This window comes from Phaethon aethereus (genome assembly GCF_964289735.1).
Source record: "Phaethon aethereus genome assembly, chromosome: 2".
Taxonomy (NCBI): domain Eukaryota; kingdom Metazoa; phylum Chordata; class Aves; order Phaethontiformes; family Phaethontidae; genus Phaethon; species Phaethon aethereus.
This window is the reverse complement of record NC_138582.1, coordinates 39,456,696-39,600,874: the sequence shown is the minus strand read 5'-3', so window position 1 is coordinate 39,600,874 and position 144,179 is coordinate 39,456,696. Positions and strand designations below refer to the sequence as shown.

The 144,179-nt window shown below is 42.7% G+C and overlaps 4 protein-coding genes across 4 annotated transcripts; 3 read left to right on the top strand and 1 right to left on the bottom strand.

Annotated features, from left to right (window-relative positions):
- Positions 1-40,464: 40,464 nt before the first annotated feature.
- Positions 40,465-41,550, top strand: RRS1 (ribosome biogenesis regulator 1 homolog; the record flags this gene model as incomplete). The annotated part of the gene is made up of 1 exon (XM_082014756.1): positions 40,465-41,550. One exon carries the CDS (start codon positions 40,465-40,467, stop codon positions 41,548-41,550), a length of 1,086 nt encoding a protein of 361 aa, XP_081870882.1.
- Positions 41,551-43,159: 1,609 nt separating this feature from the next.
- On the top strand, positions 43,160-60,894 carry ADHFE1 (alcohol dehydrogenase iron containing 1; the record flags this gene model as incomplete). Its single annotated transcript, XM_082014653.1, has 14 exons — positions 43,160-43,215; positions 43,696-43,733; positions 46,104-46,147; positions 46,336-46,389; positions 47,623-47,777; positions 47,944-48,140; positions 48,549-48,626; positions 49,775-49,880; positions 51,107-51,259; positions 52,596-52,694; positions 53,493-53,571; positions 53,721-53,817; positions 56,977-57,134; positions 60,811-60,894. The coding sequence occupies 14 exons, from the start codon at positions 43,160-43,162 to the stop codon at positions 60,892-60,894; spliced, it is 1,398 nt and encodes a 465-aa protein (XP_081870779.1).
- Positions 60,895-73,959: 13,065 nt separating this feature from the next.
- Positions 73,960-90,574, top strand: VXN (vexin; the record flags this gene model as incomplete). The annotated part of the gene is made up of 6 exons (XM_081996421.1): positions 73,960-74,026; positions 77,069-77,124; positions 82,704-82,866; positions 87,028-87,089; positions 89,256-89,341; positions 90,388-90,574. The coding sequence occupies 6 exons, from the start codon at positions 73,960-73,962 to the stop codon at positions 90,572-90,574; spliced, it is 621 nt and encodes a 206-aa protein (XP_081852547.1).
- Positions 90,575-109,302: 18,728 nt separating this feature from the next.
- On the bottom strand, positions 109,303-131,949 carry MYBL1 (MYB proto-oncogene like 1; the record flags this gene model as incomplete). The annotated part of the gene is made up of 16 exons (XM_082015262.1): positions 131,894-131,949; positions 127,879-127,981; positions 127,683-127,754; positions 124,612-124,704; positions 122,270-122,490; positions 120,685-120,868; positions 120,386-120,460; positions 118,653-118,757; positions 117,237-117,470; positions 116,554-116,922; positions 115,918-116,060; positions 115,380-115,494; positions 113,583-113,699; positions 113,392-113,496; positions 111,215-111,394; positions 109,303-109,431 (listed from the first exon to the last, which is right to left on the bottom strand). The coding sequence occupies exons 1-16, from the start codon at positions 131,911-131,913 to the stop codon at positions 109,303-109,305; spliced, it is 2,265 nt and encodes a 754-aa protein (XP_081871388.1). The 5' UTR covers positions 131,914-131,949.
- Positions 131,950-144,179: the final 12,230 nt, after the last annotated feature.

The window sequence follows — 144,179 nt, the reverse complement described above, 5'->3', positions numbered from 1 at the left end:
AAAGCTTTTTGTGTCTTGGCTCCTTTCAGGAAGAGGAGCTAGTCCTTGCTCTGACCTTTCTCAGAATGATGCACCATACCTATACCTGAAAGGCTCAAGCTGACTTTTGCAATACCTACGTCTGGAAGAGAAGGAGCTCAGTACCCAACAGAAATAAATCAAACCAGTGACCTTTAGTTTAAATACATCTGTAACATCTTCCAGTGATCTAATGGTTTTCTCTTTCCCATCAAGGGGTGCAGGTGTGAAGAACCGACCTATGTGTTGCAATCTGTGCAAGTCCTTACTGTTTTTCTCCCAGCCCAAACACAAAGTTTCCCAGATTCACTGGGCATATTCAGCACTAACCTGCCTTTTAAGATACTGGGGAGACTTTGTTCTCATTTACACCCACAGAAATTCTGAGCAAATCAAGCAGGTGACTCTGTGTGTCCTGAAGTTAATAAATCCTCTAGGACTCCCTCCCGAGCTGACTCCTTACTGAGACAAGTCTCACATTTCTCACACATCATTATGATGGTCAGGAACACTTCCTGATATTTGAACAACAGCATTTCATTTACAAACTCCCAACACACAGTGCTTTACAAAAAATAAAGCTGCAATTTTTCCAGATTGTTTGTTTGTTTTTTCCCTGGTCAGTGTAAAGACATGCAATGGATAGGAGAGGCCCCACCAGCTTTTTCAAAGTATATGTGGAAAAAAGCAAACCTTTCAAAAACTTTTGCCTCATTGAACGTCAGAGCCTAACTCATTTGCTCACAGGGGCTAGTTTCTGCTCATGTGTGAAGCGTTATTAGAACACTAAACTAAAATTACTCCAAACACCGTGATTTTTCAAAGCTTGCAAAAGAGATGGCAGGAAATTGGGTTTTGCAAACAAAGCCAGTACCGAGACTTTGATTGCCATTTAGAAACTGCAAGTCAATGTGCGGCTCTTAAGATCCTATTTCTTGACCTCTCATCAGGAATCCTCACTTATCCTGCTAGCATTTCTGAGTCACATCAAGTTGAAGCTTCCTGGCCAGTAGCACCAAGAGTTTTTTACAAGCATTTCACTACTATGGCCTTTAAAAAAAGGACTTCTACTTTTGTGTTTGGCAAGATACTGAAAAGTACTGATAAATATTTATAATTTCTTTCTTATTTAAGTAAATGTAAGTAAAATGTTATGTTTTACGTCTTTTCTGTTCTGGTGCTCCTGAACATATAGCAGAAATGTAAAACAGAAAGATAACCTGAAAAGAGTTAACAAAAATATCAGACAAGGATATGATGAAAAAGGAGAACAAATGGGTCTATCCTTAAAAGATAACAGCAATGTTATTATTTTTTTTTTAAATTGTACTAGTGTTACATGTATTAAATGTTAGTTGCCAGAAAAGTCTACATCATCAAATGCTTATGCACGTAAGATACAAAAATGATAACAGATATATTCAAAATTTTCCTCTGGGGCTGATTCTGATGAATGTTTGAATCCAAGTGACTTATTAATTAAACACAAGTGGAACTTCTGTGGTATTGTTAAAATAAATCACGCCAGTTCTGTCCTTAGCTAACATAAATCAGTCCATAAGCCTCATTCTTCATTCTTTTGCATCAGTGAGGGACGTGTATAGTACCAGTGATATCACTAGGCTTATAACCAGCAGGAATTTATGCTAACAGAGAAGAAAATCAGGCCCATTAAATTCAGCATACTTTTCATGCTGTATAACAACCAGGATTTAAGCATATTTATTTCAGGCATAAAGCAAGCGGTGAAATGTGCATAAATGTGACAAATGAATATCACTTATCATGAAGCTTGATCCACGATCCATCAAAACAGAGGGAAAGACTCCTTTAATCTTAAGGTCCATGGGATTTCTCCTATTTCATACCATGGTGTGATGCTCCCTTCCAGCTCTTAAGGCAGAAGCCTATGAGATCTCTCAGACACCAGGCAATACAGTGAGGTCTGGCTTTTCTGGGAAGGGGAAGGTCAATGATCCCAAAATTATTAAAATTAAAATTATAAAAAGTGCTTGTACACTAGTCTTCAATCAATTGGACTAGGACCTCTAAAGGAGATTCTTCTTTCTCTGGATATGGAAGACCTGACTGCAGTTATCTTCTTTGTCTGACAGGAGCTGAATCCAGAGACTGTCCTAAATACCAAGTTCCACTTGGGAGGAATAGAGGATGGGGAAGGCAAGAAAAGTCCTAATGACTTAATTGCTTGGTATTACATATTTTTGAGGGGAAGAAAAAAATCCTATAATTTTCACCTTCCTAATGAGCCTAAACATGAAGCACATTAGTCACTTTCTGCATATGTTTGCTCAGTGTCCTATACAGATCCCAGTTGGGATCGTACCACCTGAGAGCAGTCTACTGGAGACCAGGGAGCTTCATTTGAAATCTCCACCCTGAATAAGGCTCCCAGCGGATATGAAGTTCCTTCAGCTGCACTCTTCTTGAACGTCCTAAAAAGTAGGCAAGAGGTATCCATGTAGTTTTTCCTTTTCAGACTGGTCTATTTTGCAGTAAGTGTTTAGAGAGACAGAGACTGGGTGGCAGCCTGACTGCCAGGAAACTCTCACGGTGGGCACTCAAGTGACAGGTTGTCCCAACAGGGTGACAGGGCAGCTGGGTCTGGCTCTTGCTTGAGTGAGTATTTAATTATTCGTACACAGCAGGATATTAGGAACAGGAGAACTTTTTCTTTTCCCACCTTCTCCTGTCTGCCTCTCCACCTTACCACACCCATGGATTTAAAACACTCCTTTAAAAGTGTTTTAAACACTTTTTAAACACACACTAAAGAAACATTTAAAGACAGTGAGAGATGTGGATTTCAAAACCACTTTGCAGGGGTTAAAACTGACCCAGCATCTCCCATACTGTGGTAGCGAGTGCTCTAGCTCCTGAGTTACTGGTCAAAACAGGAACTACTGCCACCAAGATGGGTAGGATTTACAGTTCAGTGAAAAGAAAAGGAGGACAATTACATATGGATCAACCCGAACACAATTTTTTCCCCATTTTGCTAGCCATCCATTAGTCATGCAGCCCTAACTTTGAACATTAGCAAATGCCTCTATTTTTAGAGTATCCTTATTCAAGAACCCTGAGTCCACAGAAGACAACAAAGACATTTAGAAGCAAGCAAATAGGAAGAAAATTTATCTGGTGTCACCTTTGATGTTGCTTTATACAGTGTGCTAGAAGCATTAACTATTACAAAGGTTTGCTTGTTCAAAGTGCTGTGTTATTATTAACTCGGTAAAAGTAGTCATGACTTATAACTAACCAAACAGCAGCAGAATACTGGTATAGAAAAAAGTACATAAATTCATTAGTCAGTGGATAAAGTTACTACATCTTTGGTGTTCCACACAGGCCAATGCTAAGAGGGTAAACGCTACAGTCAGAATAGAAGAAGGTAAAATTGACGTATTTGCTCTGACCTTTGACACCTCACTACTACCAGCTGCTAAACTGTGTAAGAAAAAAAGTGCCAAGAAGAAAAAGGCCACGGTGTCAACATAAGAAGGGCTTTCAGTACAACTGAGGAAAAAGGTAGTGGGCAGAATGATGTAAAGACTGTCCTTTGCCACTGCAGGAAAAACAAAGCAAGGACCCCAGGGGACGATTTCCTCCAAAAGCCACGTAATCCCTCCCAGGAGTACAATAAGATCTGTCAAACATCCACCTGGATGGATGGTCCTGTTGAAGGCTGCTCCTGACCTTTTTCCTCAGCCAGTCAGAACTCCCCTTCCAGATCAAACAAATTTACTAGCAGCTACGTTTACCTTGTTCCTGCAAATCGGCAAAAATTGCTGTGTCCGCAGAGCATTCAGAAATTGATGTGGCTACTGATGTGGCTGGGCTCTACTCCTGCACCTGGATCTGGGGATGCACACTGGTGAGCTGGCAGGGAGCTAACAGCAGAACTTGGAGCCTCTGCTGGTAGAAAGTGTCTTTACTGGAAAGAGAAGTTTGCCTTATTTATGTATTTAGATTTGATGTGCAAAAATGCCTGTAAGCACTCTGACAGTAATTAAATTTACAATCCCCCTAGGATTATTGTGTGAATAATGCCAATGTAGGTATTGACAAGGTGCCCATAAACCCACACCGTTCCAGTACACAAAATGAACATATGTGTCATGCTGAAGGATTAGTACCGTTGTTAGTGTACGCTCACCTCCCACATGAAATGCCACCATACCTGTTAAATGACACTTGAAAATGTGTTAACACTTAACAAGAAATATTTTCAAAATAACACTTGAACATAAGAACCCTTAACTGATGGAAACTTTCCCCTAATTTCCTGCTAACATTTACTTGCTGAAGAAGCTCACTTCCCAAACAGATTGCAAGAGAAATTTAGGAGATCCACTGGCTTAGCTGAATGCCCAGGCTATGAATACTTTTTAATAAGATCTTGACATTTCTCATTCTGACCCTGCTTAACACAATGCTCTTCAATTCTGCTTCCTGAAAATATGTTTTATTGAAAAGAGAGAGAGAGAAACAAAAAGTTTAAAAACCTCTTGCGAATATCTATAGGTCACCCACACCATGTTAAAGAGAAACTGTTGAGAACATTAATGTTGCAAAGGCAAGCACTCAAGAAAATGCTTGAATTAAAGTTGCCTGTGGAGAAATGGGTGTATGACTGTGGAACTGAAGACAGTCAAAGGGTGAACAAAGGGGATGTGATAATCCTCTGTACAGGAATTGTACAAGCAACCTAATCATGTCATTTGGTAACTTTCAGTGCTTGAAGCTTTCAACCACAGTATTCTTCTCATTTGTTTTATGTGCAATTTTCTAGCTCTGTTTTTTCTAGCTCTGTTTTTTGTTTTTGTTTTAAGCAAATGGAAATGCTCCAGTGTTGTTTCACAGTGACACTCACCATCAGCAGGACCACAGCCGCTACAGAGTCACCAGACAAGACAGGAACAAACTTGATTTCTAGAAACCTCATCTTCTCCAGACCCGCCTTAGCTGCAGCTTCTGGTCAAACTGTGATTCAGCCCTGCAACGGGAAAGTGGGAGAGCTGAAGGTGAACCAAAATCCCAGTCCAAGTATTTCACAAGCAAGCATGGTATGAAATTTTACTGGGTCTGGCTGGGATGGAGTTAGTTTTCTTCACAGCAGCCCTTGTGCTGTGGTTTGGATTTGTGACTAAAACAGTGTTGGTTACGCACCAATCTTTTAGTTGTTGCTGAGCAGTGATTGCATCACATCAAGGCTTTCTCTGCTCCTCACTCTGCCCCCCAGGGAGCAGGCTGGGGGCGGGCAAGATGCTGGGAGAAGACACAGCCAGGACAGCTGACTCGAATTACCCAAAGGGTTATTCTATGCCATAAAACATCGTGCTCAGCACTAAAACCTGGAAAGACCAGTTTTCAAATGGCTACTTTCCAAAGTAGCCATTGCTCAAAGAATGTCTGGGCATCGTGGGAATGATTGCCTTTGCATCACTTTTTTTTTTTTTCCCCTCTCTTCCCTTCACTTACTAAACCGTATTTATCTCAACCAGCAGTTTTCTCACTGTTTCTCTTCTGATTCTCTCCCTGATTCCATTGAGGGGAGGGAGTGAGCATGAGGCTGGGTGGGTTCCTAGTTACTAGACAGGATCAACCCACCATAGAAGATCCTAAGTTTGATTTTCCTGTTGTTGGCAGTGGTTAGCGTATGTCAGTGTTGGATACAAGGAGGTCATTCATTATGTGCTCCACAACAACAATGGCACCAAGAAAAATGACACTGTTGGTGCTGTAAAGCCAGTGGGGAGAATCCACCTTGCTGACCTTTATTCAAACAAGTTGCTGACTCTGATCAGGACACTTCTCTGGCCAGTATAGAAAAACGCATGGCCATGTGCTACCTGAATCTAGGAGTTTGAGTAACCAGCAAATACGTTGCAGTCACCAACTAAAGAAAATCTTGCTCCTCTCTTCAAACCTGTAACTTCTATTCAAGGTTTAAATGTCAAAGCTTGCCACATCTGCTTTGGTCCGCCTCAGGCTAGTCCTACGACAGAAATGTCTTCATATTCTTCTGTGCTTAGAAGTGAGTTTGAGTGGACCTGACATTTTCCTGACCACAGACTGTGATGACTAACGACAGTATATATGTCGTGTTCTAATTTGCAGTTTGACAACAGTCAAAAAATTCAAGAACTGTTGTGCTTAAAAATGCAAGAACTCCTGAGCTATGATACAATTTCTTAGTCACACCATTACCCTAGGATATGAGTTTCCACCAGGATTAGAAGGTGCTTTGATTTGTTTCCAACAATGTTATTAAAGCTTCTGTTTTACTTGAAATAACTCATTATTTGGACTGTATTTGTTTTGCAATTTACTTTAAATTATAAGAAGTTAATTAAAGGGTTCTGTGAAAAGCTCCCATAGCCAAAAGCAGTGGCTTATGGTGACAATTCAATAAGAGAGTGTTTGTGTTATCTACACCACCACAAGCATGTAGCAGGTATCGCCCTCAGATTGTCTCCTATCTGATGGCCTCATGATATAGGCATTGATACAAACTGTAACCAACACTGTTAATTACCAATATAGCAACAAAAATTGACTGTAGAAGTTTACTGTAGCTGTGCCGAATTCTGAATGATCTAAAAATGTGTATTAGCCCTGCCTTCTTATTTGTAAGAGTGTCGTAGTCTGTCATTTTCTGAAGTCGGGCAGATTTTTTTTTTTATTAGTATTAATATGTGCAAAAATTACCCCCCTTTTAACATGCACAAAAAATACCCAAGAGTAGCCAGCTTTTGAAGGTCTGGAGCATCTTGAATATGATTTAATGGCAAGGGTGAAAAACAAATGAGTGTCATAAGTAGTCCCCAGAGATTTCCAAATGCCATAAGCAGACAGAGAGTTATTGATTGTTGCTTAACATGCCTGTAGAAAATAATGGGGTAACAGCATCTGTGCTGTAGCCAATAAAGTTATTTCATCTGTTGTGCCAGCACCAATATTTGGACATGTCCAGAGCTGAAGCCTCATTATTTTAATGCCAGCTCCACTGTAAGCAGAAGGGAAAGCTAGCAAGCTCCCGAGCCCTTGTGCTTTTGCTGTCTCGCACCAAAATCGTGAAGCAGTTCGAGGAAGAAAAGGCAAATCAATAAGTAATTATTTTACAGCCCTCACCACTCTTCGCCCATGTCAACTAATTGAACTAATAAATAATTCATGGCTTTCTTGCTACCTCGCTGGAGACGGGCGGCAGTTTCCTCAAATGTGTCATCACTATTGATAAAGAGGTGACAGGGATGATCTTTCCCCATCTCCTTTCGGTCACAAGTGTCCTCGTGAATTTGACAGTGGCAGTTCAGGGTCTCTCTGCCAAGATGAGTGGGGCTGGCGGGGGAAGAGGGAGGCCTGGGGTGCCAAGGCTATCTAATAATAGGGTGTCGCTTGTACTCGGTCTCCTCCTAACAAGACAAGTGGGCCAGAAGGCCCATGTATGTGGTCCCCACTCCTGTGTATCTCTGAGGTAGGTCCTATGAGAGACGCCAGATGGGGAGTGCCAGGGCACTGCATGGTCCGGGGGCTCCTGGTAGCCCATCCCACCCCAGCCCCAGGCAGCAGGCACCTCCCTGGGGACGGGCTGAGGCTGCAACATGGTGTCAGCCTGTAGGTGGGGGTCAGGATCAGGCCCGGTGAGGGTAACCGGGGTCAGACATGCCCAGGATGGTTGGGCTCAATTCTGACCACATCATCCCCCATGGCCACAGGGCCAGGGGCTGCCCTTGGCTGTGCCGGCGCCAAGCTGCTCCAAGCTTGGCAGCCAGTGACCGGAGCAGGGGATGAGCTGGGGGCCCTGACAGGCAGGAAGAATAAAACTCTCATGAGATCAGTTCAAGAGCTGGAGAAAGCAAGCAAGCCCCTTCCACTGGTCTCCATTCGCCACAACAAGACTACACAATTAATTAGGCAACAGACAGTTTAAAATAACTTGGTGCAATTTCTACAGTCTTAGTTGATATTTATCAATGTTGGTTATTTCAAGGCTACCTGCAATCACCTCCATTTTATGTTATTTCTGTTTTTTTAAATATAACACTGCATGCTCCATGATTGTTTTTCCTTCACCCATCAGCAAAGAAGGGCCATTTTGGATGACTGCAGCCTGATGCAGTCTGATTTGTCATCTTTGGTTTCTTCGATGGGAGGGTATTTCTCACCAGCTTTCAAAAAACTGCATGCATCAACTTCCACATCCAAGTCTTCATGTGTGAACTTTTGGACATACAAGCTTTAAAATATATATGAGGGAGCTGAAAAATAAGTTAGAAGAGTAGGTAGCAATGTACTTTTTGATCGTGGAGTGCCATGTTATACCGTGAACATCAACATGAAGTTCAGACTCCGAACAGAGACATCTGATGGGGTGATTTCCAGAGGATGTTTCCCAGAAATCTCCTTTAAAAGCTTGCAAATGCTTACCTCTTTAACAGAGGTCACTTTTTGACTCATATTTTCTACAAGTATCTACTTTATGCTGGTAATTTTTCCTAAATTCAGTGGATATGTTTTGAGTGTTTATGAGGATAATCTTAGGGAAGAGTTATTGTTTTGAAATAACATTTCAAGTTGAAAGAAATCTCACACTGAGCAACATAAGAGCCCTGGCTTGGAGCAGAAATTTTGTCCTCATATCAGAGATGCTTCGCTGGTACATTTACGAAGTCCAAAGAATCTTTATTTAGATGTTCCCAGTAAAGATTTGTTAGTATTTGGTACTTAAATTATCTGAAGATGTTGTGGCATCGGGTACCTCCAACTCAGGCTATAAAGGCTGAGCATGATTTTTCCTGCAGTTGGTTTTCTGGACTGTCAGGGACCAATGTGTTGTCACTGTCAGAGACACCTTCCTCCCCTTACCACCCATAAGTTCATCTACTAGTGTTTGGATGAGGAGCACGCTCTTGCAGCAAATCCCCTGTCTGTCCACCACTTGCCATGCTTTCCTTCATTTTGTGGAGTGGTCTCACAGTGCATGGGTCGCACTCCTGCAAAGTGAAATTATTAAGGGCGGGATATGGACCTAGTGTAAAGGAGGGTCCTGCCCATGAAAGGTTGTCCAAAGTGAAATCCTCTGACATGCTTATGGGGTGGACACTGGGTCCTGAACACATACCATTTCACTTCAAAGTTCTGCTCCCATCAGACCACAGTGTTTGCTAAAGCAGACATAGCCTCTCAGTAGTGTAAAGGAGTAGGAATTTCCTGCCTGAGATGCAGAGGACAAGGACTGGACATGGGGAAATGAAGGTTTAAGGAACCTGTTTGGAAATAAAAATGGGGAGTTTTTTTGTAGGTTCTATGAAGTCATTTAGACCTACAGACACTGAGTCTCAAACGGGGGTGAGGAAGCTATGGCAAGAGAAACTGGAGCCAGTTGCACGTGGAAGTGGGAATGGAACAAATAGAGGAGAGCAGCAGAACGATGGGTGGCAGCATCCAAATTGTAATTCAATGATTAGGTCATGGGTGAAACCCACAGAAATTTTGCCATTGACTTCATCCTAGAACTCCAAACTGCTTTAGGTACATCCATGAGCAGGGTATAATTTTAGCGCTGTTACAAATCCATTTGAACTTTCAAATAAAAACTGCCTCTGGCCCGCACCAGCACCTCACTTCCCGCTCTCTTCTCATGCTGCTCTTGTGCTTGTAGCTGTAAGCTAAGCATGGACAGCCATTCAGCAGGAATAAGTTGTCATTGATCTACTGGCTTAAATATACTTAGATTTATAACTGCCTGAGATCCTGCTCTCGGGATTTGGCAGTTAGATTAAGAAAGAGCTAATTCTCAAATCTTTTCTATTTTAAAATGAAAACATCTTTGCAGTCTAAATCTAAGTATGTATTATTAAGCCTTTTTACCTTTACTTTACTAGCAAGGCAACAGGACTTGTGAAAATGGGGAACAGGATGCAATTCAGGTAAATCAGAAATCACTTCAGGATTGATAATATTCAGGACTTTTACCTCCTGCAGTAGTATGCAATAGCGAGTTGGTTAATCGGCAGAGGAAATGCACAGGATGTCTATAAATTATTTAATTCAGAAGTGAATTAACTTCAACAGGAAAAGTTTATTAATGAGTGACACTACGATGTAATGCCCTCATGGTGATACCACCTATAGTTTAATGAATTAACATTGCTACAAGAATCTTTGCTTAAGACTTATATGTTTAATTTGATTGTATTAAACATGCCATTTATTTACCATTATTAATGGGATTTCTATTTTTAGATACTGGTCTCAACATGAGCAATAGGACAATATAATCAAAAGCAGCTTCCATGATACATACTCTCTACATGAACATTGCATAGTGTTTCTCTGTGTATTCCTTCCATTCTCTATTTTTTCATCTGGTCTTGCTGCAGCTACGCACATAAGCCATGACAGAGTCAGCATCTAAAGAGCAGCAGATTATGGAGACTAAATAGATGGGTGATGCAGGAGGCTCAGTCCTATCTAGCAGCTTTTACTTTAACTTCAGGCAATTTTTTTTATTACAGCCAGTGAAATTTAAATATTTAAATGTGAACTCTGCTCTGTGCACAGCTACATCTCTCTTCTACCTACAGTTCAACCCGTGCTTGTAGTCACACAGCAGTACCGTCCATTTCACTGGTCTAATTTCTGCTTTGTCTGTTCCTTCCACTCAGACAGTTCAGTTCCTCCTTCAGAAAGATTATAGTACAACTGCAAAGCATACAGAAGCCAAGGTGGCAAAAGACCTCTAGAGATCACCTGGTCCAACCACCCTTTGAAAGCAGGGCCTCAGAAAAGGCCATATCAAGAGCTCTGCCAAGCCAAGACAGGGGTACCTCACTTGTAGTGAGAAAGATGCCACCGTTGCATCTGCCAAAGTTTAACTGTTTTCATGGGGAAGAAATTTTTTCTTATATCCAGACAGAATTTCCACTGAAATAACTTGTGTCCATTGCTTCTTGTCCTGTTGCCGTGCATACCTTTTTCCAGTTTACAGGGCACCAGATTATCAAGTACTTTAAATCAGCACAGTTCTACTAACCTAACCATCTGCAAACGTGATTCACCAGCATTAGTGACCTGTGCTCTCTCTACCTCAACGTGACATCAGAACAAGTTTCCTTGGGAGTCTCAACCCGAGAGGCTGCAATGAGGGAGCAGGGGCTATGAATACAGGTATCAAATTGCCTGCAAAATTGACCTTCTGAGTGTCTCTGCAGACGGTGTATAGCAGGGGCACCTAACCTAGAGTCTTTGGGTTGGAGCCAGCCAGCCTGAAGACTAATCCGTCTTCTGCAAAAGACCCAGAAACAGTGGCAGGAGCAGGCTGGGAACCAGAGAAGTTGTACTAGCAGTCTGTTACCTGCTGCCTCCTTTTTCTGAAGTACTGCAGCCCCTTCCCGTTACATCCAATCTCATGACTTGTTGCACATACATGCTCTTGTCAATTTTCTTCATGTGACAGAGCATGTTGGATTACATGACTGAGAAACGGCCACTGCACAGAGCCCCACAAGACCTTCCACACAGCACTTCTGTTCAAAGTCAACATGTATTTCATCCAGACCCATCCTAACCTTCCCCTAGCCTATGTGACTCTTTACATATGTTTCCTGCTTTGGGTTTGGGGTGGGTTTTTTCTTTTCTTTTCTTTTCTTTTCTTTTCTTTTCTTTTCTTTTCTTTTCTTTTCTTTTCTTTTCTTTTCTTTTCTTTTCTTTTCTTTTCTTTTCTTTTCTTTTCTTTTCTTTTCTTTTCTTTTCTTTTCTTTTCTTTTCTTTTCTTTTCTTTTCTTTTCTTTTCTTTTCTTTTCTTTTCTTTTCTTTTCTTTTCTTTTCTTTTCTCTTTTCTTTTCTTTTCTTTTCTTTTTTCTTTTCTTTTCTTTTCTTTTCTTTTCTTTTCTTTTCTTTTCTTTTCTTTTCTTTTCTTTTCTTTTCTTTTCTTTTCTTTTCTTTTCTTTTTTCTTTTCTTTTTCTTTTCTTTTCTTTTCTTTTCTTTTCTTTTCTTTTTTCTTTTCTTTTTCTTTTCTTTTCTTTTCTTTTCTTTTCTTTTCTTTTCTTTTCTTTTCTTTTCTTTTCTTTTCTTTTCTTTTCTTTTCTTTTCTTTTCTTTTCTTTTCTTTTCTTTTCTTTTCTTTTCTTTTCTTTTCTCTTTTCTCTTTTCTTTTCTTTTCTTTTCTTTTTTCTTTTCTCTTTTCTTTTCTTTTCTTTTCTTTTCTTTTCTTTTCTTTTCTTTTCTTTTCTTTTCTTTTCTTTTCTTTTCTTTTCTTTTCTTTTCTTTTCTTTTCTTTTCTTTTCTTTTCTTTTCTTTTCTTTTCTTTTCTTTTCTTTTCTTTTCTTTTCTTTTTTTGAGGGGGGTGTTCTTGATTGTTTAAATAGTTAAAGCTTGGGTTAGGAATAAATGTCTTTGATTATTGATCAAATTCCAGCCAAATACAGCAAGACAGTTAGAAAGGTCTTTTAGCACAGGAAAAGAAGGAGGATTTTTGCACGTGCAGAGAATACAGAGGAGGAATCAGGAGGCAAAGAAACTGTCAGAGCAATGAATGGCCACATTGTCAGTAGTGCCTCAAAGGTTGTGATCTAACTGCAGAAGAAGAAAAGTGGAATTCAGAAAATGAAAAGGCTAGGAAAACTCATTTTGGAGACTCACCCATAAGTAACACTATTCTTCCACCTTAGACAAAGTAATTACATGTGAAGTGTAATAGAGAACCCGATATAGATTGCTGTTTTATTGAAAAGATGTGGCATGGATCTGATTCCCTTTGCTCTACAGATATGGAAACAAATGAGTTCAACCCAGGCAATAGGAAGAGCAAACAAATAAAACTATACTTAAGGCTAGTTAGAGAAAATTCAATTTGGATTAAACCTAGATAGCATGACTGAACACCACTGCTACATATCAGTGCCAGGCACACCATGAAAATCAACTTTTTAGAAATGTAACCTATATTGACAAAGAGGAAACACCACACTTAGAAATTGATAAATTTTCATTTACCAGAAATTACAGATAGCAATCTCAGGTGCCTCCAGACCTTTTGGCACAAATTACTCTTTTAAAATTTAAAACATTTGAGTTCTCACTGTCTGCTGCATCCTCACAAAGTGGGAGGTGGAACTGAAGTCACAGCATTGGGTGGAGCCACTCCTTGGTTTTGGGCTTCCTGAGGGGTGCAGGGAAACACTGGCGAGAGGCTAGCTAAGTAACCCAGGTTCTGATTTTCCCTACCTTTACTTCCCCCGCATGGCAATCATCCCAAAAATCAAGGCTTCCCCTTCTTTTACTTGACTTTTAACACTTCATGCATTTCACTTACTGCCATCTTGCAAATTCTTTTTTATGACTTGGTGCAAGACCTTATTGAAAATGTGAAGACAAACAAGTCTAAATAAAAACACAAACCCAAACGGAAAAGAGTATCAACTTGAAAAAGTCCTATTTAAGCTAGCAATTCCCAAAAAATTTGAATCAAAAATGGTCTCTTCTGTACCTCCCCAGCAGAAAACATTAACTAATGTAGACCACTTTTGAAGACCAGTTTTGATGCAGTCTCATTAGAGTCAAATGATTTCAAAAGATATTGCACTACCTTTAACATGGAAAATTCTGTAAAAACTACTAAAAAAACAATTAACATAAAAGTTCCTAGCACAGTTGAATCATTTACTTAGAAATCCATTCCTTAGGAAAAGTTAGATATGAAAGTTTATATCGCTTCCTCTCTGACCGAAAACCAGGTAAATTACCTTATCCTTCTTAAAAAATTGGCTGTTACCATAACTGTCCTATTGAGAAAAAGAGCTAAATGTCAAGTTACTTTTCAGAATCTAAAACTTGATGGAAGACTGAAAGACACTACATTACAAATACAGCTTAAGGTTTATACACCTACATAAAATATTGAAAGAATCTCCTGTCCAAATACCCAAATATTATGATTCATTTGTCTTTTTTCTTGCATTCTATTGGAGAATTCCTTTACTTTCCTTTCCAAGAAGCAGAAGGATAACGGGATGCTGAAGTAGAGAAATCGTTTTAATAAAAAAATAAAAGTTGCATTTTGTTCCATGTTCAAGAATGAGAAAATGATCCACTCAGGGGTGAGCAAGTGCCTTTGGTGGGTGTCCTGATAATTTCTTCAATGACATTATCTTGTCTATAATGTAAGACCATAACAAAGATTAAACATGGAAGTTTTATCTTAAACACATTTTAGAATAGTTACATTCTTGCAAATAATTAACAAAGTTCCCACTACACTAATTAGATATTCAAATTCACCTAGTGACTTTGTTGACACCTCCTACACATCCCCTGATACAGCTGTGGATGAGATGCAGGATCCATACAGTTATTTTAGGAACATCTCCATACAGAGAACTATTGCAAAACCTCACTAATGATGCAGAAACGTCCAACAGGCAATTGCGCAGTCTGATGGTGGGTTTTGCACTCCTTTTGCATACAAAACCAAAAATCTTCATGCAGCAGAATGCAGCTTCTATGCGTTGCTTTGCACACACACAGAGGGCACAAAATAATTACATGTCCATATAACATGCTGTCATTTATGTCAATGGCAACAAAATGTATCTGAAACAAGTTTATAATTTGAGAAAGCAGATTCTATGAATGTGCTCTGATCCTTGCTGAATTCAAAGGGAGCGGCAGGTGCATTTTAGAGGCAGAAAGTTGCTCCTCGGATGTTTTAAGGGGGTGGTGGGCACACACTGGTGTTTGGGAAAGGAGCTGTCGGAGCTACAAGGAGATACGGTGACACAGGCAGGGCCTCCAGCGCATTCCCTGCCCCGGGCGCTGGCCCCCAGGCTGGGAGCAGCTCGCTGCAGGCACAGCCGAGGCTGGTCCCCAGCCCCGTGCCCGTGGAAGAACATGGCCAGAACCAAACCCGGCCATCCAAGGCCATGTCTGACCCCGGCTCCCCTCACTGGGCCTGATCCTGACCCCCACCCGTGGGCTGACATCCTAGCCTCAGCCTGTCCCCAGGGAGGTGCACGATGCCTGGGGTGGCCCTGAAGCCCCCCGGCTGCCCTGCTCCTGGTTGTGGCGGTGGGTCCCTGGCTGGTTCCCTCACTGCCTGGCCCCATGCAGTCGTTCTGACTTTGACCCACAGCAGGGTGGGCAATGGCGTTTTACGTTCGGTTTGCATATAAAAACATACAGGCTCACGGCAAAAGAACATCAGGCCCTTCCTCAGGGATTCGTCTCAACCGATTTTAAGGGCAGAATCTGGCTGCCTGAATGCGAGCAGCCAGTGCCACGTGAGGTGCCTTAGGCTCTGCCACCCGGCCTCCAGCATGGCTCCAGCAAGACACAGATTTCCCACCGCTCCTGCGCCATAACCTCCAGCCTTGCCGTCCTGCGGAGCGTCTCTGAAGGCCTGTGCCGGGGAAACGGAACTGAGCCCTGACTGTATGGTAAAAGTGAAATTCCTTTTTGGTTTAAAGTGCCTAAATTTAGCTATGACAGATGTTGCCATGGGAGACAAGAGTCTAAGCTCCCACCATCGTCAGTGGAGCTCTAATCAATACAGTCACGGGAGGTAAAGAGCTGCCCAGCCAGAAGTTGTTTGGGTGTTGTTGGGCTAAATCACTGCCTTGAGCGTCAGGGAGCAGCAAGAGTGGGTCTGTGGTGGCAGGGGAGCTGGGAGCTGAGGGTAGCAGTGGGGCAGGCAGGGCAGTGGCCTCGCTGACACTGGGCGCTTTCCTGGAGCACCTGGGCAAGAAGAGGTGAGCAGACAGTGGTAATGGGAACCAGCGTCAGCCAAGAGCCCTGTGATTCCCCCGGCAAGTCTGTAGTGGCAAGGCTACTACTTGAGGCCAGGCCAGAAAGGCAAGCCTGGGGCCAGGGAGCTGAAGAGATACTGGGAGCAGGGGCACTCCTGCCCGGTAGCTCTGTTAGACACTGAGGGAAAGAGCCTTGGCTTAAAAATAGCTCCCAAGTGAAGGAGGAGCAGGGCCCCGCTGATGATCCTTGGGGCCAGACAGCTGCACCACATCTAAGCTGGTCTTGAGCCCCCGTTGCAAACCCCGAGGATTTGGGGGGATTTGCACAGGTTCCCAATAGCAAGCTTCATTGTCTGCGCTGAACAGGGGCTTGATTCCTCTATCCAAGGATAGGCACCTTGTGCCTTTACAATGTCCTGGTGTGCCCCTCCTGGCCTCCAGCTGCTGCTTCAGAAGTGCTGGTGTCTCCTGTATCTCCATATCTGCCAGCCCTGAGTAAGTGCTTTAGATTCTGTGAGGGATTTCAAGTGGCTACATACAGGAGCTTAGACACCAGTCCACACCACAGAGAGTCCTACTTGCAGACATCTAGCTGTAATCTGCAGCTAAACCCCACTCCAGGTGTCCTGCCTCAGCTAACTGCCAGCACTCCCTTGGCCATCAGCAATGACAGAGAAGCAGCTCCAGAGGCAGTTCAGCTCAATTTAGGTAAGTTGGATAAGTGTCTCTTTAGAGGTGCCTTCCTCTCTTTGTGTAGAGGAACCTAGGTGATTGATTAGATGAGATAGCTATTTAATAACCAGCTGAAGTTGGATGAGATGTATCACACCCTTCATTTTTAGAGATCACAGAATCACAGAATCACTAGGTTGGAAAGGACCTTTAAGATCATCAAGTCCAACCATTAATCCAGAACCACCATGTCCCCTAAACCATGTCCTGAAGTGCCACATCCACACGTTTTTTGAACACTTCCAGGGATGGCGACTCCACTACCTCCCTGGGCAGCCTGTTCCAATGCCTGACCACCCTCTCAGTGAAGAAATTTTTCCTAATATCCAATCTAAACCTCCCCTGGCGCAACTTGAGGCCATTTCCTCTTGTCCTATCACTAGTTACTTGGGAGAAGAGACCGTGGCTGTGCAAGAGATACTGCATACAGCCCATGATCCTAGTGCAAGTTCCTAGTGCAAGCACTGTCCCTAGCACTGTGTGCAGCTACACCGCATGTACCCCACTGTAAAATGCTGCACCTGGGTCTTCTCAGAAGTACCTCAGCATTGGATACCTTAACTCCTAGCTCCTTACCTCCTGTCTGCCTCCTCTCAGGATCTACAAACTGAAAGCTCTCTGTTCTGTCTGCAGCATTTGAATCATTGAAGAAGCAAAGCTGTGTGTGCCCTAATACATCAAGGTCCACACAAAAGCAGCAAGGAAGGGCAATTTCTTCATTTTATTCCAGTAATTTGTTCAAAGCAACACTCAGGCAGTAGGTGGGAGACCTGGGCTCAGTGACCTGCTCTTAGCCCTACATACCACTTCTCCAGAGCCCTCACCGAAGGGAGAAGAAACCATAGACAGAAAGAACACCAGAGCATCTAATCAGATGTGTAGAGCACTCATCTGAGAGGAGAAATCAGCACTTCAGTTTCTGCATCAGCTATTATTTATTTCATCAAATGGCTGCCTGATATAAACCACAAACATTAATTGGCACAGAGATTTGTGGTATCAAAGTTCTTTGTTCTTGTTCTTATACCCCAGGCAACTGTGGATTCCAGTGAAAAATGAGTAAAAATTACATAATTCATTTGTCTCTTTATACATCAACTCATCAAAAGCCTATTGAAATGTTTCTTCCTGCTCCCTGCACCACACACCCCCACTAATCAGACCTGGAAGTTTGTTAAGGTGATTAATACAGCAACACGGTCTTTTGGAGCAGAGTGATGTAAAGGTGGAGGGTGCAACAAGAACAGAGCCAGGCTGTTTTCAGTGGTGCCCAGCACCAGGACCAGAGGCAATAAACGAAACTGGGAGTTTCAACAAACTGAAACCCAGGATGTTCCCTCTCAACATCAGGAAACACTTTTTCACTATGAGGGTGACTGAGCACTGGCACAGGTTGCCCAGGGAGGTTGTGGAGTCTCCATCCTTGGAGATACTCAAAAGCCATCTGGACACAGTCCTGGGCAACCGGCTCTGGGTGGCCCTGCTTGAGCAGGTGATTGGACCAGATGCCCTCCAGAGGTCCCTTCCCACATCAGCCATTCTGTGAGCCTGTGCTTATTTCATTTACTGTGTCTGGAGGAACATTGGTTGTTTTGTGTCAGTACTTCAAGGCTGTCTCACAAGCTGTGACCAGCAGAACTCAGGCACCAAAGTTCGGAGACTGCTGAAAACCCCTGCAGAAGAGAGAACCTTATAAAAAGAAAAATAGATTACTAAGGCACATGACACATTCTGCTTTGCCCCAGAGAAAACTACTGGAAAAGGTCACTGATTCAATTTATTTTTGACCCACTTTAAACTTTGTATAAAGGATGTGATTCGGTGAGCTCATTTTCACTGGGCTGAACAGCAGTTAATATGCCTTGGGTGCTAATCATTTCAATTAACAAAAACTAATAATTTTGACTGAAAAATGTAAGCAGACTCATAGTCTCCCTCACAGCCAAATGCACAGGGCCTCTATTAATTTCTGTCAATCCATAAACTACAGTTGGGATTGTCTCCTCTCTTTGAGGCCAAATTCAATATTTGGCTGCAACCTGCCCTCTTACAAAGTCTCACCTGTCACTCAGTGGGAAATCCACAATCCTGGTAGTTGTTTCAGGACACAGTTTGTCCTTCCAACAAAGGGCATCCTGTTTTTCTCTGTCAGCTGGTCTTCCTTTCCTCAACAACAACAACCTTACATAATTAAAACTGTAGCTCTGTTTTAAGGTGTTTTTAAAGACAGTCTGAAGGAATGTGTTAACAGCAATGTACATAGCATGGTGGGTATAAAATTTTACACAAATTCTCCCTTAAACAGTGAGAAATGCTAAGAAACAAATTGTTGTGCTATGAAAACAGACTGTGCCTCAGAACCAAATTTAAAGCAATCATTCAGAGGGTAAAATGTGATTTTTCTGGAAAATTAGAAATACAATCAATTGCATAAATGTTAGAAACAGTTAATAGCAGAACTGTGTTTAAAAAGTTTGCAGCCTTATTTTTATGTAGCTCCCCATAGCTTGGTAGCTGGACCAAAATATTTCTAAGTTTAGACGCATGAAGATGCAGACTAAATATAGAGTATAAAACAACACTTTATGAAAACAAAAATCCCAAATTTTCAGCTGTGGGTGTCTTTGGTAAGAGGTTCACTTTTAGGTGACTGGCTGCAGATCTTACTCATTTCAGTGGGAGTTGTGGGACTAGGCATTTCTAGGCTCAAAGACACTTTTATCCAGCTGTGTCAATGTACATGAAGGAGTTTTGAACCTGCTCTTCATTTTCCCAAACCACTTCTTCTCAGCTTCTTTCTTGTCTCTGCTTCCCTATCTAAACCTTTCTTCCCCCCCAACCCTTACGTAACAGACATATATCACTGTTGAATCCCACACATCTCCAGGGTGGAGAATGGCTATCCTTGCTATACCATCAAACTTCCTAACTTTGGTGAGACCAGGAGGAATTATATTCCCCACTAGTAATAGCAGGAAATACCACGAAATGTTGCTCAGTGAAGTATTGACTTTTTTCATTTTGTGTCATCATGTTTCTCTCTCATGTCACCCTTCAGTAACATATGGAATGTAAATTCACGTCGCAATGACAAAACAGGAGGGGACAAGCACTGCAGACACAGACTCCTTCAAAAAGTTGGGGAAGTTATCACACTGCTCTGCTTTCACAAGCCCCCCAGGAGGAGAAGCGCTAGCCTAGCTATTACCAGGTACCATCCGCCCATCTTTGAAGATATTCCCTTTCTCCAGCTGCAGCAGTTAAGTGCATCCTGCAGCATTTAAACATCATTATTGGGGGAGGGTCTGGTTAATGTTATCTAGTAGGGAGAAGACTCTTGAGTATATGCATAAAGAACAAAACTCCCATAAAATTAATTGACATAATTTTATCGTCATGACCAAAGTCAACCTTCAGGGCAGAAAGTAACAGTAATCACAGAATAAACATCAGGGAACAATATTGTTTCTGGCTCAAATCAGGAAAGTTCATTTTAGAGTTGGAGTGGTTACTCTTTTCCATCTGAATTGTAACACTTCTTCAATGAAACTTGACCCACTGGAAACAGAATAAGAGCTATCCCCCTTTAAGAAAACAACATATGACTACTCTTTCCTCCTATCTATGACTAACTTCAGTTAGAATTTAATCTTTTTATAAATAATCAGGCATCATTTGACGCACTGTTGAAAGAAGATAAATCTGAAACCATTTCTGGATGAGGAAGAATCACAAAGATCATTCACAGGAGGCAAATGCACTCATCTGTGAGAAATGGGAGGTGAAAGCTCTACAAGGATGGAGCACTCTCAAACTATCTGAAGCACTTGATGGATCTTTTCCCACCCTCTGTGATTAATAGAATGCATAAGCTATTCAGTCTCCAAGCATTTTGCTTGAGGAAGCTTTGATTTGAAAAATGAGACAAGTGCTTCCAATGCTGTCATTGATAGGAAATTAGGTGATAAAAGAGAGCACATTTAAGCAGCTCTTAAATATTCATAATTAGAGCTGTCAAACCGCTATACTATCCCCTCTCTCTTCTTGCATTTACCCAAACGTTCTGTCAGTGGTAATGAAAACAGCAAAGCCAGGGGGATGTGACAGTACTAAACTGCTTTGGAAATAATCACAGGAGGACAAACAGGGGGTTTTTTTGGTCCAGGCCACAGTACAGAGATAATCATCAAGTCAGATGTACCTAATAGTTCATTTGCTATGTTGTGAGGTTTTGAGCTGCTTTTCTTTTAACGAATTGTACCATCAGAGATTTCTCCTTCTGCTACTCCCCCTCTGTTCGGTGCAGTAACAGAGCATTTGACTACCAACTTTCGATTGTTTTCCTAGAAATACATTCTAGGATGATTTTTCTCATGACTCTGAAAAAAAAAGAGAAAATTATCTAATGCAAAATTATAATAACAAGCAAAAAAAAAAGCTAATTTATTTGAATGTTATGAAAATAATGTATATTTATAGAGATATTTTGTTTCTAAAGCTCCACACTGACCAAAGGAGCCCTCAAATCAGGATATCCCAAATATGAAAGTAGGTATACTCAAAAAATGAGGGATACAAATTTTTATGAACTTCATTAACTGTTGTTCTAGCACTCTCTTAATTTAGAAGAACTCCAACTTGGCTCTGCTTTTTCCATCAGTTTTGTGCACAGTGCAACAAGAAACTGCAGAACTTCACCAGCAGCCATGAGACGTGCTTGAACAGGCAGTTGCACAAGCGAAGCAGCACTGTACGTTTCAGGTTTCTCCTGACTGGACAAAACCTCTGCCACAAATGTTTCCAGAAGAGCAATATCTGTTCAGGGTGCAAATTCTCACCATTTGGTTCATCACTATAAAACTAACTTCTGTGAGCACAGCTGCTCCTACGGAAGACAATCTTTGCTTCATTTATGTTTGTCCATACATCTTTTAAAGGTATGAGCTCCTCCTGTGCTGGAAGGTCACGCAAGCAAGCTATAGCTGCAGGAGCTCTGGTGCAGCCCAGGCCATAACCTGATGTGAGGCATGCTGCAGTGACTTCCAAGTGCCTTCAGCATCCCTTAAGGAGCAGCAAGGGCAAATTACAATTTGTCACCTGGCACATATAACTACTTGTGGGACCATTTCTAAATTGGAACAGAATTATAACATTGACTTGAAACCCACCTGAGAGGAAGAGAGCAGTACAAGGCAGTAATTGGTACACAGTAACGTTGTCCTCCAGTTTTGGTACAGGAAACGAAGACAAATGGCTTTTGCAAGTGACACTTGAGGAGGATGTATGCACGAAGAATGGAATTACTTCCAAAAACTTTTGGACAGGTCCATGTCCCTATGCCAATGAAACAAGACTAGTCTGTAAAAATTAAAGGGATCAGCATCTCAGTTTTATGCCTCTTCTGAGAGGTATCACATGGTTAGGGATGGGGAAAAATAACTGATTCAGAGAACATATTGGTCATATGGAAATTGACTTTGTGATAGTGAGGAATGAAAAAGCCCAAATGTATGCAACTGTCTGGGAAGGGAATGGAGTCCAGGACAAACTGTCCTGGTGATGGATGCTGAGTGCCCCAACGTGTCCGGCTCCAACATTGCCTGAATGGCAGACTGGTTCACAGCTGCACACCTTGGACAACACATCTTCCCACTATCCTGCCAAGTGAGTTATAAAAATAACCTCAGGTAGCAGCTATCCTTAGAAAAAGGCATACCCATGCTTTCATGATACAGTTATCACTATAGTAGAATTTTGATTTTGCCAAATTGTCTAATTCCAAATGAAAAAATATTTGACTGGGAATTTCATGACCACCTCTATGAGGGATGGCTTACCTTGTGGTCCTGATCCATGTGTAATGAAAGATCTGGCAGACTAAAAGAAATTGGCCTCCACTGGGGAACTGAGTCCCTGGATCTTTATTCATAAATGTGTACACTAAGATCATCTGTGAGAAAGTGGGCAGACAGAAAGAGGGTTTGCAATGACAGACAGTATGTGCTGAATGCATGTTCATCCATATCTGCAAACTGGCTGATTGAATGTGCATGTAGGTTTTTTTATACTGTATAAGAAATTTACCATTTAAGCAGGAAAGTACAATATCATTTTCCCATGTTTTTGTGATAGTGCACTTCGGCAAAGTTTTTGTGCTCAATTCACCATCCTGAAGCGTTTCTTTAGAGTCAGAGGGAGGCAGGAACCACAGTGTTTTCCCTTCACATTAGACTGACTGGTACCACCTTGCATCCTCCCTTGCAATTGTAGGAAAATCCAAGAATTCTAACTTGCAAAACTGTAAAGGGCTCTAAGGAGAAGACTGGACTTTATGGCTTGTTAGGCTGGATCACTATGACAGTCTTTCTGGAGCAAGCAAAACACTATTCTTCATTCCCCTGTGCAAGTGGTGGGTGGATACTGAAACATTTCTGCTGTCATTTTTTGGTTTTATGTTATGTGGCTTCACGTTGAGCCTTAATTTGCTGCTTTTTATAGCTCAAGTGTAAGGAATACAACTGAACAAATGTTACTGCCCCCTCAAAGAAACCCACCCTGCTTTGAGTATTCATTTGCATTTTTGAAGAAATTCACTGGGATTACACTCGTAGTTCATCTCTGACAAATAATCTGGTGAATACTCCAATGAAAAGTAACTGCAACTGTGGGCAGACAGTGCTGTACTTCGAACATGGGACAGGCTTGGGTCTACCAGGCAGAAGTGAAAGGGCTTTGGCCAACCACCTTATAATACTGGTCACCCCTCCTCATGTAACAGGACCTGGCTATGGCTATGAGGACAATGACACAATCTGTCTTGCAGGTCAAGAGAGTACCTGTCATAGAATCATAGAATCATTAAGGTTGGAAAAGACCTCTAAGATCAAGTCCACCCATCAACCCAACACCACTATGCCCACTAAATCATGTCCCAAAGTGCTACGTCTACACATTTTTTTATTACCTCCAGTGATGTTGACTCCACCACTGTCCTCTCACCTCAGCACCACAGCAGCGCTCAGGGAGGTCACACTGAATTTCTGCCTCAAAGGTTGCAAGAGGAGGAAGCAAAAAATATTGTAGATTTTTTTTTTTTTTTTTTTTTTTGCATTTCCTTTATGGCTGGATCCACAGACCTGACTTACAGATGTTTTGGGAATTACTCCTGAATTTCAGTAGCATAAGCGTGAGCAGAGTGCAGCCTGGTGTACCAACAATACATAATGCATAGCTGTACAAGTTCTTTCCAGCACAGGGAGTCCCCTGTTTTTAATATTGTACTGAATATTTACAGTATCTTCGTCTTTGACCATGCAGAACAAGTAGAAGAATATTGACAGCACTATGGAAACACAGCAGCAAGTAAACAGAATTAAATCCTGAGCCACTGAAGCCAACAGAAAATTTCTGAGGGAGCTGGATTGGATCGTTGTATACTACTTCACAGACATTTTAAAGACTTATATACTGGTTTTATATTGTACCCCAGAGCACAGCACTGCTGTACCTGAAAGCCTGCAGCTTCAAAGGACAAAGAACAGAAATCTCCACCTCCCCTCTTTCCCCCGCAAGAAAAACTAGTTCATTTTTAATATGATCTTCTGCCAGTCCCTCCCCTGAGTGGACTCACTCTGAGGTCAGTTGAGCGCTGGTGGCACGCGGGAAGTGGCAGGGTTCCGTGGCCAGGGAGTCAGGGGCAGGAAATGGTACCACCATCCTTTTTTGGCAGCACCCAGTCCCTAAACTAGTTAGCTGTATCGTCACTGCACCTCAAATGTCCCAGTGCATGAGGCTGCTGGCATTGGTTGAAATACATGAAGCTGCCATGAGAGGCTCCAGGTAGGACAGAAGATTGCTTGGAGTAGCATCTATGAGCACAGAGTCCACTGTCTCATTGCCGTGCACAACCCTTTCTCCAGATTACAGGTTGGATGACCAGCTGTAGCTGCTACCTCAGGTCAAGGACTGAAAGTGGGGCAAGAAGGGAGCATTTGGCAAGAGCGGTCAAATGAGTCTGTCCAGCTGACTGGCCTGCTTTCCACCTTTAGCCCTCAAGAGATGAGTAAAGATTTTCAAGGAATTCCTTAAGCAGTTTGATTGCCAAATCCATTTATGTAGAATCATTGTCATCTCAAAGCACCGAAGTCTAGGAGAAAAATAGAGTATAAGTAAAGATGTAAGCAAAGGAAGAAAAGAAACAGGAAAGGAGAGTGGAGGATAAAAAAACATCTTCTTCAGAGGAGATAAAAAGGAAACAGGAAGAAAAAAATACTCTGGATAGGGAATATATACATAGTACAAGAAAGATAGGATCTCCTCACCTACCTGTGACACCCACCTAATGAGGGCTATACTTGAGTTACTCAAATTGCCACTAAGCTTACTGAAGAGAAACAAGCACTTCTGGGACAAGCTTTGTCTTGTTTCAAAGTTGTTATCCAGAGTATCTCAGTATTTCTTGTTTCTCTCCACTGGCTCTAAAAGGAGCCTAAACAACCAGATCTATGTGGATGCCTATAGTGTAGACACCTAAAGCTAGCTGAGGTTAATACCACAGTAACGTCCCCCACTCCTGCATGGTCTCTTCTGCTTCTTGATGTTCTCTGGGACTCTTGAGTTCCATGTTTCCCATTTCTCAGAGAAAGGTGCCCATCACAGACAAAAGCTGTCACACTGCCAAGTTGGAGATCAGCTGAATGCTTGGGAAACCAGGACCTGGCACACCACAACACACAAGACAAGCAGGCTTAGGTGTCTCAGGGCATCACTGACCTGCACTGCCAGTTCCCAGCCATAAAGCCAATGCCTGGCCAAGTAGCCACCGGTGTATTCCTCCCACTGTGAAGTCTTTGATAAATCATATAGAGACAGCAACTATGCCCACTTCAAATTTGTCAAATACAACTGCCTGTGGTAATCTGTCCTTCACAGGCTGGGTTCAGCTCTTGTGTAAATCTGCTGAAGTCAGGGAGAAGTTGTAACAGGAACAGAGTACAAGTCCTAGTAGAATGACTACAGCAATCATATTCAGCAGCATACTAATTCAGTCCACTAAACTGGGCACTTTCCCACTTTATTTAAATAATTATAGTGAAAGACGCATTTATAGAATGAAAAGTTTGGAACAAAGTCCTATTTAAACAAAACTGAATGAAATAAAAAGGTACATTTTCTGTTGGCAGAAAGAAACAGACTATATTTGGATTTTGGTCAAAAATTCAAGGACTGTTTTTATCGCCTCTAAATATGGCAGCAGAATTCTGAGGTTCCTGGTACTGGAAGTGATTCTGGAGGCACATCCTCTTTGGAAGAAGATTAGGGTAATTTTCAACACATTTATGTGTATTAATAGAGGGGGAAGAAAGATTTAGCTCAGAATTGATGGAATCTTGTAAAGACCTCAGTGCCTGGAAAAGCTTCTGTCCAGAGCTTGTACTTGCTGCTCTAACAAACACTTTGCATCAAAGCATGGCTGCCTTTAGTCATCCATCTCTTCATCCAAAAAGAAGTTGAGAAGTTATCAGGAACTCCTGATCCATTTGAGAATGTGCTCTTGAATCTGTTTTCAGGCAGGTGTTTGAGTGAAATGACTCTGAGTTCAATTCACACTGATGAGCTAGGCCATGAACGATGATGGTCCCAACTTACATCTATGGTGGCCTTCCAAAGGGTGCTAGCAGAATATACAGTCCCTTACTGAACAATCCCACAGCTCAGCTATTTCCTTTTTGGGGGGCTGCTGGCCTGACTAATTGCTGACTTTCAGTATCTTTGGATGGATTTGGGCCAACAGCCAAGTGACCTTGAGCTCATCATGTTCTGCCAGCTGCTTTGTGATGCTGTCTGCCTACTTTTCACCTCCCTCCCTGTTCTCACCTGCAGAGCACAGGGGTGTTAGCTCCTCCCGACTGGACAACTTCCCTTGCCCCCATCTACCCACTGGAGAACAGTCTTCAGATGGACAAGACCACACTTCTCAAACTCATTCACTTTAGTGGAATAACTTCAGGGATGTGCGGTGAGGACCGCTGAGGTACTAGTGGGGAGCTATGGGGTGACATAGCTCATTTAACACTTCTGTACAATCTTGTGCCCTCCACAACACCTCCAACCTGCACCATTTCATCAGGAGATACTTGCCGGGGCCAGAGAAGCAGTGAAAATGGGAACATTGCCACAATCCAGAGGAGTGACTGCAGCTCTTCTAGGCACACTTGAGTCACCTTCAGCTGCCAGCTCTGGTGCTGACAGCAAACATTTCTGCACAGACTTTGCAAATCTGCCCAGGACCCTGGCTGAGCACTTGGCTGCAGATATCCTCAACGTCACAGCTCCCTTGTTATCTGTACCTCAGCCAGGAAGTTTCAGGCGAGCTCAGGTTAGAAAGGCAAGCCACCGTCCGCCCCTTGAACAGCACTCACAAAATGCTGAGTACATGGGACCTCTTGGTATTTTGGAAATGCAAATGCAGTTGTTGGCACAGTGGATGGAAGGGATGTAAACAGACTACACATCCACCCTAAAAACCACCTGTATACCTCCTACCAATGCACCAATCTACCCGTGAAACAGCATCAGGTTAACTACCTCCATTCAGAAGCTTTTAAACCTTGTGATCTTACTGAAAGAGGAAAGCTGAAAACAGAGCACTTATTTATAATGAAGGCATTTGCAGAAGCAAGACTCTTACCTGTTTACTGTGTAGTACCAAATATAGTATTCTGTGAGCATGTGCATCAGATAATTGTGAAAAATGTTTCTGCATTATCTTGGTTAAATATCTCACTAATGTGAAAGAAAGACTAAAGGTCATCTGTCAAATGTAGTTGCAAGGCAGGAAAAAAATCTCTCATGTTGGATATCTTGAAACCTTTAGGCTCATGATATTTTTGTTGAACAGAGAAAATGTGATCAATGAATCATTAGGAGTCCTGTGCCTGATAATGGAGGACATTTGATGATGAGTCTAAGATGCCTTTATTAACCTGTCTCAAGATGGTTGATTGCTTTCTAATGTGATGAGACCCTCTCCAGCACTTGAATTCTAAATATTTAGAGACCTTCATTGTCAAATGCTTCTCAGTAATGCTTCACAATAAATGAATACTTGCACAAATTAAACTTAAGGTAGTTTTAATAAAATCAGAGATACTTCAGTATTCTGTAAAGACTAATCATGTTTTATAAAGTACTTGCTAAAATAAGGGTAAGTAATAGGAAGACACCAGGAAATGAAGAAGGAACTAGGTGGGTCTCATTTTCTTTTCACACTAAGTTTCTAAGTATGTAAATGCACTAATTTATAATTCTTCAGTGGCTCATTGTAACAGTGTATATGTGAGAAGAAATGAATTCATCTATGCTCAGGTCCTAAGAAGCAAAGCCATTTTCAGTCTTTATGCTTTCTGATACAAAATCTATGTTGCATCTGTTGGCTATATAGATTACATTCACATTCGCTTCATAGTTCTGTTTCACAGTTAGAGAAGTGCAAAGTGGTGCCTGACTAAATGAGAATCAGGCTGCCGCACATGAATTTTCACTCCTGTTTCAGGATCCCAATTCCCATTGCATTTACACCAAAGTGAAACACAAGTAAATCCATTTAAATCCACTGGAATGGGAAAACAGAGTAATGAAGATCTTAATTAGAGAAGATGAACAGCAGTGTTTCATATTTAAATGGCTAGATGCTTTGTAGAGTTCATGCACCCTTTTTAAAACTATGACAGCTTGGGCCTTCTTCTTGAAAGACAGTTCCAGTATCAGGTCTGAATTTATAAAAAGGAGCAGAGCACAGTTTTTCATTAGGTCCTGCCAGCCCCAACTATTCATGGTAGATTGGTTTCCTGTACCCTGTTTTCACCTGGTGATATGTTAGAAGAAAAATTATTAAGTCAACTAATTATGCTGGTAGCTGTTCAAATTCATATGATTTCACTTTACTGTACAGCTACGTGACATAATGCTCAATTGTGTCATTTGCCATCTGCTTTGGTGTCAAGATGTGCTTTTTTCCAAGTGACATTCTGTTGTCAACTGCAGCATTCTTGACATTTTGAAATGTCTTTGTTGAGAAGTTTGTGATCTACTTTGTGTTTCCACAAGAAAGTGTTGTTGATCACCACCAGCACTACGGGACTTGCTGCTCATGGCAGCAGGAGGGATCACTCACCTTGCCATTTCTAGACAGCACCCTAGGAAATTCTGAGGCTTTGCAGTCATTTCTCCCAATTCCCTGCCAGTTTCGCTTCTGAGTGAAGGATTCAGATGGCTTCACTTGCTCTACTATTTTGCTCTTCACTTGCTCTACACATTCAGTATTCTTTTGACACTACATGCAAGTATGACATCAGAAAAATTAATGTTGATCACAAGGCCTTAGTCATCTCATACAGGTCAGGACTGCAAGGAGTTAATAAGTTATTGAGATGCTCAGCTTACTGTTCTCAATTTAATTTAATATGGATCGGCTGTGTACTGTACTGTATTACACTGTGTACGCTATTGCATTCTACACCGGGGAACCTCTCATTAGGCAGCAGTTGTGCACAAAATGATGTTATACTGTGTCATGAACTGAATATGAATCAACAGTGTGTGATGCTTAAAAAAAAAAAAAAAAGCTAGTGTTGTTCTTTGGGGTACTGACAGGAAGGCCATTTGCAAGACCTGGGAAGTACGTTATTGATTTTCATTTTGGGGTATCAAAGTCTGAGGAAGATGTAGGCATATTTGAAAGCCTTCAGGGGACAGCAACAAGAATAAAAATTCTGGAGAACCAACAACACACAAGGATGAATTAGAGGCACAATTGTTACCACTGCAATTTCTAGAGGTCTTTTCTATTTGCCATGCTGCAAGCACGTGATTTTTCAATTCTTGACTCAATCCTTCCAGCCCATAAACACCAATGTGTTCTCTAGGGGAAACTTTTAAAGATCCCAGGGAAATGGAGGGAATAGGTAGGAAAAGCTGCCTTGCTGAAGGTTCATTCACAGTGCCCTTGTGGGTACGTAACACAAAGTACAAGGATGTTAGTAATTGTCTAAGTATCTGCAAGATTTTTTTCCCCTTACGTACTCTTTTCAACAGCTTAGTCTATTTGTACCCTCTCAAGGTACCTCACTGTATCTTGCAGATGCTCAGACAGTTATTAACATCCTTGTACCTAACTAACTGCGCCCTAACTGTCCCCTCAGAAACAAACGAACGACACGGAGCAACTCTTTGGCCTGATGCTGTAAAGCTGTGGCCCTCTAATGAGTCCCACTGACAGTCTGCACACAAAAGCAGGCTCGGAGAGCTGGCAAAGCAGGTGTAACCCAAGACAATGCCAAGTCACACCTGTCAAGGATCAGGCTGTAGACCTGTACTGTAGCAGCAGGAGAATTTGGTTCACAACAGCTTCCAGGATCAGGCCCTGCACAGCTTTCATAACACATTTAAATAAATTCTCTTAGACACTGCAAAAAAAGTAGTTTGTACCATACAGAAAAAGGTCACAACAGCGCTTACATTTCAACAAGAGGTAATTAACGTATTATTTGGCCTTTTCTTTGTCAGTTCTTATAAACTGATGTGCACGGCCAGCAGTTACACAAGGACTCTGTGTACTAATGTTAGCAGAGAAAAATTTCATTGAGAAACTCTAAAAGTTGCATGGAGGGGTTGTTAAGTAACATGGAAGGTATTTGCACACTTCCACTTATTTGCTTTAAGGTTCACACCAAGAATAAATACACAGAGTTTCTTTGTTTCTTTCTTCCCATAAGACATGTACGTTGAAACAAAATACACACCCAACAACCCATGTTCTATTGGCGCATATGCTCCTTCATTTTGATAGCACGGTGGGAATGCAGGGCCTTCCGATTTTTTGCTCAGTGAGATACACCATTGGAGGATCTTGCACTCAAAACCTGCAGTTAAATACATACCTCACCTCAAACCCTGAAACCTGTAGGACTCTTCATGTGCCCGAATAGCTTCGTGAATTAGGTTGCAAACAACAGGAGTTTTCCCACCTAGTTTAGGTAAAGATGAAGCTGAGAGATGAAGCAAGGTAGCAGCCGACAGGTTTTGGTTTGTCTGAACAGCTCTTATCTAGCATCAGCTCTTATTATCTTGGCAAGCCCCACTCACTGCCCGCAACATATGGAAAACCTGTCTAAATTTTATTCTTCTCTATCCTAACACAAACAGTAACGTAGTGGCATGATTTTAGTGCTAAGGAAAACTAAGAAAAGTTTGCTAAGGATTTAAAGTTTAAATGTGTCTTCTGGGCTCTGTAAACTCTATCATCCCATTCGTTTTTAGACAGAAGCACAATCTGAAAGTTACATTTCCTTAAAAATTGCTGTCATGCTACCACCCTGAAAGATGGCAGAATGAAGTATTTCAAGTGCTTTCAGGGACGTGTACATCTGGGCATTTTGCAAAGAGCAAGTTTGCAGCAATCTGTTGAATGTTGCAAAATTATACTGAAACCAACTCAGAAGCATAGCCTGTGTCCTGTTTCATCACACCTCAGCAAATCTGCATATAAAAATTGGTGGGCTTCTAAAAGGAAGGGATCAAAGCTCCAGTTCATAAGGTTCTTAAATTCATGCTTAATATTAACCTGCCTGGGTTTAAACTTCAAAATCCAAACAAAGGAAAACCCAGGTGGTTAGCTGGCAAAACAAATGTACCTAGCTGAAGGTAGGTAGGAAGACAGGTTTACAAGCATATTTTATTTCTATGTGTATGTAATTTACATGGAAAATGCAAACTCAGATGTGAAGGTATAAAAGCAAGATTAATTTTTTTGTCAAAGGATAGCAATCAATATTGCAGTCAAAATGCATTTTTCCTATATGTAAAACAGATCTCATGCCACCTTGAAGACCGCTGCTGAATCCATTGAGATGATGAACACAAATCTTTGAATTTCCAATCGAAAACCAGCCTTGTTAGCAAATAACATGTTTGATAGTATCCATCTACTTTTTGTTCAAATTGTTTGAGTTTAAAGGGTTTATCTAGAAGACACAGGCTTAGTGTCAGATGTTTCCATCATAATAACTCATAGCATCTCCCAAGATCTGTGAATATCCTCAGTCCAGTCCTAAACCATCTACAGGATTTTTTCCTTTCTCTAATCAGCAAAAACATAATGAGAATATGCTTTATCTAGAGCTGTTTTGCACAGCTTGAGTAAATTGGAGTGAAGGAAAAGCTGCAATCATTCAAACCATTCATTTAAAGAGATGTTGCTCTCCTCCTTCTTCCCTACCGATCCTCTAAAACTCATTTATGAAGTATTTTTCCACTTAGCTTTCCTCTCTTTCCTCTACTCTCTCCAATTGTAAACATCTGTGTTTTCATTGATGTAGGATACAAAGCCCAGGAAAGGCCTTACCAAGCGAGTGAAAAGCAATTGCTTTCCAATACGTAACACTGCCCACACCAAATGTACAGCTGGGATTTTCCATGATCCTCTAATTGACTGGTAACATCAGTAAGGGTTGAGTCACAAGCTTAATTCACAATTCAACTCTTTCTCAAACTTACCATCAACTCTTTCTCAAACTTACCACCACCTGCTTCTCCCACTTACCATACCATTCAAAACTTATCGCACCATTTATATCAGTGCATTACAGGAAAGTTAATCCTGGCTTACTCACGCAATTTAGTAAGTACTTTTTCCAGGTCCCCAGGAGTGCTCTGTAGACCTGCATGAGAAATGCACGCTCTGACACACCTCAGTACAGCACACAGCTGTTCTGTCCACCAACAAACTAGTCCAGAGACAGGCTGCAGACTGGACCGCGGTTGCCCCAAAAATCAGGTGAATTCAAGCTCAATGGATCGCAGAAATAATTAGAAATACTAACAGACACAATCAGGGTAGAGCAGAGACTGTGGAGAACAGCTTCAAATACAGGAGCAAATAAGTAAACACAGTAGATATAACAGGCCTTGGAGATGTAGCTAAGATGTCTGCATTAATGCAGTGAAGAAGGAGGAACGACCGAAGGGAACGAAAGGTATGAGAGGAAAACAAGGCTCCAGGTGACGGGGTATGCCAACCACCTCTGAGGTGCTCCAGATGCGTCTGTAGGGAGCAAGGCAAGTGCTGGGAAGCCCAGAGGGGAGGCTGGTGCAGGATCACCCTCAGGAGAAAAGGAAGGTGTTCTTCTCAGAATTTGGGGTATTTGGACAGCTAAAGAATGCGAATGCCTGGCCCCTTAAATACTATAGAGAAAGGACCAACAGCACAGCACAGCAAACACTCCTACTTCTATACAGCACCTCATGCTAACAAGTAGTCCCGGTAGCAAAGACTGAACATGAGTTGTACGAGACATCTGCAGGTTTTAAACCAAGAGTTAACAGTATTGTAGATTAAGCCATTCATGCACCCTTCGCTAAAGAAGCAAATCTTTTCTTTTGTCCCTTTCATTTATTATGTGAAAATATTTATTCATTTTCATTTTATTGCTTCTAACTATTGCTACACACAGAATTGCCCTGCCCCTGCCTTAAAACTTCCTCAGTAACTGAGGAAAACTACAGATTGAGCAGTTCCCACAGTACCTGTGAAGGATTCTGGAAACTGATATTCTATCCCATTTGCTCCTTTTCCTGTAGTGCAGCAGCTGATGAGCAGAGGCATGCTGCAGAAAACTAAAAGAATAAGGACGCACTGCGCAGAACAGCTGATTCGGTTTTGTGGCAACACGAGGGAGGCTCTGAACAGCTTGGAGAATCTCATCCACATCCAAGGACCCAAGAGCTCTGACTGCAGATTAGGACAGGGAATTCCCTGCCCCAGCTCTGAGTGCTCTGATTTACCAGCAGCATGGAGGTTACCTCGTGACAGCCAACGTCATTCCTGCTCCCAGTTATCCCCACCATCCCTCTGAGATGCTCCCAAACTCTTTGCAGGAATGACTGAGCAACCTATGTAGCAACTAGTTTAGTTTATATTATAGTTTATATTATAATAAGGTAACCCCAAATTGGTGCCAGTTTCTATTAACGCACCAGGCTGCGAGCTCTGGTTGCTACAGGAGATCTCTGCTGCTACACGAGGAGTTACGCCACCTCTACAAGACAGATTTCTTCTAGAAGAGGTTTGGTAGGCTGCTGTAGGCATGAACCACAATTGCTCCTCCAGGGGAAGCCATCCCCACTTGTGAGTCAAGCTGTGGCTAATTCCCTCACGGACAAAGCCAGTTTGAGAGATTGCTGTTCCCTCTCAAATGTCTAGCCATGCATTCACACTCCCACCCCACCCCAGAAGCTATCTCTCTCAGCTGTGCTGATTCAGCTACCTTGTAAGCATGGTCTAAAACCTGTGAATTGACTGTGTTAATCTCTAGGACTTCTTTTTCAGTGCAAGAACTATTTTAACCAAATCTGTTGTCACTGCGTAATGACGTAGAGTCACAGCCTTAGGCTGTATGACATGGAAAATGAAAAATATTTGTTTAACAGAAATTCCCCTAATTTACTCTGAACCACAACATACATCCTAGGTACAAGCTCATACAAGTTTACAGATGATTCTTGTCTTACATGAGTCACCTGTGGTTACATGTGGCTGAAAGCCTCCCTAATATCTCAGACTGAACCTATAAAGTGCCATATTCCTGTGCATAAAAAGATCTAAACCAAGAATTTTTCCCCCTTTCACTGATAACTATCAACTGAAAAAATATTAGTAAGACGTTGAAGTGACTGCAACTGATGTAACCGAAACATCAAATTTGAACCACAGCACTTAGTATCTTTTACTTGGACACCTACAGCATATATTATCAAAGTAGCTTGTGGGAGGCATAGTTGCACACACAAACGCTTTTGCTGCTTCGTGGCAGGACCTGCATGTACATTCCCCACTCCTCATCACACCACCTTCAACGTGTATTTCATCACGCTGGTGTCAAAGGTAGCTTAAAGAACAAAATAGTCTGAAAACATGCTGAGGACAAAATTCCATCCTGACTGATCAGCCTTGCTGATGAATGGAAATGTGGAGGATGAAAGGTTACAAACAGGGCTTGGGGAGCCTTTTCCTTGCTGACTGTCAAGTAGACACCTTTGGCAAGCAGCACCTCAGCATACATCTCCATGTCACCCAGCAAGGGTTGGGAGAAGATTCAGGCAGTTGTGATGTGTGAAATGGTCGCAGTGTGTGTATGAAATGATGCTTGGATCTATGCCTCGCCTCAGGTTTAAAGTCCCCCATTAAGTCACTGAAGAATCGTGGTCCTAAATGCATTGCATTGTCTTGCTTTGAGATCAGGTCTCATTCTTTTGCCTCTAGCAAAAATCAACATTCAGATCTCTCTTGCACACATGAATGCTGTTATCTGCATAGGTTTAATCACATGCATGCAGTATTTGTACCTGCACATAAAAGGCTGAGATTTTTAATTGAAAACATGTCCCAGGAAGCCTCTTCTAAGGCCACTGCTGGCTTGTTTCAAATGGATTGTTTCTGACTCACAAAAGCATGAGAATATGGGAGCTGGCATGGTCATTGTCAGCAGACATAAAGAGATTTACCCTACTCTTAGATTCAAGGTATTGAGCCTCTTGTTCCATTAGATTTGCCTTGTGTCCTTCTGTCCAACAAAAATCAGTACTGACTATGGCACATCCTTTGTGTCATGGATGAAAACTTACACGTTCCATCTCACTCCCAATGTCAGAGGCATTTCCAACCATGAATCCAACACAAGAACAGAGGAACCATTTTTGTTCTGGTTGCAAGTGTAGACTTAATCAACGGCAAATCACTGTGCCTGACAGATTTCTTCTAAAAGAAGAACACGTGTTCGTTGGCTTTTTTTTTTTAACTTGTAGAAACAATCTTATGCCAAAAAGTAGGTCTACTCTAGACAGGTGATAAGGAACACATTACTACATTGACATTCTTTCCATCACTGTCTGATAAAATTGTCACTCTGTTCTTTAAATCCTCCTAAAAAACACCTAACAAAACCAAGCCACCATTGCTGGTATTTCTAATATTAATACCATGCTACAATAAAACTTTCTCGAAAAAATCAGGTCACTGTAGAGCTCATAAAAAAGCAAACCACATCACAATGTGTTTTCAGCCCGATTCCCTAATGCATAGTGAGATAGGCATCAAGCACTTGGGAAGGCCTCAAATTAGCTTAGCTTTGTTTTGTTTACCCAAAATCAGTTCAGTGAAACCACACAGTCACAGCCAGTCAACAGATCAAAATAGATTATGATCTACCAATCGCTTTCCACAATGCCTGCAGTCATCCAAATTTGAACCAGAGCTACAGCCTCCCGAGTTTCATCTTGATGGTTTTTTTACAAACGCAGCATTCTGCTAAAATCGCACTAAATCTTTGGATGGGAACTCCAATCCTGCTCATTCACAAACCAACGTTTTTAAGCATGTGAGCACAGGTAGTATCATCAACATCAATAGAACTTGCTTAGAACTATGCACGTTCTTTAGCGTATTTCTAGTAAGGCCTTACATTAAAAGATGTGTAGATGTGGTGCTTAGGGACACGGTTTACTGGTGGACCTGGCAGTGTTGGGTTAACGGTTGGACTTGATGATCTTAAAGGTCTTTTCCAACCTAAATGATTCTATGATTCTTTTGGTGAAATTACCCATTATCTGTAATCAGTAATTTAACTCCTTCTTGAATAGTAAAAACTGTGACTACCAGGCATATTTTTGTTATACTGCTGAAATCAATCCTGATATTTGATAAAAGATGGTGGCTCAGGTCTTTGCAATTTTTTTATTCCTTACAGACAGTTTTGTCACATTATATGGACTAGTGAATAGGAAAGAGTCTTTGTTTAGCCAAATTTTTGTGCCTATGCTTCATTATTTGGACTGCAAAAGTGCTTATATGTCCCAGAAATAAGATATGTGTTGAAATGCATGAAATACATTTTACAGGGGTAAAAAATGTATTGGGAAACAGAATTTGGTCCATAAACTGCTGTTGCACTTAATTTAACTTCAGCGAGCAGACAACTTCTCCCTTACAGGAAGAAATCCTACAACATAGATTTTTATTTCAAAGTGGAAAGGAATGATTTGGAGACAGTGTGGGGATTTTAAGGGCACTTGCTACTATTTTCCAAAATTATCAGCGCTTTGGGTTTTCCTGATAAAAGTGTTCTTCATAATGATCCTCACAGCAGGCTTACGAATTGCTTGAATCATCTGGTAACTACATCTACTGCCATCCAGAGGTAATTGGCAAAAGTTTGAAGAGTAAATCTAAGTTAATGATATCACTAACAGTGAGACATGAATACTGTACATTAGAGCAGTTCCTATCAAACACAAACTTAAAGTTGTAGCCCAGCTGAACAGAAACTACAAAAACAAAAGTTAAGTAGGATAATTCTTTATTCTTTTCCAATAGAAAAACAAAACCAACAGTATATCACATTGATGTCGTAGTTCTTTTGGTGCCTCACATATATCCTGCATCATGCTTTCTCCTATATCTTTTGGACAAGTGTTTCTATGAGTTACATTCTGCCATCTTATGTTTTTCATGCAGACCTCAACTGAGGTGATTGGAAAAAAAACAAAACAAAACAAAACAAAACAAAAAAACCTACCGCTGCCTTCACCCCAAAGAAAGCCTGCACTTTGCAACAGCATCCAATTTCTGTCTGATCATCTCACAGTAAAGAAAGTAAGCAAACACTAAGGAATTAAGCACATACACGCATGCCATGGCATGTATTACTATCGTTCATACTGAAGAGATAGAGAACCTTATAGGAAGAAAGAGTAATGATGAAATCACTTAAGTATCTACGGATTGTGAGTGCCCACAGTTAAGGCTAACTGGTTTCAAGTCCTATGGCTGAGCACACACAAATCCAGTCACAGACAGTTTGAGAAATGTGGTATTTGGGATTCTAAAACTAGGAACCCAAAAGCAGAGATGATCAAAATTAATAAACATTTCTAAAAATTCATCCTTTAAAAAAAATTACTGAAAAAGTCTATTAAGAAAGTTGAAGCAAACATGAGGTAATAAAAACATTCATTTCCTAACAGCTATTTCTAAAATTCAACATTGATACCACCCTTTCGTCTTTTCAAAGGCCCAAATTTTCAGCAGTACACACACCCCCATCACTTAACAGAAGCTGTCTGCCTGCTTGCAATTCTCAGCTCTAAACTGGGAGTTGCAACCCCAAAGCATGGCTATGATTACTACAATAAGCATCTCAGAAGCCACTTGTCACAGTGGGTTTCCCAAAATATCCATGACTTTTTACAAATCTTGTTTGGTTTACAAATCCATCCAAATATTCTTCCAACCTTCCCAACCACACCGTGAAGTCAAACACTCGGAAATGTCCTGTCTGAATAATACACCATCACTATGTACAGCAATAATGATTTTGTAGTCAGGCTTCACTAACAGGCAACACTGTGCTGAGGACACTTGAAGCACAGTCAAATGAGGCTCTTTCTTCAGTTATGTCCTCTGCTTACAGGACAGTAAGTTTTGCATTGCCAGTAAACTAAGCAGGCATTTCCTTCTTCTACACAACAGGAGGAGGTCTAAACAAAGACTTTGAAATTTCTGTTGTAATAAGTACGGCCTGACTCTGCCAAGGACTACAGCAATACCACCCAAGACTTCGGCCTGGTCAGGGTTTCTCCCATGTTCTTTATGAACCTGAATCCTTGAAAAGATGCAAGAAGTTTTTTAAGAATTCTTTTCTAAACAGTTATTTAGATTATTTATTTGTAAGCATTTTTTGAAATAGCTTTAAGAATGTGTTGTAACATCGACTTGTGACAAGTTTCAAAGACTTAGCTAATTTGATGAAAGTGGGCTTTTCATAAACAGCAAGGAAAAAAAACCAAACACCAATGTGAAAGCCTTTGCAGATTTCCTCTGTTGATTATAAATGTTACTGTTGAATCCCATACGTAGAGACTAAATAGGCAGGCTCAATTCATTGCCTCGAGCAATGAAACACGCAACAAAGATCAGTAAAAGGAGAAAAAAGACCATTAAAAAAAATCACCTTTGAACTCTGTCTGAGACCAAGTACAGAATTTTTTCCTGTCACACATCATAAGGGTGCCCCTACTAGACTATTATCACAAAGTAACACTAAAGCATTTGAGTAAAAGAACAGTCCTGTTTACTGCGCTGGGACCACTCATACAGTAAATGACAATTTCTGGTATACATAAAAAGGCTGGAATTCAATTCTACACAGCAGTTGCCAGAAAGCAATTTTTACTTTCAGAGATTCCTTTTTCCCTTCCTTAACAGGTTCGTGGTATCAGGTAAAACAAGAAGACCCATTCCTGGCATGCACTCCTCCTGCTATTCCAGTGATACACAGTAATGATTACTACTTAAAGCAACTTGGAAGTGCAATAGATATTACCAGTGATGTCCTCTCAGTCCCAGACATTTACCTGAAGGCTTCTGGGCTTTGTACAAATACAGATCAAAAGAAATCAATGAGTTAGCTGCATAAGGATAAAACATGAAGGTATAGGGATCAGCATAAAGGTATTGACTAGACTACCGAAACAGTGGACCTTCCAGTTCAAAAGTATAATTTATGCCTAAATCTAAACAGTGCATGTGCAGGTCTTCAAAGAACAGTCTTTAAAGTTAATTTTGTTTGTAATTCCAGGTGAAAGTATGAGCTGCCCAAGACAGGGAGCAAAATATTATCCAATGCATTGCCATCTTGTGGTAAACGGGGAAACTGTCTGTGCCATCCATCTGAGTTTAAATGCATAGGGACTCTGTTGCTCCATAGTATACATGCTCAGAACTGCTGAGTAAGAAAAAAAAAAATTATCGTAGTTAGACTTACAAAGTACAAGTTGTGATATGCTAGGCATTAGAATTTGAGAATCAGCTATTTGCCTTCATTTTACAAGGCTGGCATTTTATTTTCATTCGAACAATACTGCTGTTGCATTATAGTCAGAATCATTTCCCTCACTCCAAACACAATGTAAAGGCAGAGATGTGATATAACTGAGGAGAGAATCATATCTAGTACAAAAACTCCCATCACTTTTCTTGGCTACAGTTAAGTCCTACCACGAGCTCGTTTTTAGGGCACCAGTGATCAGCTCAAAATGTCATGGCCATACAAGCCAAATCACTATATAGCTATAAAAGGATTCTTCCATAGCCCTTTTGTGTAAAAATAGCAGGGAGGTATGGTTGACCCAGCTGACCTCTGGGAGCACGCAGTATCACCCGATCACCTCACTTAATCGTTACGCCCAATGAGACATCTGCCAGGTGACACTGCTTTCCAAATGCTGTTCCTCCCCTCTCTTCTCTGCCGGGAGACTTGCCCGCAAGACCCGTGTCAGTCTCTGGGGAGCTGCAAGATGGTACTTGAATTTTGGTTCCACGACAAGCACTTGCTGGCATTGCTCTACAGCAATGACTGTCAGACATAATGACTTGGTACCAAAAAAAACCAACCCAGCCTGGGGGTCGCTGGGGATTTCACCGGCATCATTGGAAGCACCTGCCTGTAAGTCATGGCCGCAGGCGTCCCCTGACAGGAACCGAGAGGAATTGACGCGCGGTGACGCTCCAGCAGCCGGGAAAAGGCCTAGGGAGGGTCTGTCGGGAGGAACGGCCTCCCTCGGGCGAGGGTGGCGGCTCCCACCACCCTCCGCTGCTTCCAACGCCACCGGGCCGCCGCACCTCCGGTCCGGCACAGACGGGACTACAGATCCCGGCAGGCAGTGCGCCGAGCCCGCCCCCGCGGGGCGGGGCCGCCCGGGCACAGCTGTTCCGGGCGTGGAGGTGTGCTTCCGGCGCGCTGAACCGGAAGGGCTCTGTCGCGCTTCCGGGGGCGGCCGGCGGGAGCTACCCTCACGTGTGGGAGCGACGCGGCCCGGCGTGCCTGTCGCTATGGCGGCCGTGCGGGTGGAGGAGGTGCTGGCGGCCGCCGAGGAGCAGGAGGCGGAGAAGCGGCGGAGCGTCACGGTGGAGAAGGAGCTGGAATTGGAGTTCGACCTGGGCAACCTGCTGGCGCTGGACCGCAACCCGCCGCCGGCGGCAGGGCTACGCGGGGCCGGCCCGGGGCGGGAAACGCTGCTGCGGGCGCTGGCCCGCGACAATACGCAGCTGCTGGTGGCCCGGCTCTGGGAGCTGCCGGCCGAGCGCGCCGGCGGGGCGGGGGGGCCGCTGTTGGCGCGGCTACCCGAGCCGGCCTTCCGTCTGCCGCGGGAGAAGCCGCCGCCGCGGCCGCGGCCGCCGACGCGCTGGGAGCAGTTCGCGCGGCTGAAGGGCATCCGCCGGCGCAAGCGGACCTCGCTGGTGTGGGACGAGCAGGCCAAGGAGTGGCGGCGGCGCTGGGGCTACCGACGGGCAGGCGGCGACCCGGCCCGCGCCTGGCTGGCGGAGGTGCCAGCGGGCGCCGACCCTGAGGAGGACCAGTTCGCCAGGCTGCGGCGGGAGAAGCGAGAGCGTGTGGCGCGGAACGAGCTCAACCGTTTGCGCAACCTGGCCCGTGCCCACCGTGCCGCGACCACCGTCCCTGCCGCTCCCCTCCACCCCACCGGCCACCAGAGCCGGGAGGAGCTGGGCCATGTCGCCCGTGTCGCCCGCGTCTCCACCGCCTCGCTCGGCCGCTTCCAACCCCGGCTGCCCAAGGAGCCAGTGGAGCCGCCTTCCCGTAGCGGCGGCAGGAAGCGCCGCTTCGAGCCACTGCTGGGCAACCTGGCTGGTGAGCGCAGCCGGCAGCTGCAGCTTCTGCGGGACATGGGCAGCAAGAAGCCGGTCCTCGATGTCACCCGTGCTGTCAACAAGCAGCTTCGGCAGGAGGAAGCCGAGGCGGCCGCTGCCAAGGGCAAGAAACAGTCGCAGCGGGGGAAGCGTGGCCGCCGGCAGCAGCGGGCTGGCCGCAGCAGCAAGAAGAGCGGAGGCCGGCGGCAGCACCAGCAGCAGCGGCCCACTGGTGTCGGCACCGGCGGAGGCAGGAGGAAGAAGGCATGAGGGATGGAAGGACTGCATGCGGCATGGGGGCGGGCATGCCCACCAAGGCGCGGGAAGGGACTGTCACTGCCGGCCTCCTGTCTGCTGTTCTATTTCCACAGCTGTTTGTTAATAAATATGCTACAGCCTTTCTAAAATGCCCTGCATTTGGCTTTTAGCTGGCAGTCAGGAGGGCTGTGTTCTCCATCCAAGGGGAGCTAGTCGTGTATCAAGAGGCTCGGGAGCCTCGGTGCACCCCAGTTTTGCAGGGACAGCCAGGTAACGTTGCTTCACGGCTGGCCGTGGCTGCAGCGTCTCCAGGCAGGACTGAAGCTGAGCAAAGCTGTCCCTTGGTCCGGTAGCTGGAACTGGGGGTGGGACTGCAGCTGCAGCCTGTGTGTTGGATCGAGTACAGCCTGCTCAGGCACAAGTACGGTCTACCGGACGTGGCCGCTGCTCTCGGCTATGGGCAAGTGGCCTGACGGTGGAGCTCTTGCTCTGTAAGTCGACTCCTGCCGCTAAGCTCTGTGGTTTTCGGGTTCAGTTACAAAAGGACCATGAGAACTCACTGTAAGATTTATTGCAGGGCCTAAGAAATTATACAGATTTCCTTAAGAGTTTTGCTGATTAAAAACAGGAGTCAAGGCTGGTGACCGGTCATTGAATTCAACAGAAAAATGTTTGTATTGAACAGCAGGTTGAAACCTAAATTTCTCCCTGCATTAACAGTAATCCATCGTTTCACAGAAGTAGTTTCACAGTGTTTTTCTTTAACAAGCAGTTTGAGAGCAGATATTGGAAATTATCTCAGACTTCTGCTTATTACCCTTGAACTCTGTAGTGCCTCCTGTACTCTTGAAATAAGACAAATTTGCTGACCCACTATGTGGCTTAGCTACAGGACTGATGCTGCTCCCTGGGGCCATTCCTGGTTAAGAGGGGTAGTAAAATAAGTTCCAGCAATCTCAAGTAAATTAAGTTCTCAAGCTTTCAAGTAGTAAACTCGTGGGTGGTTAATGATAACATAATATTTTGCTGCAAATGAGTTTTTGAAACAGTTAGGTGACTTAACAGCAGTTGTTATCTCATGCTGGAGCAGTCTGTGAGGATGGCAGCTTGCGCACGATGAAGAAGCAAAACCTCCGCGTAAGGCGGCCGCTGAGAGCAGAAGGGGTACGTATGCCGCGGAGCCGAAGGGATTTGGGTGGCGTTGACAAACTTGACCGTAGCGCTTAATTTACGGGCCTCGCGTAAGATGCGCTCTTTGCCTCTTCAGTGTGCCGCGCCGCGGGCTGCTGCCGACTCGCCAGGGGCAGGGACGGTCGCCCGGGCACGACCCGGTGATAGCGAGGCGCCGGTGGCAGCAGGTAGGCAAAGCGGGGGCAAAAAGCACTCGGAAACGTGGAGGAAAAATGTTGCTCTCGGATACGTTCCACACCTCCGCTCTTCCTGCCATTTCCACGGGCCGCGCCTCGTACCTGCTCTAGCAGAGGACGGTTCTTACTGCAGCGGTATACGCTCCTCCGTTTCGGTCAGCTGCGGGGCTCGGGGCGCTGCTCTGGCGCCTGCCCCGGGAGGCGGCGCTGCCGCGACTCGGCCCCGGGCCCGGCCGCCCCTCGGGGCCGCGGCCATGGCGGCCGGGCGGGAGCGGGCAGTCCGCCTCCTGCGGCAGCTGCAGCGGGCGGCGTGAGTGCGGGCGGGCCGGGGCAGCGCGGGGAGCAGCCGCCGCAGCGGGGGGACGGCGGAGGGGGACGGCCGCCCCGGGGCCCCGCGGAGCCGCTGATTTTCCTCCCTTTCTCGGCAGGCGCCGGCAGAGGAGGGGGCGAGGTCGTGCGGCGGTCGCTCCCTGCCCGGGGACCGTGGGGGTCTCCTACTGCCCGCTCCGTAGCACTGACCTCCCGCCTCCCGCGGGCACCCTACGGGCCGGCTACCAGAACCCACCCATGTTCTTTCGTAGGTGGGACTCCCGCGGCCGGCCTGCCGCTGCCCCGGGCCCCGGCGTGGTCCGGGCTTGCACACCCAGGCGGGCAGGCCTCTTTGGGTCGGGGACGATGGTCGGGTCTGTACAGGAAACTTTTAGGCAAGGACAGATTTGTTTTTCTGCTTTAGTTTTTCCTTTTAACCATGTTTGCTTTTTTTTTCCCCCTCTTTTAACCTTTTAACTAGATGTCGGTGCCCAAGCCATTGCCACACTTATTCCCAAGGTAAGACTTAATTCGTGTCTCCAGAATAATTCTGTAGGAGACAATGGCCCCGTAGAGCCATACGTATCGGTGTAACCTGGGCAGAGGGTGCAGGTGACAGGTAGGAAGGAGAACAGCTTAAAGGATAAGGTAAGCAGTCTGTTACTTTGCAACTGTACAATGGTAGTGGTGGTTGTTGGAGAGATTCACTGTTCCCACGTAAGTCACAACTAAAGCATCCTGTCCCTCCACCCCCTCTGCGCGAGGCAAGTTAGTCAGAAATCTGCTATAGCTGCTTTTTAAAAATTTTAATAATTTTAATAATTTACTACTGTTGTCATCACCTGAGCCATCTCAACTTTAGACCTGCTTTTGAGGAGAAAAATATAATAATGTTACCTTAGAAAAGAAACAGGAAGCGATATAAATAACAAGGACCTATTCACAAAGGTCTGCTTTGACTTGGGGAGTGTAATCTCCCTAGGCTTTTTATACAGTCAGTCCCGAGAACGCAGCTCCCTTAGGCCAGGGTTGTAGGGTAAGAGCAGGTGAGCTGCGCCAGGCGATTGAGTCACCCTGGGAGGAATTTCTGTTTGCATTGACTGTAGAGAGTCTATGGGAATAGCTGTGTGCTGGTCAGTCTCCAGATGTTCTTTGTCTTTTAATACATCTTGCATGTTCCATGTTTAATACAAGGTACCTAGAAGATATGATAGATACATTTTCTGTAAAAATTTGTATTTGGGCCATAATTTCAGCAATGTGTAATTCCAAGTTGCTTGGTTTCACATGCTTTACTTAAGACACTTTTTAAAGAACTACCATTATGATTTCACATATGGAAAAGCTAATATATGTTCAGATATTTGTTTTGTCCAAAACCATCATACAGCAAGACAACAGCGCAGCTGAGAAATAGAATCTCATTCTTCTGCCTGTCTTGCTTGATGACCTACTCAGTTGATTCAAACTAAGCCCTTGTTAAATAGAAGTCTTATTTAAGAACCCTGTCTGTAAGTTTTAGCAGCAATTGAGTCTATAATGTACAATATGATACCAGTTCAGTAAGTCTCTAAATAATGGGAATTGATTTAACAGTGACCAGCAGAAAAACAAACATTCGTTGTTTCTTGACAGTGTTTGAGGAAATAGTGCGATTTTTTAACTCAGTAAAATTCTTCCTGAAAGTTAAGTTTGGCTCAAGAATATAGCAGCAGGGCACCTATTATGCAATCAGAAAGCAAGAGAGTAAATGGCTTGGACATGTTTTTAGCCTGTCAAATTAATGACTGAGAGTACAGCAGACTCAAAACTCCAGGAGAGGTCAAACATGTACAGCCTGGCAAGAGATGGCAATGAAAGAGCTGATAGCAGCTGGCCTGGGCTTGAATAGAAAGTGCATAAAGGATTTTCATACATCTATCTGTTACTGTTGTGGGTCAGTGCTTCGGTGCACCCTGGAGTGTCTGTAAGACTCATTATCATGGCTTCACACATTGGATCTGAATCCAAAACGCGTATTTTCAATTAATATAGCAGACAAAAGGCATGACTTCAGCAGGAGGAGCAGAATGCCTCATCTGATCTTTTCTTGGAGAAGAATGGGCTGTTTCAGTTGATGCTTCACTGTGTGGCAAAATCAGGATATGCAAGAAATAGAGAGTTTTGTGGAAATTCATGCAAGAATGACATGGCAAGAGAGGATGTGACTGAAATACTATCCTTATAAATATCTTCTCTCTTCTGCTAAATGAAGTTCATAGTGACACACCTATTCCTTCTAAAACTCTGTTTATTATTAGCAATGCATGCAGTTTCTTAATTTTTAAGCAAGCAATTCAGTTTCACTTGAAAGTTTAAGACTAGGCAGAAGTAAAAAGAAGTGTAAGCACCTGTTAGTATTACTCTCACACGTGCAAAAGATGTTCTCTATCCAGGTACATATGGAGGATGTCCCATGGGTTTGTCTTAAAAGTTGTTCTGAGGGTTATCATGTAGCCCCTACACATTTGCAACACCTCTCAACCTGTATGCTCTGCAGTTACTCAGTTCTACTTACTACGTGCTGTTCTGGTCTTTGCAGACTGCACATAAATTCTCATGCAAACCTCCTGCTAACTTACTCAGTTTTTATAGGAAGGAATTAATTCTTGAAAGAAGGAGAAAACACTCTTGTTTTGCTGAATTGTATGAATCAAATTAAGTACTTGGATCATTTAATCTCACAAACAACAGGGGATGGAATGGGTAACTGTTATCCAGACAAGTCAAGATGACCTATGCAAATGTATTAGTGAATTTAAAAGCAAAGGAATCTGTCAACTCTAGTACTGAGATACAGATTTAAGTCACTTGTTGCTCCCTAATTTTACTGTTTCGTTTCCATTGCAGTCCCTGAACGGCCTACCCTGGGAAATACAGACTATGCATTTGAGGTAGATTTAATAATAAAACATTTTATTTGAAAGTAGTATTTTGTATACTTCCAAATATGGCATTTAACAAATATTTACATTGGTAAATATTTATATTTTGCTTTGACTGCTTGGGACTAGGTGCCATTTCTCCATTTTTCCAGAAAAAAAAAGTTTGGGTTTGTTTTTGTTTTTGTTTTTTTTTGTAGATGGCCATTTCAAACATCCGATATGGAGAAGGAGTTACTAAAGAGATTGGCATGGTAAGCTTCCATAGTGTAAGTCCATCATTGGTGAAAAGTAATTTTCTAAAGGGCTGCTGGTGCTATCAATCCATTTTCTAAGGGAAAGCTTATATATGGTGTGTCTGAATCTCCACTGCTTTGCAGTATGTGTAGTCATATATATACTAGTGTAAAAAGGTCGGAAAATACTGTCAGGTAAAGAACAGAAGCATGTTACATCAGTGTTGCTGAGGTATAAGTGAGTATGTGAAATGCAGCTTAGTGGTTCATTGATGATTTGCCAGGATTATGCAATAATATTTTTCTCTGACAGGGAATTTAATTCAAAAAGTTTTGAATCCTAGTGACTTACCAGGATTTTCTTAAGATGACTTTCATGTCTTCTAGTGTTCATTAAAATGAATCAGAGACTTTCCATTAAATTAGATGGATATTCATTCAGCTCCAAGTTTGCACTGTGAAAGTGTAGAATTTTTGTTTCAACAGTGTGAGGTGATTCACCTGAGCATATTGTTCCAGTTTGCCTTTGTCACTGGGTTTTTTCATTTATTATTTTTTCCTCTCTTCTTGGCATTTACAGCATTAACAGTTCTCTTTTTTTTTAATTTGCAAATTTGTAAACTAAATTAATAATGAGACAGTAAAGTTAAACAGAACTTCTGTCTTTAAACAGCATTACAATTATTTAGAATTGCCTGTATTGTAAAGCTATTGTGACAATTAATTTAGCAAAGGTTAGGATGTAGTATTATTTTTCTTCTTTTTGCCACCTCACTTTGATTTTTCATCAGTAAATTAATATTCAAGATTCAATTTTCAAGCTTTTAATGCTGTGCTTTGGTAGGCAGTTAGGGGAGACCTAACCTCTGGAAAAGCCTTTTAATGTCACAGGATTTGTGTAGGAAAAGAGAATTTTGAAAAAATATTTTACGTTTTATTGCAGTCTTAAGTGGTTCCATGTGGTTTTCACTTGTTCTACACCTTTATGATTAGTTTTCTTTTATCCTAAGATTTCAACTATGTAAGTTCATCAGCTTTACACTTTATGCTCCTTTCTGCATCTGCATATGTATGTGGTTAATCCTCTTTTTCTTTAGCTGATACTGTTTCAAAAATTTTACAATAACCAAATATTTTTACGTTGCTTTTTTATTATTATGAAGTGGTTCGGTTGTTTTGGATTAGTATTTCAATAGTTCAGTGTATGATTTTATACCAGTCATTTGGTTTTTAATTTCATTGTTATTGTAGGACCTGCAGAATCTTGGTGCTCGAAGAGTTTGTTTGATGACAGATAAGAACCTCTCCCAACTCCCTCCTGTGCATGCAGTATTGAATTCCTTGGCAAAATACAGTATAAACTTTCAGATGTATGATAATGTCCAGGTGGAACCAACAGACCAAAGGTACTATTTCTGACAGTGCGCTTCTCAAAGTAGTGCCTAGGCTTTTACAGCATGTCATGCAGTTGTTTAAACACCTCCTTGTGACCTGTACACTGGACTTAATAGTTAGTTTCTCTGTGTGCTGGTTTTCTCCTGACTAATTGGAAAGCTTTTCTTGTTTTCCAAGTTTCCTGGACGCCATTAATTTTGCTAAAAAGGGAGAGTTTGATGCCTATGTTGCTGTTGGAGGTGGGTCTGCAATAGACACCTGTAAAGCTGCCAACCTGTATGCGTCCAGCCCTACAGCAGACTTCTTGGATTACGTCAATGCTCCTATTGGGAAAGGGAAGCCCGTCGCTGTGTCCCTCAAGCCACTCATTGCAGGTAAAGCAGAAGAAGGGGGTTGTGAAGAGTAAGGGCTTGGAGAAGGGGAGTCATTCTACACTCTCTCTGATATTTCTACTGAAATTAGTTTACCATGACTGTTTCACCCTCCTGTGGGCTTACTTCTTCTCTAGTTGTGTTCAGCAGCAATTTTGCTATTTACTTCAATGGAAGCAAAATCACAGTTTTTGCCATTTTGTCTTGTTTAGCTGAGTTTGACTCTTTTTACTGAGAAAAAGAGATCAAAGTGGCAGTTTCTCTTTGACCTGTTGGCTTTGGATCAGGGATACTTCTGAGATTTCCTGGATCCTGTATTTTTGGTGGTATTACTATTGTGGTTTTATGTATTTATTTTGCAATATTATGTATTACTTATTATTTGTGGTTATCCCCATTCTTCCTTTTAAGTTCCTACGACAGCTGGAACTGGAAGTGAAACCACTGGTGTTGCCATTTTTGACTTCAAAGAACTAAAAGTAAAAACTGGTGAGATTCTGTTGTTGTCTTCTATTCAAGACAATTGCTTTTCCAGTGTCTTCGTTATTTCCCTCTCTTGAAAGAAAGGGGTACTGCATGTCATTTCAGGTGTCATTTTGTTTGATTCAACTGCCACAGGCAAATTTGAAGAGCTTAAATGTTTACTCCTTGAATTAAATTTATAGCATATTAACATAATGAAATACCTATGTAATACAGCGGATTATAGTTTGAAGGCAAAACAGGAAACTAAAATCTTTCAAGTTCTTAAATGGCAGAAAATGTTAATTGCAAAGGAAATTTCTACTTACAGTCAGGGTCAACCAACTGTTTCTTATTTCCTCTGTATTTTGCTTTCTGCTTTTAAGACTTCTGTCTCTTTGTTGTGTAATTGCAACCAAATGTTCCTTTTCCTGACTTTTGAAACCTCAGGCCTGAGATGCTGTGCAAGTGAGGGGCACTGTCTTCCTTTGGCCTTTTCATCCCTGGCAAATAAAGACTAGGGCTAAAACATCATCTTGGGCTTCATAGCTGTTTTGAGATTTTTCGTTCTAAACATGTGGGTTTTATATGCCACATAGTCTACAGTTCTTGGGACCCAAATTGGTGTGCTAAGGAGCTCTGACCATAGCTCTGAGTTTTCTAGTCTGTGTGTAGTTAATCACTCTGTGTCTGTCTGCCTATATTTCTCTCTCAAAGCTTCATCTGTGCCCCCTTAAGCAAAATATGAAGGCATGGTTATTACAGATGCTGAAGGCAGCAATCAACAATAGCAAACGATTGTAGACACAAACCAGTCTTGCCCTCTGATTGTTCACTGAAGATACAAATCTAAGAATACTGTTGCAGATACCATTCAGCACAGACACTTTGAAAATATAGGGTGCTCAGGGAGGGTTACAGATGGAGAGAGAACATTGTCTGGTATAATTCACTTCAGGCAAAAGTCTCAAATCATATAGCTCCCTTACAGGGACTTCATCATGATGATGACTTACATTCATAGGTACTTTTTATTCTTCCTTCTCTCTCTGTGCTTTTATCTTCATAGTTTCAAATCATTTCTCATTATTGTTATGTTTTGAACATTAAGCTTGTCTTGTCCTATTTTGTTGCAAAAAATCTTTAACTTATTTTCTTCACTTACGGTATTGCAGGTATTGCTTCAAGAGCCATTAAGCCAACATTAGGCATCATTGATCCTTTACACACACTGTCTATGCCTGAGAGAATAGTGGCCAACAGTGGCTTTGATGTGCTTTGGTGAGTTTTCTGTGTTGGCTCCTACTTGAATTTAGTACAGTTTTGTATTTTTGCTATGATGATAGTAAATAAAATACATTTTAGGAGCAGAAAAGGATGATCACCTTTTTTCTCCCTTTCCTGTTCTTGTTAAGGTGGTTTCTGTTATACTTTCCTCTTACTTAATCTCACTATCTCCCTCAGAATGTACAGAAACAAATCACTCATTTGCAGAAATTTTAATGTTTTTGCAGTGCACTGGAGAAACCATTTGCTTCCAGGATGGTGGTTGTCAGGGAAGAGAGTCCAAGTGTCCCTTTTTAAGAGATCAAGCAGATGATTAATCACAATTGCAACAGCATTTAGCATGTCTCACAGACATGGCAGGGAATAGAGAACGAGGATTTTCTAATAAAAGCCGTGATGTGTCAACAGAAATTTGTGAAGGCTTGTGGTATGCTGGCAGGTCTTAGCCCAATTACGATCATCTTCAGAACCTCTCTCGTAATGTGCTTTTCAATTGGCACAAAATTTTCTTCATCTTAAACCTACAACTTTTAACTGCACAAAATGCATGGAAGTTTTTATTCAGAGGGCCAAAGCTTACTTTGCTTTTGGATGCTGTGTATATTAAAGTAATAGATGTATAATGAAACCGTGTGATTTCTCAAGCTCGGTGAAGTATCCCGAACTACAACATCTGTAATGGAATTGAGGCATTTGTTCATAAATGAAAATGGCTTGTCTATAGTTTTGTGTATCTAAACATAATAATGTAGGCAGTGCCCCTTCCTTATGTAGTCAGATTCACGAGTATCTGGGAGATGAGACTGTTGGCAGTTCCACATCGCTCAAATGTCATACTCCTAATTTTTTAGAAGAAAGGTGGCTTACAGTGCTTCCAGTGCTAAAGCCTCTTACAGTTCCTGTTGTACAGAAAGGAAGCGCACCCATTGCAGATGCGTAGTGCTCTTCCAAGTGAAAAGCATTACACCCCAAGATGCCAGTTCATCCAACCTAACCTTAAGCATGGTGTGGGTTGATGGAGTGTGGCTGTGCTTGGATTGCGTTCTGTCTGTCTGCTGGAGAGCAAAGCACTCTGGAGGTACCCACCCAGCATTCTCCCAGTTGCCTAGGAGACCGTTAAGTACCAGAAGTAAATAAGAAGAACCTGCATTCAGAGGGCAGCAGGGCAGTAAAATGGAGCTCTCCCACTTAAATAATTCATTTTTTAATCTTTCTTTTAGCCATGCTCTAGAATCGTACACCGCTCTTCCTTACAACATGCGCAGTCCCTGCCCTTCAAATCCAATCAACCGACCAGCTTACCAAGGCAGCAATCCCATCAGTGATGTCTGGGCTCTTCATGCTCTGCGCATTGTGGCTAAATATTTGAAAAGGTAATACATTTAACAGCCACCCCCTTTGGAATATGTTTCGTCTTCAGTGCCCAAAAGGGGATGCTTACAAGAACTTGAATTTTAGAGTAAAATAAGGCAAACTACTACATTAAACCTCCATTTTCTACCCATCAGTGATGTCTGGGCTCTTCATGCTCTGCGCATTGTGGCTAAATATTTGAGAAGGTAATACATTTAACAGCCGCCCCCTTTGGAATATGTTTCGTCTTCAGCGCCCAAAAGGGGATGCTTACAAGGACTTGAATTTTAGAGTAAAATAAGGCAAACTACTACATTAAACCTCCATTTTCTACCCTGGGTTTCTCTTAAATAAAGAAAAAAGTTTTTCAAATAGAATTGAAAGTAAAATGAGAGATACTAGCTTGCCTTGGGGAAGTAGCTTTTTAATGCCTCTGTGAATCTATAAGTGCTCAGTTAAAGGTATTTCAAGCTGCTCAGTTAATACGGGAGCACCATTCACAGACTTTTTGAAGAATCCTCTTTCTATGACAGTATAAGGGGAATATGTAATAAACTGAAGGAAATACTGCTGGTGTAATTTCTGTGACCTTCAGTGTAAATTAAGATACATCCATCAAGAAGGTAACCACATGCACTTACAAATGTGCAAAGTGATGCATTTACTAAAAACTAGCTCATACTTAGAAGACCTTCAATTTAGATTAAGTTTTGACTTAACTGGGAGTTGATTTTGATCCCTACCAATGAACTTTTAGTCTGTGTACAGCTTTTATATATCACTTGCACTTCTATTAAAGATCCATGTGGTTTGTTTTTTTTAAAAAAACTTTTTACAGTAACTGGTTAGTCAAAGTAATTGTTCATTGTTCCTGTGGAATCTGTCATGAGACTTTTTCTCCATGTTGTCAAACTACACAAGCAGTCTGATGCATAGGAAAGCAAGGAGCCCTTTCCTCTTCCCTCACAGATGGTGGTGTCCAGACCACCACCTAATGAGATGGTGAGAAAGCTGGAGTGATCTTGGAGCTATACACAAGGTTGCCAAAGCTCCTAAGTATAATTGTTTAAACCACCACTGAGGTGAATATGGCTAAATTCACTCCATTTACTCTAGTTTTTGGAAAAGTGAAAAGAAACTTTCCCTTCACTGAACCTGTTTGATCTGTTGACTGATCCAGGAGAAGGATTGTTTTCTGACTGAAGTGTGACTTGATCCTATTTTCAGCATTTTTATCTCAGCTTATCTTAGAGGTTTTTGTATATCCGTCCTTAAAGAAGCCCTCTCTCCCTTCTCCATCTTGAATTACCAATCTGTTTGTAAATTCACTGGTACCATTGTCTCCATGGTGCACAGAGCCATCAAAAACCCTGAAGACCGTGAAGCTAGAGCGAACATGCACCTAGCCAGTGCTTTTGCTGGTATTGGCTTTGGCAATGCTGGTGTTCATCTCTGGTGAGTACAGAAGAATATTACTCCATCCAAGGTCAGCTTCTAGCTAGTGTTTGTTTCAGATTGTCAAAGACATCGCTGCCTTTGTTGCTGAATATGTAGTAAGACATTGTAGCCCGGCCTGCGATGCAGGGGGAACCACGTGTTGTGAGAAATTGATGGGCTCTTGGCATTTATATGTATGAGGATTGTGTATTGTGGCTTGTGATACTCAAATCCAGTCATGTGAAAATTATAAAACATGGCCTTCTTTACCTTCCTTCATAGTAAAAGCCACAGATGGGGGGCAGGGGGGGGAAATCAATGGCATTTAAAATGTTGGATTTCATGCCAGCTGTGCTGTGGTGAGACAGCAATGAGGTAATCTTGTGCCATTAGCAGTCATTCTCTTCAGAGACCTCCTTTTCATTCCTTTTGTTTGAGCAAATCTACTCTTTAAGTATACTTCAAAGTTAATGTTTAGTTTTCTCAGTGTGATCAGGGAGGGAAGCAGATTATCCTATTTTTGGCATATCTGTATTGCTTTAGTAACTGAACATCTTGCAGTCCAGTCAGTGGAGTAATATAACTTCACACTTGCAAAGTAAGAAGGTACTGCTTTTTACAGCTAGGTCCCTAAGGTGCAGCGGGTGAGAGTTGTCTGTACCTAATATCTATACCATACCTGCACCTAAATACTTTTTGAGTATCTGTACCTAAGAGACTTGCATACAGAAGACTGACCGCAAAAGGGACTGAACACAAATTTTCCAAATACTAGGAGAGCTGCCCTAACCACTTTCTCTCTGCTCTCTGTTCCAGCCATGGAATGTCTTACCCTATTTCTGGTTTGGTGAAAACTTATAAACCAAAGGATTATAATGTGGATCACTCTTTAGTGGTAAAACTTAGTTTATCTTTGTTTTTGTATTGTACATTTCAATTCTCTGTTATCTCACATTAATGAACTTTAAAGCACATTGAAGTTGAAAGTACATGTCCTGTTGATGTGATTTTATTCTTTTTCTTTTCTTTTTCCCACCCCCCCAGCCACATGGCCTTTCTGTGGTGCTGACCTCCCCAGCAGTGTTTGCTTTCACGGCACAGGTACATCCTGAGCGGCACTTGGAAGCTGCAGAAATACTAGGTAGGAATTGCTATGGATACAACTTATTCATACAAATGGAATTCTTTCCAAAGGGTCTCTTTGGGAGGAAAAAGACAAAGTGCAAGCAATTGTAGTTGGTTGTTGCAGGAGTTCTAAGTTTAAAAAAGAAGATTCTGGAGTCGGAGTTAAACATAGTGCAGACTTAGGTAGAATAATGCTAAATTTTGATATTGGATGATGTCTTTAGAGAAGTAAGGTGGAGAAATCTGCTTCTTGGCTAGAAAACCGGACAGCTGAAATTAACTGTAGATCTGTTACAGATCAGGAGAGAGTAGCTGTGATTGGCATCTCTGATGGTGCTTTATGGAGAGTAGTTACTTTAGGGTAGATACCATAAAACAAAGCAGTACTCAGGTGCATCTGCTAGCTAAAAGAAGCATTTTGCCTAACAAATTCCCTGCTGTGGCAATGAATTAAGACAGAGTGATGTTCTGAATCACTCCTGGTCTTTTTCTGTGGCACACAACTGTGGTTTTGGTCTTTCTAATGTAGGCCCAAGCTTGTTTGTAGGTGTTGGAATTTCTCAGTGGCTGATGTCAAGGGCAACCATGGAGTAGTTATTCTGTGGACACATCTGTGATGGCTGAGAAGTGGGTTAATGAACAAAATGGCCTTTTCTTTTTCTTAGCAAAGTGAAAGTAAATGCTGCAAGCTGACAGGTTACCTTTTCATACAGTGCTTTGTTATCTGTGCAACCATCACCAGATGGTGTCCTAGAGAAAGGTTATGTCTTCATTGCACCCACAGTAAGACTGTGTATAATAAACTAGTTTTCAGTAATGTAATCTTGGAGCTGTTAGCAGTCTAGCTGTGACAGCATGGCTCTGCGGTGGGCTAATTTGTTTATATCTAAGGTCAGTTTTGTTCTCTGCACTAGACTCTGTGTTGTAGCTAAACTGCTGCTAATACCCATGCTTGCTAATGAGCAATCACAGTCACATGCGCGGCAGCATAGAGAGTAGAGAGAAAGTGGTTAGGGCAACTCTCCTGGTATTTGGAAAATTTGTGTTCAGTCCCTTGTATGGTCAGCCTTCTGTATGCAAGTCACAGCAATCCAGTCACATGTATGACTTCCTTGTGTAAGTAATCTGAAAGCATTGTGGGTTTCAAGAAAGAGTGGGATTTTTATATCAATGGTGAAAATAACACAGAATTTTAGAGAGGATATAAAACAACACGGTCAGAAAAACTACATTGGGGGAAAATTCCATTTATTTTATAGATGCTGACTGTGAGGTTTGTGCAGCCTTCCTCTGAATTATGCAGTCCTGCCTATGGTCAAAACCAGAACACAAACCTATTTGGAATCATATACTAAGCTACAAAATGTCTGTGTTCCTACAGCAGTAACACACAACTTGAAGTAGACTAAGAAAATGTTTCTGGATAACTGGCCAGCACAGCATATCAGAGAATTTGAACTCTGGCTCCTTGATTTTAAAACAAGTGGTTGAAAAGCATTTCCTTTAAGTTTTGTGGTATGAATGCTGCCATAAATTCTGTCTCAAAAAGCTCTGTTTATTTTCTCAATAGAAGTTTAAACTACATTATTGTCTGCCTTGCTGTAAAGGGATTCTGCCGAAAACATGTCACATGGAATTGAATTTGTTAATTCCCACTTGGGGTGTTTACTTGTGATTCCAGTCCAGAGTCCAACTGACTACAGTAGCTGATTCAAATCTGTCATGTTGCCAAATGCAATGACTGAGAAGGTATTTTATGACATGAAGCAGATTACTAAATAGTTATGTTGTGTGTATGTACAGCTGTGAGTTTGGGTACAGCCAGTAATACCTCCCTGGGTGGATTCTTAAACAGTTGAAATAGGTGTGTGTGTGGCCAGAAATTTTCTAAGTGCAAAGACTGATGTATCCTTTAGGTTGAGCAAAAAGAAAGTACTAGAACTATAGCAATATTTTAAAACTGCCCTTCACATTTACCGACCTTTTCTCTCTCCTCCCATTCCTTTTTACTTTACTATCTGAAGATCCTGGATTTATGTCCCAGTTACTCCTTTACCAGGATAAATTCAGACTGTGTGGCATAATCGCAATAGCATAAGACTTCGTACAAGGCTCTGTCATACCTTATTTAACAATTTCTTCCAGACATTATCTGCTACAGTACTGCCACTCTTAACTACCCAAATTACCTGAGCTCCTCAAATGAGCTTGTTGGTTGCCTGTTCACTTAACCCCCTTTGAATGTTACACTGAACTGCGTGAGGATCACAGAAGATATTTTTCCTGTAGCTATGTTGTGCTCTTACTCATCTGTCAGTATGGCACTTGGACCTAACATAGTTCTGGTGTAACATCATTGAGGTTACAGAGAACACAGAACAAATTTAGCTCAGCTTACTTTGAAAAGAACTCATGTGGCAGAACCTGTGTCTTCTATCTGGACGTGGTTTTATTATTACTTTTAAGTAAGTCCTGACCATTCACTGAAGAACAGCAAGCAAGCTGTTCTGTAAGAAATATTGTTAATCTTTCATTTTATATTGATGCTTTCATTAGTGTTCAGTGGATGTTTCAAAGGTACCAGTTCCTCCTCTTCAGTTCTACATTATCCTACACATGTCGGCACATATTCAAATAGCATTAAGTTTAGGATTTACTTAACCCCTTGAACACTGCCCTGCCATCTCCTGTCTTTCTCAGCCTACATGCTCTAGTCCTCTCTTTGCATGTGTAATTGAACAGACTAGTCAGTGGTTTCCATGTCCTCTAGATGTCAGCAAACTCAAGGCCTTAAAATAAAGTTAGCATTTGGCACACTGTCCATAAAAATAAATACCATTGACATTCATGCGTTAGCTTCTTTCCTCCCAGCAGTTAGTCAGACTGAAAAGTGCTTCTCCCTGTAAGCACAGAGGGAAAGGAAGTTAACCTCATGTGGCAGTTAGTCTTTCTGGCAGCAGTTACCTGCTTCTCCTGATCTTGTTTTATTTCACCTTTTACAAACTATTCCAACTGTAAAATGAAGACTGGTTCCTCTTCTTACTTCAAGTTGCTTTTAGGGCCATGACTGTTATGTATGGATGTGTATTCAGCTGATATTATGATTAAATTAAATCCAGAACAGGCTTCCTCCACTCTCTCCACCCTACAGTCAAGGCATTATGTCTTATTTTAGGAGCTGACATCCGCACTGCCAGAATCAAAGATGCGGGGTTTATTTTGGCAGACACGCTCCGGAAATTCCTATTTGATCTGAATGTTGATGATGGCTTAGCTGCAATTGGTTATTCTAAAGCAGACATCCCTGCATTAGTCAAAGGCACTCTGCCTCAGGTAAGACAGAAAACAAAACAGTTTTTCTTGTCAATTAAAATAGAACAGATTTTTGAAAAATGGAAGTGTTTCTTTTCAAGCAAATGTTACTTCTAGTCCTACATGAAAACAGTTAAAATGGAGAAAATCATGGGTAGTCAACTGTATTTTGTTTCTCTGCACAGTTTAGGTTTTTCTCTTCAGTGAGGTAGAGTGCATGCTGCAATCTCTTCTTTGCATAGATTCAGAAAGAATGGCTAAACGTTTGTTGTGGTTTTCTTTAAATGTAACTTTTAAAAAAAGAGGATGTTTTTCATAGACCTTTCATCTTTGTAGAAGATACTGCCTTTTCATAACTATTTATGTTAATTACATATGCAGGATGGGTTATAGATAAAGCCTTAATACCAAGTGCTATCTGGTAAGAACGATCAAGCTCACTTTGCATTAAACTTTTCCATATTGAGAAGTTGCACTTTTCCCAGATGGCTTTTTTGTTCCATTGACCTCAAACAGAATTTGAAATAAGGACCCCTGGGATGATATAGATTAAACTTGTAATACCCTTTATTGTTTCAGTGCTCACAAAGACACTGCAAAAAGCAACACACCACTCCAAAAGCAAAACCCAGTGTCCTCCTTGTAAAAAGATGGTTTGATTCATATGCTGTGGACTCTTCTGTCTACTTAGGGTTTATTTACACCAAGTAGCAACGGAAATAAACACTACGGAGAAAATGAAAATTTTATAGGCTGAAAGGTTTTACATTTACGTTTACATTTTACAGCAGTACCTCTTACCATGTCTAGTTCTTCTTATTCATAAATCTCAGAGCAATTTATAAAAGAGGGTAAATATTAATATTCCTATTTTATACCTGAGAAAGTGACATAAAGGTGCAGTTATTTAGGATCACACACAACAGAGCAGTGGCAAAGCCAGGAAGAAAACTAAGGTCTCTGAGCGCCCATCAAATAGCGTATGCGTGTAAATTGTTATGGGGCATTTTGGAGCTTTGTTTTGATAAATATCTTTCTTTAAAACTATTGGGTTTGGGTCAACACAAGCACAACATTTCATTGAAGGCATGTTTTGCATGGCTGGGGGAAGGGGAAGGTTCTTCATCAAAAGATGATGAAGGGTTTTTTTTGTTTGTTTGTTACCTTAGCTGGAATTGATTTTTAATTCATTTGCTGTCATCTCACGGCACTGATGATTAATTATACTGTGTAAAATGAGATGACCTAATAGGTTCTCAAACCTCATTTTTGTGTATGAGATGTAGCATGATAAAAATGCATTAGTGTTCCTTAATAGTCCATTATTACCCACAGAGGTAGTCCATACCATTTAATCTTAGGTATATTTTTTCTTTTCATCTTGCATTAGGTTTTCTTTGGAATACAGCACTGACCCATTCATGTTGGCAAGGCAGCGTGGTGCGGTGGTGATAGCACTGATAAGTGTGCGGGGTGTATTCCACGCTGTGAAGTGCAGAAAGCAAAACTAATCTACTCTAGCTGCTGGGGTTTGGGGTGGGAACTCTTCTGGGACAAACATCTGTACCTGAAGTTAAAACAGAATTTTATCTTCCTGTCTAAGTGAGTCTATTGAAACGGATCCTATTTACAGACAGCAGTGAGTCTAACAAAGGAGATACTGTCCCAAGGTCTAAGGTGGCCAGCCCTGCGATGGTGTTTGAGGGGAGATAGGGAGGACTGAGAGATGGTGGACTGGTTGTTCTCTAGCCCAGGTGGCCCCTGCAGGCATCCCAGAGGCAGCTACAATGGGGCTGAACCACTGATGACCCAGGAGTTGCTCATTTTTGGCACTATACCAGAATGCACTGAGTCAGACTGGGTGAGCTGGAGCCTTGCCGTCTGGACACCAGCAAGTATAAGCAGGCTTGTGCAGAGGGAGTGCTGGTGCCTCTGTGTCGAGGCATATGGGGAGGAGCATCCATTTGCAGCCTTCTGTTGGTGTGGATGGGAAATGCTACAGTCTGTCAGGGTGACTGTCTCCTGTCACCCTGTGTGACTTTACAGATAACTCTTGTCCATCTCAGTGCACAGGGCTGCAAAACTGTAATTTGGCCCAGAGTGTCCTAACATAAGCCTGATGAATTTACTGAGTACTTGAGCATTGAGTTGTTACATTTTGCATACTATGAGTCTGAAAAAAACAACATATTTTTGCCCTAGTGCTGTTCGAATTTTCCATTCGGCTTCAAAACCGTGTAGAAGAATCTTAGCTTTTTCTTTGGCTGGATCTGTGTGCATAGCAGCACAGGTCAGGGATAAGGAGAGGGGTATTACTTGATTGCTACTGCTGCACCAGCAAAGCTGCTCATGTAGGTGAAGTTATGCACACAACGCTGCGCTTCTCAGACTCGTCACAAGCTGTGCTAACCATGCTGATCACGATGATGAACTGTGAATATCTTGCAGCTGGCTTCCTCACCATGCTAGACCAGTATTTCACATGTTAAGTTCGCAGTGCGGTGGCCTCTCTTGCTGTGTAACCACATCCCGCCTGCCCGCAAATCGCAGCCCTGGGGGTTGAGAGGGAAGCGGCATTGCGCTGCGGTGGCGGTGTGTGCTCGGCTCGCAAGGGCGACTGAGCTGAGCCTCCCCGCAAGACCCCCTCCTTGGGTCTGAGGCAAGGCCCCCAGCAAATGGCATCCACTGTCTCACATGTGAAAAAGGAGGGAAAAAATTTAGAACTTTTTCTGGGGCAGCCTCTTCCACGAGGGAGGTGTTGAAATGGGTTGTAGCAGAAGAAACTCCATCTTGCCAAAATATACCTCTTTCACCTAAAGATACTGCGTTCCTAGTGTAGGCCTGGCCTGTGTCTTTGCAGATAGTTATAACCCTCCTAGTCTTTCAATAAATGTTCAAATCATTGATTGTTGAATGCATAAAAGTACTAATCATAACCAGTACGAGTACGTGAATGTTAGGACCATTCAGCTGAGTGTTTCTGCAGTAACTGAGTACCTACACTAATACCGCTCCTCATCCTCGGTAGCGTGGGGCTTTTCTGAATTACCATCCCTGCCTTCGTGGTTATTTTGTCAAGCAGAGCAGTGAAGCATATACCTGAGTTTCGTTTCAGTCGGTGGGACTTCAGCACCCGAAAATTCTGTTGAATCACCGTCCAAATGAAGACCAACCACAACTATTTTGTATTCTGATTCCAAGGTGTCAGGCAGTTTCACTACCATCCCTTGCTGCGTCTCTTTTTTTGGAGTCTGAGTTGCAAGCACCGTTTACTCTCCCCATCTATGGCAGTTCCTGGGCTTTGAGAGATGTTGTATTTTTAAAATCTTGGTCCCTAAAAATTGACCTACTAGTTCCAGTGCTGACCAATGAATTTTAAAATGGACTATATTCCCAGGATGCTACCCACCAGTGTACTGACATCTGTGACTGACAAGACCTGTGTTTGAAGTACTTGACTTTGCAGCTGAACTGCATTTTAATCTTGCTTCTGTGTATTTAATTAGAGGCAATTTAAAGTAATATATTCTTGAAAATACTGTACAGTTGGTGATGCTTTGAGCTTAATTACTTGATCACTTACTTGCAAAACCTTGTTATCCTCTGTGAAGGACATTAGTACAAAGGCAATGTAGTTCAGCTGTTTGATTAATTTTATTGGCAACCTTCTGTAATCCAGTTTTTCTTATTCTTGCAGGAGAGAGTGACTAAACTATCACCACGTCCCCAAACAGAAGAAGACTTAGCTGCCCTCTTTGAGGCTTCCATGAAGCTTTATTAGCTTAAACATTTTGTTCTGAAAAGTGTGCACTATTTTAACACAAAGGTAATTTGTTATAGATAACGGGGCTGAATTTGTGTAGAGGATGGAAGAACTTGTATGTCTCTGACTTCTGTTCCATTGTACACTGCCAAAAGGTCAAGTAATTCATCTTTAACTAAATAGTGTTCTGAAGTCTTGACTGTGGGGTTTTTCTCGCGCAGTAATTAGTGGTATTAACTTGCATAAAGGTTAGAGCAAACTTCTCGCTTTACTGAAAACTTTCTTGTGCTTTAGAGGTGGTCAAAGGTGGAAAAATGTTTTAAGGCATATTCCACAACATTTTACAAATTATGGATTTTATTAAAATTGTCTGTGATTTTGTTTTAAAAAGTCATGCTATGTAAGAAATAATTGGGAGCATTTTTAAATAGAGAAGGGGAGTTACCTTGTGGAAAATGTTGGCTTGCTGTATTCTGTTCCACTTTATCATCTTTTTACCATCTGGCTTCGCTAAGGCAGCTATTGAACTGGGGTACTTTTTGTTGTTTGGTTAAGAAGAAACTTACACACTTTGTACATGTTTGAAAAAGGCTTCCTGAAAGTTTGCTTTGGGTTAAGATCTTGACATGTATGGTCAGATATTTATCTTTCCTTTTAAGATCTGTATGAAGTGTTCATAGGAGGAGCAAGATCAGAGTAAAGCATGGTCACACTCAACAGGAACCACGTAACGGCAAGCCATCATCAGTCATGGTAATTTTGTCTCTGTGCAGGCAACAGCTCCCTTCTCCTGCTGCGTTCTGTGGAAAGAAGCTGTATCAACTGTATCTTGCATCTCTGTGAAGCAATTGCTTCTGCTGAGCTCCTGCATGTGCTGTCACTCAGAGCGCGGCCACCAGCTTAAGGAAGTGGCAGTGTGCTGTGGTTCAGTATTAAAGAGTGGTGGTGTAGCATATGGCTGCACAGTGCCCCGCTGGGAGTGCTGGTTAAATACGGGAACGAGCGTGCACAGTTAGAGCAGTTAACCAGCTGGTTGACTGTCAACTGAGAAAGGGAAGTGGGAAAGGGAGAAATGAAACAAAAATTTTAATACTATTTTTCTTTTTTTAAAAAATGCACATGGTTGTGTGTACGGTTCATTTAAATGACATTCTGCTTCATGTTGGACCCTTTCAGCACCTGATTCATGCAGCTACCACAGCACCAAGCAAATGCGAGAACAACCCCATAGACTCTGGTGTGCTTATTTCTTTCTGGTAGGGAGGGAGCACTTTTCGGTCACGCTGTTGAAGTAGAAGGCTCTATACTTAAACCTTTGCATTCCTGTGTTTGTCTGATGCAGCTAGTGCTATCCTAGAATATGAGGACAGATGTGTACTGGATATTGATGTTGGATCTGTTTTAATGCGGAGTTAAAATATGTGGATGGATTAGTTGAAGACTGGAGGTTATCTTTTTACCACAGATTGGGTTTAGTGGCCGTAGGGACTGTGCTGCCAGTATGTCTCAGCCAGTGCTGGGATACACGTTTGATTTCCTTGTCCTTATGAATTTTTTTCTCTGCTGAAATTGCCCACAAGAACTTCTGTCACGAGGGCTGATGTTGTAATAGCAAGGGGCGAGGAATTCACTTTGTTGTATCGTGCAGAGGTGCCGTGTTTGAAAAAAACCTTTTTGTCAAACCCTTTTTTATATAATCTTTTGGCCTGTTTCATCTTTCCACTCCTGTCTTTCTCCAGACTGTGGTAGCAGTACAGAGTCCTGAAGAAAGAATCTTTTTTCCAGGAGCATAATTCGTGTCAGCCATGCTGTTTTGGGGGAAAATTCCTGGGGAACTGAACAGCACGTGGCTGTTGTCTCTGCAGCAGAGTCCCTTGACGGACTACTTACGAATGTAGGGTATGTCCTTCCAGCATGCTTTTTATTTGCCATTTATGCCAGTATGGCAGTTATTAGCAGGCTGCATTTTCAACTGACAGAACCTTGCACTTAACTCCCTATACCAGGTAACCCAGAGCTCTTGCTAGTTTTTAAATTAAGCCTCACACACCCCTCTGATACAGTAAGTTTTATCCATATTTAATAGATGAGACAAAGGGTGTGGTACAACACCTAACCCGCATAAGCAGATGGTGCTGTAAGAAGGGCCATTTCTGTTTCCCACACCCCTTTGGCAGCATCAGAGTCTTTGACTGACTTAAACTGGTTGTGAAATCTTCACTCGCAGACATCAGCTACACAAGTGTTCTCCCACCACCAATTATCAGTTACTAGTGGAAATTTTCTGAGGAAAAATCAAGGGACCTTAGGTTGCCCCGCAGTGTTGTCTTTCAAATTGTGATGGTGTGACAGGGAGTCACGCCCTGGCTCCCAGGTAGTGGTAGTTTTATTCACAACTGAAGAGTTACCAAGGTTTTTTATGTATTATCTTACTGAATTACTCTGTACTGAGACAACCTGGTTGGTCAAATATATCTGTATCTTTGAACACACCTATTTTGCGTACGTGTGTCTGGCATTTGCATGGTGAGCTGGGGTGACACTGTAATTGTGAGTGCCCAGCGGTGGTTAGGCACGATTGTGAAATTCGGGCAGCTTGTTCTTGTGCCTCCTGTTACTGCTCTGTTACTCAAGCCCTCCGTGATGAATCTGTTATTGCCTTTAGATGGTACTGAAATGCAAATAACAAATAATATTGTACTTGCTATAAACACAAGCTTGTTTGAAAGTGTTTGAGAGCCATGTTTAACTCTGTCATGTTAACTTCAATCCTATAAAGTAACTATGAACCAAAACTTTTCATTCAAAGTATGCTTTCACTAGCTTCACAGGCCACAGTGATTCCTCCTGCAAAGTCGTTTGCCTGGTGAGCTTGGCACTGTGCAGACAAACCACCATATTATGGGTGACAACCGAGAGCGATCACAGCATCATAGAATCATTTAGGTTGGAAAAGATCTTTAAGACCATCAAGTCCAACTGTTAACCTAGCACTGCCAAGTCCACCACTAAACCATGTCCCTAAGCACCCCATCTACATGTCTTTTAAATACCTCCAGGGATGGTGACTCAACCACTTCGCTGGGCAGCCTATTCCAATGTTAGAGGTGTTCCAGAAATAAAAGCATCCAAACTGCTGCACGGTATTTCTGTGAACATGTAAGATTATTTCTGCACGCCTTGCGCTGTGTAGTCAGTACAAAGTTGTGAGTATTATTACGTATTTCATGACAACACTTCAATCCTTCTATGTCATACTTGTTAGCAGTAGGGCTTGACTGAGTCCCTCCTTCCTTGTGGAGGCAGAGACGTACTTTCTGCCTTAAACGGCTATAACTATAGAAAAGGATTTGTCAGTCTTTATATAAAGAACAAATGCCTGGTTTATCTGGACCGTGATTTTTTAACAGGTTTTAAGGAAGCATAAATGGGACCAAGTATGAACAAGTGCAGGTGTGGTGCTGCTGCGAATAGTTTAACAGCAGGTACAGTTTTACCTGGACTGCAAAATGGAAAGCCCACTCCCCTTTTAAGGTACTCGGAGCCTGCAGGTTGCTGCTTGGCGTCAGTAGAAGCAGGGACAGCTGGTACAATAGTTTATCCGGCCCCTCTTTTCTCTTGCCTCTTCCCATTCCACTGCTGCTTTTCCCAGTAGTTAAAGCAAAAAGAGAATGAAGCAAAAAATATGTAACCAATGTGCCTAAATCTGCAAAAACTCTCACCATCATTCTGTGTGAATAAACTTGGAAGAAATCACGAGTAGGTAAGTCTGCATGCTCATTCCTCGTTGCACTGTCTTCACTTTAAGGCAATGTGCCAAGGCTGTCATCTTCTGTCTTGTGGTGGGCTTTCCATCCCCCTGAGACCTGAAGAATGGATGAGAAAGCGTGCTGGTTGAGACACGCAGCAAAGCTATGTCTAGGCACTCTCTATAACCCCTGAGTCAATCTGCTTAAGCATCACAGTGCCCCAGGGTGTGCGCAGTACGCCTTGGGTTCAACAGCTCCAACCTAATAAATCCATCACTGCATCAAGCGTGTCTGCACAGAAGGGATGAGAGCGACCTGGTGCAATGCAGCAGGAGGCCTGAAGGCCTCCATTTTTCCTCAGGCCATCCCTGAGTTCTTCCTAAATAAAAGGGAACTTAATTCAAACACGAGCTAGCGATCTTTCCAGGAGCTCATGCAGGGGTACACAGACAGCTGGGCAGCGAGAAGAGGGTCTTCCACACCTACCCACCCCTGCTAATCCTGCCTTGAAACCTGGTTCCATCTTTGACTCGTCACCAGGCCACTTGCAGAAGAGGTTGCTGTTTGGGCAATGGTATGGCTGGACTGTCAGTGACTGAATTTGCAGAGACCTCAGCTCTCTTTGTACGTGTGGGATTTTTCTGCAGGCAGGCAGTTACCTTTGTACTTAACCTGCGGTGTGCATCTGTGAAATCATATAGGCTCAGTCTGTTACAAAATGTTTAGTGCGTATTTTTTATGTGTAGTTGTGCATGAAAATAAGCAGAAGCTTCTACTGTTGCTGTGAATTTCTCAGTGAAACTGAGACCAAAAAAACCCAAAACCTGGGCTATCATTAGGAAGGCTGCAGTTCTCTTAGATGCAACATTTCCAAACGCAGTTTTATATTTTGCCAGTTCTAGGCTTCCATTAAAAGACCCTAAATAGTATTCATTTTCTTGTTTTCCTCATGTGTACTGAAACAGCTGCCACGAGCAAGTTGGTAGAAAACATTATGCAGCCAAATAATAACAATAAGAGGAAGAACCATTTGACACAGCTCAATGGAATGTTAATGAGGGTCTTGAGTTAACTATTTCCCTAGTAATAGGAGAAGGGATGGAAAAAATACTTTCAATCTTTGGTCTCTTGTGAAAAATTTAATGTACACGGTTTTCGAGAACTTTAAATACCCCAAATGGCAGCAGATATTTTCCTCATTACTCTGAACATGGGAGTTAAAGGGGGGAAAGTTAATGCACATCCATGAGGTGGCACAGTTAAGTGAAAGCAGAGGAAATGTGACCCATACCCTTTGGAGAGCCATGTTAATTCACGTCACGTTGTAGACACAGAGCATGGTTCTGCGGCCATGTACGCTGGCAGCACGCACGCTGCCAAAGTCAACCGAGCGGCAACAGAATGACGGCTATGCTCACACTGTTGTCTGAGCTCCGGTAAATGTTTAATTTAATCTGATACTACTGTATCATGAAATATACATATAGCAGCACAAACGCTGGTTTATTGGAGTGGAATTTTTCCTCCGTGTTCCCTGACTTGCAGTGACTTTGACCTACTTTCACAACGCACTTGTGCTTTTCCTGGGGTATGTTACTTGGATGTTTGACCATACAGCCTTAAATTAGCAACTTGACATTGAAATGCTGATTTACACCTGCAGTCAAATGGATAACACATGTTAAAGAGTGATTGTCAGCAGCTCCAATGCGTTATCGCTTCATTCTGTGGCATTGTCGCTTGCCTTTATGGGATTTAAGGATGCCATTGTGTGGCATTGTTGGTGTGGCTATGGGCACAGCTGGGGGGGCTGACGCTGCATGCGGACTTTGCCATCTATCTAAAAGCTGACATCACTTCTCGAAAAATCACCATGAAGGTTTGGATGTTTAAGTGTTGCTGTATATTTTAAGACGCATTGGAAATAAAGATGCTTTTTTGCTGGCATAAAAAACAGTTAACATTGAATAACTTGCTTTTCTGACCTTTTCACCTTAAGGAAGATTAATGGTTGTTTAGATCAGAACTTCCCCCCTGATCAGGGGTCTGAAAGGTTTCGGGGATTCAGACAGACAAAGAAAGTCTTTTCACCCCTAGGTCACCAGCACAGACCTGTGGTGTCTCTAGTGACCATTAGATGGTTGCTCAGTAGTTTATGTGTCAGAGTTGGTGGCCGCAATCCATTTTCCAGCAGACAGGTCCCTGCCTCATGAAAGCTGTCACGACGTGCTTATCTGAGCAGCGAGAAATGGGAATTAACATGAACAGAGCCTGAAGTGCATTTGCCTTGTGCTACTAAAACCTCACTGCCTCTGTAACTCTTGTGTCAGTGGATCAGTCCTTCTCCGGAGTCGTCTTTCCAAGCCAAGAAGGGTTGAAGCCATGTCAAGCGCTGTACTGTGAGTGGTGGCACTTTCACATTCCCTCCCGGAGTGCTGCAACCTCTGCTCCCACTTCTGGAGCGCACGGGTCCCGTTCAGACACACTCACAGTGGCACCACTTGCCTTTCTGGCAGTTAGGACATCCTAGAAGAGCACATCCCACAGCCTTCATGTAGCCATTTCCCAAGTTCAGTTCCTGGTGCGGTCAAGCTGATGTTCTTCATAACTACCGTATTTGATGGAAGCCCTAAAATTAGGACTACTCAGTTGGTAAAACTGAGCACAGAGCTAGGGGACAGATTTTGATAGTAAAGTAACAGTTTGTGCCTTCTCATGTCAGAAATGATAATTTCACCAACTGTGAAGAGCAGTTCAGGGATGTACCCAACAGAGCCGAGCTAAACGTGCCAACCCACTGAACAAAGGCAGTGCAAGGTCGGCTGATGGGTGCTGAAGGTCTAAGCGTGTCCTTCGCTGGAGACATCTGCATGTGCATAGCAAACAAGGCATTGGTAAAAAAACTGACGTGTGTGCAGACATACGCATACAGTTGCTTGCAGCTGAGACACCGAGCCTGAATATATAACATGGTTACATGCTAGAGGGTATAAGAAGTTGGAGAGCTAGGATCTAGGAGTCCAGCTCTTTTTGACTGACCAAGTTGAGAGGATATAGAAATGTCTTCAGGGGAGCATCTAAGATGAGAATATGCATTTTACAAAACACTGTAAAAGCCCAAAGGATGTAGAATCTAAAACTGGGTAGTTTCTTAAGGAGAATGTGCCACATCTGTTGCAAAGCCCCCCCAAAACCCTTTCCTGTTCCCTTTTGGGTTTCTCTCTCGGAGGCTTACCTGTGTACCGTATGTGCCATGTAGTGGACAGAGCAACTTAACAGATTACAACCAGCACTGAATTAATAAATCTAAGTGTTTGAGTGTAAGGCTAACAGGACACTGGAAAAGGACAAGTAAAGATCATCAGTTCTGCGAAACTCAAAAGATCTCAGAGGCTGCGTGACTTGAAAGGGACTGACCTCTACGTAGCTTACGAGCTTGAAAATCCTCTCCTATGTATTTGCAGCATTAATTCCTCTTGTTATCTGAGGTGATCTACTTTAATCAGATTCCTAGAAGCAAGTCAGGTACTTAAAGTAGAAGATCTTTGACACCCCTGCTGGCAGCGTCAATAGAGAGGCCAAAAACCAAACCATCAGGCAGACAAGATAACCCATTTCATCTCTTCAAACCCTTTTTAGGAAAATTGGCATCAGAGGGAGTCCCCCAGTTTCCCCTTCCAGCCTTGGCCGTACACTGTATGGCCATTTAACAGACTTGTCGCACAAAAACTACCTCAAAAGTCTCATGTTTCCAAGACCCAGCAATTCCTTACTGGTGCTCCCAGTCTGTTTGGAAACCTCCTCTGTCACGATGCCATCTCCTGTGCTGTCTTGCTGCTTCACGCAGGCACCATAACTTAAGTCTGGGTCAAAAGGGGACTTACAAATTTCATCCTGCTTCTGTGCCTTTAGTGCAGTTTCTCCTACTTCCTATTCCTGTCTTCTAAGTTGCTAGCACAGGGGCCTCTGAGTGCCAAAAATGATGGTCCTTGTTTTAAATTTAATCTCATTTTCACACAGAACTTAAGCCAGAGGAGGCAATGCCATCTGATACCCTCCAAAGACCTTCATCCCACAAAGCACGTGTGTTGCACACAGCAAAAGGAGCTTGACGGTTGCCTGAGGACACACCAGAGACAAGTAAGGTGACACTTCAGGTTGCCTCATTCTTTAGACTTATCCATGGGAGGAATCCTAAGTAGGTTGTGCCTGGTTACCCAAGCAGGGGATTTTCCTCCATATGGTGCGAGACATAGTATGCAGTTGCAGCGAGAGGGCTGCCACTGCGCAAATCCAGGAATCACAGGACAAGCTTTGATTAATGTGCTTGGTTTGTTTGTCCAAAAATGGTTATGTTCACATCAGGAGCCAGCAGTCAAAATAATCTTAAAATGTGTCAAAGGAAAAAGTCAGGACTGAAAAAGCCCTATCCAAAAGTGATTGTGCTTTATCAGGGGAATAAAGACCTCGCTGATCAATTAGCGTGAAAAATTAATAAATCAAGGACAAATGTAACTAACTAAAGTACGTCATCTTCATAAGCTATTGTTGTCACAGCCCGATTTGGACGTATCGCTCTTTTGTTGACATTTCTGATGCTTTCTGTGGATTACCAGTACATGAGCAGTGTATGAAAGCTTGTTAAGCCTCCACGTGCTCAGCCCGGCCCTAGTTTTAATGCTGGCTCAGTGCAATCCCCGCTGCTGGCACAGGCTCTGCGGGACTTGAACCTTGCAGCGCTGGGCATTGTGCTTCCCGCTAATCATTGTATGGACTTACTCAAGTGTGTTTTACAAGCTTAGGGCAAATTTGTGAGTGTCCAATTATCTATATGTAACTTTTTTAAGAGGAGCCAACCAGGCTTGTTTTTTTTCTCAGGATCCTGCAGTAGCTTTCTGTAACTAGTTGGGGAGGATGCTTTCAGCCTGGCTTCCAGGTCTGGCTGGTATTTTCTTTTCTGATTAGCAGAGGAGTCTGTGCACTAGCCCTTTCAAACTGCACAACACTTGCATCCCTCTCTCCTGGTCCCCTATGGTGAATTTAAAGTTCAAAATGTTTTTAAATGCCTCGACTGTCTTATTCCCATTTTGGTAAAATCTGTTACAGCAGCTTCCAGCCAGATGCAAATTAAAATGTTACTTTTGAAAATTCTTCACTTATTCACAGACCTTTTAGCCATGCAATACTACTTCAATTTTGAACTGGTTTTGCAGACTGCGATAGGAGTGAGGTGAAGTTGTTGGTAGCATATCTGTCTCTCTCTTCCTTTCATTTAGAGAAGAAGAACAGACTATGTATGAGAAGCTCACTTTATGTTTTGCTTTTTGTGTTGGTTTTCCTTTTCAGTCATTGTCAGTTGCAATTCTCTGGCCCTAAAATGAAACAAAACAATTCCACAAAAAACACCGCTTGCCTTGCATCACGTGAAAGTGGTTTAGAGTAAATGTCTGCAGCATGCACGTGTAGCTTTATCCCATCATATTTTTAAATGGTTATCTGTGCATACCTCTGAGTTCACAATCCTATTCCAAAAATACCTGTGTTTTATCCTTATCATATTGCCCAGCTAACGGTAAGAAATAGGCTCAAGTGGCTCAGTATGGATTAGATTCACCTCTTACACAACAGGGTACAAGATCCAGGGAGAAGCCAGAAGCGCTTCTGCCTTGGGAAGGGCTCTGTCCTCTGCAGGCCAGGGAATCCCTCGGCAGCGTTGCATACGCTGAGAGTACTGGGATGCTTCCCTTTGGCTTCACTGGAAGAAAATGCTGCGCTGGAAAGGCATTAATTTGTTTACAAAGGCCAGGACAAATAAGGACTAGAGGTTTCTGATACTTATCTTAAATCACTTAAAGTTTTAATTACATTTTTTGTAATTAACCATAATTAAAATTTGGTTTTACTTGATTACTTTTAAGTGTACCAAATCTCGCATACTTGGTAAACAGGACAAGCATCTACACTTGTTTCTTCCAAATGTGGCTGAACAGGTCCAGCCCATGGGAAAGGCATCCCCGCCACCTCCCTGCAGTGATGTTTTGCCAGCTTATGGGATTTTTCTGCCACATTGACAAGATTCACTAATCCTTCTGCTGTTTTCATGAGTTGTTTTTGCCTCGGCATATGTCTCGTCCTCTTCTCCACCACTCCCTCCTTTCTGCCCACGTTCCCAAAAATCAAATACCTTCCCTGTACCAGACCTGCAGTTCAGGTTAAGTGGATGTTTTGCTAGACACCATATGTCTTTCTTGTGTCCTGAGTTCTCCTCCTCCTCAGCTGTCCCTGTTCACCTTTGGTTGCCAAGTTCTTCCACCAGCAAAGGTTTTGATCATTTACTGACAACACTATGACGTGGTTTCTTCACTATGAGGGTGATGAGACAGTAGAACAGGTTGCCCAAAGAAGTTGCGGATGCCCCAATCCCTGGAAGTGTTCAAGGCCAGGTTGGATGGGGCATTGAGCAACCTGGTCTAGTGGAGAAGGTGTCCCTGCCCATGGCAGGGGGGTTGGACATAGATGATCTTTAAGGTCCTTTTCAACCCAAACCATTCTATGGTTCTGTGATTCTATGAACACTGGGAATTCATGTATTTGGTAAACAGCTGTATCACAGCCTACAGCGAGGAATTTGGATTCCACATGTTGGTTTGGGAGCCTTCAGTCAAAGATATACCCCAGTGCAAAAACTTCTTCAGGTCTTCTCATGGCTGCAGCGGCACCACATGAATTAAATTAATAGATTATCAGCTGTGTTTAGCGGTGAGGAAAAATGTGAGTGTAGTTTCTAGATATTTTATGTAATTTGATGGGCAAAAAATGTGTCATAGGATCAATAAATGTTTGGTTTCCTTCTCCTACCACAGACTGAACTCTTGTTAGGTCAGTAGGGAGCCAGAGGGAGATACTATGTGAAATCATCTGATGTGGCTCTGCAAGCAGCTCCTAGGTTGGACATTATGGAGAGTACGTTCCTCAAGTCTAAACTTACTGTCTTGCTGTTTTTCAGCAGCTTGCATGCAGTTGAGCTTTATGGTACACTTTCCTGGCAGGTGTTATCACACCTATTTTGTAGCTAGATAAACCAAGACATTTGTCCAAAATAACTCACGGACAGCTAGACAAAAGTAGCCCAGTATATGCAGTCCTTCTCTTAAAGCCACGTTAACATTACCTGCAAAACCCTGGGCAGTCGTAGTGCTGTAAGATCTGTAGCAGAATGAAGCAGCAAACTCCCTTTCATGAACAGGGGGAAATTCACTCCCAGATGAGGCATTATACTGGCCCTCCCAAGCCCTATTTTTCTGTCTGGAAGTGATGCGAGGGCCTTTTGTCAGCTCTCTGCACAGAGAGCGACTCATCCCCAGAGCATCACGTCCCTTGTAGAGATAGTTGTTCAAAGCCTACCTGCTCAAAACCTAACCTATAAAGCCATGAGTGCCGGCCAGTAACCGGCTCTTGAGTCTCACTTCAGTTTCCACATCCCCACCACCCCTCAACGTGATGAAACACCAAGTATTTGTTCTAATGTTAAGCCCTAGCTGTGATTTTTAAATCTCTGTAGGTCATACCTATATCTAGGAAAACAATGACTCAGATCCAAAAATGCCTCTTACAGGACTCTGAATATCCAAAGGTGAAATAAAGGGTGGGTTAGATTTGTTATAGCTTTTTGGGGGGGGAGGGGGTCAACTATTCAGTGTTGCTCTTCATTATTTTTTTTTATCCTTTTGAAAGCTTTAAAGCCTCCCTGCGTAACCGCCTCTGCTCCATTCACTGCTGAATGGACGGTGCGCTGATCTTTTTCTCGGTGGGTAATGGATTTGGTTTGATTGCTTGACACAGGAACAATAGGGGGATAAACAATTGCATTCGCGCCCGTGCAGTTCCCCATCTGTTGAGTGCGTGCGCCCTCAGAGGGAGCCGGGCAGGGACAGATGAACACGCCGGCCGAGCCTGATGTTAATGACATCAGTCATACAAGCAGAACATGTGGCGCAATAAATCAAAAACTAATTGAACTTTTGCTTGATTATATTGTCGTCCCACCGCCCGTTTCAGACACGGCAGGGTTTCCTGGGACAATGCCCCCCGCCCCACGATGGCTTTGCTGCCCTTGGACAGCAGGAGGCTTGCCCTGGGAGGTGACAAGTGATAGCAGCTTCTCTTCACTCGTTTCTTTCTTGAAACAGTGACACCTTCCACTCAACCAGACTGCTTCCAGACTCAGGATGTGTATTTGACCAATATTTATTATTTCAAAGAAGAAACGTTATATGAATATGACAGTGACAGCCCATGTTTGCTGGCACTTTCCATCTGGGACTGTTGGTGGCAGATGTCCATAGGAGAAGACAGCACTAGTTTTTGTGTTAATTACACACAAGTGCTAGTAATGAAGGCTATTCATTAGACTGATATAATTTAATATCATTATTCACACTTGAAAGTGTTTCTGCTACATCAGTTGCTGGAGCCTGCAAGCCAAAATTTTTGAGCTTAGGTGTCCATGGCAGCAGTAAGTCACCAGAAGTTGAGGGGGCTGATTTTCATAGATGTGGAAAGGAACAATTTCTGATGGGAGCATTAAGGAATGAAAAGCTTTGGCAAGAGGACCTTTTGTTGAAGTGCATAAATATGGAATTAGGCCCCAGAACCATCAAGTCATATAGGAACTCATCTATGACTGAGCCACCTGCCCTCCCTTTGCAGCCACTGAAGTGTAGGGTCATATAGACCTATGTATGTCTGCCTGACGTGCCCTTCTTTTGTCATCTGCATTTCAAATTTTACACTGAAGTGCCCAGGATTCAGGTACTAGTTTATGAACTTAAAAGGTAAAGCACAAAATGCTTTTGTTAATACACCTAGAATCAGCTCCTCAGTATATGGGAGGAGGAAGTTTTTATGACAAATGTGTTAAAGTACACGAAGTATTAACCCAACTTGTTTTAAAAATCCTTGTAGTACTTCTGTAAAGGTTTATTTGCCTATACGTTGTCTGCACAGAACAGACTTTAATTATTAGCCGTTTATGGTAGAGGATTCTCCATACTGGTAAAAGGAGACATAAAATAAAATGCTTCTATCTATCTGAGTAGAAGCTTCAAGTAACAGCTAAATTAAATCTTTGCATTAATAGTATTCATAGAAAGGCAGATGGGAGCAGAAAATGTTGCGATGAAGAATATGGAATGAGATGAGATCACAGCATCAGTCTGTCCTTTGTAGATCTGGACAATGATCACAGAGCCAGATTGGATTAGTGAAACCTATTTACCAGAAGTTCAGAGCGGTTGCATGAAGCTGAAAGGCAGTCAGGAGGGAGAGGGGGAAAATGCACCAGATTTACAGCTGCAGCGACGAAAATTTAGAAGTTTTCACCACTGTGATTTCATCCAAATGTGAGTACATCCAAGCTGTAACAACCGCTGCCGTGTTGTCTTTTAGGCAGATGGGGGTAGTTAGCATCAGGGAAATCTCTGAAGCGAGCAGCTCATCCGTGCTGCCGCGCCGTGCCGCGCTCTGCTTGCAGCCCGGCGCTCGCTGCTTGTTCCTGGAGCTTGTACGTGCAGGTGCTCCGACATTGTGGCTGTGTAAAACCTCTGCGCCGGCAAAATTGGGAGATCTGGAATCGGTGTTGATATACCTATGAGGTAATTGCCAAAGTGACAGCTTGCAACTGTGTGGCTATTCTGTGTAATAGAAAAGAAAATGAAGTTCTGTGAGCAGTTAGCAGCTCGGATGAACTGGGTGAACTGCGTGAATGTTGAATTTAAGTCTGGTGGCTCAGTAAGTGGAACATTTCCAAAGCCATGCCCTGGAAATGAATGCATGATTAACATTAATTGCTTGTAATGAAGAGTAAGAACCGGACAAAGCCCCGTCTGCATTTGATTGAACAAATTAGTTTAAACTCAATAGCTGCGTATTTCAGCAACGAGAAAAAGAAAGCAGGTAAAAGTAGGGAAAACAAATTGTGGGGCCAGATCAGATCTTTATGTGCAAGCTGCGAACATGAGCTCTCAGCTGCTTAATTTCTAGAATACAAGTGGAAATGACAAAGTGAACCATCACTGTGTTTTTGTTGCCCGAAAGCTGGGCTGTACGTGCAAACATCCTTTTGCAGGCAAATCCAGAAACATCACCTGCAAGGATTCATTCTTCCTTTCCTGCTCCCGCTCCCCGCAGAAAATCATGTTTGCAGGCAGAGCCCTGCAGCCCCGCTGTTTGCGTTGCCACCGTTGTCTTCCTGCGCAAGCGGGTCACTTCTGGCTACCCCCGTGACTCGCCCTTCGTTCAATGGCTATTCGGGTCACCGCATGTTTGCTGGTGCTTGGGACTTCCCTTTCGTGCCTTGCCTTTCTTCAGCCCCTGTAAGCCATTTGCCACTCGCGCCGGCGGACGACAGGCAGTGAGTTGGACTGTGGACCATCCCTACTCTGTAAATAAGCAAATTTCCTTGTGCACCAGCCTGGGTACCAATAACAGCACAAAAGTACTTGCTTCTGGAAGAAATCTCTATAAGCCGTGCTCCCCACGCTGTCCAGTAAAACACATACAATACCAGAGAGACTTGAAGATGATTCCTCGCATCACTAAGCTTTTCTGCACTTGAGTGTTTTGCTTGTGGGCAATTAGTTTAGTCCTCACGCGATGAAATTCCAGAAGTAAAGGTGATTGCAGCAGCTTCAAAAGCAAGTTACAACATATTCCTAGGAAAAAAACCCACCTTCGTTATGTTTGTCTGGTTTTCATCCCACACTCACCGTGGTTCAAAATATAAAATGTGTCCTGCAGGAGAAGGCAGTAGGGATCCCTGAGGATACCATGCCGTGCAAAACAGAGCGTAACCAAGCTAAGAGCTTAGCACACGCTCAAGCTCCAAACAGGCGGATAACTTACTTGCGGTGAGTTCAGCGTGGAAGTAGCCTGTGCTGCCACGGGTCGCCGGCAGGGTCCCTGGGCAAGATTTGTCACCTCCCGTGTTACTGTCCTGTTTAACTATGGGCAGAGCATAGGCCAAAACTTTACTTCTAGCCAGTGGGGTCCTAATGCTCATCATGTATATCCTCACTGGGGTATTGAGGGGTGGCTTTTAGACAAACACAAGGTGTCTGGGAAGAGTAACTTTGGTCCCACTGCCAGCTCTGCTTGTACCAGAGCCCGGGAAAGCCCGGTCACTTGTTATTCCTGCCGTCAGAGGAGAGGAGTTTGGCTGCAGAAATGAGCAGCCTTGAGTGAACTCCAGCTGCTTCCACAGCTTCAAAACTCTCTGCAAACGTTAATACATAACAACGATGAGCACTGCCACTCCTGGAGTTGAATGTATGCCAAAAATGTAAAGGAAAGCTCACCTGGAGAGTAAGAGCCACCTGCCACGCCGTAGCAAACCTTCCTGGCTCTTCAAAGCCTTTGGACTATACATGGAGCCTGAGTAGGAAACCCCCATTCACATGCCTTGCCCTCAGGGTCAGCCTTTAGAATTGGAGTTAATTCTCCAAATTTGCCATTTTTTTGCTGGCCTGTTTCTGTCACTGGCTGCTAAATCCTGTAGGCATGACGCCTGTATCCTGAACGTGGGGGAGGGTAAAAAAGGGAAAAGGGTGAGATATGATGAGAGAGAGAGGTAGGAGTATCACTGAGTTTTTCAGGCCAGTTTCAAGTCAAACTGAAACAAAAAGTGTTTAAACAATCTTCGCTTTGTCCAAAAAATGCCCCACCCAAAACCAATTGCTTCAGTCCAGTCAAAAGCTTGGCTTATGGTCCTAGCATCTTGTGTGTCCAGTGGCTAGCGATTCTCTGTTGCCTATGGTTCTGGTGTCTTCATGGGTTTAAGAAATAACATTGAGAAACTGACTTTAAGCAAAATGCCCCAAGTTAACGAATCAAGTGGGTCATTTTGAGGATTGGAAAAGAAAAGACTAGGCTTAGTGCAAATGTTGTGCTTCGGCCATCATGAAGTAAAACTGAAATGATGTCACGAAGCAGTTTGAGCTTATTGAAAAAGTCCCTATCGAGATAAAATGATGGGCCTTTCCAAAGCTAATGTATTACACTAGTCATGTTTGGAGGTGACTGGATGGAAAGAGAAGCTCGTTTCCTTCTGAAACATTGGCAAGTGGGAGGCCAGATCAAAACTCAGGAAGGAGAAGGATGGTTCCTCCTGGAAGCCTATGGGAGAGGTGCAGAAACTTTGGGAAGGCTGTTGCCCTATTGCCCATGGATGTCTGTATTGTATAGCTAAAGCATGGTCTCTGAGATTACATTAAAAAGGACTTACTTTTGGGTTGTTTCAGCCAGAATCCTCCTTAAACCCTTTCTTCTTCCCCCCTTCCCCATCATGCCCCCAATGTGTTCTCACAGAGGACCTTTAGAGGGATGTGTAACCTCATCTCGTCCACCTCCACTGCACCCTGACCATGTTCCTGTTCTTCTTTTTGCAGCATGTAGTCCTGCCCGAAGACGAGCCAAAAGTACGCAACACATCCTAACAAAGAATGTAAGAAAAATCTCCCTTTCTCCCTTTTTTTTTTTTTTTTTTAATTCTAGTTGTCTGCACTTATCCTTAAAAATGCCATGGATAAATGGGAAGCAGATCTTTCAGGGCAAAGGAGTGCGTCGGTGTCTGATGCAGGGAGTGGGGAGGGAAACACAAAGGGGAGTTTCTGTAAAGGTACAGTTTATTTACGGAAGCGCTTTGAAACTTCAAAAATTACGATCTGTCTGTGCGGAGCCAGTCAGAATGAACATAACAGCTTATCAACACAGGCCATCTGAGGGAATCACAGACTTACTTCTTATCCATACCCTAATAACAGTGACAGAGGGACAGGCAGGAAGGAAAAGCAAACATCATATCAATACATACAGGCGTTAGTAGCCAGTATCCCATTCCCCAGGGAATTTGGGAGAAAACCACCAAGCAATGGACTGTAACCTCGACTCAGAAAGATGGCTCTGAGAGCCACAGGAGGATGCCCGTCCCTTGATCCCGGCAGTGCTTGCCTGTCCTCGACTCACTCCCTGTGCACTGGCACGGAGGGCACAGCCGGAGCTTTACCCACTCCCTGCCGGTGAGGTACCCCCCCAAATTCAAAGAACTGAACATTTTTCATGCTCTGAGAAAATGTTTTCCAAGTTTGGACACTTTGACACGTGGGCATGAGGTTTCTTGTTGTCAGAGCCAGTTTTCCCTCCTTAAAGCCACGTGGCCCATTCACAACCCCTTCCATGATGCTTTTATTGCGGTTCTGACTTGCAGGAATGACGCCTTCTTCCTCTCGTGCATATCAAAGCGCTTTTTTACGCTTGTTGAGGCTTTTCTGAGCATTTCTTCTCACTACAGACCTGCCCCTTCTCTAGCACTTTGTTGGAATACTGTGCTCCATGGCTTTTCCTTTTCCCACTTCCCAGCTCCATCCTCATTTGCAAATAGCCGCCTCTTCATATTCCCGATTCCCAAATCTCCCCAGAGCACCGTAGGTCCCCTCTGTTTACCACACTTACCTGTGCACCGACAAAAACCTCGCCACGTTTACTCCCATCCCCTCTCTTGATCGGATCGCAGGATACCTGAGTGACCCCCAGGAAGGGTCAATAATACCCCTGTGGTGTTTGAGTAAAAACTATGTATCTGTATTTTCTCAAATTGTGAAAAATCTTATTTTTGTTGTAACCGAGTAACTCAGGCTGAGGTTTCAAAATGACTTTTCATTCCAAATGAGGATGAAACTCAGTGTCAGAGTGTTCCTTAAAATAAGCCATTTTGAGATACTCCCTTTTATTTGTTATGCCTTTTGTATATTTTGTTTGTCCCATAATGTAAAAAAAGCAGAAAAGTCCAAACCAAAAGTGAACTATTATGAGTTAATAAAACAGAATGCTCAGATAATTTCTCCATTTTTTGACAAAATAGATACTTTTCCAACAAAATGCCCAGATTTCTTCCAACCAGAATTTTCTCATAAAACTAGTCAGCTGGAAATTTTTCATCTAGCTCTCATCAAAATCTAGGGCAACTGTATGCCTGTTATGATGTCCCAAATCTCAGCAGATAGTTGTTGTTTCTGCTGAGTGGGAGCCTCTAATACTTCATTTGGGTTGGATCAGCTGCTGTAGCAGCACTGTACTCATAAAGGTCTAAGAAAATAAGATAAGAAAGTCCCTGTTTTGTTGCTGTATTTTTAGAGGATTTTTTTTTTTTCCTTTGGGGCTTTCCTGACCCCAATTAAAGACGTCCTTTGATTGGCCCTTAGTCAGCATGCAGGCAGCATCATATTAGCGGTGGGAGCACCGAGCCTGAGGAATGGTCTGCAGCTCCAGCTAAGAACACACGCAAGGCTCTCAAACCAAAGCAGTTGGCACAGTCAGCTCGGTATGATGCAGCTGCTTACAGCTCATGCGCAAGCATTCAAATAAATTGCGCGTACTGGAATATACGTGCCTGCGAGGAAGTTGTGATTGCCAATTTCTAGACCCACAGAAAAGTAGCAGAATGATTATTTATTTTTCGCTTTTACCTCTGCACCTGCAGTCAGTGCTGTAGAAATGCCTCAGATAACATGAAATCTTCTGCTCTGGTGATTGCAGTGGATGCACAACTTTAATCCTCAGCAAGGGCAAAAATAGCAAGCAACGTGGACATCTGCCAGACCTTTTTTTCATGGCAGAAGTAATCAAGCAGTGTAGCATTAAGTGACTTAACACTCAGATGACTAGTCTTGTGGGGGTAAGTTCCATGTCATTCAAGAACCCATCCCAAAAGCACAATCATGACTGTAGAAGGGTGAAAGAAAGGGGGAAACACTTTTTTTTTTAATTGAGTGTTTCACCAATCTGCTTATTTGCAGTTGCTATTGCCCTGTTAAGAGTTATTCCCAGTGATAGTAGATCCTTCCCTCCTCTTCCCTTGCTCTCCTGGCCCCAAAATACTTTGGGTAGAACTGTCTGGACACCAGTACCTGGCTACTCTGCAGAAAAATGGCAAATCCCTCTGTGCATGCTAGTGCTGCCACATTAAAAATTAGATCAGCATTAGACCATCAAAAAGAGCTTAACTCTACAAATCTGGCATTTCCTCCACTAACAAGCACTTCATTGTTCAGCCTCTAAGCTTCAAAGTTTTATCCAAAGCCAGATGTTTAATTGTCACCATTTATGTTTGGTTGTCGGTTTGGCGGTGGGGTTTTGGGTCGAGGCGCACTGGCTTTCTTGGAACATCCTCTGCGCTGCTCTGCAACCCTCCTGTGCCCTCCGTGCCCCTGCTTAACACAGCTAATTCCAACAGCGGGTATGCCAGGCCTCGGTGCTCTCATGTGCACGATAAAGTCCACGAAAAAAGAGGCTTTGCTGAGCTCTGAATTCAGACTCGGTGTCCTGCAAACAGGCCGAGCCAGTCAAGGGACTTACAGGTTCTAAAAACAGTAGTTTTTTAGAGAGCAGTTTACTAAATCTGCATAGTTTGGCTGACTCTGCCATTCACACAGATTTAAATTTCCTGGTACATCTAGAAAAAACAAGTGACTTCCAGCTGATCCTTCTGCCTTGCCCTAGGTACCCTAGAGAAATGTCAGCTCCAGTTTAGATCAAAACTGCACCACAGCAGGTTTAATTTCCTGACCTAGATAAGTCTTTACATATTAAGTAATGGGTGAGGTAGCCCAAGTCACGGTGAAATCCTGAATTAGGAGAGAAGAAATTCCAAAAGCGTACTACAGCCAAACGCTGCAAAGAAGGATGTTAACGGAAGATGCGCTATGGAGATCGTGCTCTTGCCTCCAGCTGTGATGGAAAATGGCATTGTAACCTGTTTGTAGGTTCCTTCCGCTTGAAGGTGTTTTGGCATTACTGATCCGACGTGTAACAAGGGATCTCGAAAACATAGACAACACACCCGAATAATTCCTGCTATTAATGGAGTTTAAAATCCTGCTTCCTTTCCCCACGCTAAATTTCATCCTTTGCAACACAAAGGCAGATTGTTACATTTCAAGTCAGTGGTGGTTTATACCGATCAAATAAGCCACTTTCAGGATTAGAGACGGCTGCGGCCAGCACCCCACTTACCAAAGATGCTCTTTCCATGACTATGCAAAAGCAGCGACCTCGGGTGTCTCAGTAGCAGCGGGCTGCGGACATTCTCTGTCACACACCAAGGAAGACTGAGTGTGGGCAAGAGCACTGCGCACGTTTCCAAAGCTGGTGGGAAAGGTGAGCTCCGTGGTGTTCCCAGAAAGCTGGAAGGGCTCGGCTGAGGCGAAACAGGGTGCGGGGCAGGGGGACTGTCGTGGGAGACCCCGGCCGGGCACAGCCTCACCCTGTTGGTAATGAGGACGGGTGTCCCCCCTGACGCCACCGGGGTGCTGGGGGCAATGCCTCTGGTAAGCCGCTTGCAAGGTTGGGGTGGTCAGGGCGTGCGTGGACACGGGAGCCCGCAGCCTGCGAGGAGGTGCTGCAGGGGGGTGGGGAGGTCCTGGGACTGGTCCAGGGGAAGCTGAGGGAGAGCCAATGCCAACTGCTTAAGCAGCAACGGGAGGCCCCTCACCACTGGCATCACCCTCATTTCTGAATTATCGGACCGATGCTGGGGCTCGGCTCCGTCCAGCAGCACCAGATTCATGGTCCGTAGAGCTCGGCCCCAGCCCCATCCTCCTTTAGCACATGCTTGTCTTCAAGGACACCAGTAGTCCCTTTGACTTTAACTTAACACTAGGCACATCCTTAAGTAGCTTATGGAGCAGGGACTGTGTTAGGCTGTGTGCCAAAATCGACAGAACAGAGAGAAAACCCCTCTTAGGTCTTGGATTAGGCTTCGGTTGCCTCACCAGCCCTTTCCAGCACTATTTTTGTGTGCTATTGGGCAGTTTCTGCTCCTCGTCCTGCTGGTCAGTAGGATCTAGGTCATGTAGCCTTCTCCAGACTCCTGAGGCTACATGGAGTCAAAAGAGTAAAAAGTGGTCAGGTTGGGGGTTTTCTTTATTCTTGTTTTGGAAAACATTGCTTTCCATGTGTTTTTATATCTGTATAAAAGTTCAATGCACAGAATATTGCAGATTAACAGCAAACTGAATTAAAACTTACTTAAAGAAAATGGACAATTTTGCATGAGGGGACATGCTTGGATGCGGTCTTGTTTTTATCTTGAGTGTATGTTAGAAGGCAGAGCAATAGATGGAATTAAGGCTTTTTCTATACCAATAGCAGACTGGTCAGCTGCTGATCTCAGTCTTGAGACAAAATAACCGTAGTTTTATATAAAACACATAGATGGCAACTATCAGTCATTAGTTAGATGCAAGTAACTTCTTTTCTCCTGGTGTTTCAACATACAATCAATGTAGGTAAGTCTAATGGGAAACTGTTGAAATAATTGGCATGTGTCTTGTTTCCTTGCTGGTTTGGATCTTCACCCTGTTTAACTTATGCTTTTGAGAGTAGAAAGTCTTCAGGGAAGAATAAAAAAAACCTGAAGTATGAAACACTCTTTCCCAGCTGTTGGGACTTTAATCTTGAGAAAATTGTTTCTGGACCATCCTGGATAACAGTCCTGATGGATCCCCCTGCTTGGAGCCTATCCCTGTTTTTTTAAGCTGATACCTTAAAAGAGTGTCCTTTGTCCTCTCTGGTTGCTTGTGGCAGCACAGTGAGTGCCATGGCTTAATCGTGATCGATTAGAAAAGAACTTGATTTTGTTCACACTCGTTTTCAGGGACTGTGTTCGAGATACAAGGGGCCCAATATTCAAAGATGCAGCCCTCAGTGAGTTGAGATCTGAGTGAGTAGATCTTGAAAAGAACCACATTTCAGTCTCCTGAGGAGAATACAGAAAGGTGCAACTAAGCGGCTGGGTCCCAGAGAGGCCACGCTTGATTTTCCCATATGTTTATACATCTCATGAACAGAGGCAAGACCAAACAAAACACACCCCTCAAATCCCACAGTGCCCACCCAACAAAATCCCCTTTGGATGACAGTGAAGCAGTGGGAAGAGCGAGCACCATGCTGCTCCCCTGTGACCTTGACAGACCACCTTATCTCCAAGGCTGGGTGTAACGGGATGGTTTTGCCTCTTCGCGGTAGGTGGTAGCCGTAGCCGATCGTCGGCCCCACAGGACAGAGAAGCTGCAGCCCCACCAGGGTGACCTCCTCCAGGTGCTGCACAGCGAAGACGAGGTGCGGGGCTCGGGCCGCCTGCAGAGCGGGCAGAGGGGACCCTGCCCCACCAAGGGCACTGCCCAGCACGGTAAGTTCGCAGAAACGGCTTTACTCTTCTGTGGCTTCAGAAGATTTTTAGATATTGCAGTCTTCCAGTTGACAGTGAAGCAGGCGCTTCGTTAGGTACCTGAAGGATACTTCCATGATTAAAATGTCCAGTGGAATTAATGAGATAACGACCGTGGCATTGCAGAGCTCTCGCTTGATTCAGTCATAAACTTTCCCTTTCCAAAGGCTGACACTGTTGTAGAGATGATAGATTGCATATTACTGAGTTTGCCTGAGTCATCTTATTATATAAGATCCCTGTTCAGTTGCTTAGAACCTGCCAGAACATAATTATTTGGGATGAAATTTTAGATTCTGGATGTCAGCCACAGACATGATTTTGTTTTTTCAACCAGAACTTGTTCAGCGTATTTGTGAGAACCCGTGAAGGAAAAATAGAGTTTGCCAATGCAAAACCAAGGAAATGAGTAAACATAAATAGACTGGTCATTCAGCTCCTTCAGTGCTAGTATGTTATGTTTGGAAGGCCGAAGCTGGAGCAGGGCCATGCAGTTTGGCAAGGGGTGGCCTTTTAATCAAAAACGCATCTCTTGCTCCCCCTTGCAAAACCACCCAGACGCAGTCAAGTCATAAGCCTTTGAAAAAATCCCACATGGCACCTTTTTGGTAGAAATATCGGACATTTAGCTGTTCGAAGGCGCTAAATCTGTAAAGCAGATAGATACTACCATGAAGGTGCATGTTCTTCACAGCACCGGTCAGCAACTCCACTGTTTATAAGCCATCCCATCTGAACACAGACCAGACAAGAGCAGGGCCTGGGAAACGGAGAAGGAACAAACTGAGCTTAGGACCGTAGGGAAAAAGATCTCAAACTGGGACCAAAGCCAAGAAATGGCTGAACAAAGAGCTGGGGCTTCGGGGCTGGAGTGGGGAGAGGAGGAGGAGTGGCTGGGAGCGGCTGTGGGGTAGTGGGTGGCAAAGAGCCAGCGGGGGAGAAAGGAGGCACTGCTGGTCCCTCCTGGTGTTGGGGGCAAGAAAGGGTGAAGGATGACAGACAGATAGGTGCGAACAGGAAAAGATGTAGGAATCCGAAAAGAAGAGCAGAAAAGGGGGAAATGGTTCTCGTAGGGGGAGAAAGGGAAGCTATTGGGCAAAGAAACTGGGATGCTGAATGGGAAAGAGGGAGGAACCAAGTTTAAATTAGAACAAAAAATAAACCAGAAAGGACTGACTGAGTGGAAGGAGGGAGCGAGGAGGACGGGACAGGACAAACTCACCAGGAGCATCTGGACGAGCGAACAGCTGCAGGGCTGCCTAAGTTTGTGCAGCGTGGCGAGGATGTCGGATCCCGGTTTCCCCCAGCACGGAAGGTGCTCAGGTGCCGCGGCAGCGCATCTCCTGCAATAGCTCCCTAAGGTCTGTCCATCACTGCCACCGGATTCTTCAGTGACGCTCATCACCTCACGCAGCCAGTCTGTCCCCCTTTTCTGGGAGCCTGCTTCACACCTCCGGCCGCAACACCTGGGAGCGCTCGGTTCCTGCTGCACTAAAACCTGTGCTTTGACTATGAACGGTGCTGCATCCTCCTCAAGCCTCTGGAAAACTGGATCCCAGCAACTTCTCATCTTAAACTCGGTCCCTGTTTCCCTGGCGTAACTCCATGTCTTCCAGGAGACGATGAAGCTGTTTTTTTAAAACATCTGTGCAGATGATGACCGCAGTGGTCGGCAATACAGAAAAGCTGTTGAAATGTTAGTAGTTCTGTTCTCAGAAACACTGAGTGGGGGAAAGTAACTACAGGAGTGTGCACTGAGAAATAAAAGCGAAGGATGAACAACTGCTTTCTGAGGGAACACTGTCTATATGAGTGATGCAGGAAGTCTGTGGAAATATGGTTTCTGGTCACAAATTAGAGACTGAATCTCAATGTCTAGATACTTGGGGGGCGTGAAATAACTTTAGTACAATTCTGGTATTTCCTAACTTTTGAGTGCGTGACTTTACTGATTTAGCGTTTTAAGGTGAGGAAAGTAGAAAAGTTTGTAAATATTTGTATGAAATAAAAATAGCTCTTTGCTACAATATGCTGGTTTCAGTACGCCCTGTACTAATAATACCTACACAGAGAATTGGGTGCCATGAGAGAGTCCAGGAAGGTTTCTCCAGCTGTTTCTCAACAGCTGGAGAGCCAGCATAATGTGATATGAAGTGAGGTATATGTATGGATATGTATCTTCTGTTTTCATTAATCTCTGTACAAGTGTGACCTCCACATAATTGTCACCCTTCAAAAACATCCTTCAACTTTCTTACTGGAAATAGTTGTGTCTGTAGAGTTTTCCATGCTTGCTCCGTAGAAAAGTACTGCTGAATATTAAAGACACTTCAGACTTCGTAAAGCAGAACTTGAAATCTGGGTCATAGAGTGAACAGTTCAACTTCCAGAGGAAATTAAAAATGTGTAAACAAGAGAATAGATGAGAGCATCAGCACACTTACTGCTAGCATCAGAAACCCTACACAAATACCAAAGGATGAGGACAGTGCATTCCAGCGTTCAGGAAGGCAAGTAAGTGTAGTGGAAGGCCAGAACAAGAAACCCCTTGTTTGAAACTGAAAGCTGTGCTTTGCTTCACAGGATGGATAGATTAAAAAAAAAAAAAATTGCACTTATTCTCCAGGAAAGAAGTACTCAGTTTTGTATGAAGTTTTTGTGCAAGTACTCGTCTTGGAAACACAGGGCAAGTCAGAATAACAGATGTGGGGCAACCCTTGTCCCAGGCCTGGACATCCATAGCACCTTCTGGAAGTGGAATTCACACCGCACCCAGCCACCACTGTCCTGAAGAGCGCTTATGAACCTGAAGACATGAGGACTTACTTTTGCTTACATATTTTGCTAAAACTTTGCCAGAACATTTTCTATATCTAATAATAAGAGGGACTGAAGGGAAGAATCAGACAACATAAGATCAAACAAAACAAAACAACAAAAAAAAAAAGTGGACATTAGCAGAAGCACTGATGCCTGGAGCCACTTGCCGAATATTGTTAGTACCTAATATGCAAGATGAGGGGAGGTAATCGAATTAAACTTTGACGTGAGGGATACAGTTAGGTACCTAATGCAATTACGGGGGGGAAGGACGGGGGGGAAGAGAGACGCAGGTTCAGATATTTGTCATGGTCAAATATTGCCCTCAGAAGGAGAAGACAGTTCTGATTGCTAACTCATGCTGGAGACAGCACTATAAGCAGAGCCTTGGCTATTTCTCATGTTTGCTGTCATTATTTCTATTCCATTGGTCACAGCAATTGTGAATCATATTCTGTCCTCTGTCTCGGTGAATCTTGGTGTTTCTGTAGATCCTTGCTCTTCACTTACCTGAATATCTTTTTAAAAAACAGCAGACTACCAAAAATGGCCAGGAACAGAAAGAAAGAAGGAAAAAAAAAAAAAGAGAGATCTCTCCACGTTCCCACAGCCAAATGAGAGGATTTGGCTCCATGAAAAAAATCTGGCATCCCTCACTCGTTTATTTCCTCAGCACAACTAACAGGAACGTCAGTGAGCATTTATCCATGGATAAGTTATGGGCTGAGCGCTCACTTGTAACTGAAAGGTAACCTCCAGGTTTGAGGACAGCAGTGCCACTGGGGCAGACAGAAAGGTTGAAATCCCTCCCTGGTTGGGGTGGATGTAGCACACATCTCTGCCCAGGTAAGAATAACTCCCCAGGGCGATCCCGAAAGGAGAATGCTCTCCTAGGCAGGACAAAGCTGGCAGCAGGGGCTCCAAGAGGCAAAAAAACTGCGTTAACCAACCTCTGCTGAGGAGCAGCAGATGCGACCGCTCTTGGTATAAACATACACACAAGTGTTCACGGGGGGGAGGGCTCCCACTTAGCTTGGTCTGCTAAGGACAGTTCATCGTCTCATTTGAAAAGTCTAGGAGCAAGCAGTTGGGTGACTCTCCAGAACGACTTCTTTTGACATCGCAGTAGATGATCATAAGAGAGAAACTTCTGCACTTTTGGCTATGATCAAATCTAGTAGGACTATAACCTGAACCTGGGCTCTGTTCATATCTGGATTTAGCTGCATGGAAGGAAGCTTTTAATTCAAGCTGCGCCAATGGGATGATTACCAATAATGCCATGTTTCTTATGCTTCACAGTGGGAAATACTGAACGAGAGTCATCCAAGACCTGTAATCACCTGTTGGATGGAAAATCTTTGGTAAGTAAATACAGAAAGACCAACTACCATTGTCTGATGCATCTTAAAACCTAGTACCTGTCAGCATGTGCCACATTAACAGCATGTCAGTCTGTCACAGTACATGCAGGTTTCAGTCTTCGTTAAGGCTTTGAGACATGATTTATGCCAGAGGATCCTTATCTGGGAGCAGAGACTGGCATGGAACGGCTGCCGGGAAGGGTTGTGGGATGGAAACAGGCTCCTGTTCTGGATGCTCAGCTACCTGCAAAAGCTGGGAGGAATTAGCCTCGTGTTTCTCAGGGAATTTCACAAATTGGGAAAAAAAAGTATTTCTGAAGTGGAACAAGCATCAAGTAATTCATATTGTCCAGAATGCCAACCTGACATGATAATCAGAGCAGTCAATAAAGAGTTGATGGGAAAATCATCATACAAAACCCAGAAGTTTGTTCTGTAGTGGACAGACAAAATGTTATAGTTAAAAATGACTCAGCTTTACTAAAACATTTTCCCTCCCTTCTTTTTCTTACCAAAAACAATTTCCAAAGTCCCTGCATTTTATAAAAACTAGATTTTCAAACAGAAAATAGACCTTTGAAAAGTTCCTGACCAACACCAGACCATGCTATAGAAATTTTGTGGCTTCAAATGCTGTTTTGGATGGCTGCAATATACTCGCTAGCTGGTAGCAAGAAAAATTACTGTCCAGTATTGAAGGATGGTCAAAATTAACAGTATTCAGTTATAATGAAACTAATTGCACCTACCAATAATTAGCCCAGTTAAATTTCAAAGGATGCTTGCAAAAGTGATTTTAAACATCATGAAGTCTTGGAATACTTGCACTAGTACTTGGGATACTAAATGTATCCAGTCTCAGATTAATCCCAGGGGAAATCATGGAATCACAGAATAGTTTGGGTTGGAAGGGACCTTTAAAGATCATCTAGTCCAAACCCCCTGCAATGAGCAGGGACATCTTCAACTAGATCAGGTTGCTCAGAGCCCCATCCAACCTCATCTTGAATGTTTCCAGGGATGGGGCATCTACCACCTCTCGAGGCAACCTGTGCCAGTGTTTCACCACCCTCTTTGTCAAAACTTTCCTCCTTATGCCTAGTCTAAATCTCCCCTCTTTTAGTTTAAAACCATTACCCCTTGTCCTATCACTGTAAGCCCTGCTACAAAGTCTGTCCCCATCTTTCTTATAGCCCCCTTTAAGTACTGGAAGGCTGCAAGAAGGTCTGCCCAGAGCCTTCTCTTCTCCAGGCTGAACAACCCCAACTCTCTCAGCCTGTCCTCAAAGGAGAGGTGCTCCATCCCCCTTACCATTTTTGTGTCCCTCCTCTGGACCCGCTCCAACATGTCCATGTCTTTCCTGTGCTGAGGGCTACAGGACTTCAGTCTAGTGCTGAAATAGCCCTTGATGGCTTAAGACCAGTTATAGTAGTGACAATAATATGAAGAAATTTTTCAGTATTGCCAGTAAAATCAGTAAGTCTGTTTATTGCTTGAACTTATGAGAGCACATCGTAATTTTTGACATTTTTTTTCTATTTCTGGGCAACTCACCCTTTAGCTTATCATCTTGGAGGGTATGCCAGTCTCAGTGACCTGTTTACGGGAAAATGTGACTCAGTTCTGGCGGGCGATTTATCATCAAATAAAACAAGGAGGAAGTTGATGATTAAGCACTTGTGGGGCTGTGGCAGAACTGGGGCATGAACCAGGGACCCCCACACCACAGAGCAGCAACCACCAAAATAGGGAAACATTTCTTGAATGCTCAAGAAACAGCGATGGCTGGGACAGCTGCTTCCCAGCCAGCGGTAGAGGTGGCCTGTGAAGAGCTGCAAGAGGCAGGCTGCTCAATCTGCACAAAGCCTCGGGAAGCTAGACAGAAAAACCAGGGAATAAAAAGTTCTGCAAGCCTCCGTCCTTTGATGGGAGGTGTAATTCTTGCTTATATGAGCCCTGTGCTGAACTCAGTGAGACCGTTCACGTGAGCAATCGGTATTTGTGTGGGTAAGAGTTGGGCAGTCAAGTCCTTAGCCAGCCTGGTTTCTCTTGTTGAGAGATTTACAGTATTTATACCTTTTCCTAAAACAGCCTCTTTCCACAGACAAACCTGGGGACCCTACTCATCAGTGGCATTTCCTAATGACGTGTTTTTTCCTCCTGCAGTTCCCACCGTCACCAGTTGCCCATATCGCAGCGAAAGCGGTGGCTGTCACAGACTCGCCCGCAGGCGACGGCACTCCTTCAGACGAGTAAGTCCCTTCCCAGCCCTCCAGCCAAGCCTGGGGGGCTGCGCATGGGGGCTGCTGGGCATGGAAGGGGACGGGGCCTCCACCTCAGGTCACCCTCTCACCAGAAACACAAAGAAGTGCTCAGCTGCAGATCTCCTCGGAATCGGAGCAGTAAAACCTCAGTGATTTACAGTAAAGCCACGCCGCTTGCTTCCCAAAGGCAGGCAGAGATCGGCTAAAGAACGTGCTGGTTCTGTTGTCAACCATGGCTGTTTATACAGCCACCTCAGTGCCAGTTACAGCGCTCTTTTATCACTAGAAGGAAAAGCATCTAAATTCAAAACTTAAGTATTTTCCCCCTAAGAAGTCTATAATATTTGCCCTAAGGCAGTTTAGAAAATGTAATCAAATATTTTTTAAACACAGTTTTGTTGTCTTTAAGCGTAAATAAGGAACAACTTGACCACAATACAAATGCACTCATCAGTAGACAGTTAACCCAGACAGGGATCTGAGTGATACTGGAGATGTTGCCATTGCCACCTAAGGGACCCTAACGTGGCCACCCAAGGGACAGTAACAAGCCGTCACAGTGTCTTCGCACTCTGTACGGGGACACATAAACCCCCCTCAGCGGGTGTAAGTCAGCTCAGGCCCTTCGGCCAGGTGGACCTCACTCCACCTGGGCGCTGCCACGTGGTCCCCAGGGCTTTGGTTGAAGGGCTCGTCTCTGTCCTCGGGCCACCTACCAGCTATTTCTCTGGGGGCAAATGCTACAGAGGATGCATCTAGTAGCAGTCCCACTTGTAGCCCATCCCCTCGTGTGAGTGTTCACCTTGATAGCGAGTGACCGAGGGGCTCCAAGGGGAGCAGGGGCGGCTGCAGCATCCAAGCCCACTGCCCCGCACTGCCCCTGCTCACCCTGGACTCGCCAGTCCCAGCGACAGGCCAGCTGCAAACATCCCTTGGCAAACGGGCAGCCCTTGGTTTTCAGTGGCCCGTCATCATAAGCAGGGAAGAAAGGCCACAGAGATTAACGCTTTATGCATCTGTGTTTTCTCTTCTAGCCACAGGCAGCACTGGAGGAAGACGGCAGAGTACGACCTGACCCTGCCACCTGGAGCAGAAGCTTCCTTACCGCTGACGGGAGGCAACCTGTGCGGGACGCCCAGCCTCCTGAGGAAGATATGGATGAAGCACAAGAAGAAGTCGGAGTACCTGGGGGCAACGAACAGTGCCTTTGAGGCGGACTGATACAGCTCAGCATCACCTGGAAAGACAGAAGGTCCTTTAGCCAGGACAAGGCACTCTAGGATCAATGAGGGAACAGACACAGCACAGCTCATCCAGGAAGACGATATCCTTTTTATTACTTGATGCCATTGCCTCAGAATGGTGGGAGAAAGGCTAACTAAGGTAAATGGTGAACGTGATGTAACTCACTGGCCTTTCTTTGTTGCGATAGACTAAAATCCCAAGTATCCCACTAGAGTTACGTCTTGACTCAGTGATGCTGAAACTACTGCTGGCCCATTCAACATTTTACATCTCCTGTCTGCATTAGCTCGGACTCACAATGAGAAGAGCCTGCCAAGAGGTTTGTGTATTCCTGCAGGGCAACAGATCAATGAGAGTGCCGTTAAATCCCAGGGGTCTGCTGGTTATGTACTGCTGCTTGTCCTCTTCCCCCTCTCATATCATGAGATAAAAAACACATACAATATGCTTGGTAGAATGACATATGCTAAACATCTTTTTTACTTCAGTTTTGATGTTTCAAGACAGAAGTAAAAGATGCAAAAATTTTAAAAGAACGGGTGAGCCAGAACTGAGCAAGTTTGCAAACACACATTTACCAAACTTTGCTATGTGACAAGTGATTGGTGTTTCAAAGTGTCCTGCCAGATCAAACTATGAGCAACTGGGTAACCTCAAGAGATACTTTTTTCCATGGAACCTGCTTACATGTTAGCTGATCGTCAGCAATTTGCTCTCTGCCTATGTGGTATAGGATAGTTCACGAAGTGCACAAAATACTAGGAGTAAAGAAGATAGGTAAATGGTGCAGCTAGGCATCTAAACATGAGATATTTGCCTATAGGAGGCCTGTGCTTATGAAGAGATGGATTTAATGTAATTTTCTCCAAAATTTTCTCAAATTTTTATGCAATTTAGAAATTGCTGATCATGGTCCCTTGTTTTTTTTCTCTCAAAGAAAAAAAGGTTTACAAAAAAGATTTCACCAGTATTACAGACAATATTAGTCATGAACAATACTTGCCCCATATGAATGCTCCCTTGGTTGTTATAAAAGACTTCAGTTTCCCTAAATACAGAACTTTAAATATCAAATTGGAGGAAGTGTGTCTCCTGTGGCTCATAGTAATGACGATCTCCTCTAACCTAACTGCCAGTGCGCCAAAGCATAAATGAAAAATAAAGGTTGCACTTGATGACAGAAGCAGAGGAAAGAAGCTCCCATCTGAAACTTGCTTGCCTGCAGCCAGCATAATAAAACATACTGAGATGCCACGGCACAGTGCCACGGTACCAGGGTGAGGAGGCTCCACAGCCGTGAACCTGCCAAAGGGTTGAACCATACGTCCGCAGCATTACCAGCAGTTAAAGCTCCTTCCCCTCCTACCACAGCCACCAAGGCAGCTTCTGCACTTGGGATACCTGCTGACTTCATGCACTGCTTGCGTAAAGCTCACCTTCAACCTGGACTTAGAAAAAAGCATATTCTGAATTTCTTTTACAGCACAGGACTGAGGGAGCAGCAATTTCTCTTACACCACTGCCCTGAGCTGCAGGCTCGGGCAGTTATCTCTGATCAGGGACCATCAGCTCAGAGGTACCAGGGTACCTCCTGGGAGGTACCAGGTACCTCCTGGCTAAAGCAGCCAGCTCTGCTGGCTTTGGGTTCACAGGTTTGCAGCTCGACAGTCAAAGTCTGCGGGATGGGAAAGCAACTGGAGCAGCCCAGTAGCTGGCTTGCTTTAGAGAGCCAATGTCCCCCGTGGCTCCAAGGATGGTGTCAGGGGACGCCTACGTGGGGCTGGGCATGCTGAAGAAGGCAGTGAGATGGAGATGGACATACTTATTTAAAAAGGTACTATGGCTTTTCATATGGACAGAGCCAACCCAGTCTAGAGTCTGCCAAGGAGGAGAGAGGCACTAGACCTCCATAAAATACCTCTGTCAGCCCTCATGTTCAGCTGTCCATCACTGCTTCAGTCACAGGCTTCTCCTTCAGAGGTCCTCATCAACTCACGGAGGACAGCCTTGCAGCTAGAAATCACACAGCCTCTCCCCTCCTCCTTCAGAGGTCCTCATCAACTCACGGAGGACAGCCTTGCAGCTAGAAATCACACAGCCTCTCCCCTCCTCCTTACCCAAGGCAAAAGTCCTTCTCTGTCCCAGCAGCCTGACAGAGGCATGATTTGCTGTCCTGCTTTTGTTTCTTCCTCCTGGGAAAGAAGGAGCACACAGCTCCTCATTAACCAGGAGCTGAAAGGCCTCAGCTGCCGGCAAGGCAAGGAGAAGAGGAGATGATGGCCCGGCATTGACCGTGCGTCGCCAGCCATGGGGTGTGAGAGCAATGCCGATGCCCGCGGAAAGCTGCATGCCTGAACAGCACCAGAGCAGTTTTCTCACGGGGGTCCACCCCACCTGACACACTGCCCGTGCGTAATAGTCCAGGCACCATAACCCTGCCAACATCAGGTCCTCCATCACTGAACCAAGCTGGAGCCATGGCCAAGTTTTTCCTTCAACGTCTTTTACAAGTATCACCAACCACGCTACACCCCCTCCTCTCCACCCCATAGAAATCCTGCCAGGAACCTTGGCCTCGTGCGCACATCCTATTTTTACACGTACAAGTACACCTACTTAATTCAGTGGGACTACTTTCTGGCACAGCAATGCATACATTCAAGGAGTAAGCAGAATAGTAATTACCAGTTCCCTTTTTTGGTCTCATTCCCTAAGCAGAGAAAAAATAAAAAAGATGGACAGACACTGAAGAAAGTCCATTTGCTGCATTTGGGGTAGTGAAGACAGTGAGCATTTCTGGTATCTGCCCTTGTAGTGAACTTGACCCCACAGAGCACCCAATACACAGTCCAGGGCAGCAAGAATTTTGTCTGTCAGGAGAGCTGTATCTTAGTATTTTAATTTTTTAATTAATAGCTTTAAGCAGTATGAGGATGGAGGACAAAAAGAGATGATTAATGTTTCTACCTAATAATTGCTGTATCTTGAAATGTGTATTTATGTTTTTCTTATTTATTTAATTTATAACTTGGATCCAAGAGAGGAGGAGAGATTTACAAGAAGCATATTTAATTTCTCTGTATTCCAGGAATTTCTGTGGATATTTCTCGTATGGTAGTAGATACCTATTTTATTGACACAAATAAAATATGTCCTATCCATCAAAAAAAAATAAAGAAACAAGTAGCATGTGGTAACATACGGGTCTTGGTGACTTAGAAGTTTTTGGGAAGCATTTAGTGGAAAGTAAAAGCAGGGTCTATGATACTGAAGAACACGAACACCTGATGATGAAGAACCCAAATTTTGGTCCCCACAGGGAGAACCTGGAAGTGTATGTTTGTGAACGGCTCCAATATTTTATGGGTGGTAGAATCATCATTTGTTATCAGATACTCAGAGAAAAGCCCTGGCACTGCCGAGAGGAGGCAGACATTAGGTACACATTTACACGTGACCTCAAGCGCATTGCAGATGCAATGGGAGGCAAGCTGCGTCACCTCCCTCCCACCAAAAAAAGAGCACCAGGACAGAGACTCCTCAAGGGTTGAGAAGGGTCTGGTAGAGAATAAAACCAAGTGCTCCCCATCTTCAGTCCTACCAGTTGACCACAAAGTCACTTAACTTACCTCTTTGGAGACCCTATGCTGAGCCATGGCCCAACACGAGGTGGGTGGCACAGGTTCGCAGGAGCCCAGGCTAGGGAAGCTGTCTCAGGAGTGCAAGGGGAAAGACTTTAAGATACAAGGAAAGACAACATGTCGTGTTGGCGTTCTTCACCAGCCCGGGCGTTGGAAAGCCCATCCGTGAGAGGATGACTGGTCCCCTGCCAGCTGCGCTGCCCATTCCCCACACAGCTCTGGTGAAAAGGTGCCACATTTCTGGTCCTTCCATTACAGACAGTGTCTACGTTTAAAATGAGCAATCAGGGAGTGTCCTCTCGATGAGTGCCCACACCGCAGGACTTGGCACAGATTTTTTGCCAGGACGTGGGCTAACAGCCTGGCCGCTGCTGGGAACTCCTCTGCAAATACCCGACCCTTAGTCATTTGTTAAAAATATCAGCAAGAATATGGAAGAGGATGTGGATATGCAATACGTTTTCCAGATGAAAACGTACAGAAAGCAATGTTGGGTTGAATCCAGCGCACTGTCAGAAAAATGTGAAATGGTGATTAAAAAAAAATGGCTGAACTGTACGACAGAAAAGTTGTTAACTGTGCAGCTGAAAGCATCACCTCTGGCACTGCCTGACCCATGCATATGGCCATACTTCATAACATCTCTGAGAAAATGCATTTTTCAGATGTGTTTTGTGTCATTTTACAATTCTGGGTTCCCCAGAACTAGAGATTAACTGGGGCACCAACCTGACTGAAATAAACTGCATGATGACAGTCCATCACACTTACAGTAATTTGCATTTCATTGCCAAAAAAAGGTTTCTAATTTCTTCTCACCATTTCAAAAACATCTTTGTGATAGAGCTACTCATTAAAATCTCCATCATCCCTTTGCATACCACTTTATTTAAATAAACTGTAGTTAATTTAAAGCTAGGCTATTATATAAAATAATTCCTACTGATGCATGAAAAAAAAAATCTCAGCTATGCTTTGCTCTCCTTTCTTCCCCTGTTGCACTCACTTTACAGAACCTGTAGCAAGTAGGTGTGCCAGAAGAGCTGATCACGGACACATCACTGTTTGGGCAAATACCACACACTTTTTACAGAAAACATTTTTAACTCAACTCAAACATTGGCATCTGCAGAATAATTTCACATCTGAGAGTTACCCAGCCGGAAAAGTTGCAATATCAGGACTTGCACACACAAACAAAACTGAAACAAGTCAGATTTCTCAGATTAAACCCCTGCTCAAAAAGTCATATGCAAACTCTACAAACAATGCAGATGTCAAATAGCCATAAACATTTTATGAGAGATTTTTAAAATCTCGGCATTAACTCCATAGATTATTCACGGGTGAGCAGCTCCACCCTACGTGGTATTGAAAACCTTTTTTTTTTTAAAGTGGCAGAACTATTGTTTAAATGAATGGGTACACAGATAACTAAAATCAAAACTCAAGTGTTTAGAAGGAAAAAAAGAGAGTTGAATGTTTAATTAAGTTAGATGAAGGGTCAGAAAAACCAAGCGGCTGACCTCAAAGTGGGACAACTCAGGATGAAATGGAAGCACGTGTGAATGACGTCCCTCTTCTCAGCCACCGGGTTGGATTCACTACAAAACAAGGCATCATTTTTAACAGCATTACTAGTACACCCTGGGGAGCAGCCAGAGGCCCCACAGCTGACCCCAAGGCAGGAGACCAGCGCAGACACTCGCCAGCAGCCCCCGGTCCCAGCCAGGTGTTTCACCCCATCAGACCCCCCACCCTGCGGATTCACCTGCCTAACAGTCTGCTCCGCTCTATTTTAGACTGATATTTTCCTACCGCGCCGTTCACGTTTTGCATAGCAGTAAAATAGCAAGAAACGCACAATCTATTTGCCTTGACGCTCCCTTTTTTTGGGACGGGGGCGGGGGGGGGGGGGCGTGCACTGGACCATAAAGCAGAAGAGACATGCAAAGGGCCCCGCAGCGCGCACGGTCCTTCCCCACCGCCGCCGAAGGAGGCACTTTTCGGTGGAGCGAGCCCTGGGTGCAGCCGCGCCGGGAGCCGAGGCTGCGAAACCAGCTGCGCTGCCCAGGCGTTGTCTGTTCCTGCGCCGCGCCGGCGAAGGCGAAGGCGGGGTGCAGGAAGCGACGGTGTCCGTCTCAAAACAGTTGTCCCAGTGACAAGGGCCGCTAAACGCACAGCAAAAGCTTCAGCGGCTACTTTCAGACTGCACAGAAAGTCCTGCAAGTGATTTTTTTTCTAATAAAGACACTGACCTTCCCTGCGAAAACTGCAACCCTACTTCTTTTGTAACTCTAACCCAGAGTCCTCGTAATACTGGATATCTGACATTTGTCTTCGTAAGTTAGGGCACAAATAGATTTTTCAATCGGATTTGAAGGAAGTTTGGTAAAGATTTATCTATAATGAACCCTTAAAAATGGGGCTCATCAGCACTCAGACTCTTGCGATGTTTATTCTTTCAATCATGATTGTAACATCTGAAAAACCAAGCTTGGCTAATCGTTTTTTTAACCATTTACATTATAAATGGAAATATCAAGCTATTTAGCTGTCTATGACATGCTTAAGGTGGGTTAACCCATGAGTGGAAGAGACACAAATATTCTAGGGAAAGGAAAAAAAAAAAAAGAATAAGAAGAAATAAGGCTCCGGTCCTTTTCCTCCGGAGACAGACCTTTTGCCCACCAGCGGCCTGCACGCCGGGCTCCCGCGGCTCAGTGCGCCCGCCGCCGGCAGCCAAGGCAAAGGTCTGTGCAAAGCTGCCGCGGGGTGAGCAAGGACGTGAGTGCAGAATGCCATCGTCCAGCCCGGGGGTTTGCAAGGGAGCCTTTATTTTGTGCCCGCGGCACCCGTCTCGGCTGACGCCCAACCGGCGCAGGCTAAGGCGGTTGTTCCTTTTGCAGCCAGGCACCAGGCTCTCGCCAGACCTCGGGTCCCCAAGTGGAAAGCGGAGATGTGGTGCCCCAGGTGATGCCCTTGCTTCCCTGACCTTTGCCACCTGAAGAAATGAGCCGAACTCCGTCAGTGTGACAGAGGAGCCGCCTCACAGCCGCAAAATGGCTACGGTCTGCTTGCCGCCGCACTGGCGCCTGTTTTGCCCCGTGTCAATCCTGCCCGCGGGCGAGGGGTGGGAACCAGCCATGCAGCTGCTTGCCCGGGATCCCGAGGAGCGGGAGGGCTTAGCCCTCAGGCTGCCTCTCTCCCCGGCCGACGGCTTTCCTGGCCACACCACAGCCAGCCCCACGTCCCTCCTCGTGCCGGGGAGGACACGCACGTGCAGTGCCCGTCGGTACGAGCATGCAGAGCGGGGTCTGGCCCGCTTTGCATGGTGGCCGCAGCAGTTGGACACATCAAGGGCCTCTCTATAGACCATCACCTTTGGCTCCCAGGGTTAAAAAGATCTTCTTACTGCATGTGCACGCGGTGACTGCCGGGCTGGAGAGACACTTGTCATGAAAGTTCAACCAGGGCGATCAGCAGAGATGGAAACCCTCCGAATCCAAAAAGCATGGGTGTCAGCAGCCTCAGCCCCCGCAGGGTGTCAATAAAATCCTTCTCCACCTGGCCCAGCCACCACGGCAGGCACCAGCAGCCCCGTGCAGGTAACATGGTAAGGAGGAAGACTGCACGTTCAGGCTGATAACAACCTTTCTGCAAAAGCAAGAGAAATGGCTTATTCACACAATTCTTGCTTTTCCATGTGACCTTGCCACTGCACAACAGCCCCCAGCAGGCATCCCAATTATCATATAAATTACCAGTTGTATTGGGTAAGTAACTTGTATTGCATGGCAAGTTTTTGGTAACAGGGGGGCTGCAGGGGTTGCTTCTGTGAGAAGCTGCCAGAAGTTTCCCCTGTGTCCAATGCCAGCCAGCTCCGAGACGGACCCGCCGCTGGCCAAGGCCGAGCCCATCAGTGACGGTGGCCGCGCCTCTGGGATGACAGAGTTAAGAAGGGAAAAAAAAAAGTCACAGCAGTTACAGCCGGAGAGAGGAGTGAGAATATGTGAGAGGAACAGCCCTGCAGCCCCCAGGTCAGGGCAGCAGGAGGGGCAGAAGGGCTCCAGGCGCCGGAGCAGAGGTTCCCCGGCAGCCCCTGGGGAAGCCCATGGTGAGGCCAACTGTGCCCCTGCAGCCATGGAGCTCCACGGGGGAGCAGATCTCCACCTGCACCCGGGGAGGACCCCACACCAGAGCAGGGGATTGCCCCAAGGAGGCTGTGACCCTGTGGGAAGCCTGTGCTGGAGCAGGGTCCTGGCAGGACCTGTGGCCCCGTGGAGAGGAGCCCAGGCTGGAGCAGGGTTGCTGGCAGGACTTGTGACCCCGTGGGGGACCCAGGCTGGAGCAGCCTGTTCCTGAAGGACGGCACCCGTGGGGGGACCCAGGCTGGAGCAGCTCGTGAAGAACTGCAGCCCGCGGGAAGGACTCACATTGGAGAAGTTGATGGAGGACTGTCCCCCGTGGGAGGGACCCCAGGCTGGAGCAGGGCAGAGTGTGAGGAGTCCTCCCCCGAGGAGGAAGGAGCAGCAGAGACAACATGTGATGAACTGACCACAACCCCCATTCCCCGTCCCCCTGCGCCGCTTGGGGGGAGGAGGGAGAGAAAATCAGGAGTGAAGTTGAGCCCAGGAAGGAGGGAGGGGTGGGGGGAAGGTGTTTTAAGACGTGGTTTTATTTCTTATTATCTTGCCCTGATTTGTTTGGTAATAAATTAATTTCCCCAAGTCAAGTCTGTTTTGCCTGTGATGGTAACTGGTGAGTGATCTCTCCCTGCCCTTATCTCAACCCACAAGCTTCTCATTATATTTTCTCTCCCCTGTCCAGCTGAGGAGGGTGGTGATAGAGCAGCTTTGATGGGCATCTGCTGACCAGCCAGGGTCAACCCACCACGCCAGCACAACCATCACACACCAGCATCACATTGACACGGAGCACGGCTGAGACCAGGTCAGCTTCCTGCAGATTTGCTCAGCTCTGCAGTGCAAGGCCACATTTCAGCAGGGAGAAGAACTGTCTCCACCTGCAGCTGCTGACACAGATGGTAACCTTTGGGTCACCCCACTGGGCTGTCTGAGTCCATACACGGCTTTTGGGGCTGCAACACCCCCCCGGAAATGCTGCAGGGATGCAGGAGGGCACTGGATGCTCTGCCCCGAGGGTGGGAAATCCCTGCCCTTCCTGGGTACCCCTAAGGGAGGAGAGAAGCAGGCAATGGGCTCCGTCTTCACATCTCTCCCTGTGTCACCGGCTCCCCTGGCTGGCACCATTGCCTTCTGCCTTACAGGTGGCTGCATTTTTATTAGCAGAGAGTTGGTATTAGCAGGCTTGCAAATTGCTGTTCTGCAAGACGTTTAAAGGCTCAGCAAAAGCAGACTTCAACAAAACAAAAATACACTCCAGCTAATCCAAGTGCCTGAAGATAGGATGAAAAAATTGCTCTGCTGCTATAAACCTCCTTGCCTTTATAAAGTCACAGGTATGAACTGCACCACAGCCACCGAGCTGAAACCTTCATCGATGATTATTAACAGAAGTTGGGGAAAAGTAAGAGCGAGATTCAAAATACAGACAGAGCAGGTATAAAAGTTTACACACAGCTCCCAGTGGCCCACTGACCGCTCAATTTGCAGTAGTTCACCTGAAAGGCAAAGCAGGAACGCAATGCAGTCATCGAAATGCTGAACGAGCCTCTGGCAACTCCAGACCTGTGGGACTGTGACCTGCCATGCTGTCGGGGAAGCCTCCTCCACAGGCTCTGGGAGAGAGGGCTGACCCTCCTGCCAAAGGAGAGGCCTTGCCTTGGCAAAGGAGGTCAGCAGCGCAAACCTCATCCCAGTCTGCGATTAGTTGTTCATGGTTTTGGAACTGGTACTTCCGGTGCTTTCCATGAAGATGAATATTTTTGGAAGAACCTCAAGGCAGCTCGAATGCTTCCTTCCTCCGGGGTCTGACAAATGCAAAAGAGCCAAACCCTCTGCCCTCCAATCTCCTTTCTGATGTACCAGGATAAACTATTTAACAGACGTTTGAGGTGAAGTTGGAGATAAATGAGGCTATGGAGCCAGTTTTATACAGGAGTCAGGTCAGCCAATTACAGCAGTCACTTTTGCCCCTAGAAATCATCAGGTCAACAGCAATTTTGCTGTTTACCCCTTGGTAGTGCTTCCACACACCCCACGACAAGTGACTCCCAAGTAATCTCCTTCATATCCAGTTGTGCTTCCAGCTGGAGGGTTGTTAGTTTAAGCAGAATATTTCAAAGAGAAAGTAGCATGTGCATGAAAACCCTGTAATGGCCACCTGCAAGACAGGACAAAACAACTGCCTTATAGATGGATGCAGGCAGCACCCAAGAAAAACACTTCACGTGATCAAGGAAACCTTCTAGCCTCACTTGCCACATAGAGGGGTACGTCTTATACAAAGCCACCCAGCGGCGTGCACATTTCCTGCTGTGGCTTGGTATCCGCTCCCAAAAGATGGTCCAGGTAGGCTGGCAGGGTCTCCCTGGGGTGCCCAGCTTCACCCCTCCCAGCCGGTGCTCAGAACAACCCTGCCACTGAACCACCACCACTTGCTGCAAAAAAAAATGCTTATTTCCTTTCATTTACCATGAGAAAACAGCATAAAGTCCATCTTATCAGGGCAAACACATACACATATTACCAACTTCTATGGCATCTTGATAACCAGCCCAGACACGGGCACCCAGCAGACGCCGTACATTGGGAAGCGAAAAGATTTCCCTCGTACATTAGAAATGTCATTATGTGAAGTCACGCTGGTGGTGTTTCATAAATATCCTTACAGGATAGCTGGACGTGTGCCACCGTGTGCCACACAAGGCCAGGTAAGAAGGTGCCCCTCACCACCACCATCACACATCGACTGAGCACAGTGACCCGTGCTCAGCACGGCACCCAGGATGCCAGGGTCACTCATGCATGCTACAGGAGAGGGAAAGCATGCCAAAACCCCACACCCCATGTCCGTGCCCATGTGAACAGCCAGCTCTGAGGCTCTGCCGTGTTTTATGGCCTCAGATGATTCTTGGTGTAGAGTCTGGGTATGCAAACTCCCCACGGGAAACGCCATTTCACACAGCAAGGCGTGAAAACATTCCCCTTCCACCCAAATGCTTTAATATCTTCCAGTGCCATAAAGCATCCAGTTGTGGATTGAAACCACTTTAAAAAGTAAAAACTAAATATTTTCAAGTTTACTCCTGCACAGGCTGCTGGCCAGGCAGCAGAGAGCCAGGGCAGTGCCCATGCCCCTCAGCTCCCCAATACATTTCAACCCCTCACCAGCCTTTCTGAACTGAAACCCTGCTTTCTCACTCGCGTCAAACCCAAGCAGAGTTTTTATCACCGCTTGACTACTACTGGGTATGAGGTCACAGCAAGGCATCCTGAGCAGGGAACAAGTCTGGCAACTAACCCGTCGAATGAAAGTCAGTGCTATAGAGTAAAGCTTTTGAGGTGGCTGAAGGTCATTTTTCCCAAGCTCTTTGTTCCACCTGCTTTGCAGCTATCATATTGCTTAAGTTAATCAATAGCCGATAGCTTTATTCATGTTCAGTAAAGAGTCAGAAAGACTTTCTGTTCTGTGGTTATTCACAGAAGAAAACCTGAGGTCCATAATCCTTATGCCGCAACGTGATCACTTCTATCCTGCCATCACATGCTTTGCGGATCAAAAACATTCAACAAACACTGCCTGAAAATATTGTGTCCATAGTCATTAGGCAAAAAATCTCACATATCCCAAATGATCTCTCAGAGTCCCCAAATTAAATTAAAAAAAAAAAGTCTAAGTGCAAAAAAGTTACCAGGGTACAATGGCAAATGCTTTGGTCCAGCCACCACCTGACCTTTAGGGGCCTGTGCATGTAGGTTCAGCTTCAAATCTCATGACATCTCTCCTGAACAGGCAGTTCCACAGTCCTGCTGATACCAGCACTTGGTAGCCACGCAGAGATGCTGGCACTTGAGGGTGCCACTGGTCCTGCTCGCTTAGCTCTAGAGATTTTAACTAATTTTTTTTTTTTCCCTCCCATCCTATCACAGTCAGACCTTGCACACTGCTGGTGAATTTTTCCAACTTTTTAAATTATTTGCATTTTTTACTCTTTAAGCAGGGCTAGCTCCAAGCACCTTCACAGAACATGCCCTTGCTATGAATGCAAGCAGTCTCTATCAATAGTTTGAAGAAAGTAGAAGGACGAGGTAGACCAGGACAGCTGGACGCCGCTGCCGGCTTTTCCACCCGCAGAGCTGAGCTGCCACGGGGGTTATAAACACAGATCCCCATGAGTTCTGGGCAAACCTTTACCAGCAGGAAACATTAGATGTAAAACTACTGACAGCGTCAGTAGTTTCAGAGCTGAACTGAGGCTCTGGACCTAAAAACTCTTTTTGAACATGGTTTCCAGAGCTGGATTTAAACTCCGCAGCTGTTTACCTGCAAGTTGCTGAGAGCCATTCTCTGTAAGCACAAGCTGGGAACACCTCAGGTATGGAGAAATTCCCCCGCCGTGTGTTTATATCCACACTTGCTACCAAGCCGCTGCTGAGGGAGTCAGATGCCACCCGCTGCCACTGAGCTCCTCAGGGGTTCTGCATGAGGAGAAGCGCCTGCAGCCAGCCCACCCTGCACTGCAGCCAGCGCCGGGCATCCCCACCGACGGAGCCACCGCGCCTGCTCGGACCTTTGCCGGCTCCAGCTGCGCCCCAAAGGCGTGACCTCGGGCGACCCAGGCCACGTTTGCCATTTTCTCCCAGGCGGCCGGACAAAAGCAATGGAAGATGCAATATGTTTTACGCATTTGCCCAACGCAATTAGCGAGAGGCTCTCAGTTGAGGGGCTGTATTGTCACACTCAGCTGGAGCCAGCTAAGCTGATTTGTCTGGGCTCGCAAAACTCCCCTTTCACAGGCCAGTGACTACGGTCAAAGGACAAACTGACAAGGTCCCATCTTGGCCCCAAGCTGCCAAAAGGTCCACCCCCTCCACCTGGCCCTACGGGGAGTTGGGAAGTCTTGAAGAGCGGTGGGTTTCTCTCTCCCCCGGGCTCTCTGTTGGACAACCAGGTTCATGCTGGAGGAGTTTCCAGGCTCCTTCATTCTCCTGCCCTGGGCCGGAGGTCTCCCGCTCCGGCCTGGCTTGCCAAGCTGCTAAAACACCCATGCCAGCACCACGGGCCAGTATTTGCAAACTACACGATGTACAAACACGAGTGTAACCATTGCTTACCGCTTGGCCAAGGAAAAACACTTGCACTCTGGTAAGCACCAGCAAGGGCACAAAAAGAGCATAAACTCAGCAAACACAGGATGCTCCATACACGCTCACAGCAAGTTTGCTGAAAGAGAGGTTGTATTACAAAAACAACAACCAAAAAGGGGGGGGGGGGGGCAGTAGAGAAAAGAAAAAGCTCTCGTCTTCCCGCCAAAAATTATGCGGCGGCAGCAGGTCCACAGCGTGTCTGCCAGATGACCCGCTTGTCACACTCATAATTGCTTCCCATCTGGTGTCTGGAGCACACAAAGCCTGGCCGTTTGCCAGCGCAGGACGACGCACAAACTGGCCTACTTCTGGTGACACGGGCCCTCCAGACACCGCTGATCCGCTCGTTTCTGTATGGCTGAGGAGAACGTGGCATTCATTTGTAAATTGCCGGCGGCTGATTTATCCGTCTATCCGGGCCCGCCGCCCAGCGCAGCTAACGCGCTTCCCCTTCGCTGCATGGCACAGCCCAAGTCCCGGTGCTGGGGCAAGTCCTCTCTGGCACCGAGTTGCCACAAACGCACGCTTGCCCAGCGTGCAAAGTAGGCAAACAGGGACGCTGTCCTCCCGTAAGGCCACTCAGCGTTAAGATGAGCCCGTCAAGCCAACTCATGCCTACAGGTACACGCAAGTGCACCCTCAGCTGCTCTGATTTACAAAGCTGATTGATTGCTTTTCCAAACTTTGTCTTTCCATCTAATGTATATGCATAGCTCATTTTGTTCATATAGCTCCTGCAAATACTTTTGAGGCACTTTATACCATGGCTTATGAGCATGGTCTTTCAATGAGCAGTTTCCTCTGGGTTTTCTGGGTTCGTTCTGCTGATGTTTTTTTAATTATTTTTTTATTCAATGCCTACTGCTGTAAGAACTTGATACCCTCAGAAAACTGAGCAAATATTTCTTAGCCTATGGGATAGACCATCTTAAAGCAGAACACACAACACACACTACAGCGTGCTCTAAAGTTCTGTTGGTTGTGCAACCACCAAACATCACTTTTACAATGAGTAACTGAGATCAAGCAACCGGCCAACAGTCAGCGAGGAAGTAAATGCTGAGTAAGCAGAATTCTCCCTCCCCAAAAGACAAAAGCACGCTTTCCCCTCAGACTATGACACAGGACAGTCGCAGACGTATGTCACTGCCAGCCAATACACAGCCCATTCCCATCTTGCATGTGCTAAGGCCATTAAATCCATCTTCTCTGTAGCCAGAGGGTGTAACAACATAGGAAACCAGAAGTCAGGTAAATAATCCAGACTCTTAAAAATAAACCCAAAGAAGAAACCCAAATTTCTGCAAAAGGTAGTAGCAGGTAGCAATAGCAACTGTATCGCTGGGGTCATGCAGTCCAACAGCAGGCACCGTCAGAGGACTCCTTCCAGTTCTGTACCTCACAAAAATAACACACAGCAATGAAGCAGAAGAGAAAATGGAATTAAAAAAGAAAACCAACCAATTCATACTGAAGAATGCCGTATTGCACATCTCTTACTCCAGATGCAAACAGAAGCTGCACTATTGAGGTTTCTTCATAATCATTAAGGTGGAATACAGCGGGTATGAGCATTCTGATTTTTACTTTATACAGAAATGTAAGATTACGTATAAGTGTCCAAAGCTTACCTATTCTCCCAACACATCATGCTAGCAGAACTACAAGGATCGTATTGTTCCCTTCAGCTGCAGGGCAAGAATCCAACCCACTCAAGGGATAAGCTGGCTGTCTCCAGGGGAAGCCACACAGACCAATATGCTGCAGCTTCACGAGGGACCAATCTTCTGGCTCAGCTGACACAGAAACAGGAACCCACAGCTTCCTCATGAAAATAAGCATTTAAGCCTGTAAAGCTTCAGCTAATCCAAGGTCAAGGAAACTTATGAAAAAAAAAAAGAAATTAAATGAAATCTAGCATTAGAAGACATCAGTGTATTTTCTGCCTAGGTACTGAACCTTTATCTGAACGTTTGTCACAAAACCAAATGCAAGAATTGATTCTATTTTCAGAATTTTCATTGTTTGCATTGTGTTGGACCTTGGGCACAGGTATGGTGCAACCATGGTCAGTTAATATCCAGTGTTAAAACCCTTATTTCATGAAGTTTGATTCACTCACAACATTGCATGAGTTAGTTTGGTGCAACTCTAGTAGAGTTATTCTCATGTAAAACCTGAATAATAGCAGTAGGAACTGGGCTTACTCTCACCAACCAATAACTTAAAGACCATTTCTTCCAAGCACAAGCCAGGCCCGTGAGTAAAGCTTCCAGTCTTCATATAATCAAACTTAGAGTTGTAGTTCCTCCCAAGGTTGGCTTACTGGCTGTCCATCTGCTCTACTTTCTTTCACTGAGCAAAGTCAACACAGAAAAATGAACTAGTCGCATCATCAGAGACTTCACTTTCATTGACCCACACTTCGCCCCGATTTCAGATGTCAGCAGCCAGCCATGACAAGAAGAAATGCTCTACCTCGCTTGTCCCAAGCAATAGAAAACGTCACGCACGCAAACACGAGCAGGTCTGGAGGATATTCATACAGTGGTCTGGCTGTGACAGCCAGAACTCCAGCAAAGCCCCAGTAACAGCCACAGTTTGCCTATACAGCTTAAAGCTAGGGGATACAAATTACCAGGACATATTTCTGAAGAACTGGCTTCTGTTAGTCCCTCTTGTCCTTATTTTAATTGCTTGCCATTTATAGTTTGTCACAAAACTCAGAAAGGCAATAGAAATCATGTAATGGATGCTCATGTTTCTAGCAAAATAAGAAAGTCGAAGTGTAACACTAATTCAGATAAATACATGTTTGTAAGTACTAGTTAGGAAAAAAAAAATATCACACTGCACAGTTTACAATTGCTTTTACCTCCCAAGACCCAGGCACACATACTAAAGTATCACTTCTATCATACAAGTGAAAGGAATGTAAAAAAGGTTTACACTAGCAACATTCTTCATCCCCCAAATAGTCTCCTATACATAAATATTTGTGTTAAAGCTTTGAGGGACAAATACAAACTGTTAACCCGATACAAGCAGGCTTACAAGTAGGTTGGGTTGTAGCATGTATTGTCAAGGGACTCCATCCTGCTGCGTAACCCACCAATTCCCATGATTGCTGTTTGTCTCTGCCCAGCCCAGAAAAGGCAGGTTTCTTGCAGTTTCACATGCACACGTACGTACATGTTGCTTTAATGAGCAGCGAGCGTTTAAGTTCTCAAATAAAAGGCACTTACAGTAGCCTGGTACATAGATGCTTTATTTCTGACATTAATATGGTCTGTATTGTATGTGAGATTCTCTTACATAAAAGAAAAGTTTGTAGTACAACAAAAACTAAGATAAACAAGGCATTTGTTGCACATTATGTCAAACCTTAAAACAAAAATATGGAGTAATATGTATTTAGGTTTCATGCAAATTTGGCTGCTGCATGTACAATCTACTTATAAACTGAAAGAAATGCAAATGCACACAACATTCAAAAAGTAATAAAAGATGCCTGACATATGAAAGATTAAAACCTTCCTGCTAAAGCAACAAAGTAGGAGTTAACTAAACGATCCAACCAATACCAACACAAATCCTACTTACCATAAATCTATGCTTAAACTTGGTATAGGCAGTTTTGGTGATACTTCTACTGAAATATATCATCCAGATTCTAGATACTCATTCTCTCTCAATGTCTTATTTCATTTTTTGTAAATTAGATGCTATCTCCAGCCTTAAACATTGCTGTTAAAATCCATTCTGGTAATGCACACCTAAATCTAGTACTGCCAAGAATTCCAATTGCCTCCTGTTCAATTTTCATAGGTGAGGAGTAATCCTGGCATGATGGGTATTTTCTGATCCTCTTGCTTATATAGGATTCCCCCCCCCCAAAAAATTATGTGAATTAAAAACTGCTAAAAATGTTTATGCCTACTACTATCATAGCCAGGCAAATGTTTAATATCAAAAAGCTCCTAAAAATAAGGATTGTATAAGCTTTGAGATGTTTAAAAAAGTTTAATAACCCATTACCTTCCTTGTGCCACTCATCACATGTTAAAATTCTCCATTTAATAAATTATTCTCTACCATCTTTGATATTAAAGTGATAGAATACTTTCCACGCCCTGCATAGTACTGGTTGATCTCATAAAGTTAACTAGAGAACCTGACATCATTTTTGTAATTTTACATACAGTGCATATGATGCTCGCTCTTTCCATCTCTCATAGCAGCAAGCTGATTCTGCCACTATCTGTAGCAGCACACCCAGGAGTGGAGAGGAAGAGTGTTTGAATTATAAATAACTAAAACTACAGTGTACAATTCTATTTACCTGTCAGTATTTGTCGATAGCACACCATTATAACTTGCTCAGAATTAACTACATAAAAATCTCTACAACAAAAGCAAACCAAAACATTCCTTAAAAAAAAAAAAAAAACAACAAAAAAGAGACATAAAATAAGTGCAAATACCTAAAATAGGCAACTAAAGCAACTGTTGTGACCTGTATACCTTTAAATAAGGACAAAGATTTTTCATAAATAAAAGAATGTTCTCTTTGCTCTTCAAACATTTAGTAAATATATAATGGTCAAACTTAAGTGCAGATACAATTGTTTTGAGATCCAAGGTGCCAAGTTTCTTTTTTTTTTTTTTTAATATTTAAAATGCATTTGTTTTTAGTTCCTATGCAGGATGAAGTACTCCTGGGTCACATACAGGACGCCACCATTCCCTTCTAAGTGTATTTAAACAAGGTACAACAACAGTTACTGTATAATATAGGTATACCTTGTAATTATTTTGTAGACCACATGATTTAAGGGTTATAGTGCAATCTTTATGTAGATGTAACGTACAGTATAGATTTGTACACTTCACCACTGTAATTCTTATGCTATTCCATACTTTAAACTTGTCCTTTTTTTAATTTTAGCTGTTTTAACAGGAAACAACGTTGGCTTCTAGAAAACCTGCATACATATAAATATCTACATTTAAGCTTTAAAATGAAAATAAATTATAAAACCAGACTCCTTTCCAATTTACAAAATTTCCCCCGTTCCTACATACTGTACAATACATTCAACAATCATCTCATTTTGAGATTTATGAAGAAAATACTGATGCTTTACACTAAAACCTAATTCACCCCCCTCTGCCTACTTCTAGTACCATTTGCAAATAAATATATTTAACACTGTAGTTAATTTCATTGTTTTGCAGCATACCAAAAAAATTAGTAGTGCAACTTTCTATCCTTCCTTTATACTCCTTTCCATTGTGTTTCTTTATATACTAGAAAAATGCTACATAAGCAAAAGCACATTCAGTCATGTATGTTGCTCATTTGGAAACCAGTAACAACCTATAAACCTACTCTATATTGAAAATGCACTAACAGAAAAAAGCAATGCAAGTCAAAAGAATAAATATGAAAAATAGACCTAAAAACTGTATGTTGTCAGTACTGCAATGTATTTTACCATTCTTTATCATATTTTAGGGTGTTACTTTTTTTTTAATATTCAATAAATTCATTGCAGAACTGTTTGTAACTATCCCTTTGTAGACAATACGAGAGCTTAATGTCTGTTCTTTGTCAGTCAAAAGAAGAAAGGAAGCTTTAAGGTAGCTTTAAGGTTTCCCTTGGCAGACTGTCTCAAAGTAAAGACTAATTCACAAGTATTTTGCTGGAATCACCTTCAACACTGTGCCAGATTCAATGGAAAGAGATGGCTGTCAGTTGCAGTGACCATCACAGTATCAGAGCCCTTGAAGTGCTGTTGGTAGCTGCGTATGTGCTTAGATATCTTCTTGCTTGTTCAGTCATGATAAGCTGGTCTTCGGTTTTTCCGTAAACAACTGCTTCCCATTCACAATTTGACTGCACAAAATAAAATTCAGTTAAAAAGATTCTTTTAACTAACTAAAACGCTTGAGCAATTCTCGTAGAACTTTTCAGAGTAATAATAAATTATCCAAGTCTAGCAAGACAGCATTTATTTTACTGAGAAAGATTCAGTTCTATAATACAGTACCTAAAACCTGTGACAACGCTCCCTCTCCACCCCTTAATCCAGCTCCCCAGCCATGCATCTGTGTTACGCTTTAAGTTCTAACACATAAAATGAAAAACACTCTTAAAAAGAGACTAGTTCAACAATTGATACATAAAAGGGAAGTTAATTAAGTCATCTTCTCTTTGGATATCTTCCCCTTTAAATGTGCTATGTTCAACAGGCAGAAAAATAGATTCTTGACAGCTGTCTGGAGACACCAAGGAAGGCAAAATGGTTTGGCAGCTGAAAAATATCGTGAAGGACTTCACTGAGCCAAAGTGGCAGCTGTGGAAGAATGGTCAGATGTTTGGGAAATATATTAGAAATGGCAAAGGAATTAGGAATAAAAATAATGAATGGAAGAATAATTGAGCCACTAGTCCTGCTTCTTCCATGAAGCAAACCCTGCACATTTACATGATTTATTGAATCTCAAGCTGATTTGTAGCAGCCCTAAATTGGACCTGACACTAGCAGATTGTAGCACAATGAAGAATGCAAGATTCTCTCCCTCCCACATTGAGCTAGAAACTGATCCAAAAGATCAGTTCCACATACAGATGCACAGAGAAAATTAGCCATTTGAGTTTCTCTATAAATTTAGCAGGACTTGATTCATGGAAAGCCACTAAATTGAGAGGGAATTTCTCAGTGGAAAGAGCAAAAAGAGAAAAATGGTTCAATGAGGATATTTATGAGTATAGTATGACTAAGCTCCCCTTTTAAGTATCCTTAAGAGCATAGTTCTGGGCCAGATAGATGTATTCACCTTTGCTGCAATTCACAGCAGTTAAGTCTTTTTTTTGAATATCACAATTAAATGAGTTTTGTTCTTTCTTCTCATAAGAGAGGATCAGAAAGGAATCTTGTCTCTACTTCAAAACACATCATCGTTAAAGCTATTAAGGGGGACATGGAAGATCAGGCTCCAGGTGCCCTGCTTTTTTTTTTTTTGCCTTTTTTTTTTTTTTTTAATTAATAGAGAGCTGTAGATATTCTGAGAAGACACACAAACCTTATACATTAACTCCCTATGGGGCAAACTGGAACAGGCACCAAGTCAGGTAAAAGAGTCTCCCCCTAAATCTGGTGGTCAAGACAGCAAGGAAAAACTAGGTTCCATAGTTTTAACTGTATGGAAAATATACAGATGTACCAGAACAGGCACGTTTCAAGAACAATTACCAAACAATCTGTGGATGAACTCTGCTTAATGAATCCCACTGGGTTTATTATGAAGTAAGCACCAGCCAAATTTGAGCAACTTAGATGCTACAGAGGTTTAGTTTGCACCAAGTCAAGTTTTCTTACTGCTAGGCTTGGGTACCCAAACCTGTTTTGTAGGTCCACCCTATCCTGATTTTTTCCCCCCAGGTTTAAATCTTAGAAGCCATTCAGTGAAACATCAGGGTTGTACTTAAAGAACTTAGCTATGAATAAATGCTTCATGGACAAATGACTAACTTACAAGAAATAAGGATCATGGAAAAACTGACCAAAACTAGATCACTGAATTGAACAGTTATAGACATTAGTACAAGACAGAAACCAAAAAGAAATTCTTTGTTAACCAGCTAACAAAACTAACAGAATTCTTCGCATCCAGACCTGAAGAGCTTTCTCCATTTTGACATTTTTTGAAGGGCATGCATTCAGTTTCTTCTTAATTACTACATTTGCTTTGTTTGCTGGATTTGTATCCTGTTTTTCTGATGTCAGGTTACATCTGTTGTCATGTATTTCCAACAATGGTATCATTAATAAAGATGTGGTATATGCATTTTCTGACTATTGACAAAAAAGAGGGTAGGGAACAGGAATAATAATTAGTATTTGACACAAAAAAAAAAACCCCAAACTCTTCAACTGCTGCAATCAGAGAAACCAAAATGTAAACAAAGCAAATACTATCAGAAAGACCCTAGCAAAGAATCTGAAAAGAAAAAGTAATGAACAGCATATGAAGAACTACCCTGGTCTATACTGGGATTCATAATCAATACTGAGCACAGTAAAACAAGTAGCTACTAGCATGATTTAGGCATTACTGAGAAGCCAGTTTCTTTCATGTAAAGCCACACTACAGCTTATTACATTTTGTTAAGAACAAGACTTGATAAAGTGGTAACTACAAAGCCGTTTTTTAAAGAAAAAAGCTTGTAATTCACTTCTAGTACAACATTTGTGAAAGTAAGCATAAGGAGGCTGGAGTAAAAAAATTAAGATCGTGTCAGTATCAGAGGAAGGAACTGTTTTAAGAATTGAAATAAGCACTGGATTGATCATTCCAGAAGAGTTTTATATGCTGATAATATTTATGGAAATAAAAAGAAATAAATCCAGCTTCATTATAGCAAAGTGGAAGAAAAGGATATAGCAATTTTAGAGAGCAAAATTAGATGAGAGTAACAGTGGCATATGTACTTGTTCGCTTACAAAAACACCCCTTTAAACTGTGTTAAACTATCTTTACATATTTATTCCACCTCCGGCCTTACTCCTAACTTACCGCCTCAAGGACACACAGTTTCTACTTAAAGATTGGTACATTCTTAATTTTTAAATCAGATACTACAACTATCTCTCTTGCTAAGAGCAAATGTTTCTGCTGCACCAACGTTCCTCATTAAAATGGAAGGAAAGCAATTTTTTTTCCCAGTCCACTAGCTGTATTATACCACAACATCATAGTGTATCTTGGTTTTAGCTTAATAACCTGAACATCAATGATGTACAATATACCATGTCATAACAAGACGTTACTAAGAGAACACCGGGCATTTTGTTTCTGTTTTGAATGGCTGCAGCAATGCTGCTCCTCACAAGACAGCGATGTTCTTGGGGAAGCATGGAATTCCCACTAGGTGGCAGAGCACCTAACACCCAGAGAACAGACATCTAAGCTTGGCACAGGGTCTATGAGGCATTTAAGAAGGGAATTTAGAAAACCAGCTACAATAATCAGAAAGGGGTATGACTTAAGCACCTGTCTTTTTTAAGGACTCTGTCTCCTACCTCTCGAATGTTGCTTTATACCTGATGAAGAGTCACAGACATTTACTCTTTCAGAATTAAACACATAGTTACTTTAATTTAAGAATTAAATTAGAAGTTTTCCTACAAACTACAAGACTAAAGATTAATCTATTCAATCACTCAACTGGAAAAATACTGAGCTACTTTTTAAAGGAATAAGGGACCAAAACTGCCCTATCTCTGAACTCTTGATGTCTTGGTTGTTGAGGCAGAAGTATTCAAATTCCTTCAGGCAGAGGAAGCCCACAAACCTCATCTTCCACGTGCTTGATATTTCCAAAAGTGTTCCCCTACTATGTGAAGCAGGAAAAGGAAAAACATGCTGCCTAATATGCAATTAGGTATCTTCAGAACATGTCTGCCAGTCTGTCAAGCATGCAAAAACACAGGGACAAATGCCATCTTCCTGGTGTATTACAGAGCTTCAGCATGCCATACATGCTAAAGTTTATAGGTAACCAGCATGGAAGCAGCTTTGCTATAAAAGCAAATCTGCAAAGCATTCGCATTACTTTACCAGTCCTGCTCTGAAGGCCTGAAAGGAAGAATTCATGCACAAATTCAAGCCCAATGTTCAAGTATTGATTAAGTACTTAAAGTAGTATTTCAAACTCAAGGTGATTTTCACTTTCTAGATTATTGAAGCTAGATTCAATCCAAACACTTTTATTTTAGTTGATAAAATAAAAGATACTCAGTTCTATACTAATATTTCTGCCAGTGGTGTTCTTCAGTAGTTTAATACTTACCTGTACATCCAAACTATTATCTTCTGTGAAGAGCTGGGCACCAACCTCTTCTTTTTCCCATGCATCTAGGACCAGTGATTTTCTGACTTTTTTAGAAGAGTTGTACTGCAATAAATATTTTGCAGAGAAAAATTGTAAAACATTATTTAAAAGCAGTTATTTCTTCTTTGAAATTACTATTGTAATGTTACCTCCTGCTTGCAGCTTTTATACACAGTGTCATCTTCCTCCTTGAGAAATATATCTGTTCCAGTTTCCTCTTTCAAAACTTCCCTAATGTCTTCCTCCAAGAAGGCAAGTGGTTGTGACTAAGTTAATTAAAATTGGAGGAGAAAATACAGGAAGTCTATTAGTTGCTAGTTTTTATCATATTCTACTTTCAGCTAAGCGATCTTGCAAAATATAGCAACAGATAAAAGTATTTAAGCTATTGTCGTTAACAACTACAGATCAACATTTCAAGGCTATGCAGATTTTTTTTAACTCATTTTACTCTACATTATTTCTAGTCAGATAAAACATATACATACACACAGTGCCTCAAAAAATGCAAGGTAGCATTGAAGAAGACATGCAAACAACTTGTTTGCATTTACTAGCAATGGTTATCCACTGACTAAAGGGATAAAAATACTTTATACATGCTAAACACATATATGTATATACACATGCATGCAAACATACTAAAAAACTGTACTATAAAAGTATGACTGTTGTTAGGAAAGAAATTTATATCACAAACCTTTGAATAAGACATTGATAGTCCTAAGTACAGTACAGAATTTCGCAGAAGCGATACAGATGGCTCCTTTGTGTACCAACAGGAGAAGAATTCCCTTAAGCCCTCAAAATTTTATTTTGAACAGGAGGTTAATAGTGGACAGAAACAGGAATGCCAAACCACTCCATTTGCATAGTGAGAGACTGTGAATCTATAGGGTAACACAGATGGTGCCAAGCCCTGTGGCAAAGCCTGAGCTACCTTCTGTGTTTGCAGAGAAGTAGTAGTCAATATATATTGGCTGGAATTTTTTCAGAACTTGAAAAGCATGTCTACTGAATTCCAAAAGTTATTATGCATTAACATACCTTAGCTAGGCTAGGAAGAGAGCAAAAATCGAGTTTATTTAGAACAGGAAAAAAAAAAAGTAACATTATCCATAGTCAACAAAAAAAGTCTTCTGTGACAGCCAGAAGAATCAGAGGAATCGTGAATTGCTATATTAAAATTTTGGGTTTTAGGATGAAGAAAATTTTAGACGTCACTCAAGTAAGACCCTAGGAAGGATAAAACACTTCCAAACATCTTCGCACCAAAAAAATTCTCAGAATACTAGCATGCTGTGGTAAACATCTAGTTTCAGTCCCAGCATTGTAGAAGAATCAAAACCAGAAAACAACTCAGCTCTCTCTTGGATCCTTCAGTCTGGAGGATTCAAATATAATGCAGTTCTTCAAGTCAAATGTGAAAATCACTTAAAATAACAAAGTCAGTCACATTCATCTGCACCAGTTTGCTCTTACTAGATTATCCAGTTGGAGAACCCACAGTCACTCACTTTCTTATAATTTTTCTTTTGATAAAACAGAATGTTAAAGCATTAAAATTAAAATCTCAGGCAATGACGTTACCACCTTGTAACAAGAGGTGAAGCGTTAGGAAGGCTACACAAATTTAAAACAACTCTCAAATGTGGAACCAATGCATTTAAGATTACTATGGGTCAAATTATTATATGTACCGAATATCATTCAGGAAGACATGCCTTCATATAAGTCTAACATACAAAATCTGAAACATTAGTGATTCACATTCTATGTGAATAATAGATAATATTATTAGGATATTAGGATAATATGGAATGTCACTGAAACAACAGCATTGTTAGAAAGTGCTTTCCAAGATCATGCTGAGGCTTACAATATTTCAAAAACAAGAGGGCATTTAGACTTTAACAAAGAAGAAAATAAACAACATCATCACATACCGTAAGTTTGAGGGGACCATACTTTTTTTCCTGAGCAGCCAAAGCATTTTTAAAAGGAGTTGGTGTCCTTGGAGTTGAACCCAAAAGAGATCTTCTAATTGTCGGAGTTCTAAAACTATTCAAGCAGAAAAAAAGTGTTCATACATGCATTTTTGTATTTTACTTTATCAACAGTAATGTAATAAAATGAATCTAAGAAACATTTTAAAAAACCTTCATTTACACAACAGATATCACCACCATGAATCTGAAAGTCTTAAGATCACCATAGCATTATATGCAAATATCACCCAGGTATATTAAACTTAAATTGGATTTTGTTCAGTATTTTAAAAAAGGAAAAATTTTAACTGAGTACAAGTCACCCTCTGTTAAGTTAAAAACAGGAAGCCAGTTTGTTTGTACACAAGTATTTAAGTGTTAGGTGTTTTAAAACACATTCACAGTATGCATACAAGTAGACTATAATTTCTCAGTGTTTAGAAAAACTTGGTTTTATTTGAGCAACACCACCAGATTTTTAATGTAATAATCCTACCCCACATTTTCCTTTTGATCTTTTGGTGTCATTTCCTTGTGCAGAGGAGTTGTAATAAGAACTTTCTGCCCACAGATTGGAGTCGATGTAAATGCAGGATTTTCAAGGTTAAATTGTTCACTTCCAGAGCAAGTGTTGAAAAACTAAGCACAAGAGAGAAAAGAAACTAAGCAACTGTAAAGGACAAAACTTCACCACTGTACTGAGCAGTAAAAAAAGAAATTATATGTATGTATCTGAAGGGCTTTTACTGACAAATGCCAATAAACGATTCTTGACTTATACTCCAAGACATTTGCGATATTTATCGCTGAAACCTTGATTTTCTCCTTAAAATCCCTACTGCTTAATTAGGTCACAGAGACAATAGGTCTCTATCAACAATTATTTGCATGAGAAAGTGTGAGCTGAGACATAAGTCACTGCCACCCTCTCCCCCAGTTAGTCTTCAAAACAGAGGAAATAGGTTATTTAGCAATTTCTTTTTAATATATCTACCCTTATGCAGATGTTCTAAGAAGTTTTTGGACATACTTGTTTAGGCTAAAATGTATGACTAGGGAAAAGAAAGTACTTGTACTTTATAAGCCACCCACTGCAGTCTTCATGTTTAGCCATACTTAAATATAAACTCACCTGTGATGGAGAAAATGGTAGTGTTTTCACTGGTGTATGCTTCAGTGCAACATTGATGGCATCATTACACAAGCCATCATTCAGTTCGTTAACTGGTGATTGCCCAACGCGCAATCTCTTTTTCTTTCTTAGGATAGTAGGTGGAGTGCTGAATTTAGTTAAGTTTGGGGTTGTTGGGAAAACTGCTTCTTCCTCTCCACTCACGCTACTGTGTTTTTTGCCATCAAGCACAAGGCTGACATCATACTGGCACTCAGCAGCCCCTTCATTGTGTTGAATCCGCATTAATTTTACTGGAGCTGGCTTGACAGGAGATGCAACAGCCTCTGAAAGCTCAAAACTGGTGACATCACTCCACGCTACAGGATCCTGTGAGGCAAGATGCAAAACACTCAAACACTAGCAGGCTTATCCAAGATTATTTCACAATGTCCAAGCCATTCTAACAGCTCTGTACCTGCAGAAGCCATATATTGAATTATTCTCCCTGTATCTTTCACACAGTCCTAAAACACTGAATATTCTAAAACAGAATTATTTTAAAACTGGCAATAAAACATATCACTCAATATTGGTGAAACTACAGACAAGTACAGAATAAGGTAATTTTAAGAGTATTTTACACATATTATGTAAGTTGATGTTCCTAAATAAACATTTTTTTAGAATAAGTACAGACTTACAGATTCAATAAGCTCTAGTGTCTCTGCAAACTCTGGAATGGTTTGTAGAGATGATAACATTGTATTTGCTTCCACAGCCAAATACTTAGGTGGTGAACTCTGTTGAACAGATGTGCCGTGGGTCTCATCCATGCTGTAGAACTCACTTGTTTGTTCCCCAAGGCTATTTAGTGTATTAGACACACAATCTTCTGTGACAAAACTTCCAGGCCAACAAGGTAAGTTTCCAGCTTGCTAAAAAGCATGAAGAAACATGTTAATCTTACTCAACGAAGAAGTTGAAGAGAGTCAATTGTGAGACCACAGGGAAGAAAAAAATAATAGTATGCTGTTTGCATTAATGCAGTTAGTCTTGTCCTTACATTAACACACTCAACATTCTCAAATTGTGTAAGATTTTTATCTTGCCTCTCATTCATATCTTAAACATGCTTATAACTTAATTATGGGTTGTATTGGAAGACATCTCTGAAGCAAGTTTCCTGTGTTCCTGAATATCAGTATATTAGGAAGTCATCTTCACTACAGAACACAGGTACATTTTATGATTAGAAACTGTTTCTAGAATGTGAAATACTTCTTGTTTGATCCGATTTTTTTTAACACAGATTCTGCACTGATAGTTTACTTAACTTCTAAATGGTTATCCCATTTTGCTACACTGCTTAGTACTTAAGAAACAGATTTTAATTTTCACTGGAAATCTAGAAGCAAAACAGATTCCACTAGATAAGCAGAACATTGCACTGTTTCAAGAAAATGCCAGGAATAGCTCCACCACAAAAAAACTGGAAGTTCACCTGTAATCTAAATTAGTGATCAATCTTATTGGGTTGGTTAGGTGTCTGATGTTATTCACAGCCATCTGTTCCTGAGGAAATAAGTGACTTGTCATCTGCAAGTTTTCTTCGTTCCACTGAAGTACGTGAAAATTTTGTACAGTGCGAATTTATATAGTTTGTCATGTCCAAATATGGATATTAAGTACTGCAAGCACTCACACAGAAGTCTGATAAAAATAGAATCTACAAGACGTTTTGAAATCAAATAGGGCAAAACCTATGTATTTTTCACCCTTCTCTCTTGAACAGATGATCGACATTGCCTATCTATAAAATGGAATGGCGTCATTTGGCGAACAAATGTGCTACCTCTTGAAAAGGATTAAAATCCTGGGTCTTAGGAACAAATGCCAAATTTCAAGTCATATTTCTGCTGTTTTCATAGTTTAGAAAACTGCACTAGAAATAATTTGCCTCAGTTCTAATATATAGAGTTTGTTTTATAACCCAGTAGCCATAGATTTGATTTTAGAAGGTCGGGTGAAAAAACAAACACAAACATCCATTACTAAATTGCTGAGGATTAGTCTCAGTAAAGCATATTCAAATATTTACAGAAATGTACAGTCCTTACAGAAGATACTCGTTTTCTTCGAATTTCATTCTCTGCTGACATAAGTAGCAATTCAAGTTCCTTTATTTTCTTTTCTTTATCAGGATCATCATCAATAAATGACTGCTGAAAAATTTAAGAAAGAAGCCATTACTATTTTCCACCTCCAACACCCCTCCGTAGTAAAGATTCTACATTATAACACAGCTACATTTTTCACAGAAATCCACACATAGCGGGAACAGAGCTGTTCAAGCTGTATCATATTTTGTAATACAGTAGTCACTCGCAAGTAAAACAAACCAGCAATTGCCATGACATGGATCCGATGTTCAAGTGGTATACAAGCTAATATTTTAACAGGTTTCTATTACTTCCTGTAAATGCTCAGTACCCTATAGCACTTTTTAACCAAAAATCACTCAGTTCTATCTTTAATAGGAATCACAGAATCATTAAGGTTCTAAGAGAACTTTAAGATCATCAAGTCCAACCGTCAACCCAACACCACCATGCCCACTGAACCACATCCTGGTGCCACACATTTTTTGGAGGAGGAACAACATTGGCACCTTGGTAGATGTGTTCTTGTTTTCATGTGCTTTCTAGAATTTTGAGTTATTTATCCTCACTAAGTGTGCAAGAAGGTGTTGCAAATCAGCATTTGCTGACAGAGAGTCTACACAAGCAATCCTATCACTATTATCAGAAAAGAAAATTAACTAATGGGTTTTGGTTGGTTGGTTTTTAACCTCCTTAAAACATTCTATTATTGCTTTAAATATAGGTAAGTGGGGATATGTGACGTAAGTTTCAAAACTAGTTATACTCTCCAGTTTAGGGAGGACTTGAAGGAGCAAAAATTATCTTATACTTTTCTGTATAGGGTAATCCAGAGTGTCAAAGGCCATATGAGGCTTTGTTATGATTTGCATTCTTATACTGAAATCAGGGAAGAAAATGCAACATGGAAGAGATGACCTGCACAGGGAAGCTTAAGGTTAGGTACAGAGTTCTGCAGAAAGCCTCTAACATATCTAGCACAAACAAAATACATATTATTCCCTGTGGCAAAATAATTTTTTTACTAATTTCAAATTCACAAAATTCTTCCAGGAAGTCATATTACAAACTAAGATCTACATTCAGTTTGCAACGCATGAGGAATTTCAAATATATTCTAAGCCCAAAGGAGCAAAAGGAAATATATCCAATTATGTTTTTTTGTTTTAAAGTTTCTAAATACTTCAGCATTCAAAATGTTGCAACTGATTGACAGAAGCTTATCAGTCAGAAAAAAACTAAAACCTATTGAGAACAAAAAAGCACAGCCGTAAGTGTAAGTCACAGTAAGTTATTTGAACTCAGTCTTTCAGATAGGATTATATTTACATATAGAAGTAGTAAAATCCTGTCTTTAAATCTCTCAGAAGCAGGGTAATACTAACAGGTCATAACTTTAACCTAAAGATTTAGGTAACAAACTATGTTTTAAGCCATACTTCTGTCAGAAATAAGCACAACCATTGTGTTTCTGGGATGTATAGAGACAGTACCGTTTTTCCTACCTAGAACTACCAATTAAGCTAGCAAGCCTACCTACAGAGGAACACTTATATAAATTTAGGTGAATGATAAAGACTTAAAGACATTTTGAAGTTACAGGGTTTTAAACTCTTCATTTTACAGTGCAACACATAGTACATTCTCTTCATTTACAATGCCTGTAATTTTTTTGCTGTATTTTTTTTTACCTGAACTAAGTTGGAAGAAGCTGAAGCATGTTCTAGACAGCTGCCTTCTGGTGAGGCATACTGGTATGCTGGAATCTAAAAAGACATAAATCATTTTACAAACCCTAAAGAAAAGGAGGCTATAAAATTATCTCTGGTTTATTGTACATAAACTATTTATTATGGTTTACAAATCCTAAACTACCATAATATCACAGAAATACTCAATAGACCTTAATTCTTTCAGACTTGTTCTTGTTCCAAACCCAATAAATTATTTGAAACTGGGAAATAATAATTATTCTAAATTTTGAACTTACATGTGTCTGAACAGGTATGTAAAATTGATTCTGAGTATGCAAGTGTTCCATAGTCAGACAAGGTTGGGGCTGAAGTTTGGATGAACTAGCTCTTTCAGACTTTATACCATCTTGCAAATATCCTTCCTGTTCCACCTTTCTTCGCATTGTTGAATTCCAGTGATTTTTAATTGAATTATCAGTCCTAAAATGAAAGTGTACAACAGTGACTCGTTTCCATATCTCCAAGTTTAATATATGGCATAATTTACAGGGTGTGTACAGCAGGTTAATCCAAAGCCACAAAACCAGAAAGCTCCAGCAGCTTGGACTGGAAGTTCTGTTATCTGTGGGGTTTTGGCATAATGACAGGAAAGCTACTCTTTTCAAAACTTCCTTCTACTAAACTTCAAGTCTGCAGGAAATTAAAAGTAGCAAAAGAGAAAGCCTTGGTTCTGGCTATTATCATGGGTGAGAACCTTTTTTCTTTGATACTTAGAACAACCCTGTGTTCTCTGTCACTACGTTATTTATCTTCTGCTACACATTAGCAGAACATAAAGCTAAGGTAATCACCCTACTGTCCTACAGTATAAGGGCACTGTTGCTCTTCACAAATTTTCTAGGTCTAGGATCCAACCTTTAGCTAGAGTGTTATCTTGGATTTATTTTCCACAATTAAGTTAGTGAATTAGGAATGCTTCTGTCCTTACAAACTCATCTTCCCTCTCTGAAATTCTATTAAGATGCAACCCATTCCCTTCCTATTCCTCCAAAGGATTTCCTGTGATTCATGGATTGTGTACTTCATCAAAATGTCAAATTTTTAAACACACATCTCTAAGGACTCATTCTCTCAACATAACAAGTGCTGACATTCCCTAGGCACAGCTAGACAATCACCTCCTGAACACACAGACTGTATTCAGAGAGAGACAGCTTAACGTTGAATTTCAATTAACAATATAAGGTAAAAAATTTATTTCATTAAACTCTTTATACACAAAAATTTTGTTTTCCACAAGCATATAAGTTAGCAATCACACCTAAAATGAAGATCAGGAGAACAATGCATACAATTCATTCTTAACTTAGAGACTACATGGTAACCAACTAGCTTTGCAATGCATGACTCCTAAGCCCAGACTTTTGAAGGTTACTAAGATTCTCTTTGAGTGTACTGTTTAACAAGAAGTGTTCCACAAAAAATAAATTAAAAAAAGAATTTCTGATCTTAAACCAAAAAGAAAGTCACCCCCAACTGCATATTAATGAAGGCACTTTGATATCAAGTCATATGATGTTAAGGCATTCTTCCACTATTACTTGCAGTTACTCTTCAACTCTACTACATGTTTTGTAAGCGAACAGGAGAATTTTTGAAGGAACCTGCAGAGTGTTAGAGGTCTTTTTATTGGTTTTATGGCTTTTAAAGAATACATAATCAAATGCAAAAGATCTTAAAAAAAAAATCAGTATATATCAAGCTAAAGATGTGACATAAGTTTCAACAGATGCTCTCTGACTAACAAATTACACTGGAAAGAGTTGTGCGATGATCACTTTCCATATTTCAATATTCAACACAAATAGAGTTGAAAAGCACCTTCCAGGAAGAAGTTTCGCTATTTCAGCCCATCGGTTTCCCAAACGCTTGTGAGCTTCATAGATTATCCTGTCCTCCTCTTCTGTCCACGAAGACTTTTTAACCTCAGGATTGAGATGGTTATGCCATCTCTCTCTGCATTGCTTGCCTATTCTTCCTTTCAGGTGTTTTGCGATTAGAGACCAGCGCTTTGGACCATACTTCTGAACTAATTCAATAACCTGGAACACAGATGAAAGCACATTATAATTCTAAACCCTAATTTTCCTAAGCAAAGACAGAACACTGATAAACTCACGTCTTAGAATAAGATTATAATAGTCAACTTGATAAGATACTAGGCCTAAGGAGGCAAACAGTGACTCGGGCTTTGTCCTGGTTTTGGCTGGGATAGAGTTAATTTTCTTCACAGAAACTAGTATGAGGCTATGTTTTGGATTTGGGATGAAAAAAAATGTTGATAACATACTGATGTTTTCAATTGTTGCTAAGGAGTCAAGGACTGTCCAGCTTTTCATGCTGGCCTGCCAGCAAGAAGCCTGGGGGTATACGGGAAGCTGGGAGGGGACACAGCCAGGACAGCTGACCCAGGCTGGCCAAAGAGATATTCCATACCATGTGACATCATGCTCAGTATATAAAGCTGGGGGAAGAAGAAGGAAGGGGTGAGCAGACATTCAGAGTTAATGGCATCTGTCTTCCCAACTAACCATTACACATGATGGAGCCCTGCTTTCCTAGGGAGTGAACACCTGCCTGCCGATGGCAAGTGGTGAATGAATTCCCTGTTTTGCTCGGCTTGCATGGGTGGCTTTCGCTTTACCTATTAACTGTCTTTATCTCAAAGCATGAGTTTTCTCACTTCTACTCTTCTGATTCTCTCCCCTGTCCCACCATGGGGGAGTGAGCGAGCGGCTGCTGTGGTGCTTAGTTGCCAGCTGGGGTTAAACCACAACAGTCACTTTTCACACTCAGTGTGGGGCTCAGAGGGTTTGAGATAACAACAGATTGGATTGGAGTGTGCTAGATCAAATTTATAGCTGTTATTGCTGTTTAGCTATTAATTGGCAGGCTCCTGTGCTTCCCATGGGTTTGCTTGCCTTACTGTATATTAGAGTCTAGTGCTCATTAGTGGCTGCTTTTTGCTTTTGCTGCCTGCTGTACTGCTTATCGTCTTACTCTGCCAAGCCTGGGAACATTTTGATAACAGCAAGGACAATGCGCCTGGGCTGGCGGATGGCCAGGGCATCGCTACTGTTTCTGTGCTGCTGTATTGGACAGGCTGGAACTCCAGTGTGAACGCAAGTCAAAGGGACTGTGACCTGTGGATTGGTCCATGGGGGAGCAGGACACCTGAAGCATCTGGCTGTGGATAAACCCATGCCAGAGCAGGTACATCTCGAAGCATCTGTGGCTGTGGTCATGTCTGTGCCACAGCAGGGTCTGGGACTAAATTATGACAGGGTTTTAAAAATTATTTTTCAAGAAATCAAAAAATTGCTTATATTCTAAACGCAGCAAATTAGAGTTAATAAATACATACCAATGAAAAAAATTATTTGGAAGTTTCCTTTCTGTCACCCATTGCATAAACTAACATTAGGAAAGACCAAAAATGAAGCTGATAAAGATGCTTGGTTTGTCTTTTTTCAACAACATACATATGAGAAAAAACTCACACCTCTACCCCAACCTTCATCCCATTTCTACGTGTTTTTACACATTAGAAGCTTTTTCTTAAAAGACTGATGAGAACTGTATAAAAATAGATTAGGAAGACCATATTCACAAGTTGACAAATACCAGTTTTAAACAGTGGGAATAAGCAAGTCAATTTGAAATACCATGTGAAAGCTATATGTGCACCTTCCTACAGGGCAGTCCTGGTTTTGCAGGCAAAAAGCTGCAGTGTGGATTAACAGAGGTGGGGGAAAGGAGTCTAAATCACCATTGCTAGCTTCTTTAAAAGTAGAATATGAAATAATTTCCCTTATTCCCAGACCCTTTAAGTCTGATTAGTTTGAGGAACAAAAGATGTAAATGAGACCTTTAATTTTTAGTGCTGTAAAGAAATCTCCTCTACGTGGTAAACTAGAGTAGTTCAGCTAGCAATCTGAGCAAAACGAAATGAAACACTTGAGCAGACTAGACATTCCATCTACTCAAGAGCCACTGCTTTTTTTTTTCTTCTCACACAGCATAATGTAATATAATTATCTATGTCACAGGATGCATCAGACATCATCTTTGTGGGGATGAAACTTAAGAAAAAGTACACATTCTTAGCAGTCATATGCAAATGTTTTAAGTAAAAGAGTACAGTATCAATTTGTTTTTATTACCCTCTGATCTTCTTCTTTAGTCCAGGGACCTTTAATCAATTCCGGGTTTAGTACTTTCTGCCATCGATGTTGGCACTGAAAATCTGAGCGATTCTGAAATAGTTTTAGAAGACCAGTGTAGCTGTTAAACTCTTGAAAACATAAAACTGTAAATATTAGCTAGCCAGAATTATTACCTTATTTCAAATTAAAATACTTACTCCGACCTGTTCTAAGTATAATAGTTAAATTCTCCCTTATTATTTCTTCTTCATTTGCTTATAAAAACTCTTCTTTATAAAAACAGACTTGCACAAAGCTCTAATCTAATTACTTTAATGTTCTTACTTGACAATCAAATTCAGAACTTACTCTTTTTCAAAGAAAAACTTAGAATTATTTTTGTCCTCATTACTCCACACCTTCTCTGAACTTTATGTGATTGACATGCTTTTGACATAATCTATAACCTATTTAAGGAAATAAATTTTTAAAGGAAATACTTACTTTTTCTTTCAAATAAAGGAATAAACGTTTTCCTAAGTCTTAAATTAATATATTCTCTGCTTTTTATGAGTGTTAAGGAAAACAGATTTACATCAAGTTCAGCTAACACATACTAATTAAACAACATTTCTGCTCAGGACAGATGGTGCTTTTCTGTAGCTTCACTAAGGATCTTTTGAAATATTGTTCCCAGTTAGGAAAGAGAAGTAAGCTTTCACTTAGCCTCCTAAAAATTGTCTGTAAGAAAGTTTGGGACTCTCAGGGTCGGTCCAATCCTTAGAAATAGGTAGATAAGAGACTGCCTGAGCACAGCATATTAGTACATTTTTTATAACACTGGGATATGATGATTTACTCTCTTCAGTGCAAGCTGCTAGATAGCAGGTACTGATTTCAAGGTTTTGCTGGGCTTGTCTACCAACTGAAGACGTTACCATGCTAAAATGAAGTTAAACAAAAAGCAGTCTGCAAGACCAGAAAAAACACCCAAAACATTGTAACATCTGAAATTATATTGATCACAGTACCTTCAAGTTAATCACAAGTAGACACTATATGATTAAAAGCACACTAGAGTTTGTTACAAAACATCATTTCCTGGTGGAGACAAGCTGTAGAAGACAGACTCATAGGATAGCTGTTCCCAATTTCGAGGAAAGAAACATTTTGAAATTGTGGCCTTTTAGTGTATTTACCTTCCAGACATTTCTGAAATCATGACATACTGGGGGGAGAAAAGCAAGCAAATGATGGGGTGAAACAATAAAATCGTTTCGGGTCTGCCTTAGCTGCAATAAATTGAAAGCGAATACAAGCTGCATTCCTCACCTTGAGAGTCTCCTTTAAGCCATCTTCACTTTTTTGGGCAGAATAGAGGGAAGGTTTACTTGTGCCCAGACCAAGAGCAAAATGGGGTTCTGAAAACATGGCAGTCTGAGTGCCTTTACATGCTAGTAACTCAAGATACACTTGATTTTCCTAGCAAAAGACCATCAAGGTAAGTGATAATTATGCCAGCCTCTATTATTTGGCTTTGTAATTTCAGCACCGTAATAGGTCACCCAGAAAGGCTGTGGAGCCTCCATCCATGGAAATATTTAAAACCCAGCTGGACACTGCCCTGGGCAGCCTGCTCCAGCTGACCTTGCTTGAGCAGGGGGCTCGGCTAGATGATCTTGAGAGGTTCCTTGCAACATCAACGATTCTGCAATGGGCAACCTGGTCCTCCGTGCAGGTTTCCCATGATAGCTGGGCAGCCTTTTTTTCAACCTCACTGGGACCCAGCTGAACAATAGCTTTCTGCTCCAGAAGCTTTTGTTTTCAGCTGAAGAACTTGTTATTAAGCTAAACTATTAGATCTGTTAAATGCAACTCCATACTAAACCTGCAGATCAGTATCACCAAACATTGTATTTTGAAACAGTTTAATATAAAAGCTTTTTGATATTATCTCTTTCTCCTCTGCCATTCACTCATTCCACTGCTTTTTGGAAGGGGATAATGTACATGTAAGGAATAGAGATTTGCTTATGCACTCATTAAATTTAGAAGCCTTGAGTTTGTTCCCTGATACCTATACTTTCCTGCCTGGGAAAAAAAAAAAAAAATCAGAAGCACCACAGTTGCAAAAATATGATGAGAACAATGAAAAGTTACAGTTGTTCAGCACTGAGAATTCAAGTCTATTTTTACCTAGCCACACAGGCATTTCATACAACTGTATCATCCCACTCAATATTATTAGAACCACAAAGGCAGGGGCAAGGGGGTGTAATTATTTGATTTCTAACACTTGAATATTCAATACCACTTCTAGGTAATTATTTCAGCCTTAGATTCTAGCCATGTTTTTATAGTAGGCATTTTATAACATTTAATCAGAAGAGAAACAAACATCATCAATTGTAGTTGTAGGTATTTTCTATCAGTGCAGCTCATTCAGCTGAGGAGTCATCTAGTGTTTGAACCAACAGCTCTTTTACTCATTCCACCTGACCATTGGAACAAAACAATAAGATATAAGTGTCAGTAGGAAACTTCCAAGAAACCCTCTAGGGTTCCATTCGTAGCAACTGAAGATATCATTGGGTGGAAAGTTTTACATATGCTAGGGAAACAGACATAACTTTAAAAAAAAAAGCAAACCAAACCAAACCCAACAAACACCAAAACAAACAAAAAAAAACCACCACACCACCACCCCTTTCCCTAAGGTACTTAAAGTGATCCTGCTCCTTTCAAGCAATCCTTCAAATGCAACCCACTCTCCTAACTGCTTCAGAAGCAACCTGTGAACCGTAGATGTCACCACCACAAGTGATGTAACCAACAGGAAGCAGGGATATATTCCAGAATGAAACAAAGAGCAAGTGTGGACAGAAGGCATCAATTATTTTTGATCATTTCAGACGATCACTTGATGGCCAGCCTGAGCTAGATCCCAAGTCCAATTTACAAGCATCCTTTAAAACATGTTTTACTGTTATGTCTAGTTTCTAAATGAGGTGAAATAGAAATCGGAAACACATATGATCAAAGTAAATAAATATTAAAAGGGACTTAACTGAAACAGAGATTCAACTTACTTGTAGATGACTAGCAATGAAAGCCCAATCATCTGTACCATATTGTTCCACCAGCTTCTTTAGCCTTTCATCCTGTTAAGACATAAACTCAGCCAATAAACATTACATGTTATCCCAATATGATACTAAGTAATAACATATTTCATGTGCTACCAATATCATACAAGAATGAAACTAAAGCCAAAAAAAGTATTACCTCATCACGTGTCCATTTCACTCTGTTACATATCTTCTTCAAACCTTTTTGCTGTGGTACTTCATAGTCATGATCCACATATTGAAGGTCATCATCTTCCTCACTGCAGAGTACAACAGAAGAGTGAAGAAGATAGAAATAGAGTTTAAAATAACTCTGAATAACTTTTTTTTTCTAACTACTTGTAGCTTTTTTCCAATCTGTACGCATTGTTCTAAAATGGCATACGGAATTTGCATGAACATAAGATCTGCCTCCAGCAATGGCCTGTATTCACCATGTCAAAGGAACAGAATTAATTTTAATTTCAAGGCCACATACTGGGATACACGTAGATAATTCATTCCAAGTCAAGACTTAAATTTGAAGCAACAGCTATTGTTTAAGATCATGTTTTTGTAACACATTCATGATTCCTTATTTTACACAAACGAGCTTATAAGACAAAGTGGTTTGATAGTCTCCAAAATACATTCATAGTCCACCTTCGTAGCTCAAACAACTAACACAAGAAGGGTGCCAAATAATTTAGCGTCAGCTTGAGATTTTAAGTGGGTTCCTGCCTTGAATAAAAGCGTTGCCTCAATTTTACAGGAATTAGATACAAATCTTTGAAGACAGAAATATTCCAGCAAGAAATAACTACCGTTCAGCGCTGACCCTCTAAGTGAAGAGTCAAGAGAGGCAGGAAGCCAGGTAAGCTCTGTGTCTCCATGTAGATCGCACACCATCTACTGGAGAAATACATACTTCACAGCCTTCACAAACAAAGCCTTACCAACAAGCTGCACAGAGAAACGTTTCACGGAAATATCCCTTAAACTTACACGTCAGTGACTCATCTTAGCATAAATTCAAACACATGTGGAAATCTAGGCCTAAAAACAAGATGAGCAGTTCCTCTGCATTAGTTATAGCAAAGACACAAAGAAGAGATTCCCATCCAAATACAGCTTTAATTAAAAGCAGTTTCACACTGCAATCTTAATTTTTCCCCATTTTGTTATCAGTATAAAGCACTATACAGATATCATAAATTCATGTTCAAAACTAAATTTAATGGTTCTGCTCAGCCTGGAAAATTACTTAAATTTTTCAACCAAAGGTAAAAAAATCCTTTCCCAGTAAAGGAATTAACCTCTGCTGGTGTTCAAAGAACTGATTAGATGGCAGATCTCTACGTTATTTTCCAGAACATGCAATTCACCAACACAGCATCGACCATTTACGTGTATTTATTATTTTCCATGAAGTGAGTATGTTCTCTGTGGCTAACACAAATATAGGTTATTCAAAAAGAGCAGTACTTACTTGAAAGCGTTACTACAGGGTAGTATGTACCCACCCTTGCAGACCCAGTGTATTTAACATTGCTTCTACAACCTATACTGCAGCTGGATTTGCCCTACTTCGCTTCATGATGCAGTAGAGATAGTTAAAAACAGATAGACATATTAAAACTTTGTGGAGCCAGTGAAATACAAAGCAGTAAGCTTGTCTAAAGGTCAACAGCAAGTTCTTCACAGTACTTACAAAAAAAAAAAAAGCTGCAAACACAATGATTGTAAGAGTTTGGCATTAAGTGGCTTAGGACTACAAAAAATAGGATTTAAACTCACAGCTAACTATGAGTTTTCTCTTCCACCTCCCACCTCCTTTTTTTTTGTCTCTTATCCACAAGTTCTCAACAAACTTCAGGAGTATATCTTGGTATTGTAAGGAACACATCTTGGTATTATAATCCTACTTCATACCAAGCAAGCCATGCAGTTTAATTATAACTAAAATTTGGCCTTGTGGTTAGCCCTTTGTCAATACAATCTCTCACCCACTGCACAGCAAACTAGTTCAAGAACAGAGTTTTCAGTTACGTGAAAAGTCACAGGGATTTTAAAGAAGAGGAAAGGCTCCATGTACACAGCAGTGACACTGATGAGAGCACCAGTACTAGACAACACAGGGTCCCCACCAGCAGCGGCGGCAAAGAGCCCTGCACCTGGAGTTCTCCAGCGGCACGCGTGTCCCACAGCCAAATCGGCACGGCTGCCGACAACCTCCGTCCGCGAGGGCCAGCCAAGAGGGCACTAACCTCTCTTGCACCTTGATTCCACATGAATAACCGTTTAGCCTTCAGTCTTGTTTAGACTAGTACACCAGTAGATTATAAATTAAATATATGTGAATGGGTGGGACTGCTAACTTAAGTTTTTTATGAAAAAGAAAAGATTTTTAAACAGGTTGTGTTGTTGTCAAATGAACTATAATTCTTTTGCAGTTATGAAACTGTGCTAAAATGCTACACAAAACTGGAACATGGCCACCAAATTTCATCAAATAAGAAATCTGGAATAATAAGTTAAGTATTTCATGAGTTCTGTGATAACTGTCTTTGCAATTCCAAGTTGAGAACCATTAAAGGAAAAAAACTAAGCTTCCAAATGCAAAAACCAAGAGCAGTTTAATGAAATTAAACTTAATCCCATTTGGTGCAAAACAGTTCTACTTTCTCCTTACTCCACAGTTAGATTAACAGTCTTGAAATCATCTTTATGTAAACTCATAACAACAATGATTTAGTTTTGCTGATATCATCATCACACACTGCCATGGTATTCCTTTAGGGCTAATGATTTCTAACCAAATATTCCTCTGCTATCCACAACCAGTTGTATCTTCAGTTATGACATCAAAAGCAGTCCATAGCCATGAGAGGCAATACAAGCTAAAGATGAAACTATTGTTTGCAATACCACAAAAATTACAAAATGCAGACTAAAAGAAACAAGAAACATTCTCTCTCCATGCTGATTCTTGCAGATAGCCAAGTATAGACAGCTCCAGCAGTTCACCTCTGCAAGCAAAGTCCCTTAAAGAATCTTTGCTCCTTACACAACTAGAAACCCAAAGGATTGCTTTTCTTGTTTTAGTTGCAGTTTTGCAGAAAAATAATATTAATTTATGAACTCTTTTCATGTCAGAGGGAAATGCAGAAGCAGCTTTAATATCTGTAGCTTTGAAACCACCCCCAATTCCACGACAAGTATGCAGTCACACATGCCATAGGTAACTCACACATTAGTGTTACTCACTGAACATTCTTTCCTTTCTCAATCCTAATCTGTCTTTTACATTTCTTTATCACCTTTCAGAAACTGATTTTCTATTTAGAACAAGAATAACTATAGCAATAACACAGTTCTCCAAGATCCACCTTCTGAATACTGAGTAAAGACACACCCATTTTCATATCAATAAAGCAAAAGATGTCTCAAAACCATCTGGGGCTGCTGCAGAAGCTCTTGCGGAAAACATTTCTCTCAGGAATATTTCAGGCTAGATTACAACATTCTCAATCAAAGAACACGCCAAATCAGAGAAAGTAGGTGCACTTAAGATACTGAAAGAATCAGAACGCCTCAACATTAACTTTAACTGAACAACTCCAAACCTTGCATCAAGGCTGTGCCAAAGCCACCGGGGAGGAGACAAGCAAGAAACGTTACTCCAGCAGAAGGAAAGTAACCAGCAGGAAAAGCTGCCGCGGAGACAACGTAGTCGTTACTGACAGGCTCAGCGACCACAGAAAAGCCAAGCTAAGGAGTTGCCTAGGTAAGCTACAACAAAGATGGTCCGAGCAAAAGCACAGAAGCGAAAGCAGCCGCTAAGCGAGCGGCGAGACCTGTACCCAAGAGCTGGTGCTCGTAAGCCAGAGGACAGACAGACAGGTACCTTCGCGGGGGCCGGGCGACGGAGGCATCAGAGACAGGGAGGGAGGAAGGGAGGGGGGCAGCGGCACCGAGGAGGTGGAATGAGGCCGAGAGCAGCGCCAGCACAGCTCGGCGGGGGGGTGAGGGCCGGGGCGGGGCGGCGGCGGCGGCACCTGGCAGGGATCCCGGGGCGCTGGGGGGTACCTGGGCGCGGAGCGGCGGCGTGGAAGGACAGCCACTGTCCGGGAGAAGGGGGCGAGGGGCAGAACGGGCAGAGATCCCCGGCCCGGGCCCGCAACCACACTCACCTGCGCGGTCTCTTCGCCATCCTCGGGACGCACCATAGGGGGGGCCGCCGCGGCAGCGGGGCGCAGCGCCGAGCCCCCGAGCCCCCGCCGGGGCTCCTTCTGTCACAGCCGGGCGGCGCAGCAGGGCGGGCGGTGTACGGAGAGGGGCAGCGGCGGCTCAGGAAGGCTTGAGGCAGGCAGGAAGCCTCCGACGGCCCCCTCCTCCCCGCAGAGCTTCGCGGTACCCGCAGTGCCCCGGCAGCTGCCCTCAGCCCCGGCCCGGCCCGGCCCCCGGCGCGTCAGGCATGGCTCGGCCTGGCCCCTGCCCGCAAGGACGGAGAGCGCAGCGGCCCCTTTCTCGCCCGGCGGTGCCTCCCGCCTCCTGTCAGAGCTGCCGCGGGCTCCGGCAGCGCCTTCCCGCCCCGAACCGCTGCCCGGCGCTGCCCTTGCCGCGCCCCCCCCCCCCGCCCCCGCCCGCGGCCCCCGCTGCCGGCCGGCCCCCGCCGCCCGGGCTGCACCGCCGCGCTCGCGGCGGGCTCGGTCGGTGCCGCCGAATCTCGCGCCCAGCCTCCTTCCAGAGCCACCGTTTGAATCTGCGCAGGCGGACTGCCGCCCCATTGGCCGCCGCCGCCGCACGCGACCCGGGCGGGGGGCGGGGCCTCGCGCCGGCCGCGGGCGGGGAGGGGGAGGGGGTGCGGCGGGGGCGAGGCATGACGGGGGAGCGAGTTTTCCCGGCTGGAGGGGCGGGGGAGGGGACCGCGGCTCTCCGCCACCCGCCCCGTAACGCCCCGGCGCGAGCGTCCGCGCGCCGCCAGGGGCAACGGGTGGGGGCTCCTGACAGGAAAAAAAACGGCGGCCGCTCCTCGCGGCGGCGCAAAAGCGAGCTACTCCTTCGAGCCGGAATCGAACCAGCGACCTAAGGATTACCGCGAGTCGCGCCTCTACAGTCCTCCGCTCTACCAGCTGAGCTATCGAAGGTAGCTGGGTAGTCGTTCCCTCCCGCGGCAGACAGCCTGGCCGCGCCTCACGGCGGGCGGTGTGCGCGGCGGCCCGGGACGGCGCCTCTTCCCCCGGGAACAGGCGGAGCATAACGACCTGTTTTAAGACCGAGGTTTGAGGTGGCAGGCGGCTCGAGCCTGGCAGGGCGAGCACCCGGCCGCGGGCTCCCGCACCCGGGGCCCCCTCCCTGCTACCGGCGGGTCGGGAACGGTGCCCTCAGCCCCTCACACAAGCCGCGCGGCGCGCAGTCTGGCAGGGGGTGCGAAGACATTCCTTCTGTCTTCCCTCCCTTTCTTTCCTCCTCCGAAACATGGATGGGATAGGTGATCTTAGAGGTCTTTGTCAACCTTAATGATTCTGTGATGCCGTGTGGGTACACGCGTGCTTGGGAAGCGCGAAGCGTGGGACTCATCGCGCCCAGCCGTCCCGCTTATGGGGCGCCTGCTCCAGCCACTATGCTGTTCAATTAAAAAAAAAAAAAAGACGCCCCAAACATCACACCATATCCTCTCGTGTCTGCACTTAGAAACACATGAACTCTGCAGAGCCCTTAGGAGACAAAGGTGCGAGCGCAAGATGGGGGTTGGCAGTTACAGAGCCAAAACCGAAAAGGGCAGGAGCATCTTCCTGCAGCCCGGAGAAAGGCCCTCCCGGAGCCAGCTTTAGAGGTATTCACCCACAGCATGAAGAACGCACCGTTCTTGGGTGCTGGAGGCTATTACAGAGCCCACCCATCAGCTTTTCCCTTGATTAATGTGATTTTTACTTTAACGGTCAAAACAGCATATGGTTTCTTATTCCAAATACATTTTTTTAAACAGCTTAATTAGGGAAAATTGTTAACCAGCACCATAGAGGAAATAACCTCCTGAAGTTATCACCACCATGAAGCACAATCAATAACTCGAGCATAACCTATGTATCTTCTAGGTATTCCCCTACACAAAAGTCTTGAGCTGGAAATTATTTGTATAAATGAAGCCTTGTATGTAGGGAGTTTGTACATACATACATGCAGATCTATATGTTTATATAGGTACATATCTGTGCAGGGAGCAGGGCAAGTGGGACAGCTTGGCCCATAGCAGGCCCCATGCAGGCACATGGGAACTTCAGGCCCTGGCACAGCCCATAAGGCACAGGAGGGAGGGGAAAAAAAAACCAAAAAAACCCACCTTACCGGCCTTACAAACCTCCTATTACAAGGGCAAACTTGTGTCATTGCATCTTTCACAGGAAAAAACAAACCAAGTTCATTGGGGGTTTTATTTCTTTATTTACAGGTAGTCTTTGCCTGCTGCTTACTAACAGGTGTTCAGCAGCAACCTGCATTCACTGTGATTTACTTCCAGTATCCAGAGATGGCAACACGGCAGGTTTCCCCACATCAAAGCTCTGACAGGAGTCTTTGAACTACAAAAGCTGTAATCAAAAAGTATTTGGAATAAAAACCACCCTGAGACAGGATTTGTGTTGTCAGCCTCTTATGGTATGAAATGTCATCTTTTAGCACTTATTTATATTTAATTCAAAGTAAAAGGAGCCAGAAATAAAAATATTGTTGTTTAAATAAGTACCTCTTATATATTCCCATAGTCATACGTGTTCTTAAATTTGTAGGAAATAGATCCTGAAAGCACTAGATGAGTCAAACTACTGAATTAATAAGTACTGATGGTCCTGTTGTTAAAAAAAAATAGTAACCTAAAGATGCAGTTTGTTATGACATGCAGTAAACATTCTCCTTGGAGTACATCAGTAAGCACATACACACCTCATCTTTTTATTTTTTTAATCCTGTATGTGTTACTGTCCTGTGTGATAAGGTCTAATGTTGATGGCTGAGTTGCTTGTGCTCCTACATGACAAGAAAAAGGACGGAGATGCATCCCCCTCTCCATCTCATCTCAGCTTCTGGTAGCTTCACAAAACCAAGCCAGAGGTCTAGCTTCTTCCCTCCTCAGAGACCCTACAACAAGTTATTTTTTCCAACTGTTCATTTAAGAGCATCCCTGAGAAAGAAGGCGCAAACTGGCAGTCTGTAGAGGGATCTGGACTGTCTCACCCAAATGCCACCATTTTCAGGGACTGTCCCATCCCATCTGGGCTGTCATGGCCCACAAGCCATCAGGCTCAGCCTCAATAGACTTCTGGTAGGACAGTCACCAGCCTCCAACATCTGAGTCTGCTTTCTGCCTTTGCTTGTCCTTCCCAAGACTCCCTTGTGACAAAGGAGGGCTTGATTCCAGCCTAGACCTGAAGAACATGACAAGGTGCAAAGATGCTGCTGCAGGTTCAGGGCAGCAGGATGAGGCAAATGTCACCGTCATTCCAAGCTCATGGACCTTGAGATACAGCAGGCATACTTCCAGTGGCACTTTGCCACTTCCCCATTGCCTTAGGACTGCTTAGTTGTATCTCCCGACACACCAAAACCAAACATCACTAGAACCACCTGGTGGATCCTGCTTGGTTTTTGTAGTGTTCCCCAAGTGCTAACAGCAGTGGGCATCCCACTTCCACTCACAATCTCACCCAGATGATTTGATAGGTGAAGTACCCTGGAAGAGACAGTCGATGCAACGCTGATGCACAGAAACATTTCACCCAGCTGCAGTGGTATGAAGGTACCATACTATTAGGCCATATGTTAAGTCCGTATGTGTATTACCTGGCTCATTTGTTACTGCTCCAATAGTGTGAGAGTTCCATCTATTCCCTGGCAAAGCCTTTAATGAAAAAAAAAACCAACACAGTCATGATCCCATTTCATATTGACACAGAGCTGAAATGATGGAAAAACTCTGAAGTCGTGTGCAGAAGTTTGTAATTCTTTGTTGCTATGCTCATTAGAATTGCATTGTGAATTCAGGCAGGCAGTTCAACGTTTATCTGGGCAACTAAGCAATACAAGGATATTCCCCAGAAGGCACAGAGCTTAACACCACTGACATGAAGTTAATAATAATCAGTCTATCCTAAATGGTCTCCCTGTAGGTTGTTCAGAAACCTTACAACACAGGAATCCAGAGTCTTTCATAGAATCATAGAATAGTTTGGGTTGGAAGGGACCTAGTCCAACCCCCCTGCAAAGAGCAGGGACATCTCCAACTAGACCAGGTCACTCAGAGCCCCATCCAACCCGATCTTGAATGTTTCCAGGGATGGGGCATCTACCACCTCTCGGGGCAACCTGGGCCAGTGTTCCACCACACTCTTTGTCAAGTATTTCTTCCTTCTATCTAGCTTAAATCTACCCTCTTTTTGTTTTAAAACCATTACCCCTTGTGCTATTGTTACAGGCCCTGCTACAAAGTCTGTTCCCATCTTTCTTATAGCCCCCTTTAAGTACTGGAAGGCTGCAATAAGGTCTCCCCAGAACCTTCTCTTCTCCAGGCTGAAAAACCCCAACTCTCTCAGCCTGTCCTCACAGGAGAGGTGTTCCATCCCTTTGATCATTTCTGTGGCCCTCCTCTGGACCCGCTCCAACAGGTCCATATCTTTCCTGTGCTGAGGGCTGCAGAGCTGGACGCAAGGACCCCAGGTGGGATCTCACCAAAGCACAGTAGAGGGGCACAATCACCTCCCTTGACCTGCTGGCCACACTGCTTTGGATGCAGCCCAGGAGATGGCTGGCCTTCTGGGCTGTGAGCGCACGTTGCCGGCTCATGTCCAGCTTTTCGTCCACCAGTACCCCCAAATCCTTCTCTGTGAAGATGATTCTTGGCACAGACAATCAACAAGGCACTCAACTGATTTCTTTCTTGCTATGAGAGCTTCAATTTGAATCTAGCAAAATTCCTACAAGGTAAACTCAGGAATTAGGTTTTTTAATTGTGGAAAACAAGTGGCTTATTTCCTCAGCAAACATTTTCCCAGGTCAAAAGCAATTGCTGCCAGTCTTAGAGAACTAAGGTTTATAAAGTAAAAGAAACATGTGATGATTGCTAAAATAAAGACTAGGCTCAGTGCAGGTGAGCTTACAGTCTTTTTACGAGATACTTTCCTTTTAGTAGCCTTCAATGCCTTATCACCAGTTCCTCTAGCAACTGTAATCTCCAGAGCTCTGCACTGTCAGAAACACTGAATATGTCCATCAAAACCACATGCATCCATCAGGTCTTCAGCCCAGCTACTTGACTTGGTCTAGATTCAATGTCATGGCACCACTTGTTCAGTGCCCAAGGTGATCTTGCTTGCATAAGCCCTGTGGGTGTTGAGCTTCCTCTCCATGTTTGGAAAAATTCCTCATGAAGTGCACAAGGATACTTACCAGATACTTTTTTAAATTAAAATAGTTGTCCGCATGGACAGTGCAGTATTATCTGCATCTGCTCCGTGTCTCAGTACTGAAAATCCCAGCCTGTTATTCGTACTTGAGTCATCTCACAGTTCAGTGAAGCTGCAGTTCAGAGAAATTTCAACTTGCCTTCAGAGTCATACTTGGTCTTTTTTATTTTTTTTAAACTTCATATCAAAGTTACTGAAGGGTAATATTCTGTTCATGGCTGTTGAAAATCATCTGCTTTTGCTGGAATTCTCTCTAAATGCTCCTTACAACATTTTCCTGAGATGCAAAGTCTTACAGGATCAACGACTTCACCCAGAAGAGTTAGCAAGCTCTGTGCACTTTGATTCAATCTAGTTATACAGCCTTTAGAGAGGGGAAAAAGTGCTAATACCTCTGCCTAACTCAATTAGCCTGTGTTCTGTTAACCATTACACAGAAGAATTGTATATACTTTGTGATTTCATGAATTTTGCTTTACTATATTGACAGGTCTGTATTATTCATGCTAGAGGAGGGAGAGTGCAAATGTAAGGCTTAAAGGCTGCCACATTACAAAAATAGCAAAATAATTGAGCATATCTGGATGGTCTTAGAATTTATACTAGTGCATTAACCTCTGTGACAATTGTGCACAAAAAACATCCTCTTGCACATTCCCAAAGCAGCCTTTATCAGCTTCTCATGGAGGCTGTACGACTACTCAAAGAATTCTGAGGTGGCCTTTGGATCAAGTCTTGGACTGAAAAAAAACACCACAGTTCCCAGGTGCAGGAGATCAATAAAGCAGCTCCAGGGATGTAGCCCTGCCAGGGACCTCCACTAGGATCTGCTCAGGCGCATATACGAAGAACAGGTTACTTACTGTAGAATAATTGCAGTTGTCAGGGATGAGATTATATTTCAGATCTCATGAGCTGCTCTGTATCCCTGTTTCTGGCAATCCTCAGCTGTCATTGGCTTGAGAAGAAACTGAGGTCATGCTGAGCTCAGACCGTCTCTTGCACGGAGTGTGAGGAAATGGTCTCAGTGCACAGCTCTGACGGACACTGTCACTTAGAAACAAAGTCCTAAGCTTCATCTCATCTGCTTATGCAAGTACAGTGGCAGCTACACTGATAGTACTCCTTTGAAGAGACAAATTTCTGGTTGGCAGCCACTTCACCTATGGTTTCAATGGCATGGACATTAATATATTTGAGGCACTATATAGGCAAACAGATTACTTTTTAGGGGTTCGAAGTGGAGCAGCCTTGAATCAGTCAAAGGGGGGAAAAAAAAATTCCCGAATTTACATTCAGACATTACCTATGATCTCTCTATCAAGTTTCCCAATAAATAATAATGATAACGCTGCAAGATTACATTATAATATTAATTAACAAACTTTACTAATTTATCAAATGCCACATGTTCATTTTGGAAATCATGGAGGAATAATTTTATTAGTTCTGGTCAGGCATGCAAATGTTTTTGAAAAAGGATTTACTCCCTTCACAAACATACATATAACAATGCGTGTCCATGAAAGGTCCTTAGTTATTGCAAACGTATTTTCTGAGTTTATGTAAGGATGCGAGTTTATGAGAGTTTCAAATGTAGATCCTCAGGGTTAGGGTTGGAAAGATCCAAAACATTAAATAAAAAAAAAAAAAATTACTTTCAGAGTAGACAATAGAAAACTGGGGAATTTTGGGCTGCTGGCTTACTAGAGACCTGAGATAGTTCAAAGTTTCCAAACTAAGAAAGGAATGGGCTAGCTTGGCTGACTTCAAATGCAGGGAAGAAAACAAAAAAATATGTTAGTGAATATGGGAGGATAAAGAAGTAGTTAAGATTAGGAGAAACAGGGAGCAAAGAAATCAATATTGGTATTTAGTTTGTTCCATTTTACCAGGCCTTGAATAATTTTCTTATTTTGAAAACAAAAGGAAGCAGGTACTCTTGACCCCGATTTCCTGCAGCCCTCCTGCTGCCTGCAAAAATAATTGCTATTTCCAGCATCTGTCTCCGGAAGCCAACAAGGACCTTATTTTAAGGAGGACATCGTGGGGGAAGAAGTAGTATTCTTGTATGTGCAATGTTCAAACGTAGGACTTGGGTATGTACTGAGCAACACTTGAACAGATTTGAACATACAAATAGTTAGAGATAGGACTTATTTCATTCCCCACAATTTTAACTTAGGCCCTTGACTTTTCTGTGTGTTTTGGCTTTTTTCTTGCTGCCACAAACCCCACCACCATGTGGCAACAACTGTTGAGGTCTCACTCCTTCTCTCCGGTCAGGTGGAAAAGTGTTTGGCAGCTTCTGCTCCTGGGAGAACAGAAAGGTGGATCTCAGGGAAATTCCCAGGTTTAGGGTGAGCCACTGCAGCTTGTAAGGCTCATCAGCCTGGACGTGGAACACCACAAAACATGGTTGCCCTACAGAACCACTAGGTGATTTTTAGAACCATTGATAAATCCTTATGTATCTTCTTCCCTCTTCTGAATATGCCCACAAGTCCTCTGCTCTTTTAGGAACCTCCCTTCATTCCTTTCTGTCCCATACATACGGATCTCAGAGGAAGTCCAACAAAGTTTTCACTTTTATCAATTTGTGTGAAATTGGATCATCCACCTATTGCCTCCTACTGTCTCTAAGACCAGCAGTATAAACAGAGGTCAACAAGCTTACAAAAACGTCCATGGTAAAAATGATTCTGTATATAAGTCCAAACGGCAGAAGAAAAGCAAACAGGAAAGCTAGCCCAACATCAGAAGAGACCTTTTTAAGATTTGCAGTCTGCACAAACGCATGTGGGAAAGAAGAGAGAGGTTAGGATCAGGAATTGGTGTCTGGCAAGTATCGATCCACATTTATACAACAATGTGACCATCTGAAAGAAGCTTCATTTTAAAGAAAATCTTATAAACCGAGCTGACAAAATCGCCTATAAACTCAAGTTTTCTTATTCTGAAAGAAGTTGCTTGAATGATGCCTTAAAGGTTTATAAGAAATGACTGTGCATTTCATGCAGCCAGGCTCCACAGACTACTGGCTAATAAGAACCACAGCACCTTCTAAACCTTCTTCTGATTTCTGATAACTTCCTTCCACCTGCCATCTTTCTTTTAATCTTTTACTTATTGAATACAAGTTTCCAAACAGCACAGACCCAGTCCAGATCTACAGGATCTCTTTAGAAGTGAAATTAGATTTGCTACCAGCAAGACAAGCCACTAGAAGTATTATCTCCAGCAGAAAACAAAATTAGGTAGTCATTTAAAAACCAGAGGTGGATAGAGTCCAAATACAAGTCTGTGGAGTTATCTCATAATCATCAAATCAATGCCTTTTGTTAACAGAGCAAAGAATAAGTCTTTTCTGAAGCCTCTTGAAGTGTCTGCAAGTTACTGCAACAGAAGTCATGCTTACACTGGAGCCTAAGGCCTTTGATGATAGTAATAAATGTTCAGAATTGCCCAGCGTACATTAATTCAAGTAATTCAAATCAGAACAACCCATTTCAAATCAGTTGTGGCAACTGGGTTTCTGTAATATCAGCTTGGCCATCAAGTCTGCTATGGATTCAAATATTACTACTTTATCTATCACTAAGTAGTAAATACTCAAAACATCACAAATCAATAAAAGCCAATGTTTCAAAGCCTCAATAAAGTAAACTCATCACGCAAAGCAACACAGTTTCTATTAACTTTTGCAGTCAGTGTGTTTGAATTGACTCTTCATAATACCGAAAGCACCTTCCACCACTCGCTACACATGCTAATGAACATCCAAGGTTCACTCTCACCTTGATCCTAGGGAGAAAATTACGTTGTGAGGAGTCTTGTTCTTGCAGGACGCTGGGGTTTTGCAGGGATGTTATAACAGATTTGCTATGCACGTGCCCCCCACCCACCCCAACTCCTACCAAACCACACAAACCCAACAACTCCAATCTAAAATAAAAAAAAGACAGGTATTAAGGCTGTACAATTAATAGCAGAATCAAAATGAAAACACTTCGAAAGCACTCTTAACCTGGTGGCTTCATACATTCAGTACTGGTTTTGGCTCAGATTATAAACACTGCATTAATAAAGATGAGTAAATTTCTAGCTTAGCATTAAGCATTTAAGCCTTTGAAATACAAATCTTCCAAAGGATAATTTTCAGTTCTTCATGATATGACACGCAATCAAAATTAACTCTGTATATTTACACCCATCATTTTAAAGAATGCCTTAAAGCTAGCACACTTTGAATTAAAGCCTTTCAATAAATACAGGAAGAACTAACACAGTTTTGCAGACGGGTTTTATGACTTCTTTTTAGCATCAAAAGTTATGATTACAGCCAATTTTTGAAACAAAGTACCACGTGTAGCTGGTGGAAAAAGCACAGAGATGGTTTAAGTAGATGTCAATATGTTCATCTTTGAGTATTGTCAAATTTTCAAAGCCTAGTTCTTCCAAATTATACTATTCATACTTGCATATTACATGCATGCATTGTAGTCCTGCTTTGAAATACATTTTGACCAATGTTTCAAACCCTGGCCAGCTTTTTGCTACCCCTTCTTCTTGGAGACAACCTTGAAAAAAATTTCAGATCTCATATTTTGGTCTCAAATATTTTTTATAAACCTGTTTAAAAACAGGTTTTTATAAACCTTTCAAGTTCAAAGGTTCTATGTGTTTAATGAAATATTCAGAACAGGTATGAGGTCAAAAAACCCTCTTCCATAAAGAGTTTTTCTTTTAAAAAAGTTTCTTTTAAATAGAAACATAACTAAAGCAAAATGGATGATATAAGAGTTTACTTTTCCAAGATTTGTACCAGTTTTTCAACTTCTGTACTAGTATTCATGTATGCAAGTACAATGCAATTTATATGTAGAACGCAGAAGTTAATATAATTACACCTCATTAATTTTGTAGCCAAATCAGTGTTAATTAAACAGGCTAATGTGTGAAAGGCTAGATTAAAGTTGCACCTTATAAGACCAAAGCAGATGTTTTAACTTACAGTTTTAATATAGCAATCAAAGAAAATTCCAAATACTGTACAGTGAAGTGTAGTATAGTACACTATATACTGTTATAATACACTATTGTTACATTACAGATAAAAAAAATCAAATATAATTAGTACAGCAATCACAAATAAAACAAACCAAACTGCACTGGGTAACAGCCAGTACTGTGAAGATGGTATAATTTCTATGCTAATTATTTTTAATTCAACATGTAAAGCACTTACTGTTTAAAAAGATTTGTTTTCTAAATATATACACTATTTTAATTCTTATTTATACATTTTAAATAGCATTCCCTCCTAAAAGTGCACTCTTTCATTTCTTGGCAATAATCCTCATTAAATGTAAAATAATTCTGAAAATACCACTTTTGTTTCAACCTTTTATTGCTCAACCGCAGGCATAAGGGCTCAGAGGGAATCCTGCATTCTAAAGATCTTAAGCAACTTCTTCAATTTTAAGAAGCTAAACTGATAACCATAAGCGAAACAAAGAAATCACTTACTGTCGTGTTGGGTTTTTTTTAACATAAGGATCAACTTCATATTATTATTATTTTACAAAAGCATGTAGATTCTGCTATTTGAAAATGGGAGCCAAACAAATGTAGAGGCAACAGTGGCATCTTCTTATATTGTTCATTTTTCATATATTTCAGCTTGAGCATATCGCTCTCCCAATTCTAAGCTTACTATGAATTTTATTACCTGGCATTTTCAACACATTGAAAAAGCAGCAAGCAACTCTGCTAACCTTGTGACAGCGACAATAGATTCTACTTTTTGAAAGATTGTAAATTAAGCACTTTGGTCTTGAAAGTATGCTCGTTGTACAGGGTTGTCAGCATACAGCCTTGTGGCACTGTGCCTCCGTGATACTGCTAGAGCATTCTGTCGGAGGCAATGTCTATTTTGTATCTATCAGAAGACGAGTAAACTATATGGGATTCACAAACCCAACAATATACATTGCTGTTTTGTGACTATAACAATGAAGACATCCCAAATATATTATTTCATTTGAAAAGCTGTTATTTATTTTCCCTCACTGAAATGCAAACAATTCAGAGAAACAGCAGTATCAAAAAGTCAACCTTACTAGGCAGCCGGCCATTTGAAGCAGTAAAAGTCTTGCATGTGCCTGGAAAACCAATCTGTTCTCCTGAGCTTTCCCACATACTCATCAGCAATCTAGTTCATTCTTTTTTAATTTTTGTACTGGGCCTGTATTTTCAGTAATCATCTCTCCTCATGTTATACATACTAAGCCATAGTAAAGTTTAGGATTTTCAAGTAATTGAAGTCCTCTTTGCCATGAGACACTGTGTAGAAGGTGGTTGGCCCTTAGACAAGAAAGTAATCAAGGCAGGTACTCAAAAAGAATTTAGAACCACAACCTCAGTCCAGAGGCAATTCAGTAGCAAGAAGTTGGGGGTTTGTTGAGAAAAGGACACTCTTCACTCCATGGCTTCATATCCGCAAGAGTCAATGTCCTCCCTGCCCTTGTAGCCCACCACCACTTTCCTGACTCTAAGAAGGAAATCTAACGAGCACATGGGTGCTGCTAAGACAGGCACACAGATTTGCCTCAACTTAATTTGCATCCACAGCTAGCAATCAAATGAAACATCCGTTCAAACTTACACTTCAGTGTTCTTTATTTCGCTTCTCCTGTACAGTTACACATCTCACTGGCACGCAGAAGTTTAGCATCACTTGGGAGTATCAAAAGCTGTCTTTCTCAAAACCACTGGTATTTAAATGCATGAGAAAGTATGTGAAATAAGAACACTGCAAGTAAGTATGCACTATCTTGCTTTACATCAGGGGAATTCACATCAGTGGAATTCACATCAGCAGATCTTGATTTTGACACCATTTTACCATTCCTTTTTAAGAACTGGAGAGTTCTGATCTACATGACTTGAGTGGACCCAAGGTCACATTACGGGTGAGTCAAACAGAGCTATTATCTGTGTCTGCTTCTATTTAGAT